This window comes from Cibotium barometz, chromosome 11, assembly GCF_041138505.1.
Source record: "Cibotium barometz isolate CiBa-2024 chromosome 11, ASM4113850v1, whole genome shotgun sequence".
Lineage (NCBI taxonomy): Eukaryota > Viridiplantae > Streptophyta > Polypodiopsida > Cyatheales > Cibotiaceae > Cibotium > Cibotium barometz.
Window position 1 is genome coordinate 24,301,070 of NC_141056.1, and position 144,179 is coordinate 24,445,248.

Below are 144,179 nucleotides of genomic sequence, written 5' to 3' on the forward strand. Positions count from 1 at the left end.
TACCCCCATAAGGAAATTGGATATTCTGAACTTCCAGGCATGGAAGTTGTTCTTGTCTAACTTCTCCCTAACAATCTGATTGATTCCATTACTAGACATGCTTTCCTGTAATAAAAATCAAAGAAACTGCAACAGACAATTTCTGTATGCAACCTATAACACAGCAGTATCTTCTGTAACTACTGCAACGATATTTCAGCACAACCTGTAGGTCACCAAATCTGACCAAAGTACATGTACATACACCAAATGTCAACAATACATGTGCAAACACACTGTTTGCACTCCCAAAATGCACTCCTGCATGCACTGTAAAATAACCAGATTTTGACAGGCTAAAATCAACCAAGTGTTGATTGAGGAGCCCTTGTATGAGGGAGAAATCATGTGTGAGGTAGAAGTCAATAACGACTACTATGAGGAGTCCATGCTTGCAGATCACACCAGAGTATTATGTCTTACAAAACAGCACAATACCAGTGTTTCAAACCATGGTACAATGGAAAGGAAAAGACAAACTCAACTATGAGAAGGGGAACCATGTAGTGTTTTCATTGTAATGGGCCAAATCGAGTAGCGAAGTGCCCTCTAAAGAATGTGGTTAATGCTAGCCAAACCCAGCCAGTCCCAGCATGCCTACGCTTTCATGTGTTAAGTGTGGCGTTGATCATTTGATCAAAGACTCTGCCCATATCGCGCCAACAGTTTTGCTTCTACTTCTAACCATGCCACTATCAGGACAATAAGTGTTCAGCCTAGGAATATCACGCCACTGAATATTCTAACATGAGCACAAGTGAAACAAGTGGACAAAGGGGAAAACCCAGGAGGTGTTACAACCTCTAAGACTAGGAGAAGGAGAAGAGTGAAAAAGGTAGGCAAGGGTGATACCATGGTCATAATTCATGGATCCGAAGAAGATACCATTGACACCGGATCCACTCAATCAAAGGAAGAAGGTGACCAAGTGCCGAATCAGGATGGGGATGCCCAAGAAACTGCAAGGGAGAGACCAGTAACCCCTAAGGGGATTGGAGAATATCCAAATGCTAAAGAAGAAATAAGGAAGCTTGAAGAAGCTAAGGCCTTGGTTAAGGAGTGTTAACGTAATCACAACGCCAAATTGAGGGCTAACTAGGTCAGGGATATAGTGTATCCAAGAATTGAGCTATTAAAGTAAAGGAGACTGGATGTGCCTACTCCAATTCCAGAAGAGTCCGAGGAAGGGACTCAAAGTGAACTTATGGCAAGAATGTTTGAGGAAGCAGATCAAGATTTGTCAATCCATTCATTCCCCAGGATCGAATACACGACAAACATGTGTAAGGAGCCCTCACTTTTGCCAGGGAACCTACAGACATAGGCAGTTTTGCAACCATATTGTCCACAACTGTCAAAATGCCGCTAGGACCATTGCTACGTAACACACCGGCATTGTGGGCAGATGTTAATGACTGGGTAGAGGGAAGATTGAACCCAATGTACACTACAGAGGAGAGCCATTCACCTCTAGCAGAGAAAAACCTAGTTCTGCCGGCCGGCCGGATTCATATGACATTATCTTGGGCAGACCCTTCATGAGGGAAGCCAAATTAGTGCATGATTGGGCGTTAGATCGAGTGTATGTTCGAAAGGATTCGGAGATTCTAAAAATTGATCTACATATGTGGAAGGCAAACCCCATGGAAGGGAAATTGTTTGGAAATGATTCGGTCACCACACAGAGTGAACCACATTCTTACAAGTCTACCAACTAGTTGAGAGGAATTCACGAGAAGAGGAAGAGGCTGCAATGTACGCGTGGCTTCCACCTCTGAATTTTAAGAAAAATTGGATACACATTGAAAGATCCCTGTTCCCTTCGCGCAACAAAATTTTGGGGTGCTAGCAGTCAAAGTAGCACTTCTTGTGCGAGGCAGTCACTTGGGGCCTCACCCACGTATATCCGGACAAGAGACTAATCCCTTAGTTCTTCCAAAATCGAACTCGGAAAAACTTCCCTCGCCCGAAAAGCACGAGTGATTCCTCCAGGATAATTTTACTCTAACGTAGTCAAGAGCCTTAACTAACTGAATTGATCTGATCGAACCCGTAAGTCCCATAGTCAGATCAAGGAAAAGACTTGCACTTGGATCATAGAAACCAACGCTTTTTTCCTCATTGAGAGGCACAGCCGTTGATTCTTTTCCATAGAACAAATTTTTATCCGGGATTTACTTCATCTATCGTACCATAATAGAATTAAGTCTCTTTTTAGGGATCCATCAGTCTAGCCTAACCCCATCTAGTCCCGTGGGTCAGCCAACCGCCCATAGCCAACTGCCCAACCACTGTAGTGATGGGATCCATTTAAGAATTTGGTTAGGTTTTGTCCCGGGTACCAGGGAAAAGAGTTCCCAGGCCCCCTAGCCGGATATTCATGCAAACTTAAAACTAGTCACACCACTTACACACCCAATATGAAATTGCCTTTTTCACAGATTCAGCTGTCTTTAAAACAATCTTTTAATGAAACTATAGTATCGCTGATCATAATCCTTCTAAATATCTGGTTGAATCCTAATTTTTAAATTTTCCTTCATCGGTGTACCTATGGCATCATCGGCAACCAGAATGCTCACTACCTGTCCACTCAGGGGCCTTTTCGATAGTTCCTAGCTCATAGTAATCGGTAATATTTTCACTTATAAAAATCAAAATGGAATCTCTGTTGAAGATCAGCAAGATCAACCAACAGATCCATATAAAAGAGCCGTGGACTCATCCGTTGGAGGACCAGCAAGGTCAATCAACCAGATCCATGCCCGAATTCAGAAAACAACTCTTACTCCTTGTTCCAATATCTTCCACAATGCACATGTGGGTATCTTCGATGACCCAAAGCCCAAGCACTGTATGGTCAGCACCCTCTAGGATCCTTCGCAAGTCACCTAGCGCTTCACTCATAGGCCGCTTCTTTAGTCCCTCATCCACCGTACCTCATCCACCGTACCTCATCCACCATACCGGAAGCTCACTGTTTAAATTGAGGTTGGTCAAGACCTCGGCCGACTTTGCTATGCGAGATGTCCTCTATTGACTCTCCGTCAGCTATTGCAACTTTAACAGTTAGGTCTCCACGACCTCATTCACAAGACGGTCAAAATGCTTCCCCAACATTCTTGACATAAAACAATCATTTAAAAACAGGTCATAAAAATACAGTTTCTATAACGAACTCTCGTCTTTCCACATTGTTCCACATCAATCCACATTATTTAATCCACATCCATTTCATATGTATTCCCATTCTCATCCAATCACATCATTTTCATCTCATCACATCTTTCCTCATTTGTCCTCATCAGATCTCATTCACTTGCATCTACCCATATCCACTCGAATCTACCCATATCCACATCTCATCACATCCACTCGCATCTACCCATATCCACATCTCATCACATCACATTCATTCACATCTCATCCATTCATATCTACTCCGATCCACATCACATCACATCACATCCATTTCACCTCACATCTCATTCATTCACATCTATCCCGATTCACATTGCATCACATCTCATCCATTCACATCTCATTCATTCACATCTATCCCGATTCACATCGCATCACATCTCATCCATTCACATCTATCCCGTTTCACATCCATTCATATCCATCACATCACATCTCATTCATATCCATTCACATCCATTCATATCCATCACATCACATCCATTCACATCCATTCATATCCATTCACATCCATTCACATCCATTCATATCCATTCACATCCACCATTCACATCACATCTCATTCATTCACATCTATCCCGTTTCACATCCATTCATATACCATCCCATCAATTACATTCTATCCACAGAACATCACATCCATTCATATCCATCACATCCATTCACATCCATTCATATCCATTCACATCCATTCATCTATTCATATCCATTCACATCCATCACATCCATTCATATCCATTCACATCCATTCACATCACATCTCATTCATTCACATCTATCCCGTTTCACATCCATTCATATACCATCCCATCAATTACATTCTATCCACAGAACATCACATCACATCTATCCACATCCATTCATATACCATCCCATCAATTACATTCTATCCATAGAACATCACATCACATCTATCCACATCATATCTCATTCATACACATCTCATCTCATTCATCCACCCCATATCATTCATTTACATCCCGATTCCCCCCATGATATCACATAAAGGTAAAGAGAAAGTGGTTGAGCCCCTTGGTATGCCTGATATTTCTATAGGGCATTCTCTTGTTGATGGAGAGTCTAGTGGCTCGGATATGAGCTGTGAGACCCCTCTGCCCCCTCCAGCATTCTGGCGTAAGATAGTCCTTTAAGAAAACAGGGTTTCTATGCAAGTTTTCAGTTTGATTTACTTTTGAATACAATGAGTATTTCTTGAATCAGTATCCCCAAAACTTCTTGATCAGAATTCTGAATTTCATACCAGAATTCCTCAAATTTTATAACCCTGATCCATAGATCAATTCGAGGGTCTCAAACTTAGTTTCAGATTTGGCGGGAGTTTTGAGTGTATTTTTCTAAACTGGTCACTCTTTCTTTCCTCGAAACTGACGAAAGAGTTTGGTATTGGTCATAATCTGATTCAAGGTTTGAGTCGGATAAGATTTTTCCTGAACTATTTTTCTCGAAAAGGTTTGATAATTCAGTTACTATTTTACTGAATTTCTTTCTTTGAATATTCACTTAATTGATTTCTAAATTAGTTAGGAATTCCAATGAGGAATAAATTAATCATTTATCTGAATATTTCGATCTCGATAGATTTCTTGAATTTTCTTTTTACAATCCGTGTGTTGAATATAAAATGATAGAAATTTCTCTCTTAGAGTATTTAATTATTCATTTATCAAATACTCATAGAATTTTAAACATAGAATTTAAGAGAATTCTAATTTTGATATAAAAATTCTTTATGCATCTATTTATGCATAAAAATCAACTTCAATGGGAATAACACTTTTATATATAAAAAAATCCTTTTATGGATCTATTTATGCATAAAATAAAATTTAATAGGAGTAACACTTTTAAAATAAAAAGAATTTCTTTATGCATCTATTTATGCATAAAAATTAATTTTTATAAGAATAACGCTTTAATAATAAAAAAATTCCTTTATGCAGCATAAAAATCAATTTTAATAAGAATAACACTTTTGTAATTAAAAAAATTCCATTATGCATCTTTCTATGCATAGAAATCAAATTTAATAAGAATAACACTTTTGTAATTAAAAAAATTTCATTATGCATCTTTCTATGCATAGAAATCAAATTTAGTAAGAATAACACTTTTGTAATAAAAAAAATTCCATTATGCATCTTTCTATGCATAGAAATCAAATTTAATAATTAATATCAGTGATATCCATGCATATTCATAGGTGAATATGTACATGGAGTAATTAGAATATTTCTTTTAGATGCAAAAATGGTGGGAATTACTCTTTTGGAATAACATAAAAACAAACTTTCTTTTTCACAAAATTTTGGAAAATTTTGCCATAACCTCCTTTGTATGGCTCACCATTTCTCATTTTTATCGTTCTTTATTTAACTTAAATTAACCCAATTTAGAATTATAGAACTCTAATCTATACAATTTTCTAAATTCAAGAGAGTAAACAATAAGAAGAGTTTAATTAATCACTTAGTTAATCTTTCTAGGATTAAGAAAGGTTGGAATGTAAAGAAGAGAAGGGGGTGGCCTTTTCATCAAAGGCATAGCATTTGAATTTAATTCAATCATCTGCAATTCATAAAAATCAAGAAAACCATAGATTTTTTATTAACATTTGTAAACAAAGTAAGAAAATTAGCTTACATGGAGCTTATAAGCTCTCCTTTGGCTTGAGGGATTGAGGGTTCTACTATTGTTTGAAGCAATAGTGGCCACCAATTCACTTTGGAGAGGATTAGGCAAAAAACAATTGAATTATTAAAAAATTCAATGTAGATGGCTCAGGACAGGAGTAGAGTAACAGTGCATAAACACCATTAAGCTTTTACAAAGGGGAAGGCTTCTATTTATAGAAAAAAGTGAGCCTCTAACCAAGCAAAGTGATTCTAGAATTTTCCAGATCAGTTTGGTCAATTTTTGACCATTTTTGGGTGAGTTCAGCTTACTTTTTAGATCTAGTTTTGAATAGGAGAGAGGAGAGATGTAAATATCTCATTTTATTGATTAAGAATTGGGGGTAATGATGAGAAAAAAGGCGCCTAATTCATGAGGGGAGATCCCCACTCTGAGTTGTCGAAATTTAGTTTTTTAATTGTTTTCTTTGGTCCTTAGTCCACTCTTCATCTTATGTGAGCATTTATTTATTTTTGGGGGGTTTTTCTTTTATTCGTCAATTATCTCCTCCCTACACTTGGATTGATCCTATTGGCCCATAGGAACCTTAATTGGACCATAATCTAATTTTTTTTGAAAATCTGGACCCTAAGGCTAAGGTCCTTTATACCTATTTTCAATTAATTCCAATTGCACATTGGAAAGTTCTTTGTGAATTTCTGTTTTAGGGAAAACTATTTTAGACACTAGGAGGATTTTTATATCCAAAAATATCTCAATTTTGAATTACCTCCCTCCAGACATTTTCTTTCTCCAAGCCAAAATAGGGTAAAACAGGATCTTTCTTTTATTTCAGAGAGGGGAATAGTTATAAGATCAGAAGGAGAGGTTCTTACACCTGCACACCTCAAAAGCTGAAGGAAGGAATCTTACATTCTACCCCACTTAAAAAATGCGAGATGTCCTCGTCTCGCAAACTAGAGGACAACTCTTTCCCTTAAGATCCAATTGATTCTGGGGTTCCTTATAGTCTGGTCAACCCAACAGAATCCTGGGATAAAGATCCCTTATATAGAACTCATCCTCAGATAACAATTCATTCAGATTATATCATTCATATCCTTAACACAATAATGGTCCATTAGACCAAAATTTCCATCTGAACAGTCCTCCATGGGAATTTCAATTATACAGATTTTTAATTTGTCATCCCTTAACTTGATCCACTGGGTCAAGTGTTAACAGTAGCAATTTGTCACACAATCTACTAATCTCATAGTGATTTGTTGAAGTCATTATCATCATTCCAGTTACGAACATCATCACAGAAACTCGTCCCATTCATCCTCATTATGGTTTTGCTCAGCTTATCGCTTTTTAACCAAAATTCATGAATCATCATTTTTAATCAGAATCAAAATTAACTCATCAATTCTCAACCAGAATTTTAAAATCATATCAACCACATTCGAATTCGTCATCTGGATAGCATTTTTGCTTATAATTTCAAGTCTTAGATTTACTCGTATATACTGCCAGTAAAGAGCTGTAATTATACCCTCGATATATACAGGTAGTCACGGTCCTTGGAATTTTAAGGTAAATACCATCATGTCTAGGCCTCAAGCAAGTCAGGGATTCCATGCAATTGCGGTACTTCCATTTGAAGACCCAATTACTAATTTATGAATTTCAGTCTGAATATCAATCTGTATGAATTTCATCACACAATTACAACCTTTTACTCCTACTTCATAAATTTTTGATATTTTTGGCTTCTCGGTTGATCCACTTTAGCCAATTCCAGCTGAAAGATCCATATCCCCTCCACGCAACGAATTTTGGGGTGCTAGTAGTAGTGGAAGTAGCACTTCTTGCATGGGGTAGGGTCCCTCACTCGGGGCCTTGCCACGTATATCTGGACAAGAGACTAATCCCTCAATTCTTCCAAAACCGAACCCGAAAAAACTTCCCTCGCCCAGAAAGCACGTGCGATTCCTCCAAGATAATTTTACTCTAACGTAGTGAAGAGCCTTAACTAGCTGAATTGATCAAATCGAACCCGTATAAGTCCCATAGTCAGATCAAGGAAAAGACTTGCACTTGGATCATAGAGACCAATACTTTTTTCCTCATTGAGAGGCACAACCATTGATTCTTTTCCATAGAACAAATTTTTATCCGGGATTTACTTCATCAATCGTATCATAATAGAATTGAGTCTCTTTTTAGGGATCCATCAGTCCAACCTAACCCCATCAAGTCTCGTGGATTAGCCAACCACCCAACCACTGTAGTGATGGGATCCATTTAGGAATTTGGTTAGGTTTTGTCCCGGGTACCAGGGAAAAGAGTTCCCAGGCCCCCTAGCCAGATATTCATGCAAACTTAAAAACTAGTCACACCACTTACACACCCAATATGAAATTGCCTTTTTCACACATTCAGCTATCTTTAAAACAATCTTTTAATGAAACTATAGTATCACTGATCATAATCCTTCTAAATATCCGATGGAATCCTAATTTTCAAATTTTCCTTCATCAGTGTTCCTATGGCATCATTGGCAACCAGAACGCTCACCACCTGTCCACTCATTCAGGGGCCTTTTCGATAGTTCCTAGCTCATAGTAACCGGCAATATTTTTACTTATAAAAATCAAAATAGAATCTCCGTTGAAGATCAGCAAGATCAACCAACAGATCCATATAAAAGAGCCATGGACTCATCCGTTGAGGAATAGCAAGGTCAATCAACCAGATCCATGCCGGAATTCAGCAAGGTCAATCAACCAGATCCATGCCCGAAAACAACTCTTACTCCTTGTTCCAATATCTTCCACGATGCACGTGCGGGTATCTTCGACGACCCAGAGCCCGAGCACTGTATGGTCTGCACCCTCTAGGATCCTTCGTAGGTCACCTAGCGCTTCACTCATAGGCCGCTTCTTTAGTCCCTTATCCACCCTACCGGAAGCTCACCATTTAAATCGAACCGAGGCTGGTCAAGACCTCGGCCGAGCTTGTTACGCGAGACGTCCTCCATTGACTCCATTGACTCTCCGTCAGCTGTTGCAACTTTAACAGAGTTAGATCTCCACACGACCTCATTTAGAAGACGGTCAAAATGCTTCCCCAACATTCTTGACATAAAACAGTCATTTAAAAACAGGTCATAAATATAATTTCTATAATGAACTCTCGTCTTTCCACATTGTTCCACATCAATCCACATTATTTAATCCACATCCATTTCATATGTATTCCCATTCTCATCCAATCACATCATTTTCATCTCATCACATCTTTCCTCATTTATCCTCATAAGATCTCATCCACTCGCATCTACCCATATTCACATCTCATCACATCACATTCATTCACATCTCATGCATTCATATCTACCCAGATCCACATCACATCCATTTCACATCACATCTCATTCATTCACATCTATCCTGATTCACATCTCATCCATTCACATCACATCTCATTCATTCACATCTATCCCGTTTCACATCCATTCATATCCATCACATTCATTCACATAACCATCCCATCACATTCATTCACATAACCATCCCGTCACATACATTCTATCCACATAACATCACACCATATCTATCCACATCATATCTCATTCATACACATCTCATCTCATTCATCCACATCCATCCAATCGTTCACATGTACGATTACCCACATCTCTCCATACATTCATATCTATCACTTTACATCCACATATATTCATGTCACATCACATCTATTTACATCACATCACATCTCTTTACATCACATCACATTTTATACACATCCACATCCATTATTTCACATACACATCCACATCCATTCTTTCACATACATCCACATCCATTCTTCACATACATATCCACATCCATTCTTCACATACACATTCACATCCATTCTTTCACATCCACATCCACATCCATTCTTTCACATACATCCACATTTATTCTTTCACATATACATCCACATCCACATCCATTCTTTCACATATACATCCACATCCATTCTTCACATACATATCCACATCCATTCGTTCACATACATCCACATCCATTCTTCACATACACATCCACATCCATTCTTCACATACACATTCGCATCCATTTTCATCACCTATCATCCACATCCATTCTTCACATACACATCCACATCCATTCTTCACATACACATTCACATCCATTTTCATCACATATCATTTATTCACATCCCATACCATTCATTTACATCCCGATTCCCATGATATCACATAAAGGTAAAGAGAAAGTGGTTGAGCCCCTTGGTATGCCTGATATTTCTATAGGGCATTCTCTTGTTGATGGAGAGTCTAGTGACTCGGAGATGAGTTGTGAGACCCCTCTGCACCCTCCAGCATTCTGGCGTAAGATAGTCCTTTAAGAAAACAGGGTTTCTATGCAAGTTTTCATTTTGATTTTCTTTTGAATACAATGAGTATTTCTTGAATCAGTATTCCCAAAACTTCCCTATCGAAATTCTGAATTTCATACCAGAATTCCTCGAATTTTAAAACCTTGATCCACAAATCAATTCGAAGGGTCTCAAACTTAGTTTCAGATTTGGCGGGAGTTTTGAGTGTATTTTTCTAAACTGGTCACTCTTTCTTTCCTCGAAACTGACGAAAGAGTTTGGTCTTGGTCATAATCTGATTTAAGGTTCGAGTCGGATAAGATTTTTCCTGAACTATCTTTCTCGAAAAGGTTTGATAATTCAGTTACTATTTTACTGAATTTCTTTCTTTGAATATTCACTTAACTGATTTCTAAATTAGTTTACGAATTCCAATGAGGAATAAATTAATCATTTATCTGAATATTTTGATCTCGATAGATTTTTTGAATTTTCTTTTTACAATCCGTGTGAATATAAAATGATAGAACTTTCTCTCTTAGAGTATTTAATTATTCATTTATCAAATACTCATAGAATTTTAAACATAGAATTTAAGAGAATTCTAATTTTGATATAAACATTCTTTATCTATCTATTTATGCATAAAAATCAACTTCAATAGGAATAACACTTTTATATAAAAAATCCTTTTATGCATCTATTTATGCATAAAATCAAATTTAATAGGAATAACACTTTTAAAATAAAAAGAATTTCTTTATGCATCTATTTATGCATAAAAATTAATTTTTATAAGAATAATGCTTTAATAATAAAAAAAATTCCTTTATGCAGCATAAAAATTAATTTTAATAAGAATAACACTTTTGTAATAAAAAAATTCCTTTATGCATCTTTCTATGCATAGAAATCAAATTTAATAAGAATAACACTTTTGTAATAAAAAAATCCATTATGCATCTTTCTATTCATAGAAATCAAATTTAGTAAGAATAGCACTTTTGTAATAAAAAAATTTCCTTTATGCATCTTTCTATGCATAGAAATCAAATTTAATAAGAATAACACTGTAACAAAAATTTTTCCATTATGCATCTTTCTATGCATAGAAATCAAATTTAGTAAGAATAACACTTTTGTAATTAAAAAAATCCTTTATGCATCTTTCTATGCATAGAAATCAAATTTAATAGGAATAAAACTTTTGTAATAAAAAAAAATTCCATTATGCATCTTTCTTTGCATAGAAATCAAATTTAATAAGAATAACACTTTTGTAATATAAAAAATTCCATTATGCATCTTTCTATGCATAGAAATCAAATTTAGTAAGAATAACACTTTTGTAATAAAAAAATTCCATTATGCATCTTTCTATGCATAGAAATCAAATTTAGTAAGAATAACGCTTTTGTAATAAAAAATTCCTTTATGCATGTTTCTATTCATAGAAATCAAATTTAGTAATAATAACACTTTTGTAATAAAGAAAATTCCATTATGCATTTCTATGCATAGAAATCAAATTTAGTAAGAATGTTAACTTTGTAATAAAAAAAATTCCATTATGCATCTTTCTATGCATAGAAATCAAATTTAATAAGAATAACACTTTTGTAATTAAAAAAATTCCATTATGCATCTTTCTATGCATAGAAATCAAATTTAGTAAGAATAACACTTTTGTAATTAAAAAAAAATCATTATGCATCTTTTTATACATAGAAATCAAGTTTAACAATTAATATTAGTGATATCCATGCATATTCATAGGTGAATATGTACATGGAGTAATTAGAATATTTCTTTTAGATGCAAAAATGGTGGGAATTACTCTTTTGGAATAACATAAAAATAAACTTTCTTTTTCACAAAATTCTAGAAAATTTTGCCATAACCTCCTTTGTATGGCTCACCATTTCTCATTTTTATCTTTCTACAATTAACTTAATTAACCCAATTTAGAATTATAGAACTCTAATCTATACAATTTTCTAAATTCAAGAGAGTAAACAATAAGAAGAGTTTAATCAATCACTTATTTAATCTTTCTAGGATTAAGAAAGGTTGGAATGTAAAGAAGAGAAGGGGGTGGCCTTTTCATCAAAGGCATAGCATTTGAATTTAATTCAATCATCTGCAATTCATAAAAATCAAGAAAACCATAGATTTTTCATTAACATTTGTAAACAAAGTAAGAAAATTAGCTTACATGAAGCTTGTAAGCTCTCCTTTGGCTTGAGGGTTGAGGGTTCTACTATTGTTTGAAGCAATAGTGGACCAATTCACTTTAGAGAGGATTAGGCAAAAAAACAATTGAATTATTAAAAAATTCAATGTAGATGACTCAGGACAGGAGTAGAGTAACAGTGCATAAACACCATTAAGCTTTTACAAAGGGAGAGGCTTCTATTTATAGGAAAAAGTGAGTCTCTAACCAAGCAAAATGATTCTAGAATTTTCCAGATCAGTTTGGTCAATTTTGACCATTTTTGGGTCAGTTTAGCTTACTTTTTGGATCTAGTTTTGAATAGGAGAGAGGAGAGATGAAAATATCTCATTTTATTGATTAAGAATTGGGGGTAATGATGAGAAAAAGGCGCCTACTTCATGAGAGGAGATCCCCACACTGAGGTGTCAAAATTCAGTTTTTTAATTCTTTTCTTTGGTCCTTAGTCTTCATCTTATGTGAGCATTTATTTATTTTTGGGTTTTTTTTAATTCTTTAATTTATCTCCTCCCTACACTTGGATTGATCCTATTGGCCCATAGAAACCTTAATTGAACCATAATCCAAAAATTTCTAAAAATCTGGACCCTAAGGCTAAGGTCCTTTATACTTATTTTCAATTAACTCCAATTGCACATTGGAAAGTTCTTTTTGAATTTCTATTTCAGGGGAAACCATTTTAGACACTATGAGGATTTTTATATCCAAAAATATCTCAATTTTGAATTACCTCTCTCTAGATATTTTCTCTCTCTAGGTCAAAATAGGGTAAAACAAGATCGTTCTTTTATTTCAGAGAGGGGAATAGTTATAAGATCAGAAGGGGAGGTTCTTTCACCTGCACACCTCAAAAGCTGGAGGAAGGAATCTTACACCACTTAAAAAATGCGAGATGTCCTCATCTCGCAAACTAGAGGACAACTCTTTCCCTTAAGATCCAATTGTTCCTTATAGTCTGGTCAACTCAACAGAATCCTGGGATAAAGATCCCTTATATAGAACTCATCATCAAATAACAATTCATTCAGATCATATCATTCATATCCTTAACACAATAATGGTCCATTAGATCGAAATTTCCATCTGAATAGAACTCATCATCAAATAACAATTCATTCAGATCATATCATTCATATCCTTAACACAATAATGGTCCATTAGATCGAAATTTCCATCTGAACAATCCTCCATGGGAATTTCAATTATAGAGATTTTTAATTTGTCATCCCTTAACTTGATCCACTGGGTCGTGTTAACAGTAGCAATCTGTCTCAGCACAATCCACTAATCTCATAGTGATTTGCTGAAGTCATTATCATCATTCCAGTTACGAACATCATCACAAGAACTCGTTCCATTCATCCTCATTATGGTTTTGCTTAGCTTATCGCTTTTCAACCAAAATTCAGGAATCATCATTTTCACTCAGAATCCAAATTAACTAATCAGTTCTCAACCAAAATTTTAAAATCATATCAACCACATTCGAATTCGTCATCTGGATAGCATTTTTGCTTATAATTTCAAGTCTTAGATTTACTCATATATACTGCCAGTAAAGAGCTGCAGTTATACCCTCGATATATACGGGTAGTCACAGTCCTTGGAATTTTAAGGTAAATACCATCATGTCTAGGCCTCAAGCAAGTCAGGGATTCCATGCAATTGCGGTACTTCCATTTGAAGACCCGATTACTAATTTATGAATTTCAGTCTAAATATCAATTTGTATGAATTTCATCACACAATTACAACCTTTTAATGCTACTTCATAAATTTTTGACATTTTTGGCTTCTCGGTTAATCCACTTTAGCCAATTCGCTCTGATACAAAGATCCTTGTCTCCTTCGCGCAACGAATTTTGGGGTGCTAGGAGTGGAAGTAGTACTTCTTGCGCAGGGTAGGGTCCCTCACTCAGGGCCTCGCCACGTATATCCGGACAAGAGACTAATCCCTCAGTTCTTCCAAAACGGAACCCGGAAAAACTTCCCTCTCCTCCCGGAAAGCACGTGCAATTCCTCTAGGATAATTTTACTTTAACGTAGTGAAGAGCCTTAACTAACTGAACTGATCTGATCGAACCCGTAAGTCCCATAGTCAGATCAAGGAAAAAACTTGCACTTGGATCATAGAGACCGACGCTTTTTTCCTCATTGGGAGACACAGCTGTTGATTCTTTTCCATAGAATAAATTTTTATTCGGTATTTACTTCATCTATTGTACCATAACAGAATTGAGTCTCTTTTTAGGGATCCATCAGTCCAGCCTAGCCCCATCCAGTCCCGTGGGTTAGCCAACTGCCCAACCACTGTAGTGATGGGATCCATTTAAGAATTTAGTTAGGTTTTGTCCCGGGTACCAAAAGGAAAAGAGTTCCCAGGCCCCTAGCCGGATATTCATGCAAACTTAAAACTAGTCACACCACTTACACACCCAATATGAAATTTCCTTTTTCACAGATTCAACTGTCTTTAAAATAATCTTTTAATGAAACTATAGTATCATTGATCATAATCCTCCTAAATATCCGATTGAATCCTAATTTTTAAATTTTCTTTCATTGGTGTACCTATGGCATCATTGGCAAATGAAACGCTCACCACCTGTCCACTCAGGGGCCTTTTCGATAGTTCCTAGCTCATAGTAACCGGTAATATTTTCACTTATAAAAATCAAAATGGAATCTCCGTTGAAGATCAGCAAGATCAACCAACAGATCCATATAAAAGAGCCATGGACTCATCCGTTGAGGACCAGCAAGGTCAATCAACCAGATCCATGCTCAAATTCAGAAAACAACTCTTACTCCTTGTTCCAATATCTTCCACGACACATGTGTGGGTATCTTCGGTGACGCAGAGCCCGAGCATCGTATGGTCAGCACCCTCTAGGATCCTTCTCGCTGGTCACCTAGCGCTTCACTCATAGGCCGCTTCTTTAGTCCCTCATCCACCCTATCGGAAGCTCACCATTTAAATCGAACCAAAGTTGGTCAAGACCTCGGCCGACCTTGCTACGCGAGACGTCCTCCATTGACTCTCCGTCAGCTGTTGCAACTTTAACAGTTAGGTCTCCACGACCTCGTTCATAAGACGGTCAAAATGCTTCCTAAGCATTCTTGACATAAAACAGTCATTTAAAAACAGGTCATAAATACAGTTTCTATAACGAACTTCGTCTTTCCACATTGTTCCACATCAATCCACATTATTTAATCCACATCCATTTCATATGTATTCCCATTCTCATCCAATCACATCATTTTCATCTCATCACATCTTTCCTCATTTATCCTCATCAGATCTCATCCACTCGCATCTACCTATATCCACATCTCATCACATCACATTCATTCACATCTCATCCATTCATATCTACCCCAATCCACATCACATCACATCACATCCATTTCACCTCACATCTCATTCATTCACATCTATCCCGATTCACATCTCATCCATTCACATCAGATCTCATTCATTCACATCTATCCCATTTCACATCCATTCATATCCATCACATTCATTCACATCACCATCCCATCACATACATTCTATCCACATAACATCACATCACATCTATCCACATCATATCTCATTCATACACATCTCATCTCATTCATCCACATCCATCCAATTGTTCACATGTACGATTACCCACATCTATCTATACATTCATATCTATCACTTCACATCCACATATATTCATGTCACATCACATCTCTTTACATCACATCATATTCTATACACATCCACATCCATTCTTTCACATACATCCACATCCATTCTTTCACATACACATCCACATCCATTCTTTCACATACATATCCACATCTATTCTTCACATACACATTCACATCCATTCTTTCACATCCACATCCATATCTATTCTTTCACATACATCCACATCCATTCTTCACATACACATCCACATCCATTCTTTCACATACATCCACATCCATTCTTTCACATATACATCCACATCCATTCTTTCACATACACATCCACATCCATCCTTTCACATACATCCACATCCATTCTTTTACATACATCCACATCCATTCTTCACATACACATCCACATCCATTCTTCACATACATCCACATCCATTCTTTTACATACATCCACATCCATTCTTCACATACACATCCACATCCATTCTTCACATACACATTCGCATCCATTTTCTTCACATATCATCCACATCCATTCTTCACATACACATCCACATCCACATCCATTCTTCACATACACATACACATTCACATCCATTTTCCTCACATATCATCCATTCACATCCCATATTATTCATTTACATCCGGATTCCCATGATATCACATAAAGGTAAAGAGAAAGTGTTTGAGCCCCTTGGTATGCCTGATATTTCCATAGGGCATTCTCTTGTTGATGGAGAGTCTAGTGGCTCGGAGATGAGCTGTGACACCCCTCTGCCCCCTCTAGTATTGTGGCGTAAGACAGTCCTTTAAGAAAACAGGGTTTCTATGCAAGTTTTCAGTTTGATTTTCTTTTGAATATAATGAGTATTTCTTGAATCAGTATTCCCAAAACTTCTTGATCAAAATTCTGAATTTCATACCAGAATTCCTTGAATTTTATAACCTTGATCCACAAATCAATTCGAAGGGTCTCAAACTTAGTTTCAGATTTGGTGGGAGTTTTGAGTGTATTTTTCTAAACTGGTCACTCTTTCTTTCCTCGAAATTAACGAAAGAGTTTGGTCTTGGTCATAATCTGATTCAAGGTTCGAGTCGGATAGGATTTTTCCTGAACTATCTTTCTCGAAAAGGCTTGATAATTCAATTACTATTTTACTGAATTTCTTTCTTTGAATATTCACTTAACTAATTTCTAAATTAGTTACGAATTCCAATGAGGAATAAATTAATCATTTATCTGAATATTTCGATCTCGTAGATTTCTTGAATTTTCTTTTTACAATCCGTGTGAATATAAAACGATAGAAATTTCTCTCTTAGAGTATTTAATTATTCATTTATCAAATACTCATAGAATTTAAGATAATTCTAATTTTGATATAAAAAAATTTATGCATCTACTTATGCAAAAATCAACTTCAATGGGAATAACACTTTTATATAAAAAATCCTTTTATGCATAAAATCAAATTTAATAGGAATAACACTTTTAAAATAAAAAGAATTTCTTTATGCATCTATTTATGCATAAAAATTAATTTTTATAAAAATAATGCTTTAATAATAAAAACATTCCTTTATGCATCTTTCTATGCATAAAAATCAATTTTAATAAGAATAACACTTTTGTAATAAAAAAAATTCCTTTATGCATCTTTCTATGCATAGAAATCAAATTTAATAAGAATAACACTTTTGTAATAAAAAAATTCCATTATGCATCTTTCTATGCATAGAAATCAAATTTAGTCAGAATAGCACTTTTGTAATTTAAAAAAATTCCTTTATGCATCTTTCTATGCATAGAAATCAAATTTAATAAGAATAACACTTTTGTAATAAAAAAATTCCATTACGCATCTTTCTATGCATAGAAATCAAATTTAGTAAGAATAACACTTCTGTAATAAAAAAATCCCTTTATGCATCTTTCTATGCATAGAAATCAAATTTAATAAGAATAACACTTCTGTAATAAAAAAAATTCCTTTATGCATCTTTCTATGCATAGAAATCAAATTTAATAAGAATAACACTTTTGTAATAAGAAAAATTCCATTATGCATCTTTCTATATATAGAAATCAAATTTAGTAAGAATAACACTTTTGTAATTAAAAAAAATTCCATTATGCATCTTTCTATGCATAGAAATCAAATTTAGTTAAGAATAACGCTTTTGTAATAAAAAAAGTCCTTTATGCATCTTTCTATGCATAGAAATCAAATTTTGTAAGAATAACACTTTTGTAATAAAAAAAATTCCATTATGCATCTTTCTATGCATAGAAATCAAATTTCGTAAGAATAACACTTTTGTAAATAAAAAAAATTCCATTTTGCATCTTTCTATCATAGAAATCAAATTTAATAAGAATAACACTTTTGTAATTAAAAAAATTCCATTATGCATCTTTCTATGCATAGAAAACAAGTTTAGTAAGAATAACACTTTTGTAATAAAAAATTCCATTATGCATTTTTATATGCATTGCAAAAATGGTGGGAATTACTCTTTTGGAATAACATAAAAACAAACTTTCTTTTTCACAAAATTCTGGAAAATTTTAACATAACCTCCTTTGTATGGCTGACCATTTCTCATTTTTATCTTTCTACAATTAACCTAAATAACCCAATTTAGAATTATAGAACTCTAATCTATACAATTTTCTAAATTCAAGAGAGTAAACAATAAGAAGAGTTTAATTAATCACTTAGTTAATCTTTCTAGGATTAAGAAAGGTTGGAATGTAAAGAAGAGAAGGCGGTGGCCTTTTCATCAAAGGCATAGCATTTGAATTTAATTCAATCATCTGCAATTCATAAAAATCAAGAAAACCATAGATTTTTCATTAACATTTGTAAAGAAAGTAAGAAAATTAGCTTACATGGAGCTTGTAAGCTCTCCTTTAGAAGGAAAACGAGAGGAGAAGGCTAAGCCATAAGAGCTGGAAACACCTAAACTCACTAAGGTAGGATATAGAAAATGAAATAAGGCTTTGGTTGAAGCCAAGCGCGAGGCAAAGAAGGCGATGGCTCAGACAAAAGATGAGGAGAACGACAAGCCAGATCGACTCTCAGTGCTGCCGGACCATTTTAAAACATACTCCATTAATGAATGAAAGGTGGTCCAATTGATAGCCAAAAGAGTAAAGGAAAATGGCCAATCCACATCTTACAATGGACCAGCAGAAGTTAAGGAGGTAGACATTGCAGAGCCAGGGGAGGATACCAAACCTGTCTACATTGCTAAAGACTTAACTACGGCTGAAGAATAAGAGCTCACTGCTCTTTTAAAAGAATTCAAAGATTATTTTTCTTGGAAATACACAAAAATGAAGGGTGTACCACCCGAGGTGGTTCAACACACTATTCTGATCATGGAAGGATCAAAACCATCCAGGCAAAAAAATCGTACCAGATGAATCTGAAATATGCAGCGATTGTAAAAGGAGAAAATTGCTCATCGCTGTGGATTTCATCTATAGATTGGCTTTCACCATCGTGACTATGCCAAAAAAGAATGAAAAATTGAGAGTCTATGTTGATCTCAAAAAGGTCAATGCAGCCACCAAGAAAGACTGTGTTGGGGATTCCCAAACCCCAAGCAAACCCAAAATTCTAAGCAAAACATTCCAAACTATGAAGTTGTAACCTTATCATAATGATTTTCATCCAACAATGTCGCATATGACATAGATGCCACAACAAAAAATAGTTCATCACAATATTACATTGTTACAAAGAAATTAGATACAAATAACATAGACTCATCAAAAGATATGTTATCAAAAAAGGCATATTCCATCCAGCATAACATCGAAGTTGCTAACTAAAGAAGTTGTAACCATACCACCATGCCTTCCAAGAAAAACTACTACATATGTCATAGATGCCACAACAAAAAAATAGTTCATCACAATATTACATTGTTACAAAGAAAGTAGACGTAAATAACATAGACGATGCAACAAAAGATATGTTATCACAAAAGGCACACTCCACCTAGCATAACACTGGAGTTGCTTACTAAAGAAGTTGTAACCATACCACCATGTCTTTTGAGTAAAACTACTGCATATGATTAGGCCGCCACAACAAAATCTACTTGATAGCAATAGCCAAATCCCATATCAACTCCGTCATGCCGCTACTTTGCATCTTCTCCCACTCTTAGGGCTTGGTACAATTCAACCTTGGTGAGGGCTGCCTGGTGCATGAATTCATGAGCTAGAGAATCCAACCCCAAAACTTGTAAGAACATATAGTAAAGATGTTTACAAGGCACATATGTCAAGTGTTTTCTCTCCCTCCTTTGAAAGTCTTCATAGGTACATCATGGAAAATAGGATATTGTCACAGAATAGTTCACACCCTTAGAAATGGATCCCTCTGTATTAACATAGAAGATATGGGACTCATTGCCTAGAACAATGGCCACACGAATCACTTGTGCATGCATGGTTCTTCCATTCTCAATTCTATCATGAAATTACTTTGTCAACTTTGATCTCCACTTGACAATTTTTCCATCTCTATACTTTGGGCAAAAACCACTTGGAACTCTGCTTCCACCTCTTGCTACCTGGGTAGCTTTAGGGGTCCCACCCCCTAGCATAAAACCATTACCTTGCAACAATTGTACTTCATGATGTAGCAAACATGTCCCCTCTCTTCAACAGGCCACAAACATGTCCCCTCTCTTCAACAGGCCACACCCCTGGGCCCCGGTGATCCAACCACAAGATCATGAACGTCCCAAGCATGCGTTTTTGAAGTGTTGCAGAACCACTATAACCTTCCACCACCCTCTCCCAAGGCGTGATCTTGATGCAGGGTACTTTCTACGACCCCAAAAGCATGGTGCAACCACTCCTTGACCACCACCACCTGCACCCTCATTATCCCCCACATCTCCCACTTTGCCTTGCCAATTTGCCAAAATAAGTCATTTTTCCCTTGCCTCAGTTTTTCAAATTGCCCACATTGTTTTCGCCAGCTTTGTCTCGGGCCAGGTCTCTTGCCCATCCCTCACACATTCTTGTTTCCTTGCTCCTTCAGACACTGTTCCTCTCACGTACTCTGGTCTATGATGACTATCATCTTCCAAGATCACATGAGTATATGAGGATAGTATGTTGATTGTCACAGAAAGTTACCCAGGGTGTGGCCTTGGATTTGAAGCGGACTAGTCTATTGTTGGTCTGTTTATATTACCTTACAAGAATCCGTACCATGCATTTTGCTAAACAAATGGCAGCAAGGAAACCACTTGGTCTCACCATGCTTGAAAAGAAAGGTAGCAACCTAACTGGTTTTATTTGATTATCACTTCTTTGCATTTGTTAATACCACCTTTAAGCACTTGCTATATGCCAGCCCGTTGGAAACCGGTTGAAACCCATTCACAATGCTCCCAAGCTATCACAATGGATGTCAATCTAGTGATTGAAAACCATTTGTTATGCTCCAAACATATAAATTGGTTGTCAGTGGACTGAAACCAATATTCTAAAACCCTTTCAAGTGCCCCTTCTCTTATAAACTTGTTGTCAACCAGTTGTCATTAGTCATACTCTAACAAGTTGGAAGCTAGTTGCCAGTTGTCATTAGTCATACTCTAACAAGTTGGAAGCTAGTTGCCATTTGTCCTTCTCTCAAAGCCCAATGACTCTGTTGAAGAGCCTACTACAAGGATACACACTCCTCGAGATAAAGGTTTTATAAATTCTTGTTTCGTGAGGTTTCTTGTTTCTTCTTTTGGTGTTGGCTGTATGTTCAAAAGGATGATGTGTGTGCTTTCAAGGTCTTGGGGGGCAAGATGAAGCCCTTCTTTGTCTTTTGCAGAGTAACATGTTGATGATGTGCCAAAGGATGTGCCACCTCCACATGGTATTGCTATCATGATTTATTGTATTGCTATGTGTTTTATGTGATTGTGTTTCAATTCTTTGGGGTCTTTCCATGTGTTTTAGTTCTAGGTTATTTGGTTTTTATGTAGGCCCTAAAGGCCACATCGTTGATTCTAGGTTATTTGGTTTTTATGTAGGCCTTAAAGGCCGCATCATTGATTCTAGGTTATTTGGTTTTTATGTAGGCCTTAAAGGCCCCATCGTTGTCAAAAAGTCCTCTCCTTTTGTATTTGTGTCAGAGCTTGCGTATGGTGATCTACCACTACTTGGAGATGCCAAGTGCATAGCGTAATAGCCGCCGCTACCTACTTTGCTATAGGCCGCGATTTCGTATCCGACGTCATGAGAAACCTTAGGTGGGCATCGGTACATGAGCATATGATCAAAACTAAGCCAAAGGGAAAAGAGTACATTAGGAAGGGGAGGCCAATGGGTTGGGCTACAGATTTCATCTTCTTGGACCTCTCGTTTGGAGGGGTGCATTATGCACCAACCACAAACGCTATCTGGGATGTTTGTGGTTGGTGCATCATGCACCAACCACAAACGCTATTTGGGATGTGTGTATAGAGGACCATGTGCATTATGGTGTGGCCCTTTTTGCTTCGACACTATCAGACTCTAGTTGGTTGCCTATTATGGCATCATTGGAACTTTTGTTTGAAACTTGAGTGTATTTGATATTGTGTCCACATGAATCATTGCTCCTCTCACTTTGTCGCGCAAGAGATTCGATTGGGTGGGTGGATAGGTTTTGTCAAGTTTCAGAATTGGTGATAGTATGCTGTGTTGTTGTGCTTCACCACAATGCATATGGCTACCTTGAGAGTGCTGGGCTGTGCAGCGAGGTAAGATTGGCTTGTTCGCATGTTTTGTTAAAAATGTGTTAGTTGTATTCATGCTAATATTCATTATGTTGCTTGACGTTTCAGTGTGACACTTCTATGCTTTTGATGGTCCATTATCATGGGATGCATCTGCCATCTTTTATTGGTGATAGTCTGCCCTACTTTGATTGCTTACGCAATGCAGCCTACAGACAGGGCATAGACTACTGAAAGTAGCTCCAGGTCGTAGGTAGCATAATTTCTCTCATGCGTTCTGAGTTTTTGGGATTCATAAGCCACTTCCTGCATGAGCGCACCTCCCAGGACAAAACCATTGGCATCACTAACTACCTCAAAGGGTAGAGAGATTTGGCAACTTTAGAATAGGATTGGTTACCAAGGCGGTCTTCAGGTTATCAAAAGCACTCTAACACTTGGCAGACCATTGAAACGGGGTATTCTTCTTGAGAAGATTAGTTAGGGGGGAAGCTATGAGAGCATACTTAGGTATAAAAATTCTATACCAACCAGTTAATCCCAAGAATCCTCTAACTTCTTTCACTGTCTTTGGTTCAGGCCAACCAGTTAATCCCAAGAATCCTCTAACTTCTTTCACTGTCTTTGGTTCAGGCCAATCTATGACTGCTTGGACTTTTGCAGAATTTAGAGAAATTCCGTCTTTGGATACCAGAAAGCCCAAGTATTCAACATGGTCGACAAAGAAAGTGCATTTGCTCTTTTTTTCAAAGAGTTGGTGCTTCCTTAGAATCTCAAGAACTTTACGGACGTGAGTTTCATGGTCAGCTGCATTCTTTGAGTAAATCAGAATATCATCAAAGAAAACAAGAACAAAATCATCCAAGTATTCTCTGAGAATGTCTTGTATTAGGCGATTGAATGTAGCTGGGACATTTGTCAATCCAAATGGCATGACAGTAAATTCACAGTGCCCATAGTGAGTATTGATGGCTGTCTTTGGGATATCTTGATCATTAATCTTGATCTAGTAATACCCTGATTTGAGATCTATCTTTGTGAAGATCTAAGCTCCATTTAGCATGTCCAGGAAGCTCATCAATTCTGGGGATAGGATACTTATTCTTAACTGTCAGCAGCTGATTGAGACCTCTGTAATCCACACAGAGTCTTAACGTTCCATCCTTCTTTTTCTGAAAGAGAACTGGCGCTCCCCAAGGTGAAACATTGGGTCTTACAAACCCTTGTTCTAACAGCTGCCTAAGCTGTTCCTTGAGTTCAATGGCTTCAGGGATTGGCATTTTGTACATGCGCTAGGCTACTGGCTGAGCTCCGGGGGTCAATTCTCTCTCATGATCTACTTCCCGAATTGGAGGCATCTCAGTTAGCTCTGTTGGGAATAAATCATCATACTCACTTAACCATTCTGGTTCTTTAGCCTTTTCCTTTGTGTCTACCGGATTCATTTTGACAACATAAATGAGCTGCTTCTTTCTAAGTCCTTTCAATAACCTAGAAGCTTTTACTAATTGCAAATCTAGGGATCCGAAAATTCCAGTTCCTTGAACTTTGTTCCCGTGAAGGTTACGAAAGGAAATGGTTCTATTGTGACAGTGAATGTCAGCTTGATTTTTGTGGAGCCAATCCATTCCAAGGATTCCGTCAAAAACTCCCAAAGATAAGACTCTGAACTGGCAGTCAGTTACATTCCCATCTAGATTAAATTGAATACGATCTGTCTCATGTGGTGAGTGAAAAGAATCTTCCCACTGGCCAATTCAACTTGCATAGGTTTCCCTGATTTCTATTTTAATACTAGCTTATGCAAGCATCCTGGGGAAATAAATTAATGAGTACTGCCTGAATCAATCAAAAGCTTAACCCTTATACTCAGCTGGAGCATGGATGACAGAGAATTGACGATTTGGCCCTTGGTTTTCAATCGCGACATAAATCTAACCTCTTTCCTCTTCCACTACTTCTACTATCGTAACTGCTCTGGCTGCTGCGGATTGGGCTGGAACTCTTTCTCTTTGGTTACCCCAGTTCTGGGAGGGAGTTCTGAGATTACTCTGAACAGAGGCAAATGGCTGAGCTGGAGTCCTCCTGGGATTGCCCTGATTTTGGCGAGACAGTGATTTGACTGATATGAAGGGACTGGTCTCTGCACTCTGGGTCCTTGACTTCCCTATCCTCTTGAAATGGCAGGAGTCGGGCAGTCTTTAAGCTGGTGACCGAAACCCTGACACCCAAAACACATGTTCTCACTTCTAAGCTCATCCCTCTGAATCCTTGAAAAAGGTGGGGCTCCTGAGAAAGTGTTCTAAGGGAAGGGTCTTCCTTCACTTCTGAATCTCCCAGCATCTTGATTCTGATTAGGGCCTTGCTACCTCTTTGGGGGTGGAAGTTTGAAGCACTTCCTGGGGTTTAAAACCTTTTAAAGTTTGAGGGTGCAGGCTTCGGCGAGACCTTAACAATAAATGCTTTGGCAAAGTCCTTTGCCATTCTGACAGCTTGCCATTGAGACTGGTTTGGCATTTTTCACTAAAGTGTCCAATGGCTCGTTCATCCCTCGAATGAATCTGGCCATCAATGGCTCTTCATCCAAAAGTGGAGAATGAATGAGGAGAAGGGAAAATGCCTGATGGTATTCTTCAATCGTCCGGCTATCCTGCTTTAGTTCCAGGACCTCATTCATTTTGGTTTCCAGGAAGCCCAAAGGACAGAACCTCTTCCTGAGGTAAGCTTTAAGATCTGACCAAGTCTGGGTATTTCGATCGAGATGGTTTGTCTCGCAATGGTTCCTCCATGTATGCGACCCTGGCCGTTTCCACAATTTTCAATCTTGCGAGAGCCATCTTGCTCTTCTCGTACATCAAAATACTCTTCCATTGCCTTGATCCATTTTTCCACTACTTCTCCTAAACTGTTCCCCTTCACCCTTGAAGGGACCAGGTTGGGATCGGTGCAGGGCTTTACGAACGTCCGGATCTAACTCTTCATCATTGATAAGAGGATCTGGCTGCCTAGCACGAGCCGTGCGCCTCATGATTCTAACAAAATAATATTTTTGTCAACTTAACTTCGTCTCAACAGATTTATGACTATTTAATTTTTGAGATTTATTTCTTAAACAAATAAATATTCCATCATAATTCTTGAAAACAAGATTCACTCTGATAATTTTATTAACCAATATTCACAACCACCACAAAAATAATTTGGAATCTTTTGCAAAACATCATTTATTATCAAAAGTTTTTGGTATATACATAGAGCATCTCGGCTCCAAAAGTCACCGCCTCAATTGTGTACGTATAAAAAGGAGATACTACGATGGAGACATGCTATGATATACACGATTCATTCAATGATAATGGTGTTGTAATTCTTCCTCTAGGAATAAAGCGGCTAAGAAGTCGGACTAGTCGGTGTAGTCCAGCTGTAGAATCTCTGGTGAAGATATGTCGATTCCAGCTACCAAACATGCCAGTGATGTAAATGTCGAACGGTCATATAGGTGCCTCGTGAAGAGTGTCAGTTCATGTTGAGATTTACATCTCAACACTCCCCCTCAAGCTCAACTCCAGCTCATGAACTCCAAGCATGTCTTAAAATCTACAGAGCTTCTCAGCTCCCAAAGCCTTCATGATGAAGATGTTAGGGAGCTGATCCTGTGTGCTGACGTAGGCCAAGTCGATGTTGCCTACCAAGACTCTCTTCCCTAATAAAGTGGTAATATACCTCAATGTGTTTCGTCCATGCATGAAAAACTGGGTTCTTGGCCAACTGTATACTGCTAAGATTGTCACAATATATGACAACCTTTCTCTCCATGCATGAAAAATTGGGTTCTTGGCCAACTGTATACTGCTAAGATTGTCACAATATATGACAACCTTTCTCTCCATATGCAACCCCAAATCAGAGTAGCTTGCGTAACCAAGCTACCTCACACACACTGCCATCGCAGCTCCTCTGTACTCTGCCTCTATACTCAACAAGGCAACTGTGGGTTGCTTCTTGCTGCTCCATGTCATAGCAGCACTCCCCAATGAAAACATAAATTTACTAATAGATCTCCTGTCTGAGATGCTACCTGCCCAATCTGCATCTATGTACCCATATAGCTGCAATGGTACACTTGCTGCATAAAACAATGCATAATCAATAGTGGCCCTCAAATACCGAAGTGTGCGTCACACACTGTCATGATGTGGTTTGCGCGAAACTTGCATAAACTAGCTCTCTAAGCCAACAGTATAACTCAAATCTAGCCTGGTGATCGTGACATAGATCAAACTCCCCACAATCTTCATGTACATAGTGGGATCCTCCAACACATAACCTGCATCTGCACACTAAGCTTGCCATTTTGATCTAATGGCACCGAGATTGACTTACAAATCAGCCATCCCATACTTGGACAACATGTCCAATACATACTGTCTCTGTGACAGCCAAATACCCTCAAGTGTGCATATGACCTCAATTCCCAAAAAGGAGCGCAGATCTCCCAAATCCTTCATCTCAAACTTCCTTTTAAGAAGACTTTTCACTTGCTCAATCTCATATCCAAGTTGTCACCCCCAACAATAAGATCATCTACATATATGGTGATGATCACAACACCCTTATCTCACTGTGCAGACATACAAAGAGTGATCTGCATCTGCCATATGAAAACCAATAGTAATAAGATACTCATCAATCTTGTCATGCCATGCTCGTGGAGCCTACTTCAGCCCCCCATACAAGGCCTTACGAAGCTTACATACATACTATGGGTAACATGTATCCTCAAAACCAGGTGGTTGATCCATATGCACGTCTTCTTGCAAGTCGCATTTAGCTATAGCCACCACAATCACAACTCACAGCCATCCTTTCAACCGGGGGCAAATGTCTCCTCATAATCAATCCCATGTGTCTGCGCATATTCTTTGGCTACCAATCTAGCCTTGTACCTACTTATGCTACCATCACTGTTATATTTCACCTTATACACCCACTTATAGTAGCCAATAGCTTTCTTGCCTTCAAGCAATGACACCAAATCCCAAGTCTCATTTCCATACAATGCATCCATCTACAACCTGCACAACTTCTTCCATATAAGCATAATGATGTGCCACATAACCATCATAAGTCAACCTCTACACTCGCTTTTTTACTCTTCCATATCTTCGTAACTTTGCATTCATGGCTTCCATACCTTCTTCACACCAAGTGTGATCATTGCTGGAATCCCAAGCTCCTCATCAAGGCTCATCTCCAAGCCACTAGACTCTCTAATCAACAAGAGAATGCCCTGTAGAAATATCAGGCATACAAAGGGGCTTAACCACTTTCTCTTTGCCTTTATGTGATGTACCAACAACATTTCTAGGACTGGTATTATGACGTAGCCTGCCACTCCATGGTCTATCAACAGAACCACTGGATGGAGGACTCTCCTGGTCCACTCAATGACTGTGATTGCTGACTTGCATTTTGTGCAATCACGTTTTCACTTACATCAACCCCAATAGCATCTTTTTAGCAGCATACCAGCTACTCATCTCATCAAATACAACATCCCTACTTACCCTCAATTCACGTGTAGTAGCAGGATTATAGCATCTATATTCCTTTTGCTCAAGGGAATACCCAATAAACACACATTTTTTTGCCTTTGGATCCAGCTTGGTACGCAACTCATCTGGCACATGCACATTTGCAATACATCCAAAACTTTCAAGTGAGACAAATCATGTTTCCTGCCACCAGTAAACTTCTCCTCTGGCGTTATATCATGTATGGCTGTAGTAGGAGTCGTGTTCATGATATAAAGTGTTGTAAACACAGCCTTAGCCCACAATAGCTATTCGGTATATTTTTCTCTGTCATCAATGCTCGTGCTATCTCTACAATGTGCTTGTTTTTCTGCACAGCAACTCCATTTTGTTGCAGAGTGTATCTACATGTAAATTCTCTCTAAATGCCATTCTTTCACAAACAAGAATTCAAAAAACTCATTGGAGAAGTATTCTCCCCCTCCATCTGACCTTAGGCACTTCACATGCTTTCCTATTTGTTTTTCAGCCCCATCACTCTAAAATTCTAAAAATGAGTGAACACTTTACTCTTATCCTTCATGAAATACACCCACACTTTCCTTGTGTGGTCATCAATGAATGTTACGTAGTACCTGCAACCACCCATAGACATAGTCAGGACCCCATACATCTAAATGCACATCTACTACATTCTTGCTCACATTTCTGTCATGTGGAAATACATGCTTTGTTTGCTTTCCAAATTGGCATTGCTTCACATACTTTCTGCATACCTTCAACTTTAAACTTAGGCAGCCCTGTCACAATTTCTTTAGTCTGCATAGACTTCATTCTTTGCACATTTACATACCCAATTCTCTTATGCCAAATGTATGTATCTGCAACAACTCCTGAACCATTTGCAAACATTGCAGCACTCACTTCATGCATATTTACATTCACTGTAAACATTATGCCCACTCTGTTACCTTTTGCAACCAACTTGCACTTATCTTTAAAGTCTTCTACATAACAGCCATTAGGGTTAAATCAGACCTGCAAACCTTGCACAATCATCTGGACAATAGAAACCAGATTCTTTGTAATGTTCGGAACATGAAGTACATCTATAAGGTACTTCACCGTGTGTGTGTGTGTGTGTGTGTGTGTGTGTGTGTGTGTGTGTGTGTGTGTGAGAGAGAGAGAGAGAGAGAGAGTGTGTGTGTGTGTGTACTCTAGTATATATTCCTCTTCTATGCATGTGTGTGGGAGAGTGAGAGGAAGGTTGCCTTGCATTGTAGTGTGAGCGATTCCGTGGAGACAACGTGGAGGTGGAGATTGGAGGAGTTGAGCTTTCCAAAAGAGAGCTTGGAGAGCCTCGAGGGACGTGAGCTCAAAGCATTGGTAAGTACCCAACGATAGTTGTTGTCTATTTCTTCTTCCAACTATGTGTGGAGTTCCCCCTTGGGAGGTGCGATAGCCCATAACACAATGTCAACCTTGCCTACTCGAGCTTCTTGTTCATCGATTGTGTGATTTGAACCTAAAACATTGACAAAGATTTGAAGCATGCAGCAACAAAGATGAAAACCTTGCAATTGATAAATGATGGCATCATAGCAACAACTCACATTGTACACAAGCTTTCCAAGATACCTGCGAGTTAGAGGGTGCCATGGCTTTGCACCCTTAGTGTATTTTCTTCTAATCTGAGCTATCAATCTCTTATCTATATCAGGAAGATCCTTTAAGTAGTCCTCATGATTTGCAACATAAATGTTTGCACAATTCACTATCTCATCTCGTAATGTTGTCCCAACCGTTTGAAGCATGTGTATTTAAACTAGAAACAAAATAAAATTGTCGCATTGAAGACCAAGACACAAAAATGAAAATTTTTGCAAAGTTTCTTATGTTATCTTATTCATATGTTCGGAGACACAAGGACACAGCCCATACATATATTCAAAGACAACCATTTAGATCCATTGAGTGAACTTCCAAATATTTGTATAGTTTGTAAATAAAGAAAGACAAAGGCATACTCACTAGCTCAATAGAAGTGAAATCTCACTCACTCTTGTCGAATCTATTGATGGTACACAAAACACGGTGATGATTTGCCCTTGTATTTGAAAATCTCTCTTTTATTGTAGCCTTCTTAGACATTGTACGGTGGTTCCCTTCCCAAACATAAAGCATCCTCCTTGTAAGCATATGCAATTATGGGATTCTCTAAATATCCTCCTCAAACACCTTGTTGATGTCTGGCCAAATAGGATCCCAATTTGCCATTATCTCCTCACTAATCATTGTGGTCTCTCTAGCACATGTCTACATGGGCGCTCTGACGGCACTCTCTTTTGGCACATACCCCTCCTTACCAAAAGCTATCTTCAAACTTGACACATCATCTCTCAGTCCCCTCACCTTTGCATATGGAATAAGCGTACATAGTGGAACCACTGGACATTGAAAACAACTCAAAGGCCTAGTTTTTTGAATTATATCTTCCCCCCTATCCATATAAATTTTGTTCTCATCCCTATCATCATCTGGAAGAGGAATCTCATATCTCATAATATAAGGAACAATTTTCATGTTAGCCTCTTGATTGCTACCTGCAACCAAACCATCAACAGTATGGCTTTCATCCTCTTCGTCCACATCTTCTACTTTCTAGAAATCTATCTCAACCACTCTACTAATCTCCTCCAAACTCTCTGAGGGTAGATGATCATGGTTTGTATTCCTTGCTCCTCTTGCCTTTCTCCCCACACTTGCCTCCACCTCCCCTGGATGATACACTTAAAATCTTTTGAAAAGATTAAAATTTGAAATTGGAATGTAACATGGGATACATATCATGTAAATGTACATCAAAGCATTTCAGTCTTACAGCATTAAACACAAACATAAATACACATTAAATCATCAACACTTGTAACTCCTTAATTTTATGCCAATTAAAAAAATCCAATTGCCATGTTTTTGTTGCATGGCCATGTCTTTGACATGGCCATGAACCAAGGTCAAGGCCGTGTTTACAGAGGAAGATACATTTACATACATGAGGAAGTTTACAGAGAGGATTATACTTTGATAATGAATATTCAACACCTTGGTTCTTAATGAAATCACGATGCAGCATAGATAAGAGTGTAAGAGAGAGGAGGAGAGAGAAAAGATAGCTACATCTAATTGGGTCCCAAATACCCTTTGAATGGCTCCACAAATGTTTGGCGTATTTTCTTTATTGAATGATGTAAAAGATTGACTTCTTGGGTGGAGACCTCTCCTTTGGCCTAAAGATGCCCTAATCTTAACCTTCAAGTTTACCTTGCACTAGTATTCTTTTGGTTGTCTTGGCCCTTGGAGTCTTTAGCACTTTGTGATTTATGAGATAAATGAGCCCTTGCAAAGCCCCTATAGGTTGGTCGACTAAGGACTGGCCCTCCTTCAATGGGCTAGCTGACTGAGCCTAGGGCTTTTATGGGCCCAATTAATGGCCCAAAGTTAGCCCATTATGTAGGGCCAACATAGACATAGTCTATGGCCATGCACTTCTTGCTTCTACATATATATATATATATATATATATATATATATATATATATATATATATATATATATATATATGCTACCCTAGTGCCTTTGCATCTGGGTGAAATCTTATCGGTGCTCAAACGTGTGCAGGGCCAACATAGACATAGTCTATGGCCATGCACTTCTTGCTTCTATCTGTATCTACATACATCCTACCCTTGTGAAATAGGTTTCTATATGTATCTATATGCTATCCAACATAGACATAGTCTATGGCCATGCAAGGCCTCACAAGACAGCAAAGGCATATCGCCTACCGGGCCTAACCTCTATACATAGCCAATATCACATGATTCCAGATACACTCTGCTTTTCGAAGCACCTACAATTTTTTAGTTATCAAACACCAAAATTCTTGCAGCAATTCAACATTCTTTGCGTTATGAGACATTCACTAGAATGTACCAATCTTGAACAGTATCACCAATAACCCTACATTTTGTATTATCATAAATTCTTGCAGCATATCAGAAGACACAAGAGTTTAATGCATACATTTATGTACTCAAAAGACAACAAGGGCCCTAGTTGATATGAGGAAAGCTTAATTGTTTATAGATGTCCATGTGGTTTAGCATGGTGTCAGGGGTGGTTTCACAAAGAAGCACCTAAACACTAAGCTTGTGTCTAGTAAGAGGGCCAAGTTCAAAATCCACCACCAGCCATCTACAAGTCACGTGAGGTGCTTATGCTACTTCCCATGGTTTCTATTTCCAAAACGACCTCCACCTCAGTCTCTAGATGATGATCTCTCTCTACCTCTACCTGTATCTGAGTAGAAGGCCTACTCAAATTCTCATGATAGCTACACTTTGGACTCATGTACGTATATATGCATGTGTGTGTGTGTGTGTGTGTGTGTGCATGCATACATACATACATATATACACACACACACACACACGTGCGCGCGCACAGATATACATACATATAAATACGTCTCATGGTCACTTCGTTCGAATGGCATGGTGCATCTCTTCTTTCTTTTCTTCTCATCCTTCCAACGTCTATGCTGGTTTGTCTCGTTCCATTTACGGTAAATCAATTGTTGCCTATTTATATATCTATGGGTTTGTCTATGTCTCTTGCGTTTTTCCTCTTGAGGTCATATTTTTATCCTTATCATATTCAAGCACTTATTTTTTGTATGCTATTTTTGTGCTACTTCATGTGTTTGGTTGTTTAATCTTGTGTTTATGTTGTTGTAGGGTCTTCTATGGACGTTATGGTGTTTCTATGTTCTTGCATTTGTGTTGTTGTAGGGTTTTTTGTTTTACTTTTCGAGTCGGGATCAACTAGGCACAGATGTGCCCCATTAAACTTGAAAGCCCAAATGCTTTTGTCACACTAGTTTCAAGACAGAGGGTCTTATTGGGAGGAGAGAGAGAGAGAGAGAGAGAGAGAGAGAGTGTGTGTGTGTGTGTCTTTCCTTGCATGTTTATCATGCTTCTCAGAATTGAGGTAGCGTGTTTCTTTTTTCTTATTCTTTGTTTATTGCAAGCACGCAAGATGCCACTATTAGGAAGAAAAGAAACTATCACATTGCACATTGGGTGATCCCTAAAACAAGTATTCGTATGGACATGTCAAGGTCTAGGTTAATAATGGAATGTCAAGGGCCAGGTCAATAATGGAAAGTCAAGGGCTCGATCAATATGGAACGTTATGAAGCTGCCTTCTTCCAATAGCTCGCTCTTTGTTTCACCAATGTTGAAAATCACAAAGCTTATATTTTGCTTCGACATGTGCCTTTTTTTGAATGCCCACACTGTAAATTAAATCCTTTTTAGATGATCGAATATCACCTTTGTGTGATTATGTAGTAAACTGTTATTTATATTCTTTTTTGTAGTTTAATGTTTCATTTATTTATTCATGTTTAATGACTTTCGAACTTTAGTCTTGAATTTTTACAAAGTTTAAACCGATATAACCATAGTAAATTATGAGTCTTTTTTGTATGTTGATACTAATTAATGCCCGTCTTCTAGGAGCATTAAGGTGACTTTTTAAAAGCTATCTTAGATCATCCTCTTGTAATTAATTTAATAGAGAAGCAATACAACATTTCAATACAAATGCATAGCGTTCTTTTGATTGTTTTATTGCTACATTTTTTTAATAAGGCTTGAAATTAATATTTAGACCCGGTTTATGTATACATTTTTCTTTTTTGGGAACAATAAATATATATAATATTGACAAAGCCAGATCTTTACAAAAAGTGCACTTCTCTTAGATACATTAGCACCATCAGCCAGAGAGGCCCTTATCCATACCAAGATCTTCCAAATTGCAATTAAGCAGCTTGCATATGAGATCCCACCTATCATCCTCCCAAACAAAGGAAGACTTCCCCCAAGAGATATGGTAACCTAACTGCATACAAGAAATCATCATGGCTTCAGAAATACATCCTTTGGGAGCAGCTTCTCTAAAACTTACTCACCTACCCAAATCTTCACAACTGGTCTTGTTCCCATAGGGTTCTCGATAAAGGCAACAAAGGTGTAGATGGCCTGCTTATCCTTTAGGTGTAGATGGCCTGCTTATCCTTTAGGTGTCATCTTCTTGTCTTTGTCCCCCAAACTTAGGTAGCTTTGCTCTCACATCAAATCTTGAATATCCCTACATAATGTCAACAGTTTAGGAAACCTAGTATGTACAAGGGTCTGCTAGTCTGAGGAGCAAATCATCTAATCCCAGCGTGCAGGGAATGGATTAATTGAAATATATCAGCATCATTCAGTTTATTAACATAATATATTGACCAACCCATATGCATACTTTTATACATTAGCTCTAGGGCATCTACCCCATTGTTCACCCCTTTCTGAAAGACTATTATTCCTAAAAATCTAGATCGCCCACAAACAACAGAATCTAATAATATTAAATCCTAAATTTATTTCTCTCTCAGCATCAATCAACCTTCCAAGAGCCCAATCTCCCCAAAAACCCTGAACCTCTAGACTGTTAGATACCCATTTCCCAAGTCTACCCCATACCCCTCTAATAGTTGGACATTCCCAACAAGCATGTCTCCCATCTTCTAGGACTTTTATTTTTCTATGTAGAAGCTATTTATGCAACTTCAAAATATATTTTGGCCTTTTAAAGAGTGACGACTACTCATTACTCTCCCAACTCATGGTTACAACCTAAAAGGGTAGACGAGACAATTTGTGGCAAATCTCACAAGTTATTAACTTTGCCATTTTATTGAAGGATGAGACTCCACAAGGGTCGATTGGGTGACATATCATACCTTTACTAAGTTATTATTTATAGAATCAACACTACTAGATTCAACACACTTGCACTTTTTTCCTCTATCTTGGGTTCCACATACAGATTGTAAATTAGGTATTGCTTAATTTAAGTGAAATTTAAAGGCACACTAAATTTTCAATCAAAGCATCATAATGTGAATTTCGATTCAATTAAAGCATCATAATGTGAATTTCGATTCAATTAAAGCATTCTAATGTGAATTCTTGGTATTGACTCGACTATAGTTTATTTTCTTGACTAATTTACTAACTAATATTACTAATGCAACGTACTATTATCCATAACATAACTGTTGAGCTATGTGAGTGAAGTGATAAAGTACATAGCTCTCATTTTTGTGATTGGTTTTTTATTTTATTTTTTATTTTGAGTTTTTTGGAAAAAAAATATGCTTTAATAATATTTTAATATAAAAGGTTTTTTTTAATCTATCATGAATTAACTAATTAATTTGATTTTATTAAATTATTATAATGTGACCAACAAAGTACCTAAAGTACCGAGTTACATTATCTATAACGTGATTGCAAATCATAATTGATGGGATTAATGATTCAACATCAATATCATGTACGATTAAGGCTAAAATAATATGGATTGTTTAATCAACATTCACATCAAAAATGAAAGCAAAGAAATAGTATATGTATAAGGAATGCATATGGGAGTTTGCAACTTGTTGCAGAATAAAATAATGAAATGGGAGTCACATATTATTACCCATAACATATGACTGAAGTGATAACGTATTGAGCTCTAATTTTTTATGGTTGGTTTTAATTTTATTTTTTATTTTAAGTTTATTGAAAAAATATGCTTTAGTATTTTTTTAATATAAAATGTTTTTTTGTGCTTCATGAATTAACTAATTAATTTGATTTTATTAAATTATTGAACTGTAAGTTATTGATTTTGTCTTCTAAGCATGATGTCCACAATAAATCTTCGACCCTTTGGCTCAATGAATTAGTCGTATATACAAAGCATGGATATTAGCTGACTACGCTTCATATTCACACCATGCTTCATTGTAGCCAACAATAACTACTTATTTTATCACATTGCTTGCGGCATAACCGCCCTTCACACTTCCAACGACCCATTGTGTTAGCTTTACCATACTTTAGTTCATTCATAACACAATTCAATTAAGCTACCAACAAATCCCCTTAATAACGATGACTCATCATCACAAATCTCCATATACCCCATGTACTCACATCTAAATCCTCCTCATGCTATGACTTCATCACTTTTAACCTCTCAATGGTTTGACAGCTCCACTTGTTTGCTTATGAAGTGCTAACTTTCAAAGGACCATCCATCGCCTACAATCTCACACCTTGCTTGCATGATAAAAATTCTCGAGTATTGGAGCTACCTAGAACTTTGTGTACTTGGACATGATAAATTGCATGTACCCAAGATGACATTGAGGCCATGTATTATTGCCATGGGCAATTTTGTCTCACTGAGCTTTTTCACATGGCCATCCAGGTGTGAATGGACACCTTAGGGTTAGCTACTATATAAGCAGCCTCATCCGTTGTTTAGAGTTGCTGCTCATTTGTACTTTCTCCTTTGTACTTGTAGAGAGCTGCATCTCTTCTCTTTGAGCTAGCCATTCTCTCTCACTTTACACCCTTGCGTTCTTTTCATTAAGCATCGTGTGTGTATGTGTGTGTGAGTTCAGCTCCATTGTCAGCTAACCTTGGTATCAAAGCTCAGCTTCTTCACCATTGTGGTTTTCTTGTTGAAGCTTTGGTGTTTTTCACAGCTTCCATAGAAGCTTGCTTTGATTTCACTTTGAAGCCTCCACAAGTTTGGAGCTCTACAACAATATCTTTCACACACGGTAGCAGCTCTATTAGCCTTTATAGCTTTGAAGCTTTCATAGCTTCTTTCGCAACAAGCAACAACAGGCTTCAACCCGCTAAACTCACAAGTCCTTTGAGCCTTAGCTTCAACTCGTTGAGAACTCAAAGGGGACTTCTCCATCGACTATAGCTAATAGCAACGACTCCTCAACTGCAAAATCTTCACCGTCTTTATTGATTGTGCAGCATCTGACTTTATCTCTAACAGTCAGAGGCTGTCTACCAATTCCGTCAAATTGTCATCAAGTCATCACATCACCATAAGCTCACGCGTGGCACATAACTTGACATGTGGCAGATAATCTTTGCAATCGCCCTCCAAGTTCAATTCAATCATTTGATCCGACTTTTGCAATCGTCGCCATGTCTAATTCGATCGGTGATATAACTTTTACAATGGACCAATTCAGCTACATAAATCGTGGGATTCAGCACAATTCAATCATGCGATTCAAGGCAATACACTTTCAATTTGATTCGGCGGTCCAACTTTTTTAATCGCCCAATTCAATCGTCAAGACCACTTCAATCAATGATCCGACTTCTTTAATCGCCGGATTCAATCTTTCGATCGCCCGATTCAATCTTTTGATCAGCGATTCAACTTTTCCGATCGATGATTTCACTTCTTTTATCAAGATATTTGACGTTTTAAATCGCTCAATTCTACTACACTTCGATCACTCGATTCTGCTTCAACAATCATCCGATCCAAGACTTCAATCGTCCGATTCAACTACAGATTTCAATCATCCCACCAATCTAAGACTTTAGTCATCCAATTCCGTTGACTTCAATCGTCCAGGACTACAAATTTTCGACAACTCGACATATTGGTCATCAATATCTAGTGTTCATTTAAAGCTATTTTCAGCATCTCTCTTTCTCAGATTCCACTGCAATCACGTATGACCACCAACTCATCCAATGATTTGTTTGATATAAGTTCAAAAGAAGACAAGTTAGATGGATCAAATTACTCCCTTTGGAGTTTCATGGTTACAAATGTCCTTATTGCCAAGGATTTATGAGGTCTTGTCAGTGATGGTGATAAGCCCCGCCCTGGCACAATTGCTCCTACTCCTTCTCAATGGGGTTAGGGCCAACAGACCCTGACACATGTCCCTCAAATTACTCTTGATCAAATGACAGATAGTCATTAAGCAATCTAGTACATCAAAGCACTACTCAAAAGGTTCAACATGAAAAGTCACAACCCAAGCTCTACACCAATGAAACATGGTGTAAAGCTTAGTCTGTAAAATTTCCGAAGAACCATTACACATAACCACGTATGATCAAGTTGTCAAATGTCTACACATATTTTTGCAACTCACAACCAAACATTCAGGTTGGTGTGTCACAGCTTTCAAAGTTTATGCGCTACCCACACACTAAGCATTGGCAAGTAGTGCAACCCTTACAAGGCACTCAAGACCTTGGATTGTTCTATGCCAAGGGAGCTACAATCTGATTTCGACTAGGCACATTAATTATGATACACAACAATCCACATTTAAAAACTGTTTCTTTCTTGGCAACCCATGCATCTCCTGACTAAGCAAGAAGCAACTAATATGGCAACCTCATCTTGTGAAGTTGAATACACATCATCATTTGTTGTGACAATTGAATGTGTATAGTTGGCAAGATTGACGACGGATTAATTTTTGTCCCTTCAAACACCCTTAGTCCAATTCTCACTGACAATCAAAGTGCAACGACAATAGCCAAGAATTCATGCCATGACCAAGCACATTGAAGTGCACTACCACTATATGAGAGAGAGAGAGAGAGACTCTATATGCATGTGAGATCAATATAATTTATTGTAGTACACATAACAAATGTGACAAATCTCTTCACTAAAACCTTGTCACATGAAAAGTTTGACGCCTTCCGCAAAGCTTTGGAACTCATCCCTTTCAAAGACTATTCTACAATCTTTGTAAACCTCACATTTGTACTATAAGGAGATTTATTAGATATTTATGGTAATACTACAATGAAGGACCATGTACTGATCCCATGGGTACTTTAACACACCAAGTTTTTTCTTATGAGTCTTAATGTCCAACTGACGTACATTCCACCCATGATGTGCTACCAAAGCAATGAGACACCTAATGGTAGTCATACGAGATGTGGATGTAAAGGTCTCATCATAATCAATGCCCTTTTGTTGGTCATACGATACGAGATGTGGATGTAAAGGTCTCATCATAATCAATGCCCTTTTGTTGGTCATACGCCTTTGCAACAATTCTGGCCTTGTAGCGACGATCAATGCTACCATCCTCTTTGCGGTTTAACTTGTAAACCCACTTAGTACCAATGGGCGAGGTAGATCTATCAAATACTAAGTGTCATTCTTGAGTATAGAGTTATACTCATCTTGCATAGCATGCATCCAATGATTATCATCATGTGCTTCCTTAAAAGAAACAAGTTCCTCCTCATTACATAAAGTAAAAATGAGAACATGATCCACATGAGAATAATCTGCATGATGAGAACCTACACGAGTTTTACTAGAAGACTATTCTACAATCTCTGTAAACCTCACATTTGTACTACAAGGAGGCTTGTTAGATATTTATGATAATACTACAATGAGGAGCCATGTATTGATGCCATAGGTACTTTAACCCACCAGGTTTTTTCTCATCGCCATCCAAGTGTAAGTAGACACCTTAGGGTTGGCTAGTATATAAGCAACCTCATCCATTGTTTAGGGTTACTGCTCATTTGTACTTTCTTCTTTGTACTTGGATAGAACTTCATCCATCTTCCCTTTGAGCAAGCCATTCTCTCTCCACACTCTACTCCCTTGCATTCTTTTCATTTAGCAGCATTGTGCGTTAGAGTTCAACTCCATTGTGAGCTAATGGATCGGGAAAACCAAGAGCAATGCCCTGCAATCATGAATTCCAAATCCCTACATCGTTGGCAACCTTCCCTCGTGTAGATTAGAGAGCATCCCGGGATGAACACATCCACGAGATTATGAACCAAACAATGCCATCAAAAATTCCTCTCAAACCTAGCAAAACTAACACATGGCACACAAACACTACTTATATTCATTATGGGCGCTCTTCCAATCAGCTCAACACACTGGATAGTGGGCCCACCACAATTTGACACAAGCTTTACATTTGCTTGACCATGTCATCATGTCTTGCTATAATAGCTACACACAATATACTTCAAAGAATCCCTCCCCCTTAGGTAGAAGCCCAAGACACAAGAAAGATAGTTGAATATTAGAGCAATTACTGTCAATTTTAAGGCTGACATTGCCAAAAATTGGTGGCAATAGGTCCTCCCATGATTGATTCTACATCTTTATTGATACGATGTACCACCAAGGGCATTCAAACTCATTTCCTTACACACGTGAGTGACAGCACAACTTCTGAGTTTTGACCTCTATCAAGGTGAAGCAGAAATCCTTGTGGTATAGCTCTGTATCAATGCTTTACACAGCAAGACAAGACAATGCTATGCAGCTGTGAGACCGTATTTAAAGGTACGAACATTTTTTGAGCCAGTACCTCCGACACCAGCCCCACCAGTAGTAAGCTGACCAGAAATCTCTTCCAATAAGGGATCTGTGAATGCCGAGAAAGTGCTTCCACACTATTCAACCAAAACCAAATCCTTCACTACCTTCATGGATTGCTAGCAACAACCTCTCCTGAAGCTGCTGTTTTGATGAGTACTCTGGAAGATCGAGCTGATTAAAACTGCACAACATGGAAAAGAGAAAGGCCTAAGTTTTTATTTATAAACAAGAATATCAAGAATCTACTTCACCACAAGCTCTCTCTTGAGGCCTTCAATGCACCAAGTTTTACCAAGTATGAGCTGTCGGTAGGCGTTCCGGAGCACCATATGCTTTGTGAATTTGACATCTCTGAGGACCTGAAATGCCTTGCAATGCTCTGAAACCTTCAAGAGGCACCTATTACCACAACGCAAAACTTCGTTAGATCAGCAGTTGAAAGCTGAAACCCATTGGCTAAGACACCATGTGGTCAAACTAGAGAATAAATCTATAAAATAGAAAAGAGTGATAAAGATCAAGCAAGTAATTTTAGGCACAGCTCAAGAGATGGATTAGCAATGTGTGTGAAGTAACAGCAGTGGTGTTAATACAAAAGAGACAAAGAATACAGCCACACCAGCAGCCAAGCTGAGAGGACAAGTCTTGCAGCCTAGCCCACAGATGAAGATAGACAAACCCAACAGGCTGGCGAATACTAAGCCCAGAATAATTGCATGCATCTAGGTCGTGTAGGTGCTATACCATCCAATGGGGAGGCAGCAAGTAAGACGGATCGTACCTTAGAAGTGCCAGTGATAAATTGCAGCAAACGAGCCATGTCCTCCTTATTGAAGTCACGCACAACCTCCCAGAACCACTGTACAACAGGGGATGCAGCTGTGTACCCGGTATACTCAGTATTGGCCTTCAGATCATCCACTGCAGAATAACACAAGTGTAGAATAAGACATAAGCAGGAAGGCAACAGAAAGAAGCTTCCAGACTCAGCCTCGTGCCAAACGTCTTCTTACAATCTATTTCTGGAAGACCACTTATCAAGAGTTCGAGTTCTTTGTCATTAAAGATTGAGATCAGATCTCTATTCACGAGCTCATTGAAGCCTTCCAAGAAGGCATTGATTTGTGGACGGATGGCAGTAGTCAGCTTGTGTTCAGCATTGAGGTCCACATACTCATGTTTGTTCTCCTCTGTTACCCGAACATTTCTACCTCCAGGTATCAGCTCAATGTCAGTTACCTGTCAGCATTCAGAAGCCCCTTAAGTCCCACAACATATATAATTTCAGAACAGACTGTTATCTCACCACAAAAGAAGCATCTAATACCTCCGTTTTCTCATAGAGTATATGTTTCTCTTCATCTGCATCCACACTAAAAAACACCCCAACTACATCATTGATATCATTCTGCATAAAACACGAAGTATTAGTCAAATTGGAGAATATTAACAACACGTCTAAAAAGGCCTCCCTTTGATTTTGAAAGATATTAACTTAAGTAGATACTCTGAAACATAATTGAAGAATATAAAAAGATATTTTATTTTTGAAAATCCTATGATAGAAGAATTCGGTATTAAGTATATTATTTATTTATTTATTAACTAAAATAGAATCAATTCTACATAGATACATGTCTCATTCCAAGTATTTGTGCTGCTGTTTAGTTTCTTTTTCTTGTTGAATCATGGAAAAACAGCACACATCAACGGCCCATAAAATAGGCAGAAAATGGGGGAAAACCTGAGCATAGAAATGCAGCTCTTGGGCTGTTTTGGTGGCTGCATTTTTCAGCAGAGGTACATCATGGCACTCATCAAACCCCGGGCAGTTCGAATACCCACTCTTCTGACTTTTCCTTCAGATGCCAAGTTGGATGACACAAACTACAACATCTGGAAAGTCATGGTGGAAGCAGTCTTGGAGACTAATGATCTTCTAGAGTTCATCACTCGACTGGTCCTCCGGCCCAACCCGAACACTACAAAGGATGAAAATACGAGGGATGCCCTTATGCACGAAGCTGCTCTATGGGATTGGCTTAATGCCCGTGCTCATTCATTCATTCTTCTCAACTCTCAACCCTCAGTCATCGCTCACATCAAATACGAGGGATGCCCTTATGCACGAAGCTGCTCTATGGGATTGGCTTAATGCCCGTGCTCATTCATTCATTCTTCTCAACTCTCAACCCTCAGTCATCACTCACATCAAATGGGATACCCATGCACATGTTGCTTGGAAGAGACCCGACATCTACAACTAGAAGACACCCATGAAGAGAGCTTCCCTACAGCTTCAAATGTCCTATTGATTCTACTTCCATGCGGGATCAAATCAACAAACTAGAGTCATTGCGATATGAGATTCAGGGGTGCGAGAAGGAGATTTCCACTGAGGATATGACAATCCGGCTACTTGCTCAATTGCCCCGAAATATGAGAGCTTCTATTCTTCACTTCTTACCTTAGGATGGACGGAAACCATTACCTAGGATGAGCTGGTACCTATGGTCCTTGATCAGGAGAGCAGATTCAAGGATTCTTCTTCAAAGAAAGGTAACTGGGCTTTCATTGGACAGAGAGGGGGGCAGCCTAACAAAGGCAAAGGTGGGGCACCTCCTTCTAAGGATTCCAAGGGCTCCAAGGATGCAAAGCCGAAGGGGTTTTCAACTTTTGATTCTTCTGGCAACCAAAAGGTTTGTGATTATTGCTCCAAACAGGGACACTTATGGCGACAATGCCGGAGCCGCATGCAAGATTTGGGAAAGGACAAAGGGGCACCAAAGTTGTGGAGGAATTTTTTTCCTCACCTTGATTGATCTCAAGTCCGAGACTCCCCCTCCAGTGGCCACAACTTTGGTGCCCCTCCAGGGGTTGAGCAAGCTCTTCCTTCTTGTTCCCCTTAATGGATTTTGGATAGCGACGCTCATGACTTATCGCAAGGATTGTCTTGATGAATTGCAACAACGCCACGGCAGAGTTCCCATTGGAGATAACTCTACTTTCCCCATCATGGCAAAGGGACAATGCCCCTCATTCCAGATGGCAATGGAGGGAAGTACACCTCGAGAGTGCCATATGTGCCAGATTTAGGATTTCATCTCCATTATGTACATGAGATTTGCAAATTGGGCACTAAGGTGGAATTTATGGAGGACTCGGTTATCATTCGGGACCCTCTCACTGACAAGATCCTTTGGCAAGGCATCTAGGACTATGGCCTCTACAAACTCACGGCTCTTTACTCTCACACAAGTACCCGCACCGTTTGGCATGCTAGATTTGGTCATCTTCATTTAGAGGCCTTGCGGAAGGCTTTCCAGGAGAAACTAGTGGATGGATTACCAAATGTTGGCACACGTGAGGGCCCTTGTCATTATTGTCTCAAAGGCACATCAATCAATCTATCATTGAGCTGTGCATTAATCGCTCTCTATAGTTTAGGATTCTCTCTCTCTCTCTCTCTCTCTCTCTCTCTCTCTCTCTCTCTCTCTCTTAGTGAGATAGCTTTGTTTTGTATCATCCTAGTGAGATAGCTTTGTTTTTGTTTCTATTTTTATCCATGATGCGATATGCCATGGACATTATTGTATCACTTTGGTCTCATAGGTCCATTCGGTCTTTAGTAGACACTTAATATATCTTTCTTTAGTAGACACTTCATATATCTTTCTTTATCTCTTTCTCTACACACACAGACTATGGATATCTTCCATCCACCTTAGCTTAGGTTCTCTGTACACACACCATGTAAACTAACACCTTGTAGCTCCAACTCTAAACCTAGCTCCTTTCATGCTTGTTTTGGAAAAGGCGACCTGAAGATATTGAAGCAAACTTGAAAAATCGAAAAGGCTAGTATAGCCTTGGTGAAAATTAATGAAACAACGCACGGCGAGCTACAGCACCTCTAGAGTTGGTTTATGCGGATTTGTGCGGCCCGATGCGCACTCCGTCTCTTGGTTCTGCCAGTTATGTTTTTCTCTTGGTTGATGATTTTAGCCAATATACCTGAGACAATTTTCTCAAATCCAAAGATGAAACTTTCGACAAACTTCCTACATCCTCACACTAGTCCACACTATCCACCATGTTCCCGTGCACACTTGCATAATGTCAAGAGAAAAACACAGGGCCGTAACACCTACAAAAGCATTGTACTTGGTGAGTGAACATCACTCCAATGATCCACCGTTGTCATTGTAACCTCGTGGATAATGGTTTAAGGCCCCGTATATGAGGAGAAGCCACTTTGTGTTGAGTAGGCCTCGACACCCGCAACAATGCCTACTTTAGACACTGGGTTTGGCCAATAAGTGGTTGGTCCGCCAGCATACATCTAGTCGGGCAGCAGCAGAACAACCCTTGGCACAACACAGTCAGCATGGCTAGCCTAGGAGATGGCCTGTCCGGCAGCTTGCAAGCCCGCACGTGTGAAAAGCGATGGTGTCGTGAGCATATAAAAACAGGCCAACAGCATGTATGCAAACCAACTACATGTAGCTGCTCATATATAAGCAGCCCCTGGGCCCTTAGTCCCTTGCATAAATCATCTCATTCTTACACAGTTCAGCAGTGAAACACCACCTTTATCATGTGTGCTTGAGTCTTCTGACATTTACATACATCGTTAGCAAGAGCACTTCATTGTGCTGTAGTCCGAGGCAGTAGAAGTGTCATGTGCACACCTTCCGACAGTGCCATGTAGACATGATTATTTCTTGCAACCATCTAAATTGCAAAGTTAGAGGCCATATATGAGCAATTTGAAGCAGTTTTTGGAGCCTAAATGGTGCCTGGAGGTACCTTGGACATGGACCAATAGTTGGGACATTTTTGGGCTATAGTTTTGAGGCTAAGTATGACATTTTGGACATTATTATGTAGGTCAAAAAGGCAAAACCAACCTGAATACGACTTGGGTATCAAGATCCCTATAAAAAGGCAAGCTAGGATGTCATATGCACTCTGCACTGTAGTGCATGGTGACAAACTGGCTCATCATCATCAGTGCAACATCGTACAGTATTAGTTCCATTCAGAATGATATCTGTCGTACGCCGTGACCCCATTGTAATCCTCAGTCTAGGATAAGTCAGGCACGAGCTACGTAGATCATTCTCAGCCATAGTGTAACCGATCCCGTCCAATGGGAATAGACTCCGTTGGACACCCACACGCGTAATAGCACAACTTAAATATCACAATTTGAATGGACAACTTAATAACAACTGAAAATTGAAATGAAGTGAAATGTTGATCAATGAACACCAGCACTGGGGCCGGAACGGGCCGACCCCCCCCTCAATATATGATATATTATTGGGAGTATTTAAAAGATACAATGCTCCATGGGTTCAAAGAACCAGATGATGTCCATGTACAACTGAGATGAATACAGTTACCAAACAAGAGACTCGAAGTAGACGTTCGAAAGAGAGCAATCCACTTGAGTAGTTTAGTCCCTACGGTCCTGTGCCTTCACTGGAATCCGCGGAGAGCGCCCCACTGGTGTTCCAGGACCACGCACAAACAAGCGCTCCCGTACTAACGCCTGGCTCTCCCGATCTCAGCACCCATGGACTGTGGTTCTCCAGATGCTTGGACTACCCGGCACCGAACAGGTGTTAGCAGTAGAGAGTTTCCCTTATCAGATTTACATCAAAATCCTTTACTTAAATCTCAATCCACTTACTTGTAGCTCACTAGTGGAAGACAAATACCCGAGGCGTCTAAGTGCAGCTGCTAGAGTTGGACACCAGGGCGCAGCAGCCTACTGGCAAGAAGGAAGAGTACGCAGCCGCCTAGAGGTCTGAGCGCAGCCGCTTGTGGAAGAGGGCAGCCGCCTGTGTAGAGAGAGAACAGCCGCCTGTGGAGAGGAGCACAGCCGCCTGTTCAGCCTGTGGAAGGGAAGCGCAGCCCCACACAGCTGCCTGCTGTGGCCACCTGTGGAAAAGAGGCGCAACCGCCTGCAGAAGGGTGCGCAGTCGCCTATAGCCGCCTGCTATCTGGCGCAGCCGACTGTGGAGAGCGCAGCCGCCGGTACAGGGAAACGCAGCCGCCTGCAGAGTGGAAGTGCAGCCGCTTGCAGAGGTGCCTGTGTAGAGAACGCAGTCCACCAACGTGCAGCAACCTGAGGGCAAGCGGAGAGATATGATCGCCTGCACAGTCGTGTGTAAGTTGGTGAGATGGTCGCTCCTTTGTAGGTGTTGGAGAGAGAGCACACGTCCACAGCTGGCCGGCCCCCCTAGCTTGCATGGAGGCGGCCTGTTCCAAGGTGGGGTGTGGGTAGGTGGCCATGCACCCACCCCCACACATAGGATTAAGAGTGGGGTTTCTCTCCCCACCTTGGCCCATACGTGGGTGCCCATAATGGGTGCCCACCCTAACAAGGACATTATTAATTATTAGGGAGGGTGCCCACTCTTTAATGAGTGTGAACCTGCAACCTTATAAAAAACAAAGGTTAAAAAGAATGCTATAAAATAAACAAGTGCAATACACTTACCACCTGTTCACACGCAACAAAACTCGTCAGAAGACAGAGCAAACTTCACGACTCACTGGCAGGCGTCCCTGCTCAGTAAGTGGCACGTCAAACACGCAAACACAAAAATACAAGTCATGCGCAAACAGTTCCAAACATGCAAAACATGAATGCATGTGCAAACAGTATCATGGACATATCTCCCGTTCATGGAACAAGTACTAAACATCTGTCGGGCAAAATGATGGCACAACAGAAAACATAAATCCCGATCTTCCTATGGAGTGGCAGTCCCATAGGTAAGACAGATCCAAGCACGAGCCTCCCTATGGAGTGACAGTCCCATAGGCAAGACACGGCACAAATACTGGCTCTTCCATGGCGTGACAATCCCATGGATAGAACACATTCCAGGTCATACACGGGTGGCATCAGTCTGGCTCCCGTTCATACGACACCATCCTGCTAACACATGGGTGGCACCACTCTGGCTCCCGTCCATGTTATGCAAAAATACTGGCCCCTTCACATGAGACACCGGCCTGGCCTCAAGTGAACGAGACACAAATCTGGAGATGGACCAAATGGTCGGCCAATTGGTGACATCCCCCCGGGCTTCTAAAGAGTTGTCCTCAACTGAAAAGCCTCAAGATATGCCTGCAACAACTGTGGGTAGTCAACAAAATAATCCTCATTTACCCACTTTGCATCAATGGGCAAATAATTTTTGAACTTCACAAGGTATCTCCTGGAAAGCTTTCCTGCAGGTAGCTTTCTCTCCTTGTGAAAGACAATCTGTTCTGGCTCGAGGATCTCCTCAAGCTCATTAATCTCTGGTGGATCTTCTATGACAGGCTCGTCAGGATCTAGCCCGACATATTTCCGGAAAAGACTCACATGAAATGCATTGTGAATCTTCCAATGACTAGGTAAAGCAAGTCTGTAGGACACTTCATTGATCTTTTGAATTACCTTGAAGGGTCCATAATAGCGAGGAGAGAGCTTAGGATATGATCCTTCTCGTCCTGGCCTCTTCGGAAGCCTAGCCTTCTCAAATTTCAGCAAAACCCAATCACCTTCTTTGACTTGCATGTCCCTTCTATGCTTGTCAACAGCCATTTTATGCTTATCTTGTGACCTTGCAATGGCTGTCCGTACCTGAGCAAAGGCTACATCCAAGTCACGAAGATACTCATCAGCTGCAAAAATCTCATCCTTTGTACGAAGGATGGGTGGCAATACCACTCTGCCATAAATAATCTCAAACGGGGCCTTTCCCGTGGAGGCATGAATTGTATTGTTGTAGGCAAACTCAACAAGTGGAAGATACTTCTCCCATGCAGTCTTTTGATCTGCCACATAACACTTCAACAAATCCAACACGGCTGAATTCGCAAATTCACTTTGGCCATCTGTTTGGAGATGATAAGCTGATGAAAACTCAAGTTTAGTGCCCATATTATCAAATAAAGCCCTCCAAAAGAGGCTCGTAGTCCTGGGATCTCTATCCCCAACAATGGATTTAGGCATACCATGATGTTTGAAAATGTTAGCAAGAAAAAGCTTTACCATATGATCAACTTTAATGGTTTTCTTGACGGGCAAGAAATGAGCTTGCTTGCTAAACCTATCCACAATGGTCCAAATAGCATCATTTCCATGCTGGAATCTAGGCAAGTCCATAATAAAATCCATAGTAATACTTTCCCAAGGTTGCGAGGGAATAGGCAATGGCTGAAGCAAACCTGGAGGTTTTTGCCTGTCAAATTTCACCTTTTGGCAAGTAATACATGCACGTACATATGCCTCAATGTCTTTAGGCATGCTTGCCCAAAAGAAATCTCTCTCAATCATGCGTGTAGTGGGCATGAAACCTCTATGACCAGCATAAGGTGGAGCGCGACATTCCTCCGTAACCTTTGGACGCAAATCCTTCACCACACATAGGCAGTTATCCTTCATAAGATAACCCTCGTTGATAACATAAGAGGCATGTGAGTGACCAGCCATCAAATCAGTCCATATATGGTAAAAATCAACATCCAAACGATATAAATCTCGCATAGCAGATAAGTCCCTATGAGAGGCCACTGAAACAGCAGCCACATAAGGCCTCCTGGATAATGCATCTGCCACCACATTTTTTCTTTCTCGGAGAATCCACAATCTGAAAATGAAACATGGAAAGAAAGTTTGCCATTCTCATCTGCTTCTCCGAAAGCTTTGTTTGAGATAAAAAGTATCTCAAGCTTTGATGATCTGTCTTGACTACAAATTCAGCCCCAAGAAGATAATGTTTCCATATCTTTAAGGCATGAATTACAGCCATCATGTTGGTCTTGTAGTCTTTGCGAGGCTCAAGCCTATGATGCCATGGCTTGCCCAGCAATACATCACATCCATTAAGTGGTGCAACTAAGAAATGCTCATTATCAAGGTAGCCCTGGATATGTATGCGCAACTTCCCTATCAGTGGGATAACCTGCAATTGCCTCTTTAGCAACAAAGGCAGCTTCTGCTTCAATCTGAGGTCCCATGTTCTCAACCTCAATACCCAAGGGAGCTGCCGTTTGTATAGAGATGAAGTTATCGGTTGCACAATCATCAAACATGAATAAGGCGAGCTGATCCTTGATTTGACCCGTGCCTTGCATACCATCCGCTCTTTTGCATCATGTTTTGTGTTTCCCTGCACATCGGGAACTGCATGCACATTAGCCTTAGTTTGCTTGTCCTCATGCTTTGCTTTACGGTCAGGGCATTGTCGAAACATGTGCTCTTTGCTGCCACAAGAAAAACATTTTCCCTCCTTGGCATATTGCTCTCTTTGTTCGGGGGCCAAGCCAAATTTGTTCTTCTTTGGCCCTTGATCTTTAGATGAGGTATTTTCAGCTTTACCTCCCTTCTGGATCTCCCGGAAGTTCTTTTTAGGTGGCTGTCCACCTTTTTGCAGATTTGGAACAGCCTTATCTTTACCCTTTGAACCGCCTTGATCTTGCTTAATTTTGAGCACCAATTGCTCCGTAGCAAGAGCAAAGGCTATAAGCTGTTGCAAAGTATGTTTCAGGTGCAATTCAATGCCGGAACGATAAGCTGGTTGCAATCCGGAGCGAAACTTCCTCTTTCTTTCATCCTCAGTGATTTGCATAAAAGCAGTTACCTCAAGCAACACTTTCCAAAACTTATTGACATACTGTTGCACACTTTCATTATCTCTTTGCTCAAGTCTATCCCACTTTTGAGTGAGTGTTTGCTCCGCATTAGGTGGCAAGAACTAAGCATAAAATATGTCCTTAAACTCTTTCCAAGTGCAAATGGGGTCTTTGGTGATCTTTTCAGTGATCCACCACGGTCCCCTTTAAGAACATGCTAGCATGGCGTACTTTAGACTTCTCAGTGAAGTCCTCATCACTAAAAGCAATGTCAAACTGTGCCACAAATGCTAACACTTTGGAAGTATCATGCTCTCCATGAAAAACATCAAACTTAACGGACTTGTCACCTGCTTTAAATTCCTTGAGCTTTCTGGCATGAGGCTCATGGTCCTCTCTTTTTCTAACGGGGCAGCCCTATCTGCATGGGCTCCATGGGCCATCATGGAAGTTTCATGAAGCACGGTGGCATGTGCTCCACGAACTTGAGAATCATATGCATGTGACTTTCCTGCATAAGGCAATGTCTCTCCATGAGACAATTCAGTAGGCAAGGCTCTTCTAGTGGCAGACCTGTCACCCCTTCCATGGGATACATGTCTTGAATGCATGTGACCATCATGCCCTCCATGAGCACTAGCATACATATACCTATCAGCCTTTGTGCCTTGTGGAGAAGATGCATGACGAGAGGTGACTGTCACCTCTTCCCTTTGCATAAATGACCTCAACCTTTGAGATGCGGGATCTCCATGCTTCAAGCGAGGTGGATTTCTGAATTTCAGCTCTCCATCTTCCCCCTCTTTGATGTCACCTTTGCGGAGGAGGTAAGAAAGTGTCAACTCCCTTGGCTTCTTGCCCACTTCCCGTGCCATGGACTCAAAAGTCACGTCTACCATTGCATCGGCTTTCCTTGCTTCAATGGCACTTTGCACATGGGGATCTTCATGCAAAAATTTCAGCTCTTGCTCTTGTGCCTGCAAAAGCTTTCTCATATGCTCCAATTCAGCCCTCATTGCATCAGGCTCTTCTTCTTGCATGACTGTCTTTCCTCCAGACAGTTGTCCACTATCATTTACCCTCTCAAGGAACTTGTGCCTTCCCTATAAAGCATCAGAACCACGCGAGGCACTTGATAGGCCCCTCGAATTAGGCACTTCCAAAGGGTTGCCTTGGCTGTCCATTGTGTTAAGTGTGCTAGAAGCGGCGTGTCCAATACACATGTTCGTTTCCCCACTAAGAAGAGGGAAATAACCGTGCTCTGATACCAATGTAACCGATCCCGTCCAGTGGGAATAGACTCCGTTGGACACCCACACGCGTAATAGCACAACTTAAATATCACAATTTGAATGGACAACTTAATAACAACTAAAAATTGAAATGAAATAAAATGTTGATCAATGGACACCAGCACTGGGGCCGGAACGGGCCGACCCCCCCCCCCTCAATATATTGTATATTATTGGGAATATTTAAAAGATACAAAGCTCCATGAGTTCAAAGAACCAGATGATGTCCATGTACAACTGAGATGAATACAATTACCAAACAAGAGACTCGAAGTAGACATTCGAAAGAGAGCAATCCACTTGAGTAGTTTAGTCTCTACGGTCCTGTGCCTTCACTGGATTCCGCGGAGAGCGCCCCACTGGTGTTCCAGGACCACGCACAAACAGGCACTCCCATACTAACGCCTGGCTCTCCCGATCTCGACACCCATGGACCGTGGTTCTCCAGAAGCTTGGACTACCCGGCACCGAACGGGTAATAGCAGTAGAGAGTTTCCCTTATCAGATTTAAATCAAAATCCTTTACTTAAATCTCAATCCACTTACTTGTAGCTCGCTAGTGGAAGACAAATACCCGAGGCGTCTAAGTGCAGCTGCTAGAGTTGGACACCACGACGCAGCAGCCTACTGGCAAAAAGGAAGAGTACGTAGCCGCCTGGAGGTCTGAGCGCAGCCGCTTGTGGAAGAGAGCAGCCGCCTGTGTAGAGAGAGAACAGCCGCATGTGGAGAGGAGCGCAACCACCTCTACAGCCTGTGGAAGGGAAGCGCAGCCCCGCGCAGCCGCCTGCTGTGGAGCGCGCAGCCGCCTGCTGTGTAGAGCGCAGCCTCCTATGGAGAGCGCAGCCGCCTGCTGTGGCCGCCTATGGAAAAGAGGCGCAACCGCCTGCAGAAGGGTGCGCAGCCGCCTACTATCTGGCGCAGCCGACTGTGGAGAGCGCAGCCGACTGTGGAGGGAAACACAGCCACCTGCAGAGTGGAAGTGCAGCCACTTGCAGAGGGGAGGCGTAGCTGCCTGTGCAGAGAACACAACCCACCAACGTGCAGCAACCTCACGGCAAGCGGAGAGATATGATCGCCTGCACAATCGTGTGTAAGCTAGTGAGATGGTCGCTCCTTTGTAGGTGTTGGAGAGAGAGCACACGTCCACAGCTGGCCGGCCCCCCCTAGCTTGCATGGAGGCGGCCAGTTCCAAGGTGGGGTGTGGATAGGTGGCCATGCACCCACCCCCACACATAGGATTAAGAGTGGGGTTTCTCTCCCCACCTTGGCCCATACGTGGGTGCCCATAATGGGTGCCCACCCTAACAAGGACATCATTAATTATTAGGGAGGGTGCCCACTCTTTAATGAGTGAAAACCTGCAACCTTATAAAAAACAAAGGTTAAAAAGAATGCTATAAAATAAACAAGTGCAATACACTTACCACCTGTTCACACGCAACAAATTCGTCAGAAGACAGAGCAAACTTCACGACTCACTTGCGCTCAGTAAGTAGCACGTCAAACACGCAAACACAAAAATACAAGTCATGCGAAAACAGTTCCAAACATGCAAAACATGAATGCATGTGCAAACAGTATCATGGACATATCTCCCGTTCATGGAACAAGTACTAAACATCTGTCGAGCACAATGATGGCACGACAGAAAACATAAATCCCGGTCTTCCTATGGAGTGACAGTCCCATAGGTAAGACACACATCCAAGCACGAGCCTCCCTATGGAGTGACAGTCCCATAGGCAAGACACGGCACAAATACTAGCTCTTCCATGGCGTGACAATCCCATGGATAGAACACATTCCAGGTCATACACGGGTGGCACCAGTCTGGCTTCCGTTCATACGACACCATCCTGCTAACACACGAGTGGCACCAATCTGGCTCCCGTCCATGTTATGCAAAAATACTGGCCCCTTCACATGAGACACCGGCCTGGCCTCAAGTGAACGAGACACAAATCTGGAGATGGACCAAATGGTCGGCCAATTGGTGACACATAGCAAGTCAGTCAGTCAGTCAGTCTAAGTCCCTTAACCCACTTAAAGAGACGCATTCATGCATATACAGTGAGTAGAAACCTTAGGGTTTACATTAGAAAGCATCCTGCATATTGCACATCATTCATGCATAGCATCTAGACCATTGCAGGAACCCCAGATATCATCCAGTATTTATCAGGATATTTACTAGGATTTTTCTGGTATTTTTTCCATCATTTTCAGTATTTGATACACATTTATGTATTTATTATTCGACATGAGCAGTCGGCCAGCTCAGTAGCCAGCCGACTGGCTCCATGAGTGCATATAAATAGAATCCTTGCATCATCATTCATTCATTCCATCATATTCAGCCAACAGCATTCAGGCACATCATATTCAACCTTGCATTCACTTCAGTCCCATGCGTTCTGGAGAAGTGTGTCATCCTACAGCAAGAGGAGCACCAACGCTTGTGCATTCAGCCCTCCATCGGCAAACGCAGCAGTTCTCAGCATTCAGCCATCAGTAAACCTTGCGTTTTCTGCATCCATACAGTTTTCAGCATTCATCCATTCATCGTTTTGCTCCAGCCACTTGGTGAAGGTAAAACGCAGCATTCATATTCATTTACAGCATTCATACTCAATCTAGAACAGTCCCAAACAGCCCCTCTGTCAACCCTAGCTTTGCATCCCTCCCTCGCTCCATTGGGAAGAGTGCATAGGCTCGAGATTGGACATCTTTGGTGCTTCTACAGCAATGTAGAGTTCAGCCCAACACTTGGTCTTCAGAGGTCTTGCGGTTGGCTTATCATCAGTCACACCGTTAGTCTCTTTAAAGATAATAAAGCAAATACTGTCTCGGTAACGGGATAGGGGGTCCTTCAGTGGGAAATTCGGGACCCCATACAGTGTACAGTTCTCATCTCTCTCTCTCATCTCTTTAAAGTTTGAAGTCATTAAAATGGATTGCTAAACTCGCGAAACACAGGATACAGAAGACCGTGTGAGCATGTGTGTGACAGGATCCTCCAATACGAATACTTCTGCTGCATGTTACATTGGTATCAGCTTCAGCTTGTCCACACACGCCGTATCCTAGTGTGAGGGCATCCTTGGATGGTAAGATTGTGTTCCGGCACGACCACCGACTTCAGCATCATGTCTACAGAGGAGAGTACCCATCAGCCGGAAGAAGTCTCCCCCGAAGGAGACCTTGCTCTTCCGACTACAGTAGACACCATAGCTCTTCTTAGAGCTTAGAACCACCTGCTCATGGAGCGTCTCCAACTCTTGGAGGCAGCAGTAGCACCTCCTCCGCCTCGAGCAACCTTCGACTACATCTCCCTCTTCTTTCAGATGGAACAACAAAGGAGAGAAGATGAGGCCCAAAGGAGAGAATAAAAAGAAGCAGCAGAAGCTAGAAAGCAACAAGAAAAGCAGAAAGACGGGACTATGAGGAAGCCCAACGCAGGATCGACGAAGACCGGCGTCAGGCTGAACTCGCAGCTCGGAAGCACCAACGAGAGCTCGATCGAGAACGTATGTTACTCGAGCACCAAAGGGAAAAGGAGACCATTCATCTTAGATACCAGCACCTCTCTTCAGCTTCCCTCGCCTCAGGTGCCACCAGCCAGCAGTGCGCAGCATCAACTACCGTCGTTTGCAGTCAACCAAATTTTAGTAAGTATGATGCTAAGTGTGATCATTTAGCAGTTAATCAGTTTATTCATCAATTTACTGCTCATTTTCCATTAAGCTAGGATCACAGATCCTCAGGATAGAGTCCACATAGCAGCTCCCCATCTCACTGGTGAGGCAGTCACTTGGTGGCAGTATTGGTCTAATCTTTATACAGACCAAACCACAGGTGTCACAGCTTTTAGCTGGGATACCTTTGTCCATGACCTGAAGACGAGATTCCTCCCGTCCCAGTACATGACCGGTCTGGCAAATGAGTTCTATGGACTCAAATAGAACGGATCCCCCGTGCTTCAGTTTTCCGACAAGGTTATTACTTAAGCACAATAGTTAGGGTTATCTGCGCAGGCCAAGATGGAGCAATTCATTCTTGGATTGGATCCTAACATTCGGTTCACAGTTTCGTAACTTTGAACCCAGTACATATGGCCAGGCTTTGACTCTCGCTCAGAATAAAGACATGAAGATGAACGGAGGCAAGCCCAAGCAGTCATCCCAGTCTAGTACCAAACCCCAACAGCAACAATCCGCTGCACAGCTAGGAAAAGGTAACGCATCTTCTAAAGATGCTAAGAAGGACGGCAGTAATAGCTCCAATTCAGGGGGTAAGAAAGATAAAGAATCTAAGCCTAAGAAAACCCCCGATGAAAAGGCTAAAGCAGACATAACTGGAGGTTATCTTCCTCCAGAGGAGCAAAATAAGTATTAGTCAGAAAACATATGTTTTTTCTATCACATCATAGGGTGTAGTAAGAAGGATTGCCACAAATGGTGAGCGGAACAAGCCGCCAAAGCTCCTTCTGCCACAGTTTCCACAACATCCCCAGCTCCTCCAACCCCGCCTACTACCACCAATGCGGTTCAACTTTTGCCTTCTATGCATCCTATGCCATCTGTGGTATTTGATGCTAAGCAGGAGGGTGAGAGCAATGCTGCACAGAAAAGCCTCATCCGAGCTTATGGCTCTGCCAAGGGCCGACAGTTTGTAGTCCTTTTCAATATGGGTAGTTCTAAGGACGCCATCTCTCCCCAGTTGGCAAACAAAATGACTTAAGACCACCTAAGAAATCCGCTCATTCGTAGGTCTTTGTCAGGCCTACAGTACTGTTATGATCCATGTTATTTGATGGACGATAGTCATGCTCATTTATTATTTGACGGGGACGCCCTAGTATTTTTACTAGTCAGTAATGGATGGATTTCCATGTGTGGGTGGACTCCCACGTGTATTTGGTGACATTTTGGTATTTGATTTATATTTTTTATGATGACGCCTATTTCTCATGAACGCGTTAGGATTGATTGATGCGATGTCAATTGATTGTTACTGACATGGTTTATGTTTATGAGTTTAGGTGATGAGGTGTGCAAGGGTACCGACTTAGGTGTTGCACAGTGCGAGGGTACCGATTTAGGTGTCGCACAGATGCTGGATTGAGCCATGGCGTGTGGATTGAGCCGTGGCGTGTGGACAGATCTCATTATTATAGTCACAATATTTTGTGGCCGTATGATGGCGTTTGATATTATTTTGACATCATTGTGATATGTGTGTGCGCACGCGTCAATTTATTGTACAGTGTGCGTGCGAGCACTAGTTGATTTATTTTGTAATGTGTTCAAGTTAGATTATTGTATTAGAAAATTTTGCAAACCTTAGAAGGCTTGAGGACAAAGGCTAATTAAATGGCAAAATCCAAATATGGATGTGTACTCTATTTTTGGCTCAAAGCCTACTTTTGGAATATATCACAAATACCCATGCGAGAAGAAGCCACTCACGTTGGGGGGGGGGAGATTGCACCCAGTCTTGTGTTCTTGATCTTTCATGCTTTTGATTCATGCTCTTGATTTATGCTATGATGTTATGGTTTAATTTCTTTTATTATTGAATTTGTGGAATAATTTTATCTCCATGTACCATGGTCCTGTAACAAGTACCCATGTCCATCAGTTTTCCAACCTCGCAGCACCTCTTACCAACTTGCTCAAGGGAGTGAAGACTCGCAAGCAGAAAGTCTCAGTTACAAGTAAAGGCACTCGATGCATTCCGTGCACTCCAAAAAGCTGCCTCAGAAGCCCCTATATTAAAGTTAGCATCTTGGGATGAACTTTTCAAGATTATTACCGATGCAAGCAATGTAGCCATAGATGCAATTCTCCAGCAGGACAATAGACCGGTGGCATACCACAGTAGAAAGTTGATGTCGCTGAAAAGAATTATTCGGTATATGACAAAGAGCTTTTGGGTGTGATCACATCGCTCAAACATTGGAAGCCTTTTCTTTATGGAGTTTGGAGGAATGATTGAATACATCCCTAGTAAGCATAACCCAGTAGCAGATGCTCTTAGTCGAAAGGCAAGCATCCAGGCAGTCCAAGAATCTACCATTCTCGAAATCACAAGGAAGGACTTAGATAGCATGAAAGACCAATATGTGGACTCCCCTGAGTTCGGGACCAATATGTGGACTCTTCCAATAGTTTGGAGGAATGATTGAATACATCCCTGGTAAGCATAACCCAGTAGCAGATGCTCTTAGTCGAAAGGCAAGCATCCAGGCAGTCCAAGAATCTACCATTCTCGAAATCACAAGGAAGCACTTAGATGGCATGAAAGACCAATATGTGGACCCCCCTGAGTTTGGTACTCATTACAGTTTGGCCCTCAATTCTGAGCCAGACCATTTTTCAGTACAGAACGGTTGGTTGTTCTTCAAGAACCACCTCTGTGTCATTCGGGAAAAGCGTTCCACTCTTCTCCATGATGCCCATGACTCCTTAGTTGGAGGACATAGGGGTATCAACAGTACCCTCAAGAAATTAGAATGGTCCTTTTATTGGCCAAAGATGAGGCGTGATGTCTATTCACATGTTCAAGCCTAGCTAGTAAGATTTGTTAAAAAGTAAAGGTTCCACATACAAAGAAGGCTGGTTTACTTCAACCTTTGCCTATCCCCGATGGACCTTTCGTCGACATATCTATGGACTTTGTAGGGCCTCTACCATCATCCACTCGATCTCGTAACACTCAGTGTTTCACTATTGTGGATCGCTTCAGTAAATTCTGCATGCTCATCCCATGCAAGCATACAGCCACAACCAAGGACTTAGCCCGTCTGTTTCTCAAGCATCGGTACCCAATTTGTGGTTTGCCTAGCACTATTACATCTCATCATCAGTGCAACATTGTACAATATTAGTTCCATTCAGGATGATATTTGTCGTACGCCATGACCCCATTGTAATCCTCAGTCTAGGATAAGTCAGGCACGCGCTACGTAGGTCATCCTAAGCCATAGCAAGTCAGTCAGTCAGTCTAAGTCCCTTAACCCACTTAAAGAGACGCATTCATGCATATAAAGTCGGTAGTTAGGGTTTGCACTAGAAAGCATCCTCCATATTGCACATCATTCATGCATAGCATCTAGACCATTGCAGAAACCCCAGATATCATCCAGTATTTATCAGGATATTTACTAGGATTTTCCTGGTATTTTTCCCATCATTTTCAGCATTTTATACACATTTATGCATTTATTATTGGACATGAGCAGTCGGCCAGCTCAGTAGCTGGCCGGCTAGCTCCATTAGTCCATATAAATAGAATCCTTGCATCATCATTTATTCATTCCATCATATTCAGCCAACAGCATTCAAGCACATCATATTCAACCTTGCATTCACTTCAGTCCCATGCGTTCTGGAGAAGTGTGTCATCCTACAGCAAGAGGAGCACCAACACTTGTGCATTCAGCCCTCCATCGGCAAACGCAGCAGTTCTCAGCATTCAGCCATCAGTAAACCTTGCGTTTTCTGCATCCATACAGTTTTCAGCATTCATCCATTCATCGTTTTGCTCCAGCCACTTGGTGAAGGTAAAACGCAGCATTCATATTCATTTACAGCATTCATACTCAATCTAGAACAGTCCCAAATAGCCCCTCTCTCAGCCCTAGCTTTGCATCCCTCCCTCATTCTATTGGGAAGAGTGCATAGGCTCGAGATTGGACATCTTTGGTGCTTTTACAGCAATGTATAGTTCAGCCCAACACTTGGTCTTCAGAGGTCTTGCGTTTAGCTTACTTGTGGCATGTAGTCACAACATCTGGATCAGCCAAGTATACCTCCTTACGAGTGTTTTCCACTAGAGGACAATAAGCCTTTAGTTTATGCATAGCATTCAAGAGTCTGATTTGTGATTTGTAATCATTGTAATTACTCATTCATTCAATAATATACATTAGGAGTAGGTTAGGTAAAGAGTCTCTCTTCTCCTCCTCTCTACTCATCATTGCGTATGTGATTAGCGTTAATCTTTCTTGCTTAGCATTAATCATCATCAATCACATTTCCGCATAGTTAGCCTATTACAAGAATTGATCTTCGGCATTCAACCATCAGTCCCACATTCCCTAGGCATATCTTGGTGTGCATATTGGCTCTCTAAGTGGCTTCTAAGTTTGTTTCTTGGCAAACTCTGCATTGCAAAGACTTTCTCCAAAGTAAAAATAAAATACTCATGCTTGCGGGAGGGGAATCTAAGTGGGTAATTGGGACCCAGTCTGGTTTCGACTCTCTATCTCTATAGCTCTCTCTCATGCGTTTTAAGATTAAAGTGGATTGCTTAAACTCACTAAAAGAAAAGGTATAGAGAAGGCCTTAGATGATCATATCGGTTACATGCTAGATTGGTATCAGAGCTTCCGGTTGTGACCAGGCTTGGCTACCTAAGGTGAGAGCTTATCGTGAATGATAAAACTGAGGTTTAAAAAAACCATCTAGCTGTTCGCCATGTCGGGTCATTGTGGTATCAACAATACGTGAGCGATTTTTCTTTTGGCAAAAAATGAGAAGGGATGTCTGCCAGTATGTTGAGGCACGTACTCGAAGGAGGTTGGGTTACTTTAGCCTTTGCCTCTTTTCAAGATATCAACATGGACTTTGTAGGCCCTCTTCCAAGAGCTATGAGAATTAGAAATACACAATGTATGATCAATGTTGACCAGTTCAGTAAGTTTAGCATGCTCATTCCTTGCAAGCATATATAGCCACTACAAAAGACATTGCTCGCCTCTTTATCCAACTTTGGTATCCCGTTTGTGGTTTACTGTCAAACCTCCAGGATCACCCCGTAAGGCAAACCTTCAAAACAAACCATAAACCATGAAGGGAGTGCAGGCATACTCGTCACCCAACCATGACAGTCGTGAGCGAGGTTCACAATCTTGGCTGTCCCCACCGAGCCACGAGCTAGAGCGTCATGCTCTCGTGAGTGCCCTACCATCGTCCTCATCTGGTGTCCTCTACCACCCGAGGTTGACCCCCAAGGATGACGGCCTCCTACGCGATGGTGCTCCTGCTCCCCACGCACTCTGCACTCCGTCGCTGTGTGCCCAACTGGTACCCCTTCCCCCAATAAACAGGGAAGGAATGCCCAAAAAGCATAGACTATCAATAGCGGACCAAAAAGCACATGTCCGCCCACAACATATTACACTCTAGCTCGCCAATCTGCCTGCCCCTAGCATGCACATGACATACTCCCCTTCCTCAAAAGAGCTCACTCTTGAGCTTAAGAAAAAGAACTCAAGGAGAAGTTGCCACACTCGCAACACTAGAGAAACACCCTCTATTGGTCGAAACCAATAGTCTCAAGGACAAATAATATGACATGAGCATCAATTCCTAGTCACAAAAGCCTAATCGGGAGCAAATGGATCATCTGAATAACTCGAAGCTGACAATGCTACCAGTACCAGAGGTAAGCAACAATTGTCCTAAAGAGTTATCCCAAAACCAAAAGTATCTTCCATTTGACTACCATGCTTTCATCTTGATATCCTCTATAATTCTGGTCCGGAAAAAACAAGAAAATTGGGAAAACCCAGAACCTACTACCGAAGCCTAAACCAAGTGGAACACAACAGTAGTCTCTTCCCAAACAAGAGAAGAACCGATCTTCTAGAAAATATCATCAATTTGTACTTTGTCACCTCGGAAGTCTAACTTCCCAAACAGACCTCGAAAAGTCTTGGACATGAAAGGAGCAACTATTCCAACAGACCTGGTTATGACACAAGCTAGCATCTATCATAAATGTCTGTATCAAAAGTAAAGTATCTATCCTTCAAAAATGTTCAGAAAGCCTGTGTTTGTAGGCGCAGAGTTTGAATGAAGTCTCGACAATCTAGTGTAGCCCCGTAGCATGCGATGGATCATGGCATCCCATACCACCATGATACACCCCATACACGTGCTACGATTACTACAAAACACTAGTTTGTGGATCCGTCGCGATCTATCAGAAACAATAAATGCCAATGGCTGACCATGTGCCACAAACTGAAACAAGTTCTCGAAAGGAAGAACTCCAAACGAGACTAGTGATCATAACTCGATCCAAGGATTAGACGACATCTGTGTACACAAAGAAGAACAACCTTGACCAACGTCCCAGTCAAAGCATCTGTCTAAAACCAAAAAATCTTGGAAACCAAAACTTGCTTCCAAAAACTTATGCGCATAGTGCAAATTCTTGAATAACCATGATTCAATAGTCTTGGTATAAGAACAGGCGGGTATACTTGGAATAGCGTGAATATCTGTACACACTCCTGCTATAAACATAAAACTAGAGGACTATCAAAACCTTAAGGACTGTAAGGCTGAAAACGTACATATTGGGTATTGTCGCATAACTGTCTTGTCATGCAATCTGACAATGAATCCCAACATGTAAACTTAATCTAGATGCCCTCTATCAAATATCCGTGTAGCCACAGTGTCAATGTGTGGTCAACTATTCCTCAATCCTACATATGTAGATAAGTCTTGCCTATCAAAGCCCAACAATGAAAACAATGATCATTCCAATATCTGTAGGGTATTAGGTCTATGTCTTGCATGGTACAAGTCCATGACTAACTCGTGTGTGTGTCCATAAAGTTCTTGGAGTAAAAACTCTCATGTGTACCCCAGAACAAACATGTGTACTTGCATAACATGGTACACCACTGTGCTTTTATTGTTAAACTCTATCTTGCATGTTCCTTGCATGTGAAAAACAAACACATACCTCATAACACGCTGGTCCAAAACTGAGATAGAACAAATCACGTGCATCCGAAGCTCGCAAGTACACAAAGTCCTGTACACAACCTAGACATCTTGGAGAGAGAAGAATCTGAAGAGACATCGTAAAAAACATGTTGCCATCACTTGCTGCTGTAGGGCAGCCCACTGACGATCGTACTCCTCTGTCCGGACAACCTACATGTGGCCGTCCACAACCTTTGGCTACATGTGGTAGACCTCGGGTAACACGGATGGCTGTGGCATGTGCGGCTCTGCTAGACTGCCCTACATCTGCATGAGTGCGTGCACACGTCATGCGTGGCTGCAAGGGAAACAGCCCCAAAAACTTGGGTTTCCCCACCCCAAAGGGGTGCCCATCAGCAAGGTACAGTCCCCATGTGGGCTGTCACAAGCCCCATCGAGCCCCGACAATCCCTGCAACCGCCAACAGCCTTGGTCAACTCCGACAGCCCTTCACAAGTGCCGTCAACAACCCTTCCCGCGTCCGTCACCCAGGCGACCAGGCAAGGGACCCCCATGCACGCCATAGTTGTTACGAGGTGCGCCTCTAGGCGTTTGAGGCATACAAGTCTTCCGAGTCGTTCGAGGCTTCGAATGAGGCGTCTAGGCATAGTTGATTTTTTTTTTTTGACTGTGCCCGTTTTTGACCGTTTGGGATTTGCCTGTTTCTGCCTATTTGAGTCTCTAGACGGGGGACTATAAGGGCCCCTCTAAGCTCTCAAGACTCACACACACTCTCTCTCGAGTCTCTCCCTCTCTCATACACACTCTCTCTCCCTTTCTTGAGGCTTAAACCTTGCTCAAGGTAACCCCTCACACACACTCTCTCACTCTCTGTCACACACACTCTCTTTCCCCCTCTCATACACACCCTCTCTCTCTCTCTCTCTCTCTCTCTCTCTCTCTCTCTCTCTCTCTCTAATAATCTATCTATCACTTTCTATCTATCTATATATATATATATATATATAATAGATAATATATAAGACGCCTCTAACGTCTCTAAAAATACGAGTCTTTCGAGGCACGTACCATACCCACCTCGTACCAAACACCTCTGATGCCTCTAACAACCCTGACGCGCACCATCAGCTTTGGGAAGGTAGGTGTTTTTTTTTCATTAAAAAAAACTGCCCGCTTCTTTTTTTTTAAATGTGTGTAAATATACGAGTCCCCTTGATATTTAAAAAAACAGTCCCATGCTTTTCTAAAAACAATGTCCCATGCCATGTTTTTTTTTTAAACATCATGCTTTTTTCTTGTGAGAAACCAACGCTCAGTTTTTTTTTAACAAAAAACATTCTGTTTTTTCTTTTAAAAACTGAGATACGCTGTTTTTAGACTACTGCCGGCTGCTTTTCCCTCTTGCGCACTGCTATCCATACACTGTACGGACTATTCAGAGGTGGTCGTGCAGGTCTGATGCTGCTTTTGCTGCACACCAGTCCGTACATACGTACAGCTGTGTATACTGTGCTCGTACAGCCCCTGTATCGCAAGAACGGCAGGCCTCTATCCAGGCCTCTATCCAGGCCCGCCACATGTGTGGTTGCTGTACCTGTATGCACAGGCCCGTACAGTCTTGTACGGCTGCTGTACCTGTATGCACAGGCCCGTACAGCCTTGTACGGTTGCTGTACCTGGTGTGACCTCTGTACAGCCACCTGCCCCTTAGGATAGCCAGCATGGTCAAGCATGAGACTCTTCAAAAGAGGGCTCACTCCACACAAAAACCACCGCGATCTTTTCTCCCCTCTCACACGACTATACATGCTTTTTCCGTACGCCAACCACAATCTCATGCAACATAGAGCAACGACTTGATAGCAAAAGCAACGATTCATAGGAAGAGAATGATGAGAAGCATACCCGGGTCTCTTGTCAGATGTGATGCATACCCACGCATACCTTTCAGCTTCTTGCGTTAGGGTTGGCTCTGATACCACTGTCAAACCTCCAGGATCACCCGTAAGGCTAACCTTCAAAACAAACCATAAACCATGAAGGGGGTGCAGGCATACTCGCCACCAAACCATGACAGCTGTGAGCGAGGTTCACAATCTTGGCCGTCCCCACCGAGCCATGAGCTAGAGCGTCATGCTCTCGTGAGTGCCCTGCCATCGTCGTCATCCGGTGTCCTCTGCCACCCAGGGTTGACCCCCAAGGATGACGGCCTCCTACGGGATGGTGCTCCTGCTCCACGCACTTTGCACTCCGTCGATGTGTGCCCAACTGGTACCCCTCCCCCCAATAAATAGGGAAGTAATGCCCAAAAAGCACACACTATCAATAGCGGACCAAAAAGCACATGTCCACCCACAACATATTACACTCTAGCTCGCCAATCTGCCTGCCCCTAGCGTACACATGACATTTACCACGGACAAGCACCTCGGACAGAGATCTCAAGTTCACTTCACATTTTTGGAGAGCATTATTTGATAACTTTGGGACTAAGTTACAGTTGTTCGGTGCATTTGATCCATAGACAGTTGGTCAGACATAGATTTATAATCAGTTGGCCTTTGATGTTTTCAAATCATATTGCCATGACCAATAGTCAAAATGGTAACTATATCTTCCTTAGGTGCAAGCTATCCTCAATGACACTCCTTCATCCAACATTGGACGGACTCCATATTCGATCGTCATATCTCGTCTCTTCTTACGAGGATGGTGTCACCATCATTGGAGGCCAATAAAACTAGAGACATTTTCAGAGATCATTGAGTCCGTGAAGGATATTTGACATAGGTAGCTATACAGGTGATGAGGTAGGCGGACAAAGCAATCCGTACAATGCTGGTGTGGAGAGCGCCTTGCCCTTCATGATGCTTTAAGAATGCCCGGCCCTTTTATAAAGGTTGGCCTCCTATGTCCAGCCTTGTTTTAAGACAAAGTGTGGTTTCACTCATAAATACATATGAACACGCATGGTTATAAATAGTGTGAACATATTTAAGCTTGCAAAACTTATAAAAGTCGCGTGTTAATGTTAGATTAATGCAACACTCCTGTCCTTGGGCTCTCTTGGTCGTCCCCGACCCTCGGACACATACATACTATAAAACCGCGGAGACGCAGGCATTAAAAACAGGTTCATGCAAATAAAAGAAATTCAGCCAAGCATGAATGAATGCATGTTCTAGATGGTAAATCATCTATTATGTATTCAAAATTTAAATGTGTTAGGGGTATAGCTAAACCTTGTACCTGTCATTTGGCTCAATAAGTGTGATCCATCATATGAGTTCCATGTGCACAAAATATGCTAACCTTCATGTTAGAAATATCTACATATCAGGAAAGCATCCCGTCATCGGTATCCTCCAAGACAAGTATTCCCGTCATCTGTATCCTCAAAGACAATCTTGCCATGTCATATGGTCAAGGAAACATCAATACACGTGCGCAAGTCCAAGAAGTCGGTATAGTGGAGAAGTTACGAAAGCTGGCGAAAGAAACAAATCCTCCAATCCGTTATATAAGCCTCAAAACATCTCCCCTTCATAAAAAGATCACAAAATCTATGTAACTTGGTATAATCATCTTCGGTTTGGGCAAAGGTTGCCACAAACTTTTGCTTAAATTGTTCCCCATCAATGGAGAGAGGGGCTACTAATCCCGCAACCACGTGTATGCTTTGCCCTTGAGGTGCGTCTCCACCATGGTTGGGGAGACGATTTTGTCAAAGGGTAGCGGAAAGATGTAGACGAGTGACAAAAACGCTGAAGCTCCATGAGAGAAAACAGCAAAACGTTGATGCATTAATCTCAAGAAAAGAGTGGATACAACCAGCCTGTAGGTGAGGAGTGGACTCCGTAGGCAAAGGGCTGAAGGAGTGATCAACAAGAATGATCAAGGAACGAATGATAAAATGAGGAAGAGGGCAGCCCATATATATACTCCAATATGAACTGGCCGACTGCATTCTAGTCTTGTACACGACCTGAAAGTAGGTGAAAAACTCCATAAAATGGGTGGGCAACCCACATCAAAGGCCCATAAAATAGGGGAGAAATATGGGAAAATGGGGGAAAACTTGAGCATAGAAATGCTCCCCATAAACACTAGAAAAGCCACCAACAGGAGATGATATATGCTAACACCCCCTCTTAGGTCCTAGGGGTGGCCCAAGACCCAAGGAGCTACCATGAACGCCGATAGTTGACTGAGATAATCCTTTGGTGAATAAGTCTGCAACGTTGTCTTGGATATAACAATATTCAAGGATAATCTCTCCCTCCAAGATCCGCTCCTGCACAAAGTTGTACTTGATCTTTATATATTTGGTTAGTGCATGAAATATCAGATTCTTAGCAATACCCAAGCAACTCTGGTTTTCACATGAGATAAGGGTAGGCTGTTGCTGTTGAAAACCGATCTTCTCAAGTAGCTGCCGCAACCAAATCACCTCACAAGCAACCGAATAGGCCTCTCGATACTCTGCCTTGGTCTATGAAAGCGCCACCGTAGGCTGCTTTTCTCTCATCCATGAAATGGCTCTAGATCCAAGAGTAAAGCAATAAAGGAAAGTTTGATGCCGGGATCCATGGGCCAATGGGAGTGTGCAACGAGAGCAAGAGCAGTCTGTATGGTCCCCATCCGAGCAGTTGGTGCAACGATAACATCAAAATCCATGCTAGCTTTCTGAGAATAGCCTTTGGCCACAAGCTTGACCTTGTGCTCCCATCTGATTTATACTTGGTCTTATAGACTCATTTGACACCAATCACCTTTCGCTTTATAGGTTTAGGAACCAGCTCCCAAGTTTGAATCCGCTCAATAGAGTCAAGCTCTGCTTCCATGGCCTGCTTCCAAGTCGGTTTGGAAATCGCCTCCCCAATATAAGTAGGTTCCAAGTCCTTCTGGATGCGTGACATCAGTGCAAAATTGATGCACAGGTTCTCTTGAGATGATGTCGTGGTACTCTACCGCTCTGATTGATTGGGACCCCTGCCCGTGAGGCCGGCCACGCCTATGTAGGCGGCCCTGCTGTTGGCGAGCGCAAAGGCCTGCGTAGCCAGGCGGCCAGGCACCTAGGCCTACATAGCCAGGCCTACGCAACCTAGCGCAGGCGCCCAGGCCCACGCCGCCTTGTGGCCAGGCCTACACGAAGCTGGCGCAAGCAGCACCAACAGTTCAAGCAGCACCGGCAGCAGCATGGTGGCGTTCGCAGGCAGCCGGCAGTGCTATTTCCGACGGGACAGGGAAAAAAAAAGCAAAATAGCAAAAGCATGCGCCCAGCCCGATTCGGCATTTTTTTTTTTTGGTTTTTAATTAAACTTTTTTTTTACGAAAGTTTAAGAGTCTCTAAGGTTCAATGTGTTTTTTTCCTTTTTTTTAAGAAAACAGAACTTATATATATATATATATATATATATATATATATATATATATATATATATATATATATATATATATATATATATATAAAACACAAAAGCAAAAGCTCAAGAAGCTTTTGGGGCTAACTATATAAACCCCTTAAGTGGACTTCTTGCCACACATCTCTCAAGTTTTCAAGCTCTCAAGCTCTCAAGTTCACTCGCACTTTTATTGTGCAAAGATCGAATTTTCTCTCCGCTTACCCTCTTCACGATGTCGACCCAAGAATCAGAGTTGGAGCCCCTTGTTGAACGCGAAGGCTTGCCGGCTACGGAAGATACCGATGCCGATCTTTTTGACGATTATGTGTCAAAATCAGATTTCCAAGAGTTCAAAGTAGCTCTCGAAGCTTCTTCGTCGGAACGCCAGGCACAAATCGCAGCCCAGATGCAAGCTTTGCAAAACTCCATCGCTCTATTGACCACTACCCTCTCTACTCTATCGGGTATGGATACCTTGGCTTCTGCTTTGGGCCCCAATATTACTCCGGAACCGTTCGGGGACGAGCAAAAGCAGCGCACCAAGGAGATCGTGGACACGTGGCTACATAAGTGGCAGGTCCATTTTCAGTTTCATCCATATGATGATGGGAAAAAGATCCAGTTAGCAGCAAGTTTCCTCTCCGGCAAAGCTTTGCTTTGGTGGAAGGAACTCAACCCTAAGCCGACGACTTGGGCACAATTCGAAGACGTCTTCAAGAAGGAATTTCCCAAGAAAGAGGATGATTATGATGTTGTTGCCCGGTTTTCAGCTTTGACCATGACCTCGCAGCACCTCACTTATGAGGTCTACCTCCAGAAGTTTAGGGACTTGCAAATGAAAGCTACAAAGATGGATCCCACTACTCTTTTGGGGTTCTTCGTAGCTGGTTTACCAGACTCATACCGTTTACAGGTTAAGAATAACAAATGCAAAACATTGGACAAAGCCATTCATTCAGCTCGTATCTATGATGATACAATGGTCTCTTCCAAGTCGAAACCAGTTACCGAGCAGGGAAACAAGCATAAAAGAAAGTTCTTCGCACCTATGGCTAACACGACTGAAGAAAAGTCTTCAAACCAACCTTCGAAGAATTCAAGTTCGACACCAGCGAAGAAGAAACGACTCCTTAGGACTTTAAAGCTCAAGAAGGAAGGACGTTGTTTTATCTACGAAGAAAAAGGACACATGCGTAACGAGTGTCCAAAGCAAAAGGGTACCAAGACAAACGCAGGACCCAAGCCAAAGGCAGCAAATCAGTTGTCTTTGACAGGTACATCAATTACTGTACTTTCTTGCCCTAGTACTTGTTCTAATTGTCTGTTCAATTCTAAAGTATTTGGCTTGCATGATCTTCTCCGAGTTTATGGAGAAGTGAATGGCCATAAGATTCACATTCTTCTAGACCCTGGCAGCTCACACAACTTTGTTAACTACAAACTTGTGCAGAAATTGAGTCTTGATACGACACCCAGCGATCATACCTATGAGGTACGCTTACCTGCGGGAAGGCAAGTATGGGATCGAAAGGTGGAGATGCTTCCAATCCAGATTCAGGACTACAAAGATACTCTGGAATGCTATGTAATGCATCTAGAAAATGTAGACTTGTTATTAGGGATTGAGTGGTTTAAGACTCTTCAAGTCCAGATAGATTGGTCTAGTCATATTTTTTCTTTTCAGCATAGAGACACCAAGTATAGTATTTTAGGTGATTGTATACATCCCTCTCAGGGACCTCTTGTAAATACAATTGATTTTGGAAATATAATGAATTCTTCTTTGTATACCGCTTTCCATTGTGTATTGATTCCACTTTCTTCCTTTCTCATCCCTTCCTTGGATGTAAATGAATTAAGTGTGTTTGAAAGCAAAGAATTACAGAAGATACTTGATTCGTTTCAAGATGTATTTCCTAAGGAACTGCCATCGGGGGTTTACCACCTGAACGGACAGTAGATCATCGTATTGACTTGATCCCTGGTGCTCATCCTGTCAGTATTCCACCTTACAGGATGAGTCAAGCTGAGGAAGATGAGTTGGCTAAACAACTCGAAGATTATTTGAGGATGGACCAGATCCGTCCAAGTAAATCACCTTGGAGTGCACCTGTGTTGCTTAGGAGAAAGAAGGACAATACCTGGAGAATGTGTATAGATTACAAGCGATTGAACAAGCTGACCATTAAGAACCGTTATCCTCTCCCTAAATCGGATGACCTGATTGACCGGTTAGCAGGAGCGAAATATTTCACAAAGATAGATTTACGTACTGGCTATCACCAGATACGTATTCATGAAAGGCATGTCGAAAGAACCGCCTTTTGGACTAGGTATGGCCATTACGAGTTTCTCGTATTACCTTTTGGGTTAACCAATGCTCCAGCCACTTTCCAGCAAATGATGAACGATCTTTTTCGTGAACATTTGGGAAAATTTGTGGTGGTGTTCCTGGATGATATTTTGATATATAGTCGTACTCTTGAGGATCATGTCAGACACCTCACGATTGTCTTATCTATTTTAAGACAGAATCGACTATATGCTAAATTAAGTAAATGTGAGTTCTTTATGACAGAAATCATTTACTTGGGACACAAGATCACTCGAGATGGATTGAGCATTGACTATGACCGAGTTCAGAAGGTTCTGGACTGACCTATACCGCGAACAGTGAAACAACTTCGTTCTTTTCTCGGTTTTGTAGTTTTCCTTCGAAAATCTGTGCGGGAGTACTCTCAACTCACACTACTGATGACCGACTTATTGAAAGGTCGTGGACGTAAGTCAAATCAGCCTATCACTTGGAATAATGATTTGGATATGGCCTTCAGACTTTTGAAAGATAAAGTCAAGGAAGCACCTATCTTATCATTACCTGATCCTAGTCGGACTATGCTATCGGGGATGCTCTATTTCAAGATGGTAGACCGGTTGCTTTTGAAAGTAAAAAGCTAGACGACACTCAATCTCCTTGGCCAACCCTTGAGAAGGAGCTTTATGCTATGATTCATGCTCTCAAGGTTTGGAGACATTATTTATATGGCTCCAAGTTTGTGGTATTGACTGATCATCAATCAATCAAGTATGTGTGTGATGCGGATGATTTGAGAGGAAGGAAAGCTCGTTGGGCGTATATATATATATAATATATATATATATATATATACATACATACATACATACATGTATATATATATATACATGATTTTGAGATCCGTTATCGAAAAGGGTCCATGAATAGTGTTGCAGATGCGCTTAGTCGAATTAGAGAGGTGAATACTTTGTCGTTCACCGAGATTTCTACTGACTTATTTCAGTCATTGAGAGGGCTTTGCAGGACTGATAGTTATTTTTGTCCATTTTGGCAGAAGATCCAGGACGGGAGCTCATTGATTTACCAAGACTCAATGACTGAGCAGTCTACCATTCAGGCTGCAGGAGGCCAGTGGATGATTCGGAATGGTTTACTATTCCGTAATGACAAAATTTGTGTACCACAGATCCCAGACGTTAGGTCCAAGATTCTTAAGGAGTGTCACGATGCCCTTCTGCTGGACACCCTGGGATACACAGGACGCTATCGTTAGTGAAACACACTTTTTATTGGCCAAAGATGAAAGGATATGTAGAAGATTATGTTCTCAAGTGTCAAATTTGTCAGGCAAATAAAGCTGAACGCTTTAGACAGGCTGGGTTGTTGCATCCTTTGCAAATCCCAGGTAATAAATGGGAAAGTAATTCCATGGATTTTATTACCCCAAGTATGGACAGGCGGGTGCCCAAGTGTGGACGCCCGATGACCGGCCAAGAGCCTATAAAAGGGTGGCCAAGGTTAGTTATTGGGATATAGAGAGTCTCGCGTGTTTGTGAGAGCTCTATGGTCTTGGAGCCTGGATCTAGTGCAGACGTGCACCTGCTTTACGCAGCCGAGGCCGGCAGCAATCTCGAGGCCCGCGAGGGTAGCTTCGTGGCGGTATGGGACGTCGCGAAGAGGAGATTGGCAGTACGTCAACCTAGTTAGCTCAGCTCGTGGCTCGGTGGGGACAGCCAAGACTGTGGGCTTGCCCACAGCTGTCATGGTTGGGAGGTGAGTCAGGCCTGCACCCCCTTGTTGTTTGTTTGTTTGTTTGCAGGATTTGAGTTGTCCAGGCAGCAAGACAATGTCACGCAAAGTAAAATAAAGTTATGGCATGCATCATTTATGCATTGTGCACATGTAAACTTGGAGAACCACCTATCATCATTCTTGTACTTGAAAATATTCCGCCTGCCATCATAACACACCATGTGTGCATGGCCGGAATCCACACGGGCACCGCCCGAAAGTCCACAAATGTCCTGCCATGTCCTTGGACTCATATGCATCCACTCATATGATCCATACACATGCCCAGGTATAATACATACATGCATCCGCATGCTTCTAGGCCTGACACGTATCCGCATGTCCCTAGAATATAGGGGTTTGTGACAGGAACTGCTAGACTCAGAGTTTGCAGACAACACAACAGCCTACCTTGCTGGCGATGTTGGGAATCTCCAGAGATTCGCGGAGGCGATCGAGATTTTTTGCCATGCATCAGGAGCGCAGATCAACTAGCACAAGTCGTGTGGTTTTTTGGTAGGCTCAGCACCCGCCCCGACTTGGCAACCAGTTGAGGCTTTCCAATGGATCCCGAGGGGCACTCCAGTCCACTACCTCGGTTGCCAAGTTGGCATTGATCTCTCTCCCGAGCAACAACTCACTCCGCTTCTTCCGAGTATTCGGAAGAAGCTTTTATACTGGAACTCGGCAAGGCTATCCCTAGCAAACAAAGTGGTGGTGGCGAACCAGCTACTGCTTGCCAACTGTACATCACTTCGTGCTAGGCTTTTTCTCGGGCATGTATTGACCAGGTACAGCGTTTGATCTGGAACCTCTTGTGGGCCGAAAGTGATGGGAGTCCAGCCAAGGCCAAGGTGGCATGGAGAGTGATCATTCAACCACATAGCAGAGGGGAGCTTGGCCTCGTCGATCCCGCTATACAAAGCCGTGCCCTGCTGGGCAAGTTGATTAGTGGTGAGCCTTGGAAGGATTTCCTCTTGGCCCGGATTTTAGCCCGCACTCCGAGCCTCGAAGGCCTGTGGCCGCAGAGTACTAGATGGATCTTCACAGAGATGCGAGCCCGGCCTTTGAGGACAGATTCACAGCTAGTCTACTTCATGCTTGGGATCATCTCAGGCCAACCCTCAGACAGATTGTTCCAGTGGCCTCAGAGGAGCAACTTCAACAGCCTTTGGTCTAGAACCCCCTGATCCATTTATCCAGTGGCCACAAGATAGGGGCCCAACCGCATATATCTTGGGGCGCCTTGAGCTTGGGACCAACCACGTCTCTCGGAGATTGGATTGCACATAGGCAATTACCTCATGAGGAGCACAGGAGAGGCCTGACAGGGATCCGGGGTAGAGACATGCTCAGCATCGACATTGACTCAGTTGTTCCTCAGGAGTGGCTGACTCCCATTCAAGACCCGATCCCCCCGGAATGGCTAGGTGTTTCTACCAGACACAGTATCCTCGTTGCGGTCCATGGAGCAGATGAGGACAATGTTCTGCTCACTTTTTCTATTGGATCCCATGGTAGACGAGAGAGATCAAAGCACCCCTTGGAGGATTTCAAAGGCCGCACCTTGCAGAGAGTGAGGGTGATTGGTTTTCGAGCACGAGAATGGCACATAGATCCAGCACCTGCCAAGGTGGCCACGGAGAGACTATGGCGGCTATGGATTTGGGAGAGCCGACCTCCCACGCGACTCCAGTGGAACCTTGGAGAGTGGACTTGGCATGCTCCCGCAGATCGAGAGGAGATTTTGGATGCCCCCCTCTTTGCATATATAGCACGGCTTAGCCGGAGGATCCAGATGCCTGAAATAGATGGCACACCGGCAATAGCAGCACACCGACAGTCTCACGGCCTATCACAGTGCTTCCTTTCAGATTTCTAGAAGAGGCTTTGGGACAGCTTTCGGCCGAGGAATGTCACTCTCTTTCTTTGGCTAATGGCACACAGGAGTTTTGGCAGTCGGTACATGGCTGGCAGTCGGAGGTCGATCAGCAACTTGCCCAAGGAGCGGCCACCCCCAGGAGTCTCAACGACATTGCCTTTGGGATTTCCCGAAGGCTCAGTAGATTCGGCAACGAATTCTCTGCATCTTCGCTATGGACAAGGCATCGACCCGGATCATCACTTGGGATACTGCCGCTTCAGCCATTGTTACGACCTTGTGTTTTTCTCTGGACAAGATGCAGGTGTGCACAAGGACATGGTGGACAGTGTGAATGGCATCAGGTTGGAGTCAAAAAGGGAGCCCTTATGTGGACAACCCCAAGTGTGAAGGGGGGCAAAGAGATTTTAACTTAAAAGGTTTTAAAAACCTTTAAAATCATTTTTTAATGCCTTTTATGAAAGAAAACGTGGCCCTTATGCTATTTTGGGGCCACGTGTGCTTTTTGGGAAAAAGAGGGGCTGGCAGGCAGGAAGGGGTGCCTATATCTTGACGAAGCATGTGCTTTTTGGGAGAGGTGGACTGCATGTTGGCTGCACACAGGAGATTTCATGCAGACCTGTACGATTGTACGGACAGCTGTACGGTCAGGACAGAAACAGGCGCTGACAGTTCTGCTGCTGGCGGGTCTGCGCTGCTGGTCATCTCTTGCTTTTTGGAAGGGATTACAAGCGGGCTGTGCTGCAGGGTGCAGAGGCGCAGCTGAATACCTCCTTATGCATGCTTTTTGGAGAGTGAAGGCTGGCTGCTGTGCTGCGCTACAGGACAGAGTCATAGGCCTCCTTTCTCTCTCTCTCTCTCTTGGCAAACAGGTGGCTGCAGGCAGCGCTGGACAGAGCAGCGCATGGTTTTCTCCTGTGCACAGAGACGGCTGCTGGATAGATGAGCACACGTGGGCTGGTTCTCTGTCTCAAGGACCGTAGGCTCTGTCTGCAGGCTCTTGATGGTTGCAGAAGGGAAAGTGTTAGGTGGCTGCTGGACTGGCTGCAGGTGGACTGAATAGCCACTGCAGGTATGGGTGTCAGCACGTCATGTTCTCTCTCTTTCCCTTGGCAAACGAGCAGATGCAGGCGGTGCGGGACAGACAGTGTGTGCTCTTCTCCTGAGTGGAAAGGGGCTGGTTTCTCTGGACACAAAGGTGGACAGGGGCTGGTTTTTTCATGAACATAGACATCATGTCGATGGCGTTCATCTGATGTAACTCTCAGCTTCTCTTTGCTTTGGATTCGGGACTGTTTTGGGACAGTTTATGGGCTGTTTTTGTTTGGCTGCAAATTCAGCTATGTACTTGGGTTTTTGGCTGCAAGTACAGGTCACTTGAATATGTTTCTTGGCATGGGAGTGATGCAAGCTCGCATGGCTGCGTGCTCATGGAGCAGATTGTTTTCTTCGTGCTAGAAAGGAACAGAGGGACCTATAGCTATGGGCATCTCTATGTTGCCAGATGTTTCATGAGGGAACAGGTAACTAGATGTATGGAAATAGGACAGAAGTTTCAAAAGGGAAACAGACCTAAGGGTTTCATGTGGAAACATGTCGTAGGTTTCTCGAGGAAACATGTTTTTGGGTTTCTCTTGGAGATAGGTCACATGCAGGCCGAAGGTACAGGAATGGACACATGTATGGTACAGCCTTGCTACTGATTGGACAGGGGACAAGGAATCCATGACAGAGATGGATAGTACCCTTGGAAGGTAGAGAGGGTTTGTACAGGTGTGTCGACTGTATGGTATGCTGTGCTGTGATACTCTTTTGAGAGACAGTTTGGGAGTCTGTGTTGTGATGCAGTAGCACTGGATGTGTCAGGGTGTGATGCTGTTCATAGTGTGAGAGGCTATGGATGGTTGTGGCAACCTTGATCATGGGAGAAAGCTTCTGTATGTAGACTCAATGTGAGAGAGTCTTTCGATGTGAACAATGGCTGGACTTGTTTGTGGATGCCGAGTGGACAAGAAGCCATGATGCAGGTTCTTTGCAGGCTTCAGGGGTTCTACGGTGACGGCTGAGTTCCCAGCCTTATTGTAATCAAAGCTCTTATAATCAATTAAAGAAATACCGCAAGGGGCACCACTGCGTTTTGGGGCCAATCGGTGTCCATGTACTGTTTGCAGGAGCACTCTAGCTCCCCCTGTTTGTTTTCCTTTTCTAGGTCCTCAATGGTGTTGAAGTGTTTTATGTGCGAGTGTTCGCTTCACCGCCCGTCAAGGCCGGTTTTCAAGGTTCCGTTGCCGGGACACATCGTCGACTTTCTCAAGGAGGCGAGTCCGTGGTTGCTTTGGTCGGGACAATCGCCAACTTTCCTAAGGGGGCGAGCTCGTGGTTGTCTCATGAGAGTCGCATCAAAAGCTTCAACATGAGGAAAGTGAAAAGGAAGTGCAGGACACAGTACAGGATTTTGTGTCTTTGCCTATATGAGGTGAAGAGCAAGAGCTGAAGATGAAGCTCAGGAGAAAAGACACCAAGGACAAGAAGTAGTCGGCCAGGAACAAGAAGCAGTTGAAGTGTTATGGTACACGAGATGCGTTGAAGGCTATGGCTTTCGACAGTTTGTCACCGGTGGTATCTTCATAGAGGCTTCATGGGTTCGAAAGACAGTTTCTTTCTATGTTTAGAAGTGGTGATCTACTATGCTTCATCGAGGACTTGTGCTTACCACTTGGGTGGAGTGCAAGCAGGTTTTGGGTGCCTGAGGATGTATCAGATGAGGCTCAGAAGTGGAGGAACTTGACGAGGTTCTTATTCCTGAGCATATACTGGCACATAAGGAAATAAAGGTACAGGGTAAGGTTTCCGGTCGCTATCCTGTGAAGTTCAAGAGCTGTTCACCGATGGATACGAAGTGGATGGAGGAGGTTCACTGATGGATGCGAAGTGGATGGAGGAGGGTGACTTGGCAGATTCACCTCAGGAGTTGCAGCTTTATCTTGATGCCTATGAGTTGGAGTCGACTCTTGTTACAGCTCATTCAGGTTCAGCAGAGCATAGGTCTGGAGCATTGCCTGATGCTCAAGAGGGGGGTAGCACCTCCGCTCCCTTGTTGTTACAGACAGGCCCAGTTGTCATCTAGGAGTCGCTTGGTGACATCTTTGTATTCACCCGAAGGTACTGAGGCTGACAGTACATCTGCTTATGGGACTTCTATGATCTTGTGTTCTAGACACATGAGATGATGGTTCAGTATGGTTCACAGTCGCGCGCACCTTAAACTACAACTGCAACTATGGATAACTCTATGGAGGGCATAAGTCTTGCGAGCAGTCCTAGATTTGGTTTGGTTCATGGCTATATGGATCGAACTCTATTTGTGCATGTATGCATACACTTTTTGAGGTAGAGGTATTTTTGTATTCTGGTGCCATTGGATCCTGGTACCATTGAGAATACATTGGGAAATACTCTGCATTGTGTCATGTGCTGCATGTATGTTGGTATGATACATCAAGTGCTTTATTATGTTCATGGATGCACCATTGGGTGTAACTCCTACGGGATGGCCATGAGACATGTGGGAAAGTACTTAGTGGATGTAGTGTTTGGATGCATTGAGTGCTTTCATATGCTCATGTTTTACCTTCAGTCATGGGTCCTGCGGGATGCCCATGGGCATAAGGCTTGCGAACAGCCCTTAGACTGTTACTTTAGAGTAGGTAGAGCAACTTGAGGAGCATATTGTTTGCGAATGCATATGTGTGTCATGCATATGTGTGCCATATGTAGAATGATGCATGGTTTTGTTTTTGGCTAACACAGTTAACGTGTTTCCATTTGGTTTTAGACTTTTGCTGTAAGTTCTGAAGGAACAAGCAAGAGGACAGTGTGGCTTATTGTGCAGGATGATTATTTTATCACCCAGATGCATTGGAAGGCCATTGTTTTTGCCATATGGGATATCTTTGCTCATGAGATGCTTTATTGTGCCATTGAGTGCAATCGAGGACGCTTGCCATTTTTCAAGAGGGGTGTATGTTACGACCCTGTGTTTTTCTCTGGACAACATGCAAGTGTGCACAGGGACATGGTGGATAGTGTGAATGGCATCAGGTTGGAGTCAAAAAGGGAGCCCTTATGTGGACAACCCCAAGTGTGAAGGGGGGCAAAGAGATTTTAACTTAAAAGGTTTTAAAAACCTTTAAAATCATTTTTTAATGCCTTTTATAAAAGAAAACGTGGCCCTTATGCTATTTTGGGGCCACGTGTGCTTTTTGGAAAAAAGAGGGGATGGCAGGCAGGAAGGGGCGCCTATCTCTTGAGGAAGCATGTGCTTTTTGGGAGAGGTGGACTGCATGTTGGCTGCACACAGGAGATTTCATGCAGACCTGTACGACTGTACGGACAGCTGTACGGTCAGGACAGAAACAGGCGTTGACAGTTCTGCTGCTGGCGGGTCTGCGCTGCTGGTCATCTCTTGCTTTTTGGAAGGGATTACAAGCGGGCTGTGCTGCAGGGTGCAGAGGCGCAGCTGAATACCTCCTTATGCATGCTTTTTGGAGAGTGAAGGCTGGCTGCTGTGCTGCGCTACAGGACAGAGTCATAGGCCTCCTTTCTCTCTCTCTCTCTTGGCAAACAGGTGGCTGCAGGCAGCGCTGGACAGAGCAGCGCATGGTTTTCTCCTGTGCACAGAGACGGCTGCTGGATAGATGAGCACACGTGGGCTGGTTCTCTGTCTCAAGGACCGTAGGCTCTGCAGGCTCTTGATGGTTGCAGAAGGGAAAGTGTTAGGTGGCTGCTGGACTGGCTGCAGGTGGACTGAATAGCCACTGCAGGTATGGGTGTCAGCACGTCATGTTCTCTCTCTTTCCCTTGGCAAACGAGCATATGCAGGCGGTGCGGGACAGACAGTGTGCGCTCTTCTCCTGAGTGGAAAGGGGCTGGTTTCTCTGGACACAAAGGTGGACAGGGGCTGGTTTTTTCATGAACATAGACATCATGTCGATGGCGTTCACCTGATGGAACTCTCAGCTTCTCTTTGCTTTGGATTCGGGACTGTTTTGGGACAGTTTATGGACTGTTTTTGTTTGGCTGCAAATTCGGCTATGTACTTGGGTTTTTGGCTGCAAGTACAGGTCACTTGAATATGTTTCTTGGCATGGGAGTGATGCAAGCTCGCATGGCTGCGTGCTCATGGAGCAGATTGTTTTCTTCGTGCTAGAAAGGAACAGAGGGACCTATAGCTATGGGCATCTCTATGTTGCCAGATGTTTCATGAGGGAACAGGTAACTAGATGTATGGAAACAGGACAGAAGTTTCAAAAGGGAAACAGACCTAAGGGTTTCATGTGGAAACACGTCGTAGGTTTCTCGAGGAAACATGTTTTTGGGTTTCTCCTGGAGATAGGTCACATGCAGTCCGAAGGTACAGGAATGGACACATGTATGGTACAGCCTTGCTACTGATTGGACAGGGGACAGGGAATCCATGACAGAGATGGATAGTACCCTTGGAAGGTAGAGAGGGTTTGTACAGGTGTGTCGACTGTATGGTATGCTGTGCTGTGATACTCTTTTGAGAGACAGTTTGGGAGTCTGTGTTGTGATGCAGTAGCACTGGATGTGTCAGGGTGTGATGTTGTTCATAGTGTGAGAGGCTATGGATGGTTGTGGCAACCTTGATCATGGGAGAAAGCTTCTGTATGCAGACTCAATGTGAGAGAGTCTTTCGATGTGAACAATGGTTAGACTTGTTTGTGGATGCCGAGTGGACAAGAAGCCATGATGCAGGTTCTTTGCAGGCTTCAGGGGTTCTACGGTGACGGCTGAGTTCCCAGCCTTATTGTAATCAAAGCTCTTATAATCAATTAAAGAAATACCGCAAGGGGCGCCACTGCGTTTTGGGGCCAATCGGTGTCCGTGTACTGTTTGCAGGAGCACTCTAGCTCCCCCTGTTTGTTTTCCTTTTCTAGGTCCTCAATGGTGTTGAAGTGTTTTATGTGCGAGTGTTTGCTTCACCGCCCGTCAGGCCGGTTTACAGCCATCGAGGCTAGAGTGGTCATGACTTATGAGGAGGATGGGGGAGGACTAGCCCTTCAGGTCTCCCACCATCGTATTGCAGCAGTACCAGTCACAACCCCACCGACAGGCGATGCGACCAGGCTCATACCAGAGATGTGAGATTTGTAGTAGCATAGCAGCATGGCACATCTGGCATGCTAGATGCAACGAGGCCATCGAGGGTACCCACACTCTACTGGTTCAGACCATCAAGAGCATATGGCTCCATATCATTCACACCCTCCGCAGTCAGTGGGGGAAGATGTAGGGAGGTTCAAACCGCATGCAAAAGCGGCGGGAAGCCTTCTTGAGACGTTGGAGGCATGGCCCTTTTCTCACAGATAGAGGCGGTGACCCCATTTGGTATTACATACCACTTGTATGGTTGTTGCCCCCCCCCTCTCCCCCCCTTCTCCTCACAGAGCGGCCAGCCAGAGGAGAAGCATCTCTTCCCCTTTGATCATTTGTTTCCCGCCCTTATATGAGGCAAGTTTGTGTCTAGTCCTTTGCGGTTGTACTTAGCCTTTGTGCCTATTTTTCTTTAACTAATTGAAGGATCTTTTTCCCGGAAAAAAAAAAGAATTTTCCAAAAGTTCTGCCCACAAATCTAAGACAAAGGTGTGTTAGAAGTCATCTCCTGTCTATATTCATACACCAGGGCCTCTGTTGTGGGTGTGCCTGCCCTGTATAAGGTGTTTTATCATTTTTCCACACTCCCCGTATTTTTCCCTATTTTTTCCCATTTTTCCTAGTGGTGGGAGGGTTGCCAGAGGATGCCAGGAGCACTCCAGTGCTGGCCGACTGCATGTTTATCAGTCTGGGCTACTGGGCTGCTGGCCGACTGGAGTTTCTCAGTCGTGGGCATTCATCTGCTGGCCGACTGCATTTATGCAGTCGTGGGACCATTTTCAGCAGTCGTGGGCACTTCATATGCTGGCCGACTGCTCTTCCAGAGATGTATATATAGGCCCCTTGCCCCCACCACTTCCTCATTCAGTTTTCTCGGGATCTTGTGTATAGAGAAGAGCTTACACACCTATCTCTCTGTGTTTCTTGTGCTGTTTATTTTCTGCAGTCTACTTGCTCTTGTCTACCCAAGTTTGGTTATCATTTCCGCTGCATATTCTGACATGGTATCAGAGCCCTAGGCTCTAGACAGATCTTGGGCGTTTTTCTGAGCAAGAGGGGGAGCGTTAGGCTGCTGATTGGTGGACTGTTTTGGGCTGAACGGGAAGAGAAGGTGCAAGAGGAAGGCGGGCCAAGGTGCTGGACAGCCACTTGCAGGTTTACAGATTTTTTTTTCCCACCCACCTACCCTTTCAGGTTACTCTCCGCGATGGCAGATTTACTAGAGATGGCTGAGAAGCACGTGAAGATTCCGACTCTCCCCACGTTCCCAGTGGATCGTCAATTGGACGGGTCCAATTGCGGCATCTGGAAGGTCATGATGGAGTCCGTTCTGGAGTCATATGACCTTGCTGATTTTATTATCATCGAGGTGCCACGGCCGGAAGCTGAGGAAGGGGAGTTATTATCGACGAGGAAGGACCGAGAGGCACAGGCACACATGTGGGATCGTGTCAACGCCAGGGTCCGGTCGTTTATTTTCCTCAATTGCACACCACAGGTGATCAATCATGTGAAGCACATGACGCTGGCGAGAGGCATATGGGAGCACTTGGCTTCTTTGTATAACAGGGTGTCACCCATGAAATGGATCTCCTTGGAAGTGCAGATGTGGGTTATGAACCCTGCAAAGTCTTCGACGATGCGGGAACACATTAACAAGCTGCAGGCCCTTCAGCAGGAAGTCCTACAAGCTGGGAAAGAGGTATCATCTGAAGATATGGCCATCACTTTGCTTTCCCACTTGCCTGGTCAGTATTCTGCTTTCTATTCCTCGTTGATCTCACGAGTGGCAGGCTCAGCACCATTACTTGGGAGGAGCTTGTGCCAATGGTCTTGGACCAGGAGGAACGTTTCACGAACCCTCCTCACGGCGGAGGTTCGGAGGCCTTAACTGGCCAACGGTCGAAAGGCCGAAATTCCAACAAGGACAAAGGGAAGGCTTCACCAGAGAAGTCTTCTGAGAAGAAGCCTGATCCAAAACGAGAGAAGCTGAAGGCCGAAAGATCTTGTAATGATTGTGGCGAGAAAGACCACTACTGGAGGAAGTGCCCTAAGCGGACAGGGAAGAGTGCTGATTCCTCAGCCTCAGCTGATGGTGGACTCTGATGCTTCATCATCTTCGAGAGAGGAGGCAGTTGGCTTCACCGCGAAGGATACCCGGGAATGGATTCTCGACAGTGGTGCTTCCAGGCACATGACTCCATCTCGTGACTTCTTTCTGGATCTGAAATGGCAGTCAGGTCGTATCTTTATTGGCGATAACTCCACTACTCCGATACATAGTGAGGGCCGGATGGAGATTATCCCGACGGCAAGGGGAGCAAGCATGCTTCCCGTGTTCTTTATGTCCCTGCTCTGGGTTTTCATCTTCTGTCAGTGCATGAGGTATGCAAGACTGGCTTTCGGGTGGAATTTGAGGAGCATTCAGTTGCTCTAAGGGACCGTGAGACAGGAAAAGTTGTTTGGGAAGGCGGTGTGGAGAATGGCATCTACAAGCTCTCTGCACTCTCCTCATTGACAGGCTCTCAGGTCGGAGATTTGTGGCACTTTCGTTTTGGCCACTTAAATGTGGATGCTTTGCGGCGCGCCTTCCGGGACCGGATGGTGGTTAGCTTGCCAGATGTTGGTAATAGGCAAGGACGCTGCAGTTCTTGCATACGTGGTAAGCAGCACAGGGAATCCTTTCCAAAGCAGGCTTCCAGGCGGGCTTCGAAACCATTGGAGTTGATTCACACTGACTTGTGTGGACCACAACAGATACCATCCTTGGGAGGATCTCTCTACTTCATGCTGCTGCTTGATGATTGTACCAGATTCACGTGGGTCTACTTTCTTTCCCAGAAGGACCAGGCTTTTGCTCGGTTCAAGGATTGGCACGTGATGGTGGAGAAAGAGTCTGGATATCAGGTTAAGACTCTCAAGGCTGATAAAGGAGGTGAATTCTCCTCGACTGTATTTTTCAGGTTTTGTGTAGATCATGGCATCAAAAGGGAATTGGCCAATACCGGATCGCCTTCGGAGAATGGAGTTGTTGAACGTAAGAACAGGACTGTGGTGGAGATGGCGAGGACCATGCTGGAGCATCGTGATCTTCCTCGTCCACTTTGGGGTGAGGCTATGGCAACGGCTGTCCATACCATTAACCGCTCTCCGACGACTTCTGTACCCCATATGACTCCATTTTAGGCATATTTTGGCAGGAAACCCGATGTCTCGCACTTCCGTGTCTTTGAGAGTGATGTGTATGTACATATTCCGAAGAAGCAGAGGGGGAAGCTTGACTCCAAGCCCCGCAAGCTGGTATTTGTGGGGCATAACTCTCTTTCCAAGGGATACAGGTTGTATGATCCAGAAAGGAATGAGATTGTTGTCAGCCGGGATGTGGTCTTTGACGAGCATGTTCCAGCATCCACTGTCGAGGAGCCGCCACTTCTTGGAGATCCAGAGGAGTCTGATGATGATTCCCAGTCTTTCATTCCAGTTGATCCACCTCAGTCATCACAGGAGGTTGAGCCCGCAGCTGGAGTTGAGCCCCCGCGACCACAGGAGGCTCCACGATCTGTTCGAGTACCTAGGTGGTTGTTAGACACCCTTCGGGAGTCAGGTGTCACTGAGCTACCCTCCGAGTGGACCACAGAGGACGGCCCTCGAAGATCACATCGAGTTCAAGATAAAAGCAACACGACGGAGCTTCTTCAGGTGAACTATGCCTTGATGTCTCGTATCATGCGGGACAAAGAGCCCACTTCCGTAAAGGAAGCCCTTTCACAGGATACTTGGAGGAAAGCCATGCAGGTGGAACTTGATGCCATCGAGAAGAACAACACTTGGGAGTTAGTTCCGAGGCCGCCGAAGCGGTCAGTCATTGGTGTCAAATGGGTCTTTAAGACCAAATACGCGTCTGATGGGTCGGTGGACAAACACAAAGCCAGGCTTGTGGCTAAAGGTTATGCTCAGCGGGCAGGCATCGACTACAAGGATACCTTTGCACCGACAGCACGGATGACCACGATTCGGACCGTTCTTGCCCTTGCTTCTTCTCAGAGGTGGCCCGTGTATCAGATGGATGTAAAATCTGCGTTCCTTAATGGTGACCTGCAGGAGGAGGTGTACGTTGAGCAGCCTCCCGGCTTTATTGTTCCAGGATCGGAAGGGATGGTTTACAGGTTACGTAAGGCCTTGTATGGTCTTAAGCAGGCTCCCAGGGCTTGGAATCAGAAGATTGATTCCTTCTTTATTCGGACTGGATTTCAGAGATCGGTTGCAAATCCGAACCTGTATCTCTTTCGGGAACGCGGCATGGTCACACTCATCATCCTTTATGTGGATGATCTCATTCTCACCGGCGGTCATGTGGAGCACATTGGAGTGACGAAGGCTGCCTTGTCAAAGGAGTTTGAGATGACCGACTTAGGCTTACTCCACTTCTTCTTGGGATTGGAGATCTGGCAGACCCAGAGGGGGTTTTTCGTCTCTCAGCAGCGGTATATTCATGAGTTGCTTGAGGCCTTTGGGATGGAGAACTGCAAGCCTATTACTTCGCCGATGGACCCGAACACAAAGTTAACCGTTACAGATCCTTGTGAGCCAGTTGATGCCTCGCAGTACCGGAAGTTGGTTGGTTCATTGATCTGGTTGCTGAACACCAGATTGGACTTGAGCTTCTCCGTGGGCTTTTACACAGGAGGGAATGGAGTCAAGCTCCAAGGTTGGAGTGACTCAGATTGGGGAGGAGATCCAGACACAAGGAGATCTACTTCAGGATACAGTTTTACCCTCGGCTCAGGAGCAGTTTCTTGGAGCAGCAAGAGGCAGCCAACTATTGCCCTTTCTTCGACAGAGGCACAGTATCGGGCTGCTTGTGGTGCTGCTTGTGAGGTTGTATGGCTGCGGAGGCTGCTAGGCGAGATTGGGTTTCCACAGAGGGAGCCCATAGTCATCCAGTGCGATAACCAGAGTTGTATAGCTATTGCTCGGAACCCGGTTTTCCATGCCCGGACCAAGCATATAGAGATACAGTATCACTTTGTACGTGAGAAGATCTTGGCTGGTGACATCTTGCTACTTTATTGTTCGATGGAGGACAATGCGGCGGACCTCTTCACGAAGTCTCTACCTCAGGCTACGCTCAGGCGGCACTCCAGCTCCCTTGGGTTGGTTTCACAGCCAGGAGCTGAGTGGGGGTGTTAGAAGTCATCTCCTGTCTATATTCATACACCAGGGCCTCTGTTGTGGGTGTGCCCGCCCTGTATAAGGTGTTTTATCATTTTTCCACACTCCCCGTATTTTTCCCTATTTTTTCCCATTTTTCCTAGTGGTGGGAGGGTTGCCAGAGGATGCCAGGAGCACTCCAGTGCTGGCCGACTGCATGTTTATCAGTCGTGGGCTACTGGGCTGCTGGCCGACTGGAGTTTCTCAGTCGTGGGCATTCATCTGCTGGCCGACTGCATTTATGCAGTCGTGGGACCATTTTCAGCAGTCGTGGGCACTTCATATGCTGGCCGACTGCTCTTCCAGAGATGTATATATAGGCCCCTTGCCCCCACCACTTCCTCATTCAGTTTTCTCGGGATCTTGTGTATAGAGAAGAGTTTACACACCTATCTCTCTGTGTTTCTTGTGCTGTTTATTTTCTGCAGTCTACTTGCTCTTGTCTACCCAAGTTTGGTTATCATTTCCGCTGCATATTCTGACAAGGTGTACTAACAATCCCTCCAGAAGTGCACGAGAATGGGAGCAAGACCATAGAAGATAGACTGTCTCACGTGGATGTGAACATCTTCTACAGAAGGCTAAAGCAATCTTTGAGCCAAGAAACTGCCAACTTGTAAGGCACCAACAAGGCATCTCCAAAAGAAGACTTTCTGTTTGAGGGGTAATCTACACTTCCAGATGTTCAAGAGAGCCACCCTCCACCACCTAGAAGACTTATCAATGTGCCATAATGAGTTTCCGTGAGCCTGTATCCAAGGAGGAAGAAGCAATCTATATGCACTGGCTGCAGTCACATTACAAAGGGGCACCGCACGAAAGCTTGCATTTTGACTCACCAAAATCTAGTCATCCAAGGTATGACTTAATTGTAGAGGAGGTACAGGCTGAAAATCATGCAATAAAGAAGCTATGATTCGCCATATTGGTCTATGATGTAAACCTAGATTGTAAAGGGCCATAGCTTGTGGGAAAGGCAGGAACATAACCCTCATCATTCAGTACATCCTCAATATATCTGACTACTTTGGTAGAAAGGTAATATGCCTTCCTTGGTTGCAATAGAGCAAGGGGCTGTTGAAATGCACGACCCCAATGAATGCTCTCTCTGCGAAGAGAATTGCCTTGATCACGTGATCTACCTGTTAGCAATCATCTCCTGTCTGTACATTACACCAGGGCCTCTGTTGTGGGTGTGCCCGCCCATTTTTGGTGTTCCCCCATTTTTCCTCACTTTCCATGTATTTTCCCATTTGTTGCTAGGTGTGCGAGGCTGTTTTTTGCCTGTCAGCTGTATCATGTGTTGACAGACTTATCCCTTTGCTACCCAACCTGTTGTGAAGTTCTGGCCGACTGGTTTTTACCTGGTCGTGAGCGTCTGGCTGCTGTCGGCCTGTTCTGGGCTGGCTGACCAGTAACCTAGGGCCATATAAAATGGCCCCTGTCCCCCACACTTGTCATTGTACCATTACCGGGATTTTCTTGTGTATATACAGAGTTTATACAGCTTCTCTCTCCCTCTCTCATTTGCGTTTTGCTCTCTACAGCAGTTGTCTTCATTTCCACTGTGCATTCTAACATGGTATCAGAGTCCCAAGTGGCTTGAAGCTTGGAGACAGTGGGACCTTGAGGGTTTGCTGATTTGAGGTGCTGATTGGAGATTACTTGGGCTGTTCAGGACTTGAGATCGGGTAGAAGGCGGCCATCACCGTTGGACAGCCACCTTGCAGATTATTTGCAGCCTCTTCTTCTTTTTTCCCACCCACCCTCCCTTCACAAGACCTTGTGAACCCTTGAGATGGCTGACTTGCTTGAGATGGCTGAGAAGCATGTGAAGCTCCCCACGTTCCCGGTGGACCGACAGTTGAACGAGAACAACTACGGCATATGGAAGGTAATGATGGAGTCCGTTTTGGAGTCTTATGACTTGGCTAATTTCATTGTAGTTGGTGTTCCATGGCCAGAGTTGGAAGACAGGGAGTTACCCTCCTCTATACGGAAAGAACGAGAGGCTCAGGCACAGTTATGGGATCATGTCAATGCCCATGTCAGTTCTTTCATCTTCCTTAATTGCACACCATAGGTGATTAGTCATATAAAGCATATGATGCTGGCAAGAGGGATTTGGCAACACTTAGCTTCTCTGTAATAACGAGGTATCACCCATGAAGCAGATCTCCTTGGAAGTGCAGATGCGGGTGATGAATCCTGCAAAGTCTTCGACGATGCGGGAGCACATCAACAAGTTGCCGGCTCTGCAGCAAGAGGTTCTTCAGGCAGGGAAAGAGATCTGCAAAGGACATGGCCATCACGTTGTCTCATTTTCCCTCTCAGTACTCAGCATTTTACTCCTCTTTGATTACCAGTGGCAAGAGTTGCTTGAGGCCTTTGGGATGGAGAACTGCAAGCCTATCACGTCACCAATGGACCCGAACAGGAAGCTTACAGTGAATGATCCTTGTGGGCCGGTTGATGCCTCTCTATATCCGAAGCTGGTTGGTTCATTGATCAGGTGGCTGAACACCAGATTGGACTTGAGCTTTCTTGTGGGGCTATTGAGCTCGTTCATGCAGACGCCTTTGAAGTCTCATTGGGACGCAGGATTGCGGATCTTACGGTATCTACAAGGTACGAAGGATCTTGGACTCTTGGATCTTGGGCTCTTCTACGACACTCGAGGGGACACGAAGGACCGAGTCCGACTCCAAGGCTGGAGTGACTCAGATTGGGGAGGAGATCCAGACACGGGCTACGGATTTACCCTCGGCTCAGGAGCTATATCATAGAGCAACAAGAGGCAGCCAACAATTGCCTTACCATCTACAGTGGCAGAGTATCGAACAACTTGTGGTCCCACAGTCATCCTCCATTTTCAAGACTAGTTACACGAGAAGATCAGTATAGTCCGGAGAGACGAGGAGGCGAGATACATGTGGATTCAACTCTGGCTCACACCCACCATGCCACTTTATATGGTGGTATGCTACTTTCCACCAGATGCCTCACGATATGCTCAGCAGCACATTCAAGTGGTCCATGAGGAGGAGGAGGAGGAGGAGGAGGAGGAGTGTTTCACCATATACATCACTCTCTGACAAGATTGTGGAGTTTACGCGGCTAGGTGAAGTTCTCCTACTCGGGGACTTCAACGCTAGGACTAGAAGGCTGGAGCAAGCAGCATGAGAGATGATTTTGAGAATCCGATCCAACTCCGCACCCTCGACCAAGCGGACACAGGACGCCAACGCTTTTCTCGGAATCATGGGGCTATTACAAGATATGGGAGACATCTACTCGAGCTGGGATCCAAACATCGTCTCGTTATTTATAACAAGATGACACGATGGCCACGTTCAAGAGGCGGGAGGGCTTACTTGCTTTCCATATGGAGGGGGATCCAGCACAGTTGACTACATTTTGGGATCCATGGAGATGGTACAGCACATACCAACCTTTACCATCCCCACACGCCCACTTGGAGCGGATCATGCCTACCTCATTTTCTCTCACCACCACTCCACCCACACCCGCACCTTGACCCCCCACTACCCATTACATCACTACTCATTTCACCCACGATAGGGATCATATCTATTGCAATCACATCGCACCTCTTGACATTCTCACTTCCCAACTCACAGCACTTCTCCGTTCATCCGCTACTGAAGCTAAGTGCTAGGTAAATGCACAGAACAAATGGGGGCGCATGCTATAAAGTATACAAGAATGATCATGATGCACTCTATCCCAAATCTATGGAGGGAAGGGGTCCATGGAGGAGATCCATCATTGGGCAGGAGAGGGTGGCGGCTGGCCACAAGATCTGAAATAGTGAAGAGAGGCTGAGAAGGGCAGGAGAGGGTGGCCACAAGATCTGAAATAGTGAAGAGAGACTGAGAAGAAGAGGCCTCCATCGTGCGTCAGTGACGTGTAAGGATCACATCAATTTGGGCCTGATGGACTGGAGGTGGTCATGGTCCAGGGGGCCGAGGTCGTCTCACAGCTCGGAGCATTGTGGCTCGCAATAGAGTGAATACTGTCCTGGTCTGATGAAGTGTTGGATCTGCTAGTACAGCATGCTGGGGCTGGAAGAAGTTGGTGTTTCTGAGCTTTGCTGAACTAGCTCGTGAGGTTTGTCCTCTGAGGAGGCTCGTTGTGTGTCGTCATAGCTCCAACAAGAACAAGCCCATGCATCTCTGGTCTGGATAATCCATGATACGACTAATAGGAGAGAGAGAGAGAGAGAGAGAGAGAGAGAGAGATATTTGTATTATACACACACACACACACACACACACACACACACATATATATATATACAAAATATATATATATATATATAGAGAGAGAGAGAGAGAGAGATTTGTATTAAATGTCTGCGAGAGACCATGAAACTAAGAATGCCTACATATGTATATATCCCATAGACCTACATTTAACAAAGGCAGTTCAAAAAAACAAATGAGACAGACTCAATTCAATGCCAGTTTTCCTGAGTTAGGATGGAAGTAGATGCACACCTCTAACATCCACTTCAAATTCTTGTAATAATCCGGATCCACAGCTTCGATATCATGGTAAGTTACTTTCACTCCTAATATATGCTTGTAAAAGGACCTTGTGAAATATACATCCAGCAGCTGGCCATCAAACAGTGCCTTTGCCACCTATTGCATGAATCAATATGCATCAATAAGAGCTCATCTTGAAATGCATTCAAAACAAGGGTGAGGTGGTATTGTTAAAGACACTTACCACACGTCCCACGAACTTGAAGTAAGATAAGTGCTCAGTTTGATAGACACTGTTCGGGTTGGGCTGGAACGTGGACTCATTCCCCACAGTGGTAAACAGCAGAGCTCCTTTATCAAAAATTACACGGGACAGCAGTTGATACCATTCCCTTGTAAGCCCACCAGCATCAATGCCCTCCTCTCCCTGGAATTGTACAGTCAGACGGCCTTTCAACTCTTCTACTGTCCTCATCCGTAGTTGATTGTAAGAGTCTTCCAGCACATAGGGCCGCCGAACACATATACGAAGCGGAGCATAATGCTGCTGCTCGTGCTGCTGCCTGATTCGAGCACGAAAATATGCTCTCTTGTTGTCGAAGTCAATCAACCTTGGAGTCTTCAACAAAAGAGAAAAAGACTTCTCCAGAAGAACAGGATTCTGACGCACAAAAGCATTCAGCATCTTCCGATGCTTTTCAGCAAACCTCAGAAACGCCATGTCTCCCTCCGTTCTTTTCTGAATGCTCAATGAAGAGCTGGTTGCTTCTTTGATTTCTCGGGCAGTTGCAATCCCAGGTTCTGGATGTACAGACTGGGAAGAGCTTGCCCTTAACTTTTCAGACAAGACAAAGAAAGCCTCCACAAAGGGCAGGACCCTCTGTGTTTCAGGTGGAAGAGGAGGAGCAACCACAGTACTGCCACCTGCAGTCGCTGCAATCACTGCACCTGAATATGCACAAGTAATACCTAAACAGCTTTCTAGCTTAGCTATACAGGAGCTAAGCCCCTGCCATAGAGGCTCTAGATCTATGTTCAATTCCCAAACTGTTGTTGAACCCTCTCCCTGATCTAAAACACCTTCTTTGTATCCCGGGTTTCCTGCTGCTGTCAGGTTACTCAGGCATTGTAGCACTCTCAAAATGGCTGCACCAGCCATGGAACTTGTGCTTAAAACCATACTCTCGGTATCGCCCAGGCTGCCAAGTTCAGAAATAGCTGGGCCACTGAGACTCCTGGCTGCATCTCCTAGCTCTGCTTTGAAGAGCCAGCGATGAGCTGAAGCAACATACGCTAATTTCTTGAGGACTTCTGCCACTCGAGAGTAAGCTGTCTCAGATAACCTGCACATTAATGATCAGGTTTGTCAGACATAAAATGTAATGAAACTTTCCCAGAATTACCAAAACTTCCACACCCTCCACAAAACTAACTATTATCATAACTTTTTTTAAATCATTCAGACACTGCATATGAAGTCCCAACAAAATATACAACATCCTCTTCATGAAATGCACAAAGAAGACTTTAAGACGACTCGTCATCAGTGACACTGCATATGAAGTCCCAACAAAATATACAGCATCCTCTTCGTGAAATGCACAAAGAAGACTTTTAAGGCTCCTAATCATCAGTGACCCACCTCCATCATGTGGTCAGACTGGACGCCAACGTCCAGTCCACACGGGCCGGACAGGCAGCAGCTGGGCAAGGCAGACAAGCACTGGTGCAGGCCAGCCAGCAATCGGAAAGGCAAGGCAGCTGTTGGAATCTTCGTTAGGGCTGGACAGGGCTCGGTTGGGTAGCCAGGAGGAGGTCGGGCGGTTGAGTAGCCCGACCCCTAGAAGGGACCCTAAATGGCTCTATAAAAAGGTGTGCTCCCCTCCTCGTTCAATCATCAGACATTCCGTCTTCAGCAGCACAATGTATCTCTCTTTTTTTATTTCAAGGTGCAGATACAAGTATGGGCTGGTAAGAGAGCTCCCTGGGCTGCAAAAGACTGAGTTGATCTCCATTTCAGAAATGGAGATTTGGTTATGTTGCTCTTCAAAAGAAATGCAGGGATCGACAGAGCCTCAAATGGTTATAGACAAAGCAGAGCAACCAATCGACAGAGCCTCAAATGGTTATAGACAAAGCAGAGCAACCAATGGATGGAAAGAAAGAGATTTCCCAGCAGTTGGGGACGTGATTAAGTATGTACCCAGCAAAGAGAGCTCCCTGGGCTGCAAAAGACTGAGTTGATCTCCATTTCAGAAATGGAGATTTGGTTATGTTGCTCTTCAAAAGAAATGAGGGATCAACAGAGCCTCAAATGGTTATAGACAAAGCAGAGCAACCAATGGATGGAAAGAAATAGATTTCCCAGCAGTTTGGGGACGTGATTAAGTATGTACCCAGCAAAGAGAACGTCATTGCAGACATTGAATCGGAAGGATTTCTCAGCTAAGATTCTATTTCACACGTGATAGCCTTCCCAAAATGCAGGAGGATCTCTTGAGTTTATCACCAGCAAGAAAAAGCTCAAATATAGAATAAATCATGTTGGGAGATCAAGAAGTAACACCAGGGTAGTCACCAACATTCACTAGATAAAGTATAAGCTATGAATCATTTTGCTGCATCATATGAAACATGCAAAGAAAAAATCATTTTTACACACTCCACTACTTGACTAACAAAAAGCCTGCATAAGAAAGACTTCCCTCTAGATTGAAAATAATGAAAAGAAAGGCATTTAACTATATTCATTAAGGGCTGAAGGCATACCCTTCCTGTGCAAGAAGTCTGCACAACTTGCGAAGTTCAAGTTCTGGAAGGCTTGATAAGATTTCCAATAGATCCATCTTTTGTTCTCTCCCAGAAGTCGACGGCTCTTGCAACTGCTGATTCTCACTACCTTCACCTTGTCGGGATGGCTCTGCATCAGATGAACCTCTCTCCATGGCTACATTTGCTTCCTGCCTCGAAGTTCCTGGAATATCTAAATTCGAAGGGTTGCCTTCAACAGCCTTATTCTCTGGGCCAGCTTTCACTGAATCCTCTTCTCTCTTAGATGGATCATGCAGGTCACACTTGGTGCTCATGTGATTTGTTACAACTTCAAGCAACACCATAAGCTGGTAAAGAAGTTCATAAGTCAGGCTTCAGCACATCAAAGCACATGCAAAAAATAGATAACACAAGAAGCAATCCAAAACCTGCTCAAGATGCGCACTGCTCCTAGAGTACAAGGGTTGGTTCAGTAACTTCAACAAGAGTATAAGAGGAATTTCTCCTTTTGAGCTGCTGTCTGCAGCTTCTGGGAGATCAATCAGCTTAGTTTTGCCTTTCTCCTTTTCTTCACTTACAAGGCTATTTCCAGCTGGTTTTAAGTAAGTGAGAAGATCAGCACCTGCCCCATGGTGTTTGCTAAGATGGGTAAGGATTTCCAACACACGCCTGGAAACCAGTGGAGGCACCCCTGCATGATCGGGTAACAAAAGTTGCATAAGCCTGTCTTCAAAAAAAGAGAAAAGATATGCACAAAGGCATCTGTGCCTACCATCAGATACTTGTGAGCGAGCATAGACCACATTCCATCGGCAGCCGTAGAGACGTGCCGTTTCAAAGTCACTTGAAGAAGGTTGTACTCCAGGCCTGAGCATGTCTAACAAGAGCTTCACTAAGCAAGTTCGTGTAACACTATGTGCACACAAGTTTAGTAAGAGTCGTTGTAAAAGCCCTTTGCCCAGAGGCTGCAAACAGAAACATGGAATCAAAGCAAAATCTTGCTAAGAAAAAAATCTTGATGTAGTAGTGATGCATGGCATTTTGAAAGAAAACCTGAGCCAGGTGCAACAACTGAAGCATGGACTTCAATCCAACCATATCTACCAGAGGCTTTCCTTCAACTTCTCTAAATTTCATGCCTGCATTTGCAAGCACTCCTGATCTCCTTGCCATTGACAAACCTCCTGTGCTTCCTACGGCACGATCCAGACCACCAGCGGGGTTATTCCTTCTGATCCCAAATCTGTTAGCACCTCCAAACAGCCCCCTAGCTTGATACTGGTTCATCGCCCGCTCACGTAGCAACTGCGCTTCAGCAAGAAGAGATGGAGGCAAGGCAGCCAGGACTTGTTCTGAGGAAGTTAAAAGTACCTGGTGCAAACAGGAAAATCAGACATTAACCAGCCATACTCACACCCCTGGCAAAGCCACCGGATTTAGCCTTACCTCTTCACGGAGCTCTGCTGGAAAAGTTGCAATGATGGACGCACTATCCATATCAACAGGTTGTCCTTCAACTTGCTGTGCCTGTATCAATCTCTGAGCACGCTGTTGCGCAAGAACTTCAGCTTGAATGTCTGGCGGAAGGGCGGCTAAAAATTCAGGGTCTATATCTTCTGTTGGCGGGGGAGGTGGAGGAAGGTTTGCAGCTCTAACACTTTGAGTTTCATGAGATGCTAGAACCTCTGCGCGAAGATAGTCAGGAAGGGCTTCTAAAAATGTTGGATCAATCGTGTTCATCTCTTGACCCCCTTCATGCCTAGTAGCATTTTCAGTCTGTCTGGCACTTCCATCTCCATCTCCATGTCCTGGCAGTTCAACATCATTTCCAGTTGCTGGGGAATGAGCACAAATTGCAGCCTCTTCAGCTTGCATTTCCTGATGCGCACCAAGCCCTTGCCTGTTACTAGTTTCCACTGGCCTGGATGGATCTATTTCCATATTTGTTTGAGCAACCTCTGAGGCTATACTCCTCTCTGGATCATCATGTATATCTGCTGCATCATGACCATAAGCACTGCCCATTTGTGCGTCCAGGCTACGAAGACTATCACATGCAGTTGCACCACTGTCTTGACTTCCTACCTCTGCATCCGTTGACAGTAATGCGCTCCTTTCGTCTTGCACTTGAATATTAGGGACAGCACTTTGATTTTCAAAAGGTGGAATGGGTGAGTCTCTGGTTGAACTTATTTGAGCTTCTGTTTGTGGATCAGCAGTAGCACTGCTGGGAGCACCTGCATCTGGTGGGCTCTGAGTCATCCTTTCTATTGTATCTGACTCCACTCCTTCCATATTTGCAGTATCCTGCACTTGCTCTGGTGCTTCTGCTGCTGCTGCAGGTGTATTATTATCAACCTGCTCTATCACCCCTGGGATGAGACTCCTTAAACGAGAAATATACTGCTCCTCAATGCTCCGTGCAACTGCTGCAGCATACACCCCTGCCTGCGGCTGGCCATCATCTGTCCATGTGCTTAAGCGGCTATCTGACCTGGCACCCCTTCTCCCAGTTAAATACCCAGGATCCATAGAAAAATCAAGCAATGGAGGAAGCGGCCTACCAACACCGCGCTCTCCAAAGGGGCGATTGCCTGTGCTATCTGACAAGACATGGTCATACATATAGAAGGGAGTCACATCAAATCCACCCACCCCCAGTAATGCATCAGCATTGCTTGTGATGCTGCCAGCTGCTGTCCACACTGCATTACTCCCTGCTCCTCCAGTTGATACTGATAAAGGCAGTCTTGTCAACAAAGGATGTTGAAAAGCCCCCCCACGATCTCCTCCCGATCTTTCAGAGAAGGGTCTGTATCCACCTGCAGGCCTGCGGCGCTCTACTACTGTTGACCTTCGAAAGGAACTAAATATCTCATTCATGCTCTGGAAAGGATCCCCTGGAAAGTCAACCAGGGGAGCAGATCCACCATGTCCTAAAACCTGCACATGATTAAGCCTTGTCAAGCCATCCCTCCATCGTACTTCTATGACACGATTCTCCTGCCAATCATCATCTTCTTCCTCCTCTTCAACCATATCATCACCATATTCATCACCAAGCCCATGATCCTCATGGTCTTCAATATCAGTGTCAGGGGGAGAAAGATGAGTGACACCCTCTGCTCCTTCCATCTCATCCTCATCTTCATCGTCTTCCTCCTCTTCACCATCATCTCCATCCATTTCTTCATCATCTTCATCTTGCCCATTTTCTGGCCTATGCTCTACCCTGAAGGTTATCTCTGCTGCAGCTGTTTCCCCTCGCCCGGGAGGATTCACAGAGGACTGCATGAAAACTTCTGCATCTGACTCCAAACGTATTCCATCTGTGATGTCAGCAACGCCTGGTGGATCTGATTCCATGATATTGTCAGTAACACTATGATTCTCTACAACTGCTGGCATGCATTCTTCGGCCATTCGCACTTCACCAAGATCCGGATCACTTACAGTAGGGGTCCCTCCACCTTGTCGAGAGCCATCGGGAGGCTGTCCTTCTACTGCATTGGTACCTTGAACTGGCGGTCTTTCCTCTACTGCCGCTTTTTTCTCACTCACTCCTGCATTTACATACAGCTGCTCCCCAGTAGATGCAGCTCTTGTTAATGCCTCCAATGCTTTAAGCACTGCATTGACCAGTTTGACCGCTTCTGGGTGGTCCAAATCAATCACTTGAAGAGTACTTGTTAATGACTGCACTAATCCAGCATCAATCATGGTTTTAGCCATATCGGTTGAAAATCCAGGAGCCTGAGCATTGTTAGATGCATGGGCAGATAGGATGATATTGACCAGAAAAACAAAAGCTCTCACTTTTCTACTAGGCGGCTGTAGTTTTTTCTCACCACCTCTCAGGACATTGTTTGTTGATAAGAATAATGCCCTGGAAATCTCAAAAACAATTCGCCTTCTCCCTTCTGCAGAGCGTACACAGACTGCCAGCAGGAAGTATGCAGCCTTATCTGAAAGCTTTTCTCTCCACTCATCCTCTGTCAGCTTTTCCGTCACCCTTTCAGCTGAGTAAGGAAGCAACCTGTGAAGGATATGGTACAAAAGACCGCCATGACCAATCATTTCTGAGCCTGCCACCCTGCCTTGGCTGCTTTCTGAATCCCGGCGTAGTACAACCCCAACTGCACCAGAGTACATCAAAAGAATTTCCATCATTAATTTTAAAATAAATGCCACCTTAGCTAAGCCAGCAGACCTTTCTGACAAGTCTCCCTGGCCATGCACAGCATTCTGATCGCACTTTGCTTTCCCTTTGTCACTGCTGCAATTTGCATCCTCAATCTCCATTGCTGTTGGAGAAACCGGAGCCGGAGAATGAAGCACCACTTCAAGCAGCTGATCTATAACTTGTGCAAAACTTTGGGGAACTTTCTTATGATGGCCTTTCATGAACTTGCTTGCAGGGTCTTGTGCTTTCAAATTCCCATCACTGCAAGATCTAGAGATTGCTCCAGAAAACAAAGCCTTGAATTTTTCTTTTTCTTTTTCCTTGTCATCCTTATCCCTTTCTTTTTCTCGATCCCTCTCTCTTTCTTTCTCCTTAGAAAGAATAATGTGAGGTTGTCCACCTACATTTTCAACCTGGCACACAGCTGCTGAAGCTAGCATGAAAATGGCTGGATTCCGTAAGACAACAGGCGCCAGTGCTGTCAAAAACATCCTAGGGGTTATGCGTCCATTGTGACGATGAGATGTTGCCATGAGTGTATGCCTTATCTCAAGCTCCATAGCTTGCTGTAAAGTCTGTGGATCCTCCAGAAGATGGCGGATGATCACAGCAGCAACACTATCAAAGCCTGGAAACAGAGATCGTCTTGGAAGACTCAAAATACCAGCCAAGCCCCCTGATTCAAGGAACTGCATTGCCACAGAATGTGTTTTAGTCAGCCTTGCACACAGCTGAAGAACAGCTTGCACTGTCATTGCTGGGATATGGGCGTTAAGAAAGTTGCAAGCAATTGTCATGGCACGGTGCTGCTCAATTAGTGTCATAAAGCCTGTGGATTTACCCAGCACACTGATAAAGGGGTCTGCATCTGTGTCATTTGCATTGTCAATGTTGAGGTCACTAGTCTCAGGCTTCTGTTCTGGAAGAGAACCTGAGCCACTAGCAGTGGTGATAGCAACAGGCTCTTGCTGGTCTTGTGGAACTTTTGGCTTGTACTGTAAAAAGAGATCTAAAACTAATAGCAAAGCTGTTGTCCATTTTGGAGCAGCAACTGAGGTCTCTAAGACCATCTGTGGGTTGAAAGTTGATAAGATGTCTAAAACAATAGAAACTAGGCCCTGCTCTGAAGCAAGTTCCCGTGCTGTACAGTCTTCATTCAGAACCAGTGCTAAGATGTGTGAAACAACAGAAAGCACACTAGCATCTGAATCCAGATCCTCCATTGGGCATGATTTGAGATGATTAATCAGATAAGTCACCACCCTGACACGGTCTTGACCCTTGTTGCGACTGCATATTGTCACAAGCAAGTCTGTGAGTGGAAATACAACAGCATCAGTATTCTGCAATAATGTAATGCAAGTGCCCAGCATGTCTTCCACTGGTGGAGCCTTAACAATATCTTCTTCAGATGTAATCTCTTTTCCTTTAGCAGCTTCAGCATCACCAGGAGCATCAGAACTCCCTAGAGAAAGTGCTAAAGCACGCGCCAGCTCATCATCCTCCTGCGGTTCCTCAGGATGGCTGAAAAGCCATTCCATGGCCATCTCAACACTGTTTGTCACTACCCGTCTTAGTGCCTCCTCGGCTCTCTCTCTGGAAAACCCCATTTCAACAATCATAGAAATAGAAGATTCATCAGGTGGAGGACCCAACACACGAGCACCAGCACTTCTTTGGTCATTCATGTCATTTATCCCAGAGTATATATGAGTAATAATTGAAGCAACACAAGTTATGAAACTCACACCACACTTTGCAAACAAGGGGTGATTCCAGACAGGAAGTATAACCTCCAACACCCGTGACTGTAACCTTTGTACTAAAGCTTCTGGCTCCCTTGGAATAGGCACAGTTCCCCCAGCAACTTGCTGAACCAGCATTTGAGCCATTGGTTGAGGAGACAACAGCAACGTGGGTGTAACCAGATGTTCCATTAGCTTTGCATAGCTTTGCAATGTTTCCAACAAGCATGCGTTTCTGTTGGACCCACTTTCACTATCATTGATGTCTGCCTTGCAAACCCCATCCTCCATGGGCAGATCAGATGCTTGTAAAACTGTCCAAAGTACTTGGCTGATGCCTTCGAAAGTTTCAAGGAGTCGTCCCAAAGCATCATATGCATAGAAATTATTTATGAGAAGCATATTGCAAGTATGCCTGCGACTGTCAAACAATATTAGCAATATGTCATCGACCAGTTTCTGGAGATACCGACATTTGGATATCTCCAGCTGTGAAGAGCCATACCCACCATCAAAACTCAAGTTCTCATATAGGAGCTTTGCAATAGCTGCAGCAACTGCCTTTGCAGCTGATCCAGGGGCCACGACATCATCACGTCGGCGAGAGGGCACTACCATTGACTTTCCCAAAGCCACACACAAGCCACGAGCAGAAGATACAAGCCGTGTCATCACCTCATAGTTTACAGAGTCAGGAGATTTGCGCTTCACAACTTCCAGTGACTGTGACCCCTCTCCACCATTAGAAGGCCCCTCAATATCAAGCTGTGGAGCTTGAGCTGGAGGATGCCGTGCAAGACGACGTAGCCGCTGTGAAAACAAATCAGCCACTGCACCCTGTTCTCTTCGTGTTCGACGATGAAATCCATCCCCAGCTGAAATCATAGGGAAAAAATCAGGCTCTGTATCCCAATGAGAGCTTGGACCATCCCGTATGGACACGGGATTCACATACTGCACAGCAGGAAAGACCCCAGAATCCTCCTCACCTTCCCTGCCACCAGATCCTTGAGAACTAACTGCTGCAACAGCATTCCCTGTCTCTTCTCTCTTTAACTCAGCTTTTGCATCATCAAACAAAGAAATCTGCCAAAGAACTTCTCGATAAACCTTGCCAATGTCGTACAGAACATCAACCCCATCAGCACTTAGCTCAGTCATCATAGTATTTGTGCTCCTTACCAACACCGAAGAGAGAGAGAGATAAAGCTCTGTTGACGAAAGGGACCATATAAGCTTTGCCCTTTCCACGGTGTCCAAATCAGAAAGCTTGGCACCAGCCAACAAATTCAATGCTTCTAGAGTAGAAGTGAGGCTCTCATGTAAGGCACCACAAATAGCACGAGAAAGCGGGATGGCATGCGGTGGTGAAAAGGCCCTGAAAGCTGAAGACATGCTATGAGCAACCGAGGATCCCCCAAATGACATCGGTAGATTAGGCAGTGAGTAAAGTTTCAATATAGCTTCTATTCCTTTCTTTTCAACAAATACTCTGCTTGTATCTGCATTTTGCAGAAGTGCTTCCAGCAATCTTGCAGCATTGTGGATGTACTCCAGAAGGTATGCCTCACCATTTGCAGTTTCAGAAGTAGCTGCTTCAGACTGCTGTTGCGTAACCCCATCTGAGTCTGCTTCCATGGGAACAGGGGCATCTACATCATTCTCTTCATGTGAAGGTTCTGAAGCAACATCACTTATGCCTCCAATCGCAGCAATTGTTTTCAATATCTCTATGCAAGCATCTATACCATCTCCCCGTAAAGTTGGTGCATGGCGCATCAGTTCATCCAACCCAGAGGCTAATAAACTAGGAGTTTCATTTGCCAAAGCTCGAAGATACATCTTGGAAGTAAAAATCTTGATAAAGCAGCCCAGAGCATTCCGGTCCTTAACAGCCTGCAAGCCTGTGTTGTTTAAGCATAAGGCATCAAGGCTGTGGGGTATGCAACTCACAGCCTCAGAGGACGGCAGCACTCCATCAGTGATTGCATCCAGAAATGCCGCCGGCAAACCTGCGGAATCAAGAGCTGGAAAGCATGTTGGATCCTTGTGGATGAGATCACTCATCAGTGATGCCGCTAGTGAGAAAACACCACCACCAAACTCTTTGGCATGCCTAAAAACTGTGCACAGACAAGAGGGCAATGCATTCTCTTCAGAACCATGGCTTCTTGCAGCATTGCCTGGTGCATAGGTTCCCAAAGAAATTGCTCGAAGCAAAACTTTAAGCAGCAACCTTGATTGGAACGAGACTGCTGTCTCTGATGGCAGAGCTAAGCTTTGCTGCTCATTTACATCATCACGAGCAGGCAGTTTGCCTTTCTCCAAGCAAACTGATTCTTCCTGACACCTATTTGCATCCTCTTCTACACAGCGAATCTCAGACTTAAACCTTTTAATGGCATCATCCAGCCCTCCCAGGTCTCTAAACAAAGTTGCAGCTGGGTTGCTGTAGTCCATAAATGCTTCCAGAATATGTACACTTGAAGCAACTAAGTGTGTATGTAGAGGATTCATGTCCTTTAGAAAGGGAAGTAGGGTAGGTATAAGACCAGACTCCCTTAAAGCGGCACATCCAGCAGACGTAGATACTAAAACTGTGACAAGAAAGAGAAGGGCCTCCACAAATGAGACTGAGCAATTAAGGTTTGTGCCACTCAAGCAACTGACAGCTTTTTGCACAAGAGTAGGTAATATTCCACGATTTCCCCCTGCACTAATGGCACTAAGAACACTCGACTGGCGAGGTCGATCTTGAGCCTGTGCTGCTAAAGCAAGAATTGCTAGTAAGCGAATGTCTTCAGGCACTGTATCCTCGCAGTGCAGCAGTGCTACAAGTTCATTCACAAACTCGGGCTCGTTGCTGAAGAAAGCAGACAAATCCTCAGGATCAGGATTTGACTGCAGCAGAATGGTAAAAGCCAGGAGTCGAATGCAGAGGTACTGCCTGCGAGCATGCAAATGAGAAAATGATCTTGCAAAACGGAGCCGTGTCAAAAGGGAAAACCTAAGATTGGATGGCACTTTAAACTCAGAAACTAGCTCCCACAACAAATCAAGATCACTTCTGCATTCACTGTGTAGGTCCTCCTTGTGAATAATCTTCAATCCTGATGCCCCATGATCACTCCCTTCGGAGTCCAATTCTGGTGATGCATCTGAATAAAACTCAAAGTGAAGGTTAGAGCCCAGCCTCAGAGCATTCAGATCACACCCATCCTCCACTGCACAAGCCACTAGCCCAAGACCCTCTTCTTTACCCCCCCACCCTTGAGAAAGGGCAAATAAGCATGTGTTTAATGTCTGATCTCCATGCCATCGAACTGCACGATTAGACTGTACTGGCTTTTTCACAAAAGCAGCAAGGGTTTGCAATGAAGCTATCACGATGTCAGTATCTGTGGAAGCAAGGAGGGAGGATAGATGCTGTCCAAGAGAAAAAGTGATTTTAATACCGACAAACAATGTGCATCTATTTGCTGGTCACAAAAAAAAAAAAAACACAGCACATAAATTTCAAGATGTTCATGCGCACCTCATAAGAGCTGTAGCAGTGTTTGTTGATGCAATTGTCTAAGATAATGCGAGTCACCCTGAGAACCTGCAAGACAGCTTCCTTTGGGAATGGAGGAACAGCTTGACTGAATTCCCCTTCTAACTGAAGATCCTTCCTTGGTTGAACATGCCTTTCAAAATATGAATCAAAGTGATTCATGAGTTCAACCCAGTGATAAAAGTCCCCCTGCATACCGACAAGAATTTGTAAAGACGATGAGAAATAAGTTATAAAAACACAGCCCCATAGAGTGGCAACAAAGTACACTGATTCGATAATTGACTAATGCATTTGATCAGTTACCTTGTCATACTCCCAATTGAATCTGGCAAGGGGAACTTCTATGCTCTCCAATGGAAGACTGGTCACACTGCTGATAAATGACTGAACTTTTAAGGGCTGCCACATGACAAATTCAGCTTTCATCAAAGTGTGAACCAACCTTATCGACCAAAAAAGAATCCAGTCTTGAGGGTTGATAAGGTATTCAAAAGCTAGTAACCACTGTACCAATTGTGATCGTTATCATGATGAAGACAGGACCACCACCGAAGCAAAGAGGTAAAGTGGATACCTTCACTTTAAAGCATCATACAATGATCATGACAACACTGACACAATGGATATCTTTACTAATATGGCCAGAATCGTCATAGTACATGCATATGCAAGTTCATGCCCCCAACACGATAGATATCTTTACTTCCATGGCCACAACTACCATCATACATATATATCCTTAAGGCCAGTTCATACCCCTCCCTGGCCATTCCTTTCCCCACATCAAAAAGATGCATAAACCCGCAAGCTGCAATCCCATTCTAGGGGATGGTGTCAGCTGGTGCCTCGTGAGTGCAAGTCCCAGGGTCTAAGCTAAAGATGGAAAAGTTAACATTTGTCTAAGCTAAGGATGGCAAGGTTAACAATTTTGAACCCAGCCATGAGTGTCATGTTTGAATCGCATGGGGTTGCAAGCATTTGTGCGTTCTTGTTCATAATAGAAGTGTATTTTGTTGCAAATTTGCAATCACACAATCCCATAAAACAAGCGATCATAAAACTCCGTTGAAAGTAATGTAGAGCTATGGTACTTCTGCAATACTAATTTCAAAATTCTCCTTCACAGATAAAAACCAAAAAGCCAAAAAGCTAAGTGAAAGCAAAATTCATATCAAAGAGAGATTTTTCTTCTGCTTGATCATCAGAAAGATACACAAAAAAACAAGGAACACATACCACTTCAACACCCCGTTTCTTCTTCGCTTTCATGGTGGGATCTGGCTATGGCGAGTTGTTGGATTAGTCAGCACAAGAAAACTCCACGGCCACGGAGCGTACCATCAGAAGCACGGTTCGCGGCTGCAGGAAATGCAGATCGCTGGGTGACTAGGGTTCAAGGTCTCCTTTGTCTTCTCTTTTCTTCAGTAGTTGCCGTCGCGGCAAGCTGTGGCTACGGCTGTGGCGATAAGTGTTTCAAAGGTCTGTTTTTCTTTCTCTTCTCTGAAAGCCTGGGGTTCGATGACTGTTTTTTCACGTTTCTTCTCAATCTCGGTCGTAGGTTGCCCTAAAGCAAGCTATGGCTATGGCTGTGGCTGTGGCAAGGGCAAAACCATGAATAGGATGAAAAGCAAAGAAAGGCGTTCGTTCTTATAGTGTGTGTATGTTTGCGTGAGGGGCAGGACAGCCAAAAAAAAAAATAGAGAGAGAAAAGAGAGAGAGAGAGAGAGCGCGCTAACATTTAAGTCCCTCAATGCCTTGCCCTCCCTTGCTATTTTGAGGCCTTAGTTCTAAGGTTAAATTTCTTTTCATCAAAACCATGCCTCTAGTTTCATTAATTTTCTCGGACCATAAAGTACTAACTAATCAAGAATACCTTAGTGCTCAAACTTGAGTGACATGTTTTAGCAATTTTTCTTCCTAAGCTAATTGTTAAAAAGTGCCGATAGCCAACCTTCTCTGTGTGTGTGGGTGGAATGTGCGGAGGTGCACGCACCCGATCGTAGTAATTGAAGCATCTGACTTCTAACGCAGAATACCCGGAGTTTAGCTAGTATCTCTTGCACTTCAGTGCTATCATATAGATCATACATGGCATGTCAGTGTGGATGTGATGTTTTACCCCTCTCTCTCTCTCTCTCTCTCTCTCTCTCTCTCTCTCTCACACACACACACAACCCTCAAAAGGATCTACGATTGTACCTTTTTTGCACTCAAAATAGCAAATCTCCTAGACAACAATTTATGAATTGCTTTATGTTTAAATATACAAGAAGGAATCCCATTTTTTTCTATTTTGAAAGTTACACAAACCTGATACGTGTGGGGGGGGGTAAGTTTTACTTCAAATACATCCTTACTACCTTCAAGTTATTAAATTTTTATAAGGTGTGGTTTTTCTTGCGCTTCTTTTTTATTTACAATTAGCACTCTTTTTATATTTATGTGCTTTATTCTTTAGTTTGTTTCAACACACAATTTTAAAAATGTGCTAGTTGTAGGTTTTAGGATGACCCTTTCCAGTATAAAGACATGTATTCTACCATCAAACTTTTTAGATGACTTTTGCTCCCTCAAATGATTCTACTTATTACTTTCTGTGATTCGATATTTGTTTGGTTATTGAAAGACAAATTTAAGTGGGGTGAACAACATTAGGATGCATTTGTGCATGCACTCATGTGTGAGTAGGAGTGCACTATAATGCAAAGTAGGTGTTTAAATTGAGCAACGAAACTGAGCCCAAATGTTGTGCTACATAGTTAGTCGTATTATTGTACATCCTCATTATTCATTTCTTTGCTTAGTTGATCTTTTCAAATATAAGGGTATTTACCACAAATAAATTAAACACAATAGTTTTTGCTTCTCTACTTGTCCCTTACGTACGCTCTTTCTATTTTAAGGTCCTTGTTCTAAGCTTTGATATCTTTAGAATATTAAAACATTCATTTTAACTTTTTTATGGCCCCTTTATCCAAATTCCTATTTATCCCAAGATGCCTTTAGTGGGTAAATGACATATGGAGCTAGTGAGAGTGATGTCTTTCTAAGCTGCTTAATTAAAATTGAAAGTTGTATTACATATATGGTTTGTTCACATAAAGTGAAATAAAGCTACTAGATTGACTAGTATTGACCTAAATGGCTTAATTAAAACCAAAAGCTATCTTACATGTAGGTTTGTTCACATCAATTGAAATAAAGTTACTAGATAAAACCTTGGGTACTAGTATTGATCAAAATTTGTCATAGATTTGTGGTGAATGATTTTTATAATAATGAAGAATATATTTCAAAACTTAAAGTATACAAGCAAGGATGTGTGGGCCAGCAAGGCAATAAGACTTATCATTTTCTTTCCTTTTCCTTTGTTAAAATCCTATCACTTTTAAAGTGTGGCCTTTCAACACAAAAGAAAGCTTCTTGTTTACTTCTTTTTTCTTCCTTTTATATTGCTTACCTTCAAGCACAAGACCAAGGAGATTCATTGTCTCTTTCTCTCTTGAATAATCCTTTACTAACCTTGCATGCTTCCTATCTTTCACTGCATTATGATGATTTGCATTTCTTGTATGCCGTTTTATTATTTTGCTCATCTTCGATGAGTTATTTATTATGAGAGCATAATTATTTGGCTACATACGCAACACCAAAGTGGCTTTTTTACATTTTACTTTAAAAATTTGGGTAATAGCTTACAAACAAGTACAAGGGCCCCTTCCAAATTATTGATGTTGAAGGTGCCACATAAGCCCCAAGTCACTCAACAAAGTGAAATGAGCATCATAAACAACTAACAACTTTAATGCCACGGTGGGTGGTGACCGATCTTTTAGGAGCTAGATTACATGATAATATAGCTACAAAATTAGGGCATATCAATGGCTAAGAGGAATTGACCAAAGCATAATATGCCATTATTGACATATAATATACCAAATTTGTGACCTTGCATGTAGGCAATAAGATAAATAATAGTTTAAATAAATAATAAAATTATCATATATAAGTGGTGTAAGCTAAAAGACATGCTTCTTGTTACCTACATCCATCAAAGCAAGAAGTAACAAAAGTTGGTTTTTCTAGGGACTTCATGTGAGCCTAGACTCTACCTTGGGAAAGCATATTAATAAGTAGCAACCATCTGATGTAAGTAGAAGTGAATCTTTGCTCAAGGATCTCAACTCGAGATTTAGCACTTGTGTTTAAAATCAAAAATCAAGGAGTTTATAAAGACGAAGGATTCTATGGGATGATCGACATAAGGGACTCAATTAAGCTATCAAGAAAAGGAAGGTGGAAAGCTTTAGATTTGTTAGAATCTTATGTTATGAGAATCACTTATCATTAAGAGCTTGCACATTTTTTTTTGAAACAGAGTGGAAGCCATCTTGGAAAGGACATCACATAGCTAGCAGATAAATTATAGGTAGACATGGTAGTTTTCTTAGTTAGTTGACAACAATGTGGTATGCTAAGAGCTCCATAGTTGGCACTTTTTTTGCTTGCATGCTAGCTAGGTGGTTGACGTTAATTATTGTTGAGATATGTATGCTAATATTAGGCACCTTAATATAATTTTTGCCAAAAGGATAAATAACTAGATTTAATGCTAAGAAGATATCTATATAAAATATTTGGCACCAAAAGTCTTTAATAAATTAATTATTGCACAAAGAATTAATGAGGAAAAAATGATTGGTAATTTAATGGACAAAAGTGTAGTTATTCGGTAGAAATTGACTGCTAGCAGGGGTGTGTGTGTGTGTGTGTGTGTGCACTAATCCTTCCCTAGGAGACAGTGCTTAATGGGGTCAAAACGAAGTCATCACCTATCACATCAATATCATCTTCATCTACTATTAGTGATCCAATAGAAGCAAGGGCATCTGCAAGCCCTTTAACCTTCACTCAGTAAATATTTATACTTAGCTTCCCTTTAGTCACATTATGCAGCTCCTATACATCTTTCGAGCTTGAGCATTTATATTGTGCATCTTCACTAAGGTGTCCCAAGCCTCCTTCAGTGTTTATGCATAATCATAAAGACTCCCACGTTGAAAACCAACTAATATAGCACCTTTTGGCTCTTTCATGCCATGCTTTATATGCCTACACACACTAGCTGTGGGGTGGGATTTTCTTCAGCAATCTGTGACTCCTTTTCATCTATATGTCCTATTGGTCCTCCAGCATGTTAAAATCTTCACTTATGCACCAAAAATCTACTTGGGGAAGAAGAGCTTATCTCACCTAGGCCCAAAAATTAGTCTGCCCCACCACCTTATTGGGGGCATAAATGTTGAGGAAACCCACTCGATCCTCCCCAAACCTAACAATAATCCACTATGACCTCCCATGAACAATGATGCCTGAATCTAGAATAGACAAAAGCATTTGCTCAATGATCAAAATGCATGCCCCTCCCTGATTCCCCTTAGGGCCAAAAGCTGGGGACACCAAAGAGTATGGTTGCGTCCAAGCAAAATCTTTCTGCATTTATAGGTACACCTTACCGAAAGATAATGTTCTTACAGGAACAAAAGATCAACTAGGCCTCCTACACGAGCTCTTGGAGAAGCACTCTTCGCTTCTGTGATAGAAGTGCCCCCCCCCCCAATCCTGTGGACATTCTAAGAGATGATCTGCATCACTAAGGATGGGGGAGTGGGACCTGCTTAGGACACCCTCTCCTCTAGAGATGAGCTTCGAGCTCAGTTTGGAGGGGGGGATAATCACAGTGTTTGACTGAGGCTAGATGGGGGCCAAGTGATCCCTGATCTTGTCCTCCATAAAGCTCCAGTTCGCTCTGGCCCTATGGTACACCTGCTCTATGTTGCATCCATTGCAATAAAGTAGAGCAAGGGCTTCAAGGGAGGAAAATATATAATGTCATCTCCAAGCTTGGGGTGTGAATGTCTCCATCCTAACATCGGAGGCAGGATTGTGCTAACTCCATGCAGGCCATGACCCTAAAGTGGGAGATAATGTTGACTAGGTGGCTACTCCTAGGTGCTAAGCTAGGGAGACTGCATGGGAATGAACGGTGGAGGAGGCTGACTCATATCGTCCCCCTCAGATGCATCTCATCTAGCACCATGTGGCACTTACCCTCCCAACCCTTTTCTCCACCTTTGATCAGAAGCTTTGTAAGCTATAAGGTGGGCACTATCCCTCTTCTATGACACCGATAACTAATTGGTGCATAAGCTACAAGAAGATGTAGATGAAGACAACAAAGATAGGGACATTGCCTCCTCCTCTTCCATTATCTTGGACGATGTTGAGATGTAAAGCATTTTGGAATACATCCAAGGGCTAGCGGCCACCAAGAATACATCCAAGGGCTAGCAGCCACCAAGAAGGCCTAGCACAACTCTTTTTGGAAGGTGTTGTCCACCCCCCCATCATCCAGCCCCAATAGGAGCACATTCTATGGGACCACACAATGTAGCTGTGTTATGAGACTGACATGTAACACTAAAAGGTAAGAGTAGGAAAGATTATTTATATGTAAAAGGTTGCATATAAACAAGGTTCAAGGGATTTCAAATAGGAAATACCTAAGCAATGGTTAATAGGAATTAAAGTTAAAGTGAAAAAGGAAGTAGATGGTGCACAATGGAAGCCCAAGTGACACATGGGTAGTTGAAGAGGCATTGGGCAAGGAAAAGGCAATGTCTAGCCAATGAAAGGTCAAGGGGCTAAAGCTGGAAGGTCATGCACCATCTAGGTCTATATAACCATCAGGTAAGGGACTATTTGGGATATGGTTGGGTGGAGAATCAAGGTTCTAGTCTTACAAGTCCTCAAGCTTATAATGCAAGGAGCATTACATTGGTATTAGAGCTAGCATTAGGGACTCTTCATGCTTCTCGACGATGAACACAACAAATGGATAAGTTATCTTTTGCTCTTTTTAGTAAGAGGATAAGGTGCTCTTCTTCATCTTTTTTCTATATTATTTTGATATAAAGTTTGAATAGCCATAGGGCAATTATGGTATGGTTTCTCTTTGGAAAAACAAAGGAAAGTTTGAAGTTTTGATTATCAAACTTTGCAATGGATTTATTGAGGATTGCAAGACTTTTCAACCAATTTATCATATTCATTCTTGGTTCTCTTGTAAACGTCAGAAGGACGTCCTCTATAGAAGGGCTAATCTAAGACTTTATTTTTTTAAATCCCTTGCAACTTTTTCTAGGAGTTTAAGTTGTTAAGAGATCTTAAGATCTAGATTTGCATGACCTTGCTAGCTAATCCGAGTGCATGATTTGTGCACTTCTTTGTAGGTTGAAGCCATGGCCATTAACGACGTAAGGAATTCAAGGAGGAAAACAATTTTCATGGCAATCTCTCTCTCTATCTCTGTGTTTGATTTTCACATGTGCAACTTGTATGCAACGTTTCTCAGAGGTTGAAGGCTTTGCCCTTGAACACTTTTGCAACCATGATAGTTTCAAGAACTTGGTCTTTTGGTGACCTTTTGTTGCTCTTTTGAAATGGTAGATAAAAGTTATTCTACACAATGTAGCATGTTGTTGGTTTTGTCTCTGCAAGATAATGAGGTCATTGATATGGCCTGAGCAAATCGGTTGGGAGCTTGAAGGAGATCGTTGGGAAGGGTAAGATGGCATTGTTGTGTCAATGGTGATGAAGACGCTGATGATGATCCATCCCAACACCTAAAACCCTAATTTTCAAGCTCTAGTGGGACTCCATTGTCAGCCCACGGGCAGCGGTGGGGCCTTCATCGTCTTTCATCTCTTCCTCTAACCCCATCCCTTTCCTAAGCTTGCCTCCTTCAAAGTGCCTCTCGCATTCCGTGTCCTCCCTAGCTCATCTTGTGGTGGATCGGATATGAGTGCACCAACTGTCCAATACAGTTGCCGAGATCTCCAATCTTCCAATCACTACAGCACAAGGACCTAATTATATGTTGTTCGAACCCCAAGCTTCAGTGGGCTGTTGTTACTCTCCTTGATAGGGCTATATGCGATGGTGTGGGGGGTTCACTATCCTACTGCTCCCTTCGCATTTTGCAGCACTACCGAGTCGTCGAGTAGTATTAATGCACCTCCAGACTGAGTTGGAACAGATAAGGGTTCGTCATGCTGATATTGGGATGGCGCTATGATCCATATTTGGAGGTGGCCGAAGTCCGAGTCGGAACTTGGATGTCTACTGGTATGGGAAAGCTTGCCAGTAGAAGGCTACTCTAGTTCACTAGTGGATGCGCTACCGTCAACGAGAGGAAGTACACAACCACGCTGACACAAATTAGAAGCCTTAGTTTCTTTTTTTTTTTAAATTTGGCTACTAGAAGGGAGCAAAGTACTCCGTGAGGACCCCTCATATCCTCTACAAAGCGAGGGCATTGTAACTATCGGGTGTCTAGCCGAGGATTGAACCTGGTACCTCCAGGTTACAAGAAGCCGCCCCCATCAACCACTAGAACAAGCGCCCAATGTTAAAGCCTTAGTTTCTAAGCCGGCACCATCTTTTTGGCCATCATGATTCCATTAATGCCACCACACATCATGAAGCCTGGAGGTTTTTTACACATAAAAGATGACGATGATGATCCTCCATGGGTTGGCCACCATTGAGCTTCCATTAATGCTACCACCAGGTATCACATAGGATTTTCATGTGCAAAAGATATCGATGTGAATCCTCCATGGGTTGGGGTCGGTCATGGCAGGTGGCAGCTATAATGGCAACAATTCCAATGGATCTAATGGCCTGAAGATGCGCAAATGATAGTCGAGATGATGAATGTGGTCTGCAAGATAGGATCTAATGGCCTGAAGATGCGCAAATGATAGTCGAGATGATGAATGTGGTCTGCAAGATAAGCATGGCTTTTGTTGGAATGGTTTTTACCTGAAAGAAGATTCATCCCATTGCTAGCGATGGGATGAATCCCGCGTTCGAAGTTGGAGACCGCATAATTGCGCAAAAGTCACACGCAATGCACTTTATGCTATATGCTTGATGGGCATGGGAAAAATCTTTTTTCATCAAAGTCTTCATCGAGAGCATGGAGTAAAGGTTGGTGCTCATTTTTGTTTGCAAATTCTTGCATATGAGGCTATAAAATGAATTTGTTCACATGGCTTGTGTCATCTTAATATTTATAAGTTTTGTACATCACAAAGAACCATTATGTTCAGAAGGTCTTGTACATATTTCACACTCATGACGTATGTGTTTGAGTATGAGGGGCTTGGGAAGTATAGGTCTAGTGTCTTTCACACTAGATTCTTTGAGCTTCTTGCTCTAGTTACTCTGGTGTTGGCCTCGTGTGGACATTTGAGTTTTTGCAAGTGAGCATCTACATAAGCATGCATGTATGGGTCATGCATGAGATTGAAGTTTAATATTATGTGCCTTTAGCATGTGATTAGAAGCATATATATGTTTAATTTTTGCGTGCTTGCATCAAGTTTATGAAGGATGATTGGTCACATGTTTTAATACAGTTGACTAGTGGGTGTAAGAACACTAATTAAGTTTGTTTACTGGTAAAGTACTAGTGATAATCAATAGTTAATGTTTTTTTTGGAGTTAAGGGTGTACTACTACTGACATAGCACTGGAAAGTTATGGACAAATTTTTTTCCCTGCTCTCTTTATGTATTGACAAGTTTCAAACTATTTGAGAGTTTAGTTGAGGACTTGTTTTTCAAGTCTTTGATTTATGTTCAAGTAACTCATTTGAGTTATAGTCTACATGTCTTAGTGTACATAGTACCCTTGCTTGCACAATAAATGAGATTTTTCATGGTTGAGAAACTAATACAATTGGGTTTGCAAAGGGACATAGAGTTGTTGGCCCTAAAGTTTAAATATTTTTATGCATATCACATGTATGTTTGTATGTTATGTTGAGTTCACATCAAATAAGTTGGTTTGAGAATTCGTATCATAAGATCTTATATTGTCGATCATATTCCTTTGGAAACTTATGGTCGAGGGTCTTTTACAATGTTATGTGGCTAACCTATTGAGCAAACACAGTTTGTGTTTGTTGTTATTTAGTAACAGACTTCAATATCAAAAGTTATGTGTCATGAGCTCAATACAAACACATTCCGATGAGGTTTTACCTTTCTGAAGAAGTTTGTTACTTAAGGGGATATTCGTTTGATAATTGATTTTTCATTGACTTCAAAAGGTTATCTAAAGATAAATGATGATGTTTAAGTATTGCACATACAAACACTTTAAGGTCGAATTCTTTTAGTGCTTATGTTGTGTACAAGTGCTTGAAGATTGGTAATAACTGTAGCGTTTGATCTTGATTTATGTAAGTTGGCTCATAATGGAGTACAATTCACATCTATTAGTAGGTAACTTCATTTATGAAGTTTAACCTTAATGAATGGTCACACGGTGCCTCAAACGTAATCTTTTTAGATTCGTTTAGGTATGACTCATCGAAAAGTACCACTTTGGGTCATGAACCAAAACATATTACAAATGTTGATTTGGGACACTAAAGATAGTTAATGCTTGGTAAAAGCAGTCTGTCTATCTATAAATAAGAGTATAATCCCTTGAAAAAGAGGACATAATAAAGTGATGTCTGCTTCGGCCACATTGTAAAGGTATGAGTACGTGCTTGTAATGAGACGTACTCAGTTGTGAAAAGAAAAGTTGACCATATTAAAGAGAGGCACAATTACGAGTGGCTATGCTCATGGATTTCCTAATGGTAGACATGGTACAAGGAACCTTACAATTGTTTCTTTATATGCATAAAAGTACCAATAAAAATAAATGTCTATGTGGACATTGTTTCACTTATTCAAGTGTAACAAAAAAGAAGTTATTACCTAGATCCGAAATCAAGGATATCCAAACTTTTAAAAGGCATGGTCTAGTGTTAATGACTAGCTATTCAAGGTACTTAGGAGCAACTAGGTGGAATGGGACACCTAGTGATGTGTGCTATGCTAACATATGAGTAATCAAAAGCAGTTGACCCAGCAAGGTTGAGGTTGTCTCATCCAAAAGAATTTCTTGATTGAGTCAACGGTGGTCGAGAAGTAAAAGGAATTGGCCATGGTAGTAAATGGTTACTTTACTCTTCATTTCTTATGGTATGCAAGGTCGGTCAACTAGTACGTAAGGTACTAAAAGGTAATAGAACAATCTTATTTGGGAATTGTGTCTCACGGAAAGGAGATTATCCGAAAGATTGGTTCTAGTTAGTGTATACAAGTGTGCACTAGAAAAAGGTTGATGGTAACCAAATAAAGCTTCTAAGTGATCATGACACCCGAGAAGTAAAAAAGAGCAATGAAAAGTCATTAACTGCATACAAGCCTCTGATCAAGGACGTATGCAAAGTTGGTGGACATAATCATATTGGTTTGTCCTCATGTTTAGCATCAACCAGAATAAAGTATTCATCTTAGAAGAAGGTGTTAAAGCTAATCTCATTGTTCTAAGAATAACATAAAGTTCAACAACACCGTGTCAGATTTGTATGGTGTAACGACACTTACATAGACAGTGTGTGTTCTTAAAAGAAAAAGATACTAAGGAGTTTAAGGGCACATAAACGAGGAAGTAATATTCTTCTACTAAAGGAAGTGTTTCTCTAACTGAAATACTTATAAAACATAACTTATTCCAAGTTAAAGACTTGTTTAAGTTTGATTTAAAAGGAAAAGTTACAAATCTTTAAACAAGATTTCTATTATGACTATAAGCATGCTCTAGTATAAGAGAGTAAAAGTACTCTCTTGAAAAGAAGTGAAGTATTAGACCTTAAAAAAGAGAAGGTTATCTTTTGAGATAGCAATAAGGTGAACCAAAGAGTTCAGGATAACTCTATTTCTTTTAAAAGGGGGGAAAGGTTATAATCTTTCTCCAAAGTATTGTGCTTGAAGGTTTTGAGATATTTGACGATACCTAAAAGATTGAGTGTGATCAAACTTTAAGAGAAGATTGGCATACTCAAAAAGAAGTTACCCAGTTTTGTTTTCGAGGACGAAAACTTTTCTTTCAAGGGGGAGGAAATGTTATGAGACTGATAAGTAACACTAAAAGGTAAGACTAGGAAAGATAATTTATATGTAAAAGGTTGCATATAAATAAGGTTCAAGGGATTTCAAATAGGAAATATCTAAGCAATGGTTGATAGGCATTAAAGTTAAAGTAAAAAGGGTACTTTACAGTAAACGGAATGTTGCCCTATGTAGTTTTGATCACACGATTCTTCTGCACTTCAAGCATCTGCTCTAACACTTCAGGGCCAAGCGCCTGCTGGTTCCATGATAAAGATGTGAACTGCAAGAGACTCACTTGCTTCAGCCACAAGCTCTGTTTCGGTTCAAGTTAATATCGAGAATAGTAGTGAGCTACTCAAACTCAACCATGACTTATACTTTTGAATTTGGAGGACAATGAAAGCTGAGAAGGCGATGAACGGAATGAAAACAATAAAAACAGTGAAAGCAAAGAGAGGCAAGAAAGCGAAAACTATGAAATGAACTCTGGTAAAAGATTGTAAACAAAGGATGAAAAGTAGGTAAGAAGAACGTTAAAACATGGTAATGATATTCCAAACCACAAAGATTTACTCACGATTTCACGATGATGACAATAATGAAGATGCAGACGTGAGTGAAGGATGGTTAAAGAAAGGCCACCCCATTTTATGGTAATAATGGCCCAACTTGATGAACCAATACATGACTGCAACGTGGAGTGAGACACGTCGTGGATAAATGTATGACAGAAATAGTGTACACTAGGATAGACGCTGATTTTGGTAATTGTCCAAAATAGGGCTTTAATCTGAAACCATTTACGGGCTTCGGTAGTTTCACACCATCTAGTGTCACTAATTCGAATGTGCCAGTGCCGAGTTTGGAAAGTATCTGGTATGGGCTGTCCATTGCAACTTTAATTTACCTGGATGTGGAACCATTTTAGAATTAAGCAATAAAACTAGAATTAAGCAATAAAACTAGATCATTAACATAAAAAAATCAAAATTTTGTATTTTGATCAATCCATAGCTTCCTCCGATGCTCGATAACATGAGATGTCTAGACACTTTGCAACCGCTTCTCTTCTAGAGCCAATAACTGTTCCAATCAGTGTGCTTTGGATTCTCTGGAAGATAATCAGGCAGACACCGCCACTCTTAAGCTAGGTACCACAAACTCCATTGGAACCACCGCTTCCAGTCCGTAGACCATGGAAAACAACGTTTGTCTTGTTGTTGCTGAATTGCAAGCTATCCGAAATGCCCAAAGTGTGGAATATAGCTTCTGATCCCAATCTGTTCGGTTTTCATTGACCACTTTCTTCAAAATTCTCAATAAGAAAGATTCAGCCTGACCATTTGCTTGTGGATAATATATCATGGACTTCTTATGAATAATCATATGGTGTTGAGTTAATCTTTTAATTACTTCATTCGAAAAATGTCCACCCTGATCTCACTGACTAATTTAATTGGGCACCCAAATCTCGTCATAATCATTTCATAAAGAAACTTTACTACATAACTCGCTTTATTATCTCTTAATGCTTTGGCTTCCACCCATTTGGTACAATAATCTGTGGCTACCAAAATATATTTATTGCCTATTTGCTGAGCTACTGGTTTAAATAGTCAGACAAAATCCATACCCCATTTTTGGGTTCCATTGGAAGCACTAGATTATGGGGCATCCGCCGATCCAATGCACTTGGCTGAGACTTGGATGGCCCGCTGACAAACATCACAGTCTCGAGCAAATTTCCATGCATCTTTAATCACGGTAGGCCACCATAATCCAGCTTAAAATATTTTTCGGCTTGTTACTTCTCCAAAAAAATGGCCACCACTTACTCCTTGGTGTGCTTCCCATCAATACAGCTTGCTGCTCATCTGCTTGTACACACTGGTGGATTATTTGATCAATGTGCCCATTTTGTACAATTGGCTTGCAATTACCAAAAAAGTTTTACTAACTGAGAGCTAAACGCTTCCGAAGATCTCTGGTCATATCTTCTAGAAAATTTCATTCTGTTAGAAACATAGTATTTTGTCATACCAATCCAGAGCTATTGCAATTTGGAACAAATCCGCATCTGGTAATTGATCTGATACACCTTTCGGAGCTTCTTGAGTGTTAATGCGGGATAGAAAATTAGCTACTACATATTAATTGCTTGGTGTATGATGAACAATAAATTCAAATTCTTACAATATCAGCATCCACCTTGCCGATTTACTTGATAAATTAGGATTATTAACCACAGAAACACCAAAGCTTGATGATCCACATTAAAAGTACACTTATTGCCAAAGGATAATGCAGGGACTTCTTCACTGAATAAATCATTCTAGGTGCTTCTCGGTCCGTAGTAGAATAATTCTTTTTAGCTCTGGACAACATCTAGCTGGCATAATAAACTGGTTGGAACCATTCATCCTCAGATTCTTGTAGAAGTACACTTCTAATTGCTACATCTGAGGGATCAACAAAGACATGGAATGGTATGGACCAATCTGGTGGTTGAACAATCGACACGATTGCCAACATCAATAAATATCAAAAAGCTTGGTGATGGGCCTCTGATCATACATATGGAACATATTTCTTCGCGAGAAGATACATTGGATAAGCCACATCCGCCAGATACTGCAAGAATCTGTTATGCCATTTAATCTAACCTAGAAATCTTTGTAATTCCTTGATATTGCGAGGTGCCATTAAAGCTTTAATTACTTTTACTTTCTTGGAAACTACTTGCAATTCTGGCTTTGACACTACATGCCCTAACAATATCCACTAGTGACTGCAAATGCACATTGAGCCCCCGGATTGATATTTAGATGGGTTGTCTGGCACCTCTCTAGACAGAGTGCCAAAAATAGAAGATGCTCCACCATTTTGCTGAAGACACTAAAATCATCCAATAATACTCTCATAAATGTGACCAAGTAATCATAGAAAATTTCTTGAACCATTCATTGAAATGTTACTGGAGCATTCTTCAGACCAAATGTCATCACATTGGAAGAAAATACCCCCCATTTTGTAACAAAAACTTCTTTCTCGATCATCTGGAGAGCCATAAAGACTTGATTATATCCACTCTCTTTTCTTGATCATCCGGAGCCATCAAGACTTGATTATATCCACTGAAACCATCCCCAAGAAAGAATACATTTAATATCTTGCTCTACAATATCTAACACTGAATCTATGAATGGAAGTGGAAAAGGATTTGTCTGAGTTTCAACATTGAGCTTTCGATAATTCACACAGACACGGAGCTTTTCGTTCTTTTTCAGTACAATCACTATCGGCGGCGAGAACCAACTCACCTTATCCATTAGATATATGAACCCCACTTTCAAGAGTTTATCAATTTCCTCCTTAACCTGCTTTACATAATTAGGGTTCATTCAGTACCGTTGTTGCTTTACTGGAACGGCATCCTCCTTAAGATTGATATGATGTTGATAAAACTAAGGATCAACTCCCTTCATATCTTTATAACTCCAAGCAAATACATCCACATATGATGTTAGTAATTTCTAGAGATTCTGTTTAAACTTTGCATCAAGCTTATTGCTGATTTGAACCGTCTTTGGATCCTCCGCATCACCCAGATTCATGTCTTCGAGCTCATCGTGCTATGACCCTATGGCTGTGCTTCATCGCTCTCTCATGATTTTCTTCTACCTGGATGAGAGCTTGAACTTCCTCTGGTACACCTGTATTATCCAAGATAGTGCTCTAGGATGTTGGGGACTAGACCATATCCGGAGTTGGACTATAATGGGAAACAATTTTATCCACATCCACTTCAAAGAGTGATACTAAATCTGGATTCTCAGCCATGGCCTTCCCAACAGCATGGGGTAAGATTCGAAAACTCCTTCCATCTCCAACACAATGAAAGCTATTAGAGGTAATCACATTCTCATATCTAGATTTTGGAGTTTTAGATTAACCCAAGCAACTTCACTCTTTACTGATCTGCCATTCGGATGAGATATGGAGCCAGTTCTAATTCTTGCTTAAGGATGCCCAGTTCTTGGCAGGTTTTATCTGTGATAATATTTCCTCCAGATCTATCATCGAGAACCACACCTTCGATGGTCTTCCCGTATATCTGAACCGTTACCTCTAGAACTGCCTCATCCCAATCTACAGCTGGGTTGGACTTTGAAAGCGGATTGATCCTCTTTATCTTTCGGAGTACGGACCATTGTGGTTGGAAACTCAACAAGATAATCTTCTCCCAAAAACTTTCAGATTAACTGTGTCCGATAATTGGGTACCAGATATAGCAATTAATCCAACATTCTATCCAGCTTCACATTTGGATTATTTCTTCTATCCAAACTTTCAGACAATATCATTTTGCTTTGACTGACTTATCTTCATTGGGGTTCGGTCCCCCATCTGGCTAAAGCTTTCGGTTTCCTTTGACTTGTATATAACTTCACGCCTCTTTGGTGGAGTATCGTCAAACTGGACATCTTTCCCATATCCTATGCAAACTTGCTCTTTTCGGCCTCCTTCATCCAACTGGACTTCTTTCATGCATCCGCCCCGGTGCATACTAGCACTTCCGGCCTCTATCTTTTGTCAATTTCTCTTGAATGTCAGATTCTTCTTACACCATCCACTAACTGCTTCCTACTTTGGCCTTGGTAGGCTTTCCAGAAGAAGGAACGACAAGCGTAATTGCCTTAATGTGCTTTGTTAATTGCAAAGTCGGACTTGCCAATGGAATCTGGGAAGGAACCTACCGATTGTTCCGAAGTGCTCCTTGTGCTTCTTGCACTAACTTGGTAATTTGCCAGATTGACACGCACCACTTGTTGGACGGAAACACTGGGTTGCCTTGGACCTACAGCTCATGTGGCGGATGATGAACATGACTATTGTATCGGTAGGCTTCTGTGCTATATGTGTTGGTCGCGTAGATTGCACAATATGGGGTCATCTTGCACTCCTCCTTGGTATGACCTTCATTGGAGCACTTGGCACACCAAACTCTAGGACGAAATTTGGATCTAGTTCCTCCCACACTTCCTCTAGTGAACTTCGCCAATATTGCCACAATAGTCGCTCACATTAACTTCCTTATTCGGCTTTTGGTTCTGCTGCTTCCAGTTCTGGTTCTTAGAATCTACATTCGAATCCAAATGCGAGTCCACATCTGAAGTGTCCTCCGCTTCTTGGTTATCATTTGAGGAATCTCAGTTGTGCTTATGCTTTCCCTTCTTAGAAGTGTGACTTGTCAAACTGTGCTCAGCAATGGGTATCTGGATTTTCCTTTTTATTGCCATTGAACTTTAAATACTTTAAGGAAACCCGATGAGCTGTTTAGATTAGGAATTAGTGCCCAGTGTGGATTTTCAAGTCTCTTAGTGCTTGAGGGGCCATGGAAAATCTCGCTCTTCTCCATGCCATCGTACCTAAACATGCTCCTGCACTGATCAAACTTTGTGAGCATGTGGGGAGGAACAGCCCTCTTAAAATCACATAAAATCCTAGTTTTACATAGCAAACAGAAACCAAACATATTCAACATTTTGGCATTGATAAAACATGTTTCAAAACATAATTGAACAATTATATTTCTTCTATTTCACTAATTAACATGCTTTTTTAAATTAATTATGAAATTACTATCTAGCTTAGAAATTAATCTTTAATTAGAAAACTTATTTCAAAAATTACCAAAAATGAGATTGATAAGTTCTGTGCATGAACAAGGCCATTCGAACTGCCGGGATCACTGCTAGATTCTTTGTCAGTGGAGTTCTCCTCCCATGTATCTCCAAGATCCGAATTATACTAATTGGCGTCGTTTGGAGGATTGTTGTCAACCATCACGGTGAGGCAAAGTCTCTCCTGGTGAGTAGCGTAACGTTGTGCTCACAGTTAGTTATGGGGTCCACGACTATTAGGAATCATACCCTTGCTCGTCCGAGAGAGTTTCCAGATCATTCAATTTCTGTTTAGTATCCGGATCAAAGAGCACAAGCATGCCACTCAGTAATGGAAAAAACCAATGAAAATTATCAAACCACATGGCACAGGGAATGTAGTGTAAGAATTGATGGCAATAATAACACAACCCATTGGAAAAATGAATGGTTTGGAATTCAATGCAATCAATAATGCCCCAATGACTAGCTAAATTGATGGTGGTGATTCAACGGGATAGTGATCAATGTATAAAAGTGCATAGGCATCGACAACCATAATCCAGACATAAACGGGGATAGAGGTAATCCCTCAACCAGTGATAAATTCATGCATGGAAAATATCATGCTAGTAAACAATCAAGACCAAGAGAATCAAAAGGAAATCAAACACAGCAGGATCACCAAAGTGTTAGTGGAAAGCCAACGTATACGATTATTAACTTATGACAGATATAGAACATCAGGAAACTAACAGTACAAATAGATAAAAGACATATAATTGGCTAACCATCAGTGATTGCATATATATTACTAATTCTTTGAATGAATGAATGAATGAATTAGAACATAAGCTTTATGCCATAAGATGCTAATAAGTGTGATACAAAGCATCACATACATTTAGTATGTTGGTTGGATCCTCATAGCTATTCGACCCGGATAATTATTAAATGACTAAGGATAACTAAGGGTTAACAGTTAGCAGTTCCGATGCTTACATGGAGTCGGTAGTTCTGAAGTTGACGTGTCATAATAGATCCGAAGATGACGTGTAATCTCACTCTGTTGAAAGTAAACCTGGCAAGAAAAGTAATCCCAATGCTGAATTCGGAATGCGAAGCGCTAACTGCCTGTCGAAGATAGAAAAATAGACTTCTAAATGTAGAGCAAAGTGCTGAATGTTGAGAGCCACGCGCTGAAAGTGGAGAGCAAAGTGTTGAATGCTAAAGACTAAAACCCAAATACTGAATGCAAAAATTAAAGGGCTGAGCTATAGATAAGGCAACGCTGGCTGATGTAGTTAAATGAGGTGACCAAGCAAAATCAAATGATGCAAAAGTCAAATGCTCAAGAAGAATGCTAAGAGGCTGATAGCTTAAAGATGATGGATGTAGAAGTCCAATGTCAAAAGAAAGGTGAATGACTGAACAAAAGCAGAGAGAAGTATCAACTAAAAACATCTGTTGAAAGCTAAGTGAAGAGCTAGTGCAGGGTTGAGCCTAGAATGTACGACAATATTAACAAAAATAACACCAATGTACAAAAGAAGGTAAAAACCTAGATTTGAGTGAAAGTACGCAGAGCAAGATCTTACCCAGAACGAGTGGTGGTGCTAATGAGATGAAGATAAGCAGGAGCGGCAATAGAATAATAAGGCTATGATACCAATGTTGGATGTGAAAGAAGATGCTCTACATAGACTCACAGTCAAAACATGCACACGAGCTCAAAGAGTGATTGAGATGATGGCGATAGCTAGAATGTCCTTGAATAAGATAATGAGTGAGTGGAGTACAACTCTAGTAGCCATAGCACTAGGGCTGACGTGGCTGCTCACACACTAAGGGCATGTTCTCATAGGGAAAAAACCCTGCCCTAGCATAGGGTAAAAAGTGCCCGTGATCAGCTTAGTTCACACCTAAACTTCTCGGAGGCAGAAGGCTAACAATTCTCCTTCCACATTTGGGTGAGTTTGGCATAGGCATGTATTCAATATTTTTAAAAATACAACTTGGGGGAGAGTCCCCCCCACATGCTTGTAAATTTTATCACCAACAGAGCATGTTTGGGTACGATGGCATGAGGAAGAGCGGTAATACATGATTGGGGTGCATTGCCCTCATAGATAAAAAGGCACCCTGGACAGGGAAAGGGAACTAGAGGTTTTTGACTTAGTTTTCCTTCCCTACTTGACCACATTATTACATGACATCATTACTTAAGAGAAGCGTAACCATATTATTTACTTGACTATTCTTCTTCTTATGAGAGACTTACTGGTCATGATATATTAGATGAAAAGAAAACCTTTTCTCTAGCTTGGCACCGTTACTAATCTTCACTTGTAACTTTGAGAGATTCATAACATCAACAAGCATCATTAGAATCATTAGTTGGAAAACTTTAATGGACTTACTAATCAAGATTTGGAAATTCATTTTTATGCCTCAATAAGAGTATGAGAGACGCATGTAAGCATTAGATACCATCTATAAACATCTATACTTGAGGAAATAACATGGACATTTATCATAAATAATCCCCTTGATCTATAATTCATCCGATAATCTACTTCAAGTTTAAGGCTAGCCATAATCTACTTGAAAAGATTAAAGAGATTACTTCAATAACCCACACTTATCAAGCTCTAGACATCCTATTTTTCTCCATTTATCTTACATAAAAGAAATATTTTTGGGCAAATATAAACATTAAAGATTAGCATTAAACCAATCAAGCACTTGCTCAAAGCATTAGCAATCCCTTCCCTACTCATTTATGAGCTCATTGGAAGTTAAACAAGAGCATAAACACCATTAATCAAGCCATCATTAGCAACTTATTTTTTTCTCAAGCTCTAGGGAGAGGAAAAAAGCAAAAATTCCCTCTCTCTTTGTAAGAGCTTGGGAAGCCCAATTAAGCATCATTGGAGGGCATTAGGGTAGCCAAACACCCATTCGGTTTGTGCTATTCCTTCCCATTGCAATCCCCTAGCATCCCATAGCTTGGGTTGAGCACAAGAAGCTCCCCAAAAGCATCAATTTTCTTTTTGAGGGAGGGGGAAAATTTTTAAGAGCTTAATGCTTAATCACCTAAATAATGCTTTAGTAATGTAATGGGGCATTACCTAGAGTGATTGGAGTAATAGAGGTGGAGATGGAGAGGTTTCTTGCATGTGGTGGCTTTCTTTAAAGAAAGAAATAGTTCAAAAAGTTGCTTAAAATGAATAACAAAGGCTTAATTTATAGGCAACTCATAAATGCATAGCCTTTAACCTTATTAAAAGGCCTCATGTGATTCATTATTTAGCCCAAATGGCTTCTCACACTTGAGTGTACAATTTCTTACTTGGATTTACTCTCTTTTAAGAGTGCATAAGTCCTATAGGCTATTTCACCATATGCTAAATAGGCCTAAGGTCCAAACCATACAAGTCCTTTTTTTTATTTTTTTTCCAAACCTTATACTAGGTTGCAAATACCTTAATTTCTAAGAGTTTTTTAATCATTGCTTCCACAAATTTTTTTCTATGCTTCCGATGTAGTCGACACACAAACACAGTCTCGATAGTGAGTTCCGAGCTTTGGTTCACACGCATGGGGATCAGTGTGACGCGAGTGCATTTATGGAGCACTGGGGCTCTATTAATCTATTGTACCATCCAGGATTCCAATAGTTCTTGAGAAATGGATTTTTGATAACTTATATGAACCGATTTGGGTCTTGAATGACTAGTTTTCAAAAAATCTTACTCTCGAGACTACTTTACGTTTCCGCTCTTAAAATCTCTCCCGTGCGAAGTTCGATTCAAGATTTGTTTTCACATATAGAGTCTAGGGTCCATTTAGAAATTTTCCATTCAAACACTTTTTTAAATTTCACATTTCTCTCTCTAGACTTATTTTCTCTCTCTAAACCTTTACTGGGCAAACAAAGATAATTTCACAAACGACCGCTTTCAAAATTAGTAGACTAAATAGTTGTTGGCATAATTTATTGACTTAAATATTTACAAAAATACCGGGTATAACAAAAAATTAGAGTATCCTCATTTGCTAGGTGATTTGAGATATATCTGGCACTCAAAATCTTAGGTGGTTGCTTACTAATTTGCATGCTACTTTCCTTTGCGAGATCTTGGGATCAAAAATAAAATTTCCAATTTAATTATCTTTACAAAACTTATTCTACTTTAGAATATATTTCTCTCACTAGGTTTTTCCTAGATAGAAAGAGAGATTTTTAACTTATCTACACATAACACACAAGGAGGGATCTTACAAAGCTCCCCTACTCGAAGATAGGATTTCTCTATCAATATCCCTCTCTAACAAATACACTATTTTTTTCACTCTAATGATACCATCAAAGAAACATGCTCTATGTGCCAACTTATTAACCTCTAAGTCGACAGACATTCCTAAACATGTCCCACCAATCTTGTCGACACCAACAACAAAAACCAAATCTTGCTCACAAAAACCTCAACATCAAATAAACCATCTTGCTTAGAGTCTAGCTTGCCATACCCTGTATGTTGAGAGTTCCCCATGATAGAGCCTCTACTCCAAGAACACCTCTTTGACCAACCTCACCAAAGGCGAAAAGAATCTATCACCAAAACTTGTCATTGCCAACCCCTCTTGTAAACATCCCTACAGTGTCGATGACATTATCAAAGATCATCACTATAGTCTTGATAAAGGTAAATCCATTGATGACATGACCACGACATTAATAACCCCTCTCTTGCATACCCAAGCATCATCATCAATGCTGCCCAAACCCACAAAAAGTGCTTCCACACAAGCTCATGAAAATAAGGGTACCAAACCTTTAGCTCCACTAAAGGAGGTAAATCCACCATGAATATCATTGTCTGAATATTAACAAAGTATCAAAAGAGGGGTGGAAAAATAGATGCTTATAGCTCAAGGCTACTACGAGCAATTTGGCTACCTCATCCACCCACGTTGTGCACTCAACACAAATCTAAAAAGTCTATGGACAGAAAGGTACCCAACTACCAACTCTTCCATGAAAAACCATAATAGCATAACCATAACCTCTACCATGAAAACCCATAAGATCATGACCACAAACTCTTCCATGAAAACCCACAAGAGCCTGATCACAACCTCTACCAACTCAAACATTGTGGGTTCCAAAGAACTTGTTTTGCAAGCCCAAGGATATTATGAATGTAATACTTAAGTGTGGATTCCAAAGTAATAGCGCACACAAAAAGACCTCAACAACAACAACTCCCAAGTCAAAAGATTCAAAAAAGATGGGTGCCCATGCACCAACTACATACTCAAGGGTATTATGAAGGCAATGTCTTCGTATGGGTGCCTAAACAAATCGGCAAAAACAAAGCCTCATCTCCAACCTTAGTGACAAAAGCAAAAAAGTCTCACATGGTGTGGAGGCTAAAGCAACATCAACCATAAGAACTCTCTATAAAAAATGTAAAGATCTCATGTCATGGACATTTTTAGGAATGGCCTAGTCTCTAATAGTTGATATCTGCTTAGGGCTAACACGGATGCCAATGTGTCCAATAATTCAATTTCAGTTTGAAAGAAGAACTTTTATTAGGGTTTGCATATAATTGGTTCTCTTTTAGAAGTCTGAAAATAGTTCTTAAACGATCCTCGAGTTCTTTTTTAGAGTGATTGAAAACAAGAATGTCATCAAAAAAGATAATTAGAAAATCTTGGTGATTTAGGAATATTCTATTCATCATACGAACAAATGTAGCTAGTGCATTTGTAAGGCCAAAGAGAATTACTAAAAATTCAGTGACCAAATTGAGTGCAAAAAGCAGCCACAAGAACATGGTTGCACTCAACTCAATAAGGGTAACCAACAAGTAAACTTGCCTACTGCCTCACCACTTGATGAGGGGCAACTCCAAGGTTCAATATCCTCGCATGCCCCATCCACACTAGAGTTGACACATGCACATAATATGTATATGAACCCAAATTTTGAGCCCACTGTAGAAGGTTAGCAACATACACAAGAAGACACTCTCTCAAAAATGAGGGTAGCCATAAGAACACAACTCTAGTGTGCACAAAACCTATTGTATGTTATGGTACCTTGATAGAATGGATGTGGAAGAGAACTTGCAATGTATGAAGGTTGAATGGAAAATTCTACACCAATATCAACATTTTCACCACCACCATGAAAATCTAGTGTTTTTCATGACGTGAAAAACAATGTTTTTTCATGCTTGTGAAAATCATCCTAAAAAGGAAGATAAAGTTGATAGACATCTACAAATCCTACTTACTTCTCCCCAGCCTCATCATCAACTCAATTCCACCCAAAGTGACTTGCATGAAATTTTTATGCCATGAAAATAACCTAATGTTTTCACGGTTAAGAAAAACCAAACTATTTTTTAAAACTAAAAAGGTTCGGGAATACTAACATCATCAAGTAGTCTCCACAAGTCATGCCTAAGGTGGAAAGATCAACATCTCACCACATGATATGAGCATGAAAATGTCTTTTCATGCCCATAAAAGTCTATTGATTTTCATGCTCGTGAAAGAGTCACTTAAACCACAAGTCCACAATAATAGCAGTACATCAAATACTTTTCAATAATAATAAGCTTATAATTCATCCACAACTAACTAGATCAATGGGCAAGCTAATTAGCTCGCCATTCTTCATTTCAACTAGCTAACTACTATAGCAACTACTCCATGAGTAAAATCAAGTATTTACTTACCCACTAGAAAAATAACAACAAGGTTCAATAGCACCATAGCCTGACTATTGACATCCTTCCAAGACCTCTTCTAGATGGGGGGGCATGGTGGACAAAATTTTAGTCCATGGTATGACCCATTGCTTGGATTTCCCTTAAAAGGTACAAGCATAACAAGTTATCTTTACTATCACCACCACTACTTAAAAGGTACAAGCATAACAAGTTGTCTTTACTATCACCACTACTTCCTCCTCTATTCAATGACCCAAACCTTAACAACTGGGTCCCTTAACCAAAATATCTCTCCCATAGAAGCCCAGATTCCACACTCATTAAGAATGGTGAAGAAGTTCTCCATTAGCTTCACAAGTCAATTGAAGTATTTCTTTAGCATCTCCAATGGTTTTGACTTCAACCAGGCAGTTGCATCAAGAGTTTGGATGACTCACCTTCATGCACTTCATTACATATCTGCTTATGATGGCACTTAAATGGCACTAAATACAAATACAAGTATGATGATCTTTAAATAGGTCTCAAAAGCTTTACAAGAGAGCTCCTTTAGCCATGGTTAAGAAGAACTTTGCTCTACTAATTAGAGGGTGTGCCCCTCTCCTTTACCCATGGTTATTGGCTACTCTATATGGCCACCTATGTATGGCCATTTGGGATCAGTCTTTAGGTCACTTTTTGACGTGTCTTGGTTGTCTGTGTCATCCATCCTACTTGCATGTGTTGCATCCGTGCCTACGTATTGAGCACAACACTTGTGCACTAATTTGGCCAGCTCCTCTAAAATCTTTAATATATAATAATTCTTGTGAATCTTTTTTGAAAGTTAATTACACGATCTATACTAGATCCCTTAATTGAATGATCTACAAACCTTTCTCTTAAATCTTCAATAATACTTTGTGAATCTTTTTTGAAAGTTCGTTACACGATCATCCCTTAAAATAATGTATAATTATTTTATTTAAAAACGATCGCCTTTAATTGAAGAGCTCAAACCATGAAGAAAACCTTTGATTAGTCCATAATTGGGGAGGATAGGGAAGCCCCTAGTATCTACCTTACTTGCATTCATGGCCAAGTCCATAATTGAGGAGGATAGGGAAGCCCCTAGAATCTACCTTACTTGCATTCATGTCCAAGTCACGCTCTGCAACAAAAAGTGCATTTCTAAGGCACAAACCTCAGCTTTATGATATTAGAAACACTAATGATGTCAACATATGACTTTTGAAATAACTTGCTTAGCATCATCAAATGTTGGTATAAATCTCCAAGAAAGTAATCCGAAGGAAGTTAATTTCTCAAATAGTAATGGATCTTCAGTTTGAAAGAATTCAAGTAAAGGTTTTAGTGATTTATAAAATCTACTTAGAACCTTATGCCTACTCAACCACCTTATTGAATGAATCTTTCTAATTGGAGGTTTTCTAATTAGAGGGAAATGAGCATCAAACTATTCTTACGATCTACTTCATTGAGAGTGGAATCGATTTTCTTTACAAATGGAAATTTCTTAATGCTTTTGGATGCACAAAGATTAGTACTATGCACCACAATGAATAGATGTCATCATAAAGGGAAAGATTCGTCATAAAGAGTGGACTCAATTTCCTTTATAAATGGAAATTTCTTAATGCTTTTAGATGCATAAAGATTAGTAATGTATGCCACAATTAATAGATGTCGTTCAAGGGCAAGATTCTTTTAGTCTTGTTTCCTATCATCACTAAAGCTATATCAGATCCAAAGTGCCCGTGTATTTAACCCATTGTCTATTCTTTTAGTCTTGTTTCCTAACACGAGTCCACATATCTAACCCATTGTCTATGTGAACTACAATCCCATTGTCTATCATCAATTTCTTCAAGGACTCATATAACCCTTCTCCCCCTGAAATCTAAGAGGTTTAGAAAGGACACTCAGATGATTATCCACATAAGATGCTTAAACTATCATGTGCATTTCGATGGATATATCGGTAGACTCATGTCTCATTATTCCAAAACATGGTAATTTTTTATTTTATTTTTTCCCAAGCAAGTGGATGACAATGATTTTCCAAATTTACCAATGTATAGGACAAAGTTTGCACAAGCCTTATCAATATTATACATTTATTCTGGAATGTTGGGAGAATTACATTCTCTTAGTAAATCCAATGTGGGAACAAACGTGTGAAATGAAAGATCATTCTTTGCAAGAAGATATGATACCATCATCAAATGGTTGACATGCATTGAAGCATTGATGTTAGATGTGTATGCAATTTTGCATGTGCACTCACATGTGTGTGGGACACTGCTCGAAAAAAATGTTTTTTTTTTTCAACCCTTAAAATTAAAGGCAATGCGTAGGCTTAATCGGGATTTATGCTTGAAAATCACTAGAAATTGTACAAATTCTGGGATTTATAACTAAAATGTGCAAATTTCAACCCTTAAAATTAAAGGCAACTTCGAATTTCAACCGGAAAAATTACACTACGACTTGGTTATGTGAGCACTGGTGTGGGAGTTGCATCACATGTGTGTGTGATTTTGCAACTCACATTTGTACTCAATGAAATATGTTGAACAGTGTAAGCTCGTGTGTACTCACACGTGTACTCTGTTGAATAGTTTAAGCTCCGATTGATACAAATTCAATGAAAGGATTTTTTCCTCTTATTTTTTATAAATCCAGGATTTCTTTTTTCTCTCCTGTCCTTGTGCCTTGGTTGTCCATGGTTAATAATTAATAGACACACACACACACACATTTATCAAAAACCTTATAATTTTTGTTTCAAAGGTTTCACCTTCTCCTCAAAACTTTTTAGACTTATTAAATGTTTTTTTAATGATAAACCTTGCACCTAATTATTCTTACTAGTTTGAAAGCGTACTGACCTTCCCATGTGTGCAATATTTCTCATGAGTGGAGAAGTCGCTTCTGGTAACAAATTGTATGATCCTTTGGTAAACAAGATAATCATGGATGATGGTGGGGTAGCTACATAATGAAAATATTTCAAACTATGCATTTATATTGGAGGTATAGAGTATGGCACTATCATGAAGTACCATAGTTTAGGACCTTGTATATTATTCTAAAGACGCAAGGTGATTGTCACCAAGTGAGTGTATAGATCCAAGGTATTTTGGAGAAGTGCAACGCTAGACTTTGTCATAAACAAATATGCATAGATAAAGACTTGTTCTCTCACACCAAGATTGGCCATAATTCACATCATCCTTGTATCTAATGGATGCAAATTTTAATAATGAGTAGGTCTATGTTTATGAGTTGTTAGGTTTGTAGTCCTTGGTTCAAGAAGCAAGGTGTGTATGTTGCTTAAGAATCTCTATGGTCTAAAACATGCCCTATATGCATTACTAGTGCATTGGTTGATAGTTTGTAATTGGTCTAAAACATGCCCTATATGCATTACTAGTGCATTGGTTGGTAGTTTGTAGCTAATGGGAAATCTGTATGTTGTTTTAACCAAGGTAAGGATACAATTATTTTCATTTATATAAGAAGAATATTTCACAAAATCAACAAATGCATGGTAGTGAGTTTTAGACGATAGATCTTGGGCTGATGTACTACTACTCTTTTGGGGATAAAATCTAGTAGATTCTCATTTCTTAGTAAAGGTACTCTATTCTATGGAGATATGCTAGAGAGATGTTGAAAACCTTTGGTATATATGAGTGTCTATTAGTTGGTACTCTTGATAGAGGCTGACTTGAAACAATCTAATCTTTGATTCCACACTAAGAAAGTGCTTTATGGCTCTTTATTCAGCTTGGTTTTTCAAGTATCTGTTGCACGCACAAAACATTCAAACCAGACTTTTCGAGTGTGCACATGAGGGTTTTTTATCCTAGTAGGGCCTATTGTGGAGTCTTGCCTTGAATAGTTCACTATTGCACTCTTATTGAGAATTTAACCCATTCTCTAGCGCATGCACAAAACATTCACACCCAAACTTTTTAAGTGTGCACATGAAGGTTTCTTATCCTAGGAGGGCCTTATATAAAGTCTTGCATGAATATCTCCTACATATGAAGTCTTGCATGAATATCTCCTAAATAGCTCAATGTTGCACACTCATTGAGAATATAGGCTACATCGTGCATTGCATTGCTTGAATAAAACTAAACCATTGAGCTACTTGTTTTAATTTTGCAAGTGGCTTGATTTGACTTTGCAAATACATAGTGCTCTTGATTATAAATTACATTAAGTTGTTTATTGTTGCCACACCTCCTTGCAAAGAGCCATGCAATTAATACTAGACATGAATTTACCTCCCTAATCTAATTCAAACTTCTTTAGCTTGGCACATTGTTGAAGTTTAGCTAGCGCAAGCCATTGTTTATAGTTTGCAAAGCATAATGCCCTTCCTTTAGCAAGACATGCACCCATCTTTTCTTCTTGTAGTAGTTGATCAAAAATAGAAAGGAAGTCCATGAGCTAGAGTTATGGCTTCATGTGGAGACTACTAATGTGTACAAAGTTGAATTTGCTTTGTTGGTGCTTCTTGCTCATTTTGCAAACTTCAAAAATATGCATTATTTGTGAAAAAGGGATACAAGATGTTTAAAAAGCTAACCTTGTTCCAGTTTGCAAGAATTTTAAGTCCAAAATGCTCATAACATGGCTTGTTGGTTCCATATGGGCTACTAAATGGGCTTAAGTAGCCAAGACCATCAATGCAAGACAACATAACTCCATTTGAAACCCCCAACAAATATAGCATTCCCACTACAATATCATACTTAGTGTGTACTTCAAAACACTAGCCTCACACCAATTATGTAATAGTGAAGGCCAAGTACACAATTGACAGCCATTGTTCAACTTCCGTGTTCTTTCTCAATGGCTGGCCTGGTTTTGTTATTTGAATCTTGTGATGCCCTTTACGCCTATGCATACAACCATCTTCAAATAGTCTCTTGAGCGCCTTGGTCTTAATTCTCGGCCTCCAACTTCCACACTATTCTCATCATTGCCCTCTACTGTGTTACTCTTCAGGTTGAAATTAATGTTGCTACCACTATAATTTTCAAGCAAGTGTAGCTTGCTGCTAGCTGCTCCTCTCTATTAGCTTTGTGCAACTGTGAGCTTTTGTGTTGATCTGATCATAGGCAATCTATGCTTCTTTAAACCGCCATAAGTTGATGTTCTCTCTTGGTCTAAGAAGCACAAACTGGAGGAAGGTAAAGGGAGGTAAGAGGCACACCGCACGGGCGCGTGCTGTGCGGGGGAGGGGGGGGTGTTGTTTTTGGGATTTGCAGGGGGGCGCTTTGGCCCAGATTTATCACACAGGCTTTAGCAACCACTAACCACCAGTAATCATTGAGACAGTTGATAAAAAATGAGAGACCAAGCAGGAAGAAAGGAACACATTCAAAGTGAATTGAGTGAAAGAACTTGTATCAAAGGGTAGAATGGAAAACTTAACTTGCTAAAGGAAAGATGGACTTCAGACTCAAATGTTTACAAGCTAGCTTGATCAGCCTTTTTACAGTAAGAAACAGTCCATCGGTTGCACCAAACAGGGCATGGGAGCAATCAAAAAGTCACTAGTGGCACTGTATTAAACAACATTTTGATTTCACCTTTTCCGGCTCACCAAATGTCCATTCAAATTATTTGACCCACAACATCGGGCCAACGAGTGTGTTGGTCCAGCTTCTGAGTAAACCAGGCAACCCTCTTGCTTGGATGAAGCTGTGCATGACTGACCAGTTCGCCCACACTCAGCCACTTATACAATCTGCCCATCTGCTAAGCTTCGGGAGTTCTTCAAGACAGAAGGGCTTCCATCTCTTCCAGCAACCCACACAAGGGCTACACAAACTTAACATTTCAGACACATTTTCTTTTGGGAAAAGCTTCTTAATTAGCTACCAACCACTGCATTGTTTTGGGCAATGCTTCCTACTTTAGTTAGATTAGCTGCATACCACATGTGAGCCGGCATGCCCCAAAAGACTTGCTTCCCCCTACTTGTAGAAAGATCAAGGATACTGCAGAACAAATAAGAGAAAGGGAGGGAAAAGAAAAGCAGGCTACATATGATGCAAAAATTTGCTTTCATACAGACCATCTTGGAAAAAAAGCCTACATAACTTTTGCTTTTTGCCCTACCCCACCGAGCAAGATGCCCCCACCCAATGATGCCCTATACAAGTAAGAGACCCAACCAGGGTACACCCCCAAAGGACAAAACTTCTTTCCACAAACCCAGTAGATCAAATGGCCAATGGATTGACTTCAATCTTCGGTCTTTTCTTTGGATGCTCCGATTCTTGTGAAGACCCAGTTTCCTTACTTTGGGATGGCGGAACTCCCGTACTCATTGTTGCAGTCTGTTTGCAACAGCAACAAAAATCCGGCTTATTAAGCAATACACACTAACTTGATCTTGGCTGGGTAACAGGTCAATGCTAGTTAGCCAGTAAGGCTTTATACATGTACCTTTTTGGAGCTTGTAAGTACCGATTCACCAGGCTTTCCAAGGTCTATCTGGACAGATATAGTAGCTTGGGCCAAATCTATCCCAGAACTCTGCAATGCCCGGGTTAACGTGTCTAACAACCTGGTAAGATAATGCATAAGACCATCTTATCAAACCACAATCCAAACCTCTTATCACAATCTCAATAAGCCGTACCATGTAAGCCTAGGCAGTAACTGAGTCTATAATGTACATCAACTGCAAAATTTGACCACGACTACACACCCTTGTGAGTAGACAGACGATATGTTGATAACACCACCAAGGATTGCAGGTGGCTCTTGCTCATTTTCCAGAACCTCACCTTTGTGCTCTCCTTTAGGTCCATCAATCACACCATATACTGGCCTACCGTCATCCTTTCCATCAAGACCAAGTGCTGGCCTGCCGTCATCCTTTCCAGACTCCTTCAAAGTAGAGCCAATGTCGGTTTGGTACATGTCTATCACTTGACTTGACCTCATTCTTTCTTCCAGTTCTTCATCGGGCTTCCTGTGGTTTGAAATCGTTGGATTGCGCTCAGGGCTTCTGAACTTTTCATGGTCCTGATCAAGCACATAATTTGAGGTTTGAGATGCCAATAGATTGCTCGTTTGTTGCAACTGCGGCAAGGCTATGGCTTCTACTTTGTTGTACAGACAACATTTAGCTTTGATTGCAGCCTGTTCCTCCTGACGAAGCAAATGGCCAAACATTGTCCGCCCTTCTGGCATCAAATGTGGGACACTGTGAAACATGGTGCTAGACGCTTGTTCTAATGTCGAGATAGCTGGAGGCTGTGTGAAAGTCAGCAGTGTGGGCTTACTGACTAGAGATTTGCTCTCATAGTTTGAAAGACAGGTCGGCACGCCCTGCAATGCGGAAACCTGTGCCATGCTGGACGACAACTCTGAGCTATTTATGCTGTTTTCACACGTTATCCTCAGCAGACTTGACCGACTTCTCGTATAGCCATTTGAATCCGGGGCTTCCTTGGTATCATAAGTGACTGTGGACACTAACGGAACATATGAAGCATCTGCTGCCGCATCTCGGTGTCCAGAATTCCTCTGCGTGACATAGTTGGAGAAAGTTTCAAAACTACAAGCCCTCCTCTTTCGATCTATTGAAAAATTTAGAGAACATTCAACTCACCAGCATCTACAAATATAAAGGTTTTCAAACACTACTACCATATAAATTGAAATTACGCACATCCCATGAGATGGATTTTGCTCTCTCTTGTTGTTGCCCCCCATGCTCTGCAGCCTCATACTTTTTAACCTTTTCGTGCAGCATTTGTATGTATTCAATAACCTGCCAAATCAAGATTATAGGAGCACTTAATACATTCAAGTGAATGCATTGAAAGATCTCAAAAAACAGTTAAAGAAACCAGACCCATACCTCTAGCAAGAAAGAGGCTTTATCCCTTTTTTGGTCGGCATTTGGTAGCAGTTGTCGCAGCATTTGAAACCTGCATAAGCAACAAATTCAAGAGGCCCCGATTGTTAAACTGTTGTGGCAGGGTTTGGACAGGGCCCAAGACAGTCAACTGAACTTTGACAAGGCCTATGGCAGTCCTGTGGGCCTGCCCATTCCACCCTCTACTTGCTGTCATCGGTGTGCTCAAACTATTGTTTTGAGTGCAATCAATCAACATGATATTACCTGTCATTAATTTTGCTGCGCCTGCGTTGTTCCGTGGCCGAGTGTTTGGACCTTGGTGTAATCCCTTTGCTATCCATACTTTTCCCGTCCAGCTGCTGTGTTGTGTCACCTGCAGATTTTAGAAGTATTAGGTGAAAATAGCAATCTAGTCTTCAAAATTTAAAAGCTTTAACATGCACCAAGACTCAAGTCGAGTAATCTACATTTTTGATAGCGGCTTTCTTTCTTTGGATGGTAGCCATGATCAAGTGATTCATCATCTTCATCATCATCATCTTCCGATGGGACTCTTGCCGGTCTTTTATTTCCATCTAATATCTCTAAACCAACTTGCTGCTGCTGCCAGTGCCTTCAGCATGGTGAACATGCAAAACTTAATAGTGGACCATCATAAACCCACATTAAAGCCAGGCAGTTTTCCCAAATCAACATGAAGCTACTGTAACAACATAAAAGGAGAGAGATCTGAATCATACTTGTTGATGGGTATGCCATGTGGAACATGGGCTTTTGCAACATAATTTATATTTGAAGACCTATACTTTGACTGAAGATTCGATGGTAGCTCTAACGTTCCATTAACAAGAGCATAAGTAGTCTGCTGGCCCGTGCCGTAGTCTCCGCTGCTCGTATGAGGTTTGGTAGCACTGAGTACAAATCCATGTGGCAATAGATTGCTGCTGCCAGGCTTTATACTTTTCTGCAGCGGCTGTAGAAGATCTTGTGTTGTCACAGAAGATTGTGATCCTGCCATTAGGAGACGAATATGAGCACAAAACAAGTGAAGTGGGGGGAAGGTGTGTGTCTGGAGAGACAGGGAGGAAGGGGGAAGGGCCCTTGGTAACAAGTACACATGATCGAGCGTGCATGCTATACAAAACATAAACACATGTAGTGCCTGTTCACAGCGTTAAGGCACGGCTATGCATACACACAACTACAGGCACATAGATACATCGTTTACAATCACACACAAATAGGTATATGTATGCAGATGCTTATAGATAAAGTACATCAGGCACATAAACATATAGATATCAAGCTTGTTGTACATCAGGCCCATACGCCCACAGATATGTGTTTGCAAAAAGTCGTAGACGCTCATAGATACATGTACACCAGGCATGGATATATGAACATATGCACCCTGTACATCAGGCCACACACACACACATAAAGGCATGTCATAGATACATGTGCATCAGGCCCGTCCACCCACATACACTGTAAATTAGGCCCTTTCACACACAGTGAAATGTACACTCGCGACACCCATAAACGCACATGAATACACCCACACGTGCAGGCAATTAACATAAAACGTAAAAAATTGTCTTGATCAAGCCACATGTTGTACCATTTTTTGTTACAGATACAGTAGAAGATGTGCTCCCGCTGCCACAAAGCGACAAAAAATCGTGGATAGTTGCTTCCTTTCCTGCTACAAGGATTTTAATTTCACGCTGAGAGAGAACGAAAAATATTTATAGCTGCATGTCATGGGAGAGGCTTTGAAAGGAAGCATGATCTGCTAACCTTCAGTGGTAGCAGGTTGCTGCAAATCGCGGGCCTCCAAATCCAAGGATTGTTGAGGCAAAGGAGCGGGGCCTGGTTGTTGAGAGCTTGGAATCCCAGACTCTAACTGAGCCATGGCAGCCTTTGTGTTATTCTATCCAGCCAATTATTGACCTTAAGTTTCCTCAGAAAAGCATGGTGTTGGTATACGACCCTTGCGTATAGAACATAGAATTTGCTCAGGAAATTTGAAGGATATGGTGTAGAAATCATACTCAATAAAAGCTAAAACAGTGTAGAAACAATGCTTGATTCACCTGTGAACCTTTGAAAGCGAGGAAGATGCCAAATCTGAGGACCCAACGCAGGCTGAAGTTCGCAGAAATCAGAGATTTGAGAACCCAAAACTGAAAAGAGGGACTTGAGAAGCAGAAGCACGTGAGTTCACCGGTAGACCGGCAGCTGCCCGTTTCCCCCTCCGCCTGGCCGCTCACAAGTCACGCGTCGGTCACGGTCTGTGTCCTGCGCATCACGTGGACCACCTCGCTGCCGGTTGCCGCGTCCACGTGCACGGCCTGCCCCGGCCACGCCGGCCCCACAAGTGCACACTGCACACACCCCGTCCCTTTATGACGCGCACGCACGTGCTCTTCACCCGCCTTTTTACGCATACGTGGCCCCCGCGCCTTGCACAGTGCAATACCCCGCAGCCTCCCTGCCTCGCATGGTGCATCATGCCGCCTGCATGATTGATCCATGACGTGGCTCATCACCCACCTTTCACATTTTAAATGGACGATCTCCCTAGTAAATAGGCACAATTTTGAACAAGCATTTCCTTCATAATGTTGTCCAATTTATTACTATTTTTTGAAAAATTGGAGGCCTCAATTTTCCTTCTCTTCACCAAGCTCCAGGATAACGCCAATCCTAACCCCTGCCTTGCATAGGCCAAGGCGGTTTACATAGTTTGCAAGCCTTCAAATCCTACTTTAGGCCAAGTTAAGAGTATTTTTCCTACATAACCTAGATAGGTATTGTGAATTGGATGTCATTTGAGGCTCAAGTTTCTAGCCTCAAAAACGACTGCACTAATGAGGGATTTACCTCCATCGATACTTTTTGTTTTCAATACGGAAAAATCCTATGGATTCAGATTCCTTAAATTTGAGAAGAGAGACCATATATCATCTCTGAGGAGGCACAAAAGGATGAGAACATTGTTACACATGCCCAAGAGGACGCACGTCCCTCCCCAAAAGCTTGTGGGAAGAGAACATCGACTCTCTCAGAGACGTGGGGGGATGCGCACGAGCTTAGCCTTCCTCGTGTGGGTAGCTATGTGTCATTGTCTTCTAACAGGGTAGAAGATAGACATGGGTGACATCTAGGCCAAGGCGGGCAGTGAGGGAACTTGAATGGAAATTGTACATATCACTGGCACCTTTGAAGACCGCATCACGAGAAGTAGCAAGAGGTTGATGACGATAGAGGATAGCAAGAGAGAGATTATTGGGGACGCAGAGCAAGAGAGGAATTGATGTGGTAATGAGATGAGATGACGGTTATAAAAACCTTCATTAAATAAGGTTGAAAAAACCTAATAATACCTTAGCACTTTTAAGGTTTTCCTATTACGCCTCTTACACAAATTAATGAAAAAACATTTCTCCCTCGTTATCGGCCCCCCTATTAGCCTATAGAATGAGCAAGTCTAGTGGGTCAAAGCAACTTAATAAGTTACTCTCTCTCTCTCTCTCTCTCTCTCTCCACCTTTTCATCCCTCCCTGACGTGGTTAGTGGTCACGTCACCTCCTTCTCCCCTACCACTCTCCCCTTCCAGCAACCACCTCATCATCACACACATATTCAAGATGAGGTAGTTATAGGTGGTGTTGCTCGCCTTCCCATACAACTTTATTGATGCAACCTTCATCATGTAAGTATGTTGCAACTACGTAGAAAAAATTTGTCCATCATCCTTTTAGCCTTCAATTTTGCATGTTGGATGAAGCATGCATCCTTCACCATGTAAGTACACAAGCCCCTAGCTTCCCTCATAATGTGTTGCAACTAAGTAGAAAAAATCTGTCCATCATCTTTTAAGCCTTGAATTTCACAAGTTGGATGAAGCATGCATCGCATGCTTAATTTATTGACCAATGTACCATTCGTTCATATTCTCTAGAACTTAATTGTTGCCAAGGTTTTTACTTATGTAGACTCCTTTTGTTTCATGAGTGCGTCACATAATGGATGTTAAAGCAATATAGGATTTAACTTCTCTTCAAGATATTGTGTTTTTAGCAAAGATTACAATCTTGTATACTCTAAGGGGAAAAAATTATAATGCTCTAAAATATCAACTGCTTGATTGAAGGTCAAGATTATGCTTATTACTAATGTGAAAAATAAAAGCATGGTCTAAGTTTAATGTAAATCTTTAGAATTTTAATATAGATAAGGTATCATGTTAGTCGCGTGTTTTCTCCAAAAAATCCAAGTGCATGCGTGTGTGGGTGTGTATGTGCGCATGCATGCGCGTGTGTGAGCATGTGTGCACACGCTTTAAATAAAGACATGAACTTTTCACACATGAAGACAACTTCAATTCATGACATCCTAGGTTCAAAGTATTATTGTCAACGTGTGTAACTAACAAGCCATAGAATTAAAGTTTAGTATGTAACTCTTATTTTATCTTTGAATCCTTATTAAGATTCCATAAAGAAAGTGCATCAAAGGGAATAGTTGAGAGCAGACAAGAAGTAGATGATCAAACCATACACATCACGTTTCAAGCTTTTATAGCCACTTTAATGGTCCTCACATGGGTTTCATGTAACGACAAAAGCATTTCAATATCAAACAAGGCAGTAACTTTCATCATTCATACTAGTCATATGATAAAATTCCCATCTATGAAACCCTTGAACTCGAGAAGAGACATAGTCTATAGTATAATTTATCCTACATGACCTCAATCAAATAGGTTGGTACATCTTTAGCTCTTAGGTATTTTCATATCCACCTTTAAACCTTAAAGATGTAATAACATGAATTTAACACATTCAATATATACAACTTGCCTAGGAAGCTGTGCAATTGTTCTATTTAAAAAGTCAATCTCATTCTATGCTTTCACTTTTGGCATATGACAAAAATTCATCCATAAAGGAAAAAAGAAAAAGAAAAAGTTATGTTTACCACAACAGAGGAATTCTTATTTCAAGTAATTTTAACATGCAATTTTTGAGGCTGTAAATGCTTATGATTCCCAAAGAGATGGCTTACATAAGAGAGAGAGAGAGAGAGAGAGAGAGAGAGAGAGAGAGAGAGAGAGAGAGAGAGAGAGAGAGAGAGAGAGAGAGAGAGAGAGAGAGAGAGCATGTGTACGTGTGCATGTACATTGCTATGCATGTGCGTGTGTATATGTATGTGTGCATGCGCGTGTGGTAGATGGTAGATATGATCATCTATAAATAGGTGTGCATGTGTGTATGCATATGTATGGGTGTGTGTGTGCATGCGTATATGTATATGTGTGCATGCACATTTGAATGGGCATGGCTATGTATGTTTATACGTGTATATATATATGTGTGTGATGTGTATGCGTATATATGCAAACCTTACACATGCATGTATGTGTGTGTAATATATGTGCGTATACATGGACATAACACACATTCATGTATGTGTGCGTGTGTGATATATGTGTGTATACATGCATATATATGTGTGTATGTGTATACATGGACACGCACACAGGAATGTATGTGTGCGTGTGTGATGTGTGTATACATGCATATATATGTTTGTATATGTGCACGTGTCAGTGCACACGTATGTGTGGGCTGTGTATAAGTACGTAGTGTGGGTGTCAGTTGTAATTTATTACATGCAAACATGGGTGTGAGTTGTAATTTATTACATGTAAACACGTGTGTGTGTGTGCGCGCGCACATCCGTGTGTGACATTCTAAAGGCATGCATAGAGCATGCATCTCATGGTGAAAATAACACATTTTTGTAAACATAATAATGAATGAATATTATTATGTTTGTATGATTTGAAATAAGTACAAAGAAAATAGCAAAATGTGTTAAAAGCTCATTAGGGGAAGGAGTCCATCTCCTGGTACCTGGGTGAGACCCCTATCCCCTAATTTTAGACTATTGGGATAACATAACTATTTCATAGGGGTAGAGTCTCACTCAGGGATGAGTAGCTATCCCAGCAACTCCCCGAGGCTCGACTAGAAAAATCTATCTTTGAGTAATGTAGGTGATTCCTCCTAGTTAATCAAACAACTTCTTGCATTATTTATTCATACAGTTAAATTTCTACTCCTAAGTTGTTTTTTTTAAACGCACACACTTGCCCAAATTCGTGGAATGAGTCTACCCCATCCAACCCATAGGTTAGCCTATCGTCGAGCCACTCAATATGCGGATTCAGTGTACAAGTACGCACCCTCCCATCACTTTTGCTTTCACTCACACACACCTCTGAAAATAGGTATGCACACACTCCTCTAAAAATAGGTACACACACACTTCTCTAAAAATAGGTATGTACACATTCCTCTAAAAATAGGTATACACATACTCCTCCTAAGATAATTCTTTAAAACAAACATCATAATCTATATATACATAATTCAAATTTATATATAAACATTCACCATAAACCTTGATGGCCTAGGAATTAAACATCCAAGTCACCCGAGAATCATGCATCCGAGTTCTCGAGAATTACACATCTAAGTCACCTGAGAATCATGCATCCGAGTTCTTGAGAATTACACATCCGAGTACAATATCTCCCTAGCTAGCCATGTCCGAGATCCCAAGGTCCGAGAACATGTCACTAGGGCACCACCTTGAGGCCACTTTAATGTTCGTACGACACCTAAGCTTGATCAAGAGGGCAAGGTATCGAGTAATTGCTTTCATGTGATGCACCCCACAAATGACGTCCACACAACATGAATCCGACCTATGTGGTACCCTCATAGGCCACAGTGCCTTGACAACTGCGAGTAATTACAAGCGAGCAGTTTTGTGAAATTGGCGAGTGGTTGAAATCGTAACACATAGGTACCTCTAACATTACTCTCTCTCTTTCACTCTCTCTCTCTCTCTCTCTCTCTCTCTCTCTCTCTCTCTCGTTATTGATACATACATGTACACTCTAGCACATTACACACTTTTACAAGAGATATTGATATAAGTCAATTCCATACATGAAATATTGAATACAAAATCTATGGAAAACATTAATAAGTGTTATTGGTTGAAATCAAAACACATAGATACCTCTAACACTACTCTCTCTCTCTCTCTCTCTCTCTCTCTCTCTCTCTCTCTCTCGGGTTACTGATTCATGTACACACTGGCACATTGCACACTTTTGCAAGATATTGATAAAAGTCACTTCCATACATGAAACATTGAAAATAAAATCCATGGAAAAGATCAATAAAAAGTGTTCTTGGTTGAAATCATAACACATAGGTACCTCTAACATTACTCTCTCTCTCTCTCACTCTCTCTCTGGGGTTATTGATGAATGTACACACCAACACATTGCACACTTTTGCGAGATATTCCATACATAAAATATGTGAATACAAAATCCATGAAAAACATCAATAAGTGTTCTTAGCAACCAATGACATGGCCATCTCCATGACTCATATTCCATGTGGGGCATTGGCACTACTTGAAGTTGCATGATCTTGCTGGTTTATGCTGGGTTGTGGAGGTCCCCCCCAATTCGGATATTGATATGGGTTGGTCATGTTAGGCTGTGGTATACAATAAGGGTATGACATCATTGCTTGTGTCATTTCTACTCCAGGTGGTGGTGGATAGTAAGCAAGTTGTTGGGCTGTATTGGTAGCTCCAGGTGGTGGTGGGGATAATAAGAAACTTGCCGAGCTGTAGAAGTAGCACCATGTGGTACATATGTACCATGCCCTGGAAACCATTGGGGTTGTCCGCACACCAAGGTTCCTCCAACAAAATTTGAGGTTTCGTACTTGCTTGAATAATCTTTTTAGACTCTTTTCCTTCAAACAAATTGGAACCTAGGTCTATGGGCACATCTTGCAAATGAGCCAGCTCCTGATTATAGCACAACCAATTATTTTCTATGCTTATACAATGTCGACAAAGCTCCTTGCGCACCTTAGCCATGACACTAGTCCCTACAAAGCAATCAAGGACTAGTTCCCCCTCCATTGTGAAAGTACCATAAAGAAAAACTAAAAATCAATGTCCATGATTGTATTGAATCATTACCAACAAAAAGCTAGTAGTGTTTATTCTTAACCTTGTAGTCTCAATGCCTCGCTTAGCTGCACCTCGTAGTGGATGATTATTTCTCCCCCTAATATGAGTGGCACACTTTCCTTTTCGATGGAGTGACTAAAAAAAAAGGGTCAATGAAGTGTGTAAACCCATAGTTTGTAGTAGCGGATGCATCATTACCATTCACTCTCATATATGTTGGAGGTCGGATGCTTGGTGGGTGCCAAACAAACACCCCAACAATCAACATTCACTACAACAACCCTCCCTAGCGACGCATTTTAAATGTAAGAAAGTCATGTCGCAGAGCCCGTCTCGCAATAAGGGTTGCATAAGCGATGGATGATTATGCCTCGTATAAACAACACCGTAAGGGACACTAGTAAAGTGCAATGCGTTGTGTAAGAGACATCACTTATAGGGTCGTTGCTTACACGACACTTTGGGAAAAAAAAACCCAAAATAGATGGCTCCCGCGAATTTGTAGGAGCCATCTCCTTTGTCTACATTGCTTCCCTGCACCATTGAGTCTGGACGATTGCCAACTATCGCAGCCACCGCCGCCGCTGTTGCGCTGCTTCTCCGCTCGTTCGCGCCCCTAGCTACTTTGTTTATCTAGGTATGTTGATACTAAATATAGACAATGTGTTAAGAAGCTCACGATCTTGTACAAATACACACTCTTGTGTACATTGTTCGCTTGTCTATAAGTTTCACTCCAAGATGGTTTTGTTGATGTTGTGATTGGCATGACGACCTTCCCTATTAACACTTTAAGCAACATGGTTTTGTGTCACCTCTTTACCTTTAGGGTCTCCATATTGAATGTCTTTGGTACTCCGGGACTTTCTACCATAGCACATCCCTCTTCAACCATGACATCAATGTCAATGATTCTGTCATGACTTTGATCCAGCATGTATCTACTATGGCTGCACAAGCCTAGGCAATTCTGACCCTTAAATTCATTGAGGAAATCATTACAAGTACAGAAACCTTTATAACCATGTCAGATAGCAAACCTTACTGTTAGGCAAGTTGAGCGTTGCCAATGGCTTCTTGGCCAACAATCATAGTAGATATGATTGTTGCTTTCTCCTTTGCTCTAGTAGGGTTGATGCCCCATAAAGACAACGTAGTAAAAAGCTTGAGCTAAAGGTACAGTTATGGTAAAAAGATTTTGATTGAGGTAGAGCAAATATTAGAGCTTTGCAGTTGTTGATGCCTTCAGGTATCCTGCCTGTGAATTGATTATGACCTAGATTAAGGTATTGTAACTTAGACAAAGCTATGATTTTGGATGCAATACCACCATCAAGGTTAATGAGTGGCAAAGACAGCCAAGTGAGGTTACTATGGTGTCGGGCAAGGGCCCACCGAGTGCATTTTCCCCTAGATCTAGCGCTTGCAACAAGGTTAATGAGCCCAAGGTGCTTGGTATAGTGCCAGTCAAGTTGTTTTGCTGTAAGTACAGGGATCGGAGGCTTTTGCAAGCTCCAATCTCAGTGGTGGGAATGCTCTAGTTAGGCGGTTTCTAAAAGTAGAAAAATAATCCAAGCTCTTGAATACTCTGATCTCCGACAAGGTGCCAGTAAACTGATTCACTTGAAGCTGTAGTGTCACAAGGTCGGTGCAGTTGTACAGGGAGGTGGGAATGGGGCTAGTTAGAGAGTTCAAGAAGAGCCTTAGATTGGTGAGAAGTTTCAAGTTCCCAATTACCAAGGGGATATGGCCTTCCAACT

At 41.8% G+C, this 144,179-nt stretch overlaps 2 protein-coding genes across 4 annotated transcripts; both read right to left on the reverse strand.

The window, feature by feature from the left end:
• Window positions 1-40,265: 40,265 nt before the first annotated feature.
• On the reverse strand, window positions 40,266-103,752 carry LOC147633940 (E3 ubiquitin-protein ligase UPL1-like). 2 transcript variants are annotated; one of them, XM_086805002.1, is made up of 15 exons: window positions 103,242-103,752; window positions 102,309-102,404; window positions 101,985-102,191; window positions 93,968-101,875; window positions 93,575-93,892; window positions 93,294-93,486; window positions 92,950-93,212; window positions 92,519-92,868; window positions 89,994-91,092; window positions 89,759-89,905; window positions 42,101-42,181; window positions 41,787-42,012; window positions 41,555-41,694; window positions 41,066-41,172; window positions 40,266-40,954 (listed from the first exon to the last, which is right to left on the reverse strand). In XM_086805002.1, exons 1-15 carry the CDS (start codon window positions 103,272-103,274, stop codon window positions 40,852-40,854), a joined length of 11,271 nt encoding a protein of 3,756 aa, XP_086661128.1. In that variant the 5' UTR covers window positions 103,275-103,752; the 3' UTR covers window positions 40,266-40,851. The 2 variants fall into 2 exon arrangements, 1 of the variants encoding a protein (XP_086661128.1); XR_015266949.1 differs by lacking the exons at window positions 89,759-89,905; window positions 89,994-91,092.
• Window positions 103,753-131,823: 28,071 nt separating this feature from the next.
• Window positions 131,824-136,575, reverse strand: LOC147633941 (uncharacterized). 2 transcript variants are annotated; one of them, XM_086805011.1, is made up of 11 exons: window positions 136,437-136,575; window positions 136,141-136,333; window positions 135,962-136,042; window positions 135,081-135,351; window positions 134,808-134,953; window positions 134,605-134,713; window positions 134,341-134,410; window positions 134,149-134,250; window positions 133,180-134,003; window positions 132,915-133,035; window positions 131,824-132,805 (listed from the first exon to the last, which is right to left on the reverse strand). In XM_086805011.1, exons 2-11 carry the CDS (start codon window positions 136,253-136,255, stop codon window positions 132,689-132,691), a joined length of 1,956 nt encoding a protein of 651 aa, XP_086661137.1. In that variant the 5' UTR covers window positions 136,256-136,333; window positions 136,437-136,575; the 3' UTR covers window positions 131,824-132,688. The 2 variants fall into 2 exon arrangements, with proteins under 2 accessions (XP_086661137.1, XP_086661136.1); XM_086805010.1 differs by having other exon boundaries at window positions 135,962-136,045.
• Window positions 136,576-144,179: the final 7,604 nt, after the last annotated feature.

Bases quoted from the DNA above. Each gene is read 5' to 3' on its own strand.
- LOC147633941 (XM_086805010.1), bottom strand. From the start codon at position 136,255: ATGGCTCAGTTAGAGTCTGGGATTCCAAGCTCTCAACAACCAGGCCCC. The intron at 134,411-134,604 runs GTAATATCATGT...TTGCTTATGCAG, and splicing joins CGCAGCAAAATTAATGACAG to GTTTCAAATGCTGCGACAAC. The intron at 134,251-134,340 runs GTATGGGTCTGG...TTGATTTGGCAG, and splicing joins AAGCCTCTTTCTTGCTAGAG to GTTATTGAATACATACAAAT.
- LOC147633940 (XM_086805002.1), bottom strand. From the start codon at position 103,274: ATGAAAGCGAAGAAGAAACGGGGTGTTGAAGTG. The intron at 101,876-101,984 runs GTGCGCATGAAC...TCTCTTGGACAG, and splicing joins ACTGCTACAGCTCTTATGAG to CATCTATCCTCCCTCCTTGC. The intron at 92,869-92,949 runs GTTTTGGATTGC...CTTCTTTACCAG, and splicing joins GCAGTGCGCATCTTGAGCAG to CTTATGGTGTTGCTTGAAGT.